At 35.7% G+C, this 144,179-nt stretch overlaps 3 protein-coding genes across 4 annotated transcripts; 1 reads left to right on the top strand and 2 right to left on the bottom strand.

Moving 5' to 3' along the window:
* Positions 1 to 57,635: 57,635 nt before the first annotated feature.
* Positions 57,636 to 140,698, top strand: LOC123322399. 2 transcript variants are annotated; one of them, XM_044910348.1, is made up of 7 exons: positions 57,636 to 57,809; positions 95,099 to 95,447; positions 100,502 to 100,716; positions 105,067 to 105,202; positions 136,724 to 136,857; positions 138,242 to 138,467; positions 139,759 to 140,698. In XM_044910348.1, exons 2-7 carry the CDS (start codon positions 95,378 to 95,380, stop codon positions 139,842 to 139,844), a joined length of 867 nt encoding a protein of 288 aa, XP_044766283.1. In that variant the 5' UTR covers positions 57,636 to 57,809; positions 95,099 to 95,377; the 3' UTR covers positions 139,845 to 140,698. The 2 variants fall into 2 exon arrangements, with proteins under 2 accessions (XP_044766283.1, XP_044766287.1); XM_044910352.1 differs by lacking the exons at positions 57,636 to 57,809; positions 95,099 to 95,447 and adding an exon at positions 96,117 to 96,160.
* LOC123322407 (keratin, type I cytoskeletal 9-like) lies at positions 82,785 to 85,132 on the bottom strand. Its single transcript, XM_044910355.1, has 2 exons — positions 85,006 to 85,132; positions 82,785 to 83,358 (listed from the first exon to the last, which is right to left on the bottom strand). The coding sequence occupies exons 1-2, from the start codon at positions 85,018 to 85,020 to the stop codon at positions 82,933 to 82,935; spliced, it is 441 nt and encodes a 146-aa protein (XP_044766290.1). The 5' UTR covers positions 85,021 to 85,132; the 3' UTR covers positions 82,785 to 82,932.
* LOC123322413 (keratin, type I cytoskeletal 9-like) lies at positions 88,281 to 92,373 on the bottom strand. The gene is made up of 2 exons (XM_044910360.1): positions 92,238 to 92,373; positions 88,281 to 88,824 (listed from the first exon to the last, which is right to left on the bottom strand). Exons 1-2 carry the CDS (start codon positions 92,250 to 92,252, stop codon positions 88,399 to 88,401), a joined length of 441 nt encoding a protein of 146 aa, XP_044766295.1. The 5' UTR covers positions 92,253 to 92,373; the 3' UTR covers positions 88,281 to 88,398.
* Positions 140,699 to 144,179: the final 3,481 nt, after the last annotated feature.

Genomic DNA, 144,179 nt, shown 5'->3' with positions numbered 1-144,179 from the left:
AGTTTCACGATGCTGCAGTTCAATTTCAATGATACCTCATTATAGCGGAATATAGAAATGGGACTGCTTGTTGTCAGGTTTCATTAATTTTGATTGTTCTACTCAGAAAATTGCTATATTGCCATCATCATTCTGATGAGAATAATGGAGCATAAAAGAAATTATGATAGAATGAGATATCATCACACATATAAAAACAGCTGTATTTCTATGCCATCACCGAATATTCTACAGAAAATATTATATATATTACCTATGTTTTTCAGAGGTCCCAATTCTCCGTGCCACTAACCTTCTTTTTGTAAATATTCTATTTCAAATATATGGCAATCTCTGTCTGCAAGTGCTTCGATCACTGATGCTGACTAGATCTAAAATATCGTCCGCCTCACCTATAGGACATGAAATCTCGTCTTGAGTCTCGTGAAGGTCACTTTTTGAAAACGGAATTTTTCTATTATACAGGGTATAATTACCGCTTATATAATCTATGTGGAATTGATTACTGAACTTATTTCAAAACAGGTGACTTTTCACTCGATCATATTCAATTGCATCCATCTCATTGCCACCAAATTGTTGAGTATGGAGTAGAAAGATAGAAAACACCCTCCTTTCTCTTGTACCAAAAACCGACTATATTTTTCCCTGTATTTGCCACATTTGACACAAAGATGGCGCTCAAAACGTACTGTCAATACAGTGACTCTATCAAACACAGTGGCGACAATTGGAAATTTAGCAAGAATATGGCGGCTTAGAAGCACATATTTCAATGCTATGATCTCTAATTCGGAATGCGGATTGGCTCACGTCACGTCATGTGACCAAATCCGCCATATTCTTGATAAAACGATGAAAAACGAGACCACAATTGTCGCCACTGTGTTTGATAGAGTCACTGTAACTGTCAATACAATGAAACTGTTGAATAACAGTTTTCTGTTTTATAACAAACAAGCTTTGAGCGACAAAACGAAAGTACGGCTTTGTTTGGTGATCTGGATATTAATTTCCATCTGAATATCACTTGGAATCAATTGATATATTGAAATAAATTTCGTATGTGCTATTTATAATTTTATTTTCAATTTAAAATAATTCCGAAAAATTTTAAATTTTGGACAGCAAATAAAGCTTCAAATGAAACACAAATGTAAATAGTAAATCTCTTATATGTCAAAGATGATATTTCTGTGCAATACATTGTTTAGAATTGATAAACTTAATTGAATTCGTAAAATATATAAGACGTAACAGAAAGAAATATACAATATACCATTATAGCATACACTGTTAGTTACTTACCTATTATTTACAGAATTATCAGAACCACAATCGAAAAAACCTTATAAAGGTGTAAAAATAAATTGTGTTATTTTAGAGAAAACCACCATTGTATTATTATTTTCTGTAATCTTTGTTATAGCAGTTTATAGAAGGGAAAAATGGAATTAACATTTTGACTGAGTTTTTAATTTTGACGGACTTTCGTGTCGTATTGATCAACTTGCTCTGAAGGCTTACTTGTATCATAAAAAACTATTTCGAAGTAACTTTTAGTCAATAATCACTAATACAATGACATTCTCCTTAAAAATTCGTGTACATCCATGGAGTTAATCATGAATTGGAGTGTAACTTGTACTTATATGAAGTCAGGTGTATCTTCGAATACAAAGTCATAACGTTGTGTGCTTGAGTTGAAACGAACTTTTAGTTCGTATTAATGGTGGCCACATAAACTCTAAATATGGGTACAAAGCTCCATTCTCTTATGATTATTCGTGTGGATCTTGCTCAAATAAACCTGTGCAGAAGATAAGATACACAATTCTGCTTTCTACAGGGGCGATCTCATTAATAAACCTGTGTTTAATTACATTCACCAACTTCATGAGGGTCTGGAACTAAAATGCCTTCATATTTCCTTATTAAGACGCGTGAGGAATCAGGAAACTAACATTTTACTTTCTCATAACTCATCATCGAAACTTCTCACATCTCCTAGCAGATTCCCTATCGGGACTGTTTCAGAGGAAATAGTTTAGGTCTTATGGAAGTCATTGACATTATTTTCTATAAAAAAGAGTGATAACGCCTAAACGGCAATGAATAAAATAATGAGGATAAATTCCACCCGACGATACGAATATCGACAAGTGTTACGATCTGAATTGAGCTAGCCAATTTGCCATCGTCAAGGCCCCAAATGGAGTACGCTCCACCGAAGAAAAGCATATGCTGACCCTGGTTTCGGCCTCATTTGGCCTCATCAGAGCAACATAGCATTTTTCCACGGTGGAGAACGTTTGGAATTGATGGAACTTTATTCAATGTTGTCATGTTCTACTGGGTATTATTTACCCAGAGCGCCATCCAACATGAAACGGTATCCGATTCAATCCCCTCCAGATAGAAACCAAGACGAAGACAATAGCATATGTCCCATATTTTCCCTAATTCAGTACGCCGATTCGCTTTTGCGAACGTCGGACTCATGATGAACTGAGAAGTCTGGGACGCGCTCAGGTCGCGGCAGAGTACGATGCCAGCGGTACAATAAAGAAGAGTGATAACGCCTAAACGGCAATGAATAAAATAATGAGGATAAATTCAGATGCATACCACCCGACGATACGAATATCGACAAGTGTTACGATCTGAATTGAGCTAGCCAATTTGCCATCGTCAAGGCCCCAAATGGAGTACATTCCATCAATTCCAAATGTTCTCCACCGTGGAAAAATGCTATGTTGCTCTGATGAGGCCAAATGAGGCCGAAACCATGGTCAGCATCTGCTTTTCTTCGGTAGAGCGTACTCCATTTGGGGCCTTGACGATGACAAATTGGCCAGCTCAATTCAGATCGTAACACTTGTCGATATTCGAATCGTCGTGTGGTATGCATCTGAATTTATCCTCATTATTTTATTCATTGCCGTTTAGGCGTTATCACTCTTCTGTATTGTACCGCTGGCATCGTACTCTGCCGCGACCTGAGCGCGTCCCAGACTTCTCAGTTCATCGTGCGTCCGACGTTCGCAAAAGCGAATCGGCGTACTGAATTAGGGAAAATATGGGACATATGCTATTGTCTTCGTATTGGTTTCTATCTGGAGGGGATTGAATCGGATACCGTTTCATGTTGGATGGCGCTCTGGGTAAATAATACCCAGTAGAACATGACAACATTGAATAAAGTTCCATCAATTCCAAACGTTCTCCACCGTGGAAAAATGCTATGTTGCTCTGATGAGGCCAAATGAGGCCGAAACCATGGTCAGCATCTGCTTTTCTTCGTTGGAGCGTACTCCATTTGGGGCCTTGACGATGGCAAATTGGCTAGCTCAATTCAGATCGTAACACTTGTCGATATTCGTATCGTCGGGTGGTATGCATCTGAATTTATCCTCATTATATTATTTTCTATACTTTGCTCGTCAACTTCTCATGAAGTTTTTTTTTCAAATCAATTGTAATTGTGATTGGTAGATTTTTGATAATAGCGGACGAGTTTTTCCAGAATATTCAAGAGAACAAAAGAAAAATCCTACAACACGTGTACTACTCTCCCGTTAAGGCAGCATGTCTATAAGAACTATAACGGCCGGTTTCATAATCAAACCTAAAGTCGCTTCAATTTTAAAGCTTCCTTTAACCCTACTTAAAATGACAGTAAAGGAAACTTCCAGCTTAAAGTGACTTTAAATTTGATTATGAAACTGGACGTAAGAAACGGATCTCAAATTGCACAATCTCACCTTCACTTATCTAAACTGATAAAGGTCCATTAGTGTCGATCCGGAAGGAAATGACTCGAAGAAGTACCTCTGTTTCCAGTGCAATCAAGCAAGAAATCCATTACTGCCTCTGCAATGGGTGGACTGACATTGGAACCCATAGGGGACCAAGTATCTGCATGAAAAAACCACCATCGAAAAGAAAAAAAGTTTGATGAGAAAAGGAAGCGGATGGCATCAATAAACTCTTCCTTAAGTGGACTTGTGTGGTTTTCGATAGCTCCCCACCTATCGCCAATAGCTGATACCGCCAAGTCAACAGGAATGCTTGTAAAGAGGGATACAACAAACTGATTAGAACATAATCCTCACGTAACTGAAAATCATTAATAAAGTTGGAGAAAGAAAATGAATCTTGAGTGTGGTACCGATTTCTGCTGGAGGACAAGGAATTTGATAGAATATCAGTTATAAAAACTGACAGCTTGGATGTGGGAGTGTATATGGTTGATATAATGGGCCTTAAAGAGAGAGTTTATGGATTTTCGGGAGACCATAAAATCTAGCAGCGACAGAGTTATAATGGAATATTTTCTTGCCTTGTAGTTGTGTATCGATTGAAATTTATTTTGGGAGGATTTTGCATCTCTTCACAAACCTTTTAGGGCTTTCACTCCCAATCTCTGAAACAAAATCAATTAAAAATGAAATCAACGATTTGCTCCTGCGTAAATTCTTGCACTAATTTGTCAGGAGCAAATTAACTAGAAAAAATTGTTGCCTGACAATGAACTCAAAATAAATAACGTTGAAATTATAATTCTTCGTTACGTTTCGGAGTCTATATCAGACTCCTTCATCATCCTGACAAATTAGTGCAAGAATTTACGCAGGAGCAAATCGTTGATTTCATTTTTAATTGATTTTGTTTCAGAGATTGGGAGTGAAAGCTCTAAAAGGTTTGTGAACTTGTAGTTGTGTACCTAATATGAATATATCATGTTTATATACGGTACAATAATTCTTATTTTTATAACCTAACACATCGAAACGTGAGATATGGATGAATTTTATAGTGGACTTCAAAGTTAATTTTGTGCTTTGCTTTCAAAATCTTCTTGGATCACTTTCAACGGTGAATGATTGATTTGATTGAGTTTCATTATGTGATGCGTTACATAATTTGCACTCAAATGAACGTCAGCTGAAAATTTAGTTCTCCATTGCGGTTGGATCTCTAATTACAGCGGCGATTAAAATCTGCAGAGTTAATTATATCGACATGGTTGCACAGAATGCTTTCATGCCGGACTGCCATTGTGTGCGAGTATTAATTAACGAGATCCGTATTTCAGATTCCCTAATGATAGAGAAATTTTGAATCTCCTAGGTTATTGAGGTTTGTGGTAGCAATAAAACTGCCTTATCAAGAAATCGTCTGTTGGATAGAATTACACATCGATTAAAAATCAAAATTTTTCACCGAAAGGTCGAACACAAGCATGTACTCCATAAGCTTTTATAAAAGCACTTGGTTGGCCATGAAATAATTTTCTTAAGTTTTTGTAACTGGGAAAGGAATTTCCTTTTATATATTGGGAGTCCCAAAAAGGGTGGCATTTGGGGCCTTCATTTTAGGGTGAACGAATGCAAACAGTTGAGTACTACAGGATTTTCGATTAAATGTCATCGTTCGTAGAATATAAGTTTAAAAAAATTAATTTTTTCATTTCGACCTATTTCTTGTGAATGTCTTAAGGAAAATATATTAGTATTATTAAAAACAAACAGCCATAAATACGAGACAGGTATCCTGTCAATTATTAATGTATGTGATAATTTTGTTTAAAGTTGAAGATATTTTTGCCTGAGAACTCTCTTTAATTATTTTGATGCGAGATGATTTTTGTTGAAGATTTTAACATTGTTGTAATCATCCGTTAGTTCCTTTAAGAGATATCTATTCCGTACCACTGCATCAGATGTATTTCATCTTTGGGTTGATATTTTTTCAATTCTTCAACTACTGTAAAGTCTTCAAGAAGTCACAGGAGATAACCAACATTAATTCTTCTCAAGAAACTGCATATTATGTGTCAAAAATTAAATTTTCTTCCATAGCAAAAATAAATATATTTGAAAAAACAAATAATTATTTGGAAAGCTGCTGAATACTTCTATGTTCGATTACAGATGACATTCATTCATTCATATTTTCTTGATTCTCCATAGATACCGAAGTACCCCTCAGAAGCTCCGTAAGCTTGTGCATTAATAGAAAATTAACCAATAAAAGGGTTCATCAACAGATAATTTCGTGTACGTTAAAGAGTGGTCGGCGGAAAAAAAAATTCATGCCAATGTCAAGATTTCCTTTAACGAAAACAAGATATCTTAAAATATCATTTCTAACCATGAATACACTAAAACGTGTTCATTTGTAGAAAAGATAATATTTTCCAACATGAAATACCTCTTTCCCTTTATTAAACACATTTTTAACTAGAAAAATGTAAATTGAAAGTATTCAATGATAATCTGTTGAAACTACAATTAAAATTTTGATTTGCAATTTTTATTTTCAAGCAGACACATTTTTTATGTGTATGATTTTTTTTATATTTTATGTAAGTAGATGGTTTATTTATTATTTCCATTATTGGTACTCGTGTCCACCTGAATTTCGAGAGAACAATAGAATTTTTTTCTTTAAATATTGCCACAAGTGTATCTACCACATCTTGCATTGGTGAATGCTGCTGCTTTCTCTTTTTACTGTTGCGTTCGCAGCTAAGGTTTCATATTCAGATTTATCATTTTCACTCGCATTAGTCGAAGTGTCTTTAGTTTTATATTTCATCTTTCTACTATAACTCACGCTTCTCTCTATTGCTTGTTAGTGAATATTCTGAGTCAGAATCGGCATTAAATGGCTCAGCAGACGTTCTCTTCACTGAAGAGTCAGTATAACTTAATGTTAAATGGGACTTCCACTCTGTAAGTATAGAAAGAAGTTGCAATTCAGTTCAAAGTCGATTGGAAGGGTGATGACGTAGTTGGTGGCGAAGTCAAGTTTAATTGAAAGAACTGAGTCCGTTAGCAGTGGCGTATCGACAGATAATAGTAATAGATAAAGTTTGAAAGAAGATAATTCAAAATAACTTCATTATTTGTGCCAAAACGTTGTTTTTATTCAAATTGCACTGCCTGATTATATGAAAGATACGCCAAGGCGCGCATTTGTGTCGTGGCGTGTGGGGATACCAAAGGGGGCCTAGTATTCTCGATCACCTATGAAGCCTTCTTTCTATATTTTCTTGGTAATAATAACCTCACTTAACTGACTGGATGAAGAGTGCAACTGAGCGACATTATTTTGAGTTCGTCAGAAAACAAATAAACATCGGGGAGCCACCAGATTTTCGTGTTAGCACCAAACGCTATGAAAAGTTCGCCGAGGAATCACCATGTACAATGTATCACTAGGTAGTCAACTCATGATAAGATTTAATATGTTAAGAAAAGATGTTTTGTAATTTCTTCACTGTTTCTCAAGACAAGACAAGAAGTCTTACATTGACCCTACAATGATGGTGCGTGGCAAGTTATCCAACTTGTCTACGTATCCACGCGGGGTAAAATTGGCTGATATTTTCTTCGTCCTGAGATATTACTTTATAATAATTATCTCAAAATATACGTCTAAAGAACAAAAGCTGATGAATGGTTAAGACTCCATTTTTTCCCTAATCTTAAGTTTAGTTGTTGTAGTCTGAAGGAGACGAATAAATTCGAAACCCTCGACAGCATCGATAGTGATTTTATGTTGCTTGTTGGTGATCACCCTTGGACTACTTAATACTTTTTGATACATAGACCTAAATTTTTGTTGTTGTTCATTGTTTGACTAGTCCCGTCAGATAAAAATTCATAATATGAAAATTCCTTTCAAATATGTGAAAAAATATGTTTTGTATTATTATATCCTGAAATAGTTAGATATTTTTAGTTCATTGACCAGCTATCTACTGAATATTATTTTATTCATATTCTTTCTGACAGTATACCTACAATATCAAAATAACATCATCAAAAATCACGTCTCCAGCTGAACTCCCTTTGTATCGCAATTATTTTTCATTTCTGTACACCAGAACATCCAGGTTCTCCCTTGAATTTGGTCAGCAGGTAGCGTAAACGAGTTTCGCTGAACATCATCCATTACCACGGTTGACAGTATAATATTGTTGCACTAATTGAATTATGGAGGACGTCAGGCAGAAGCTATCATTCCAATTGAACTCAATGAAAAATAATGGAGTTTTATAGGATTGAGTTAATATTCTCCAGTGGACAGTATGACAGTGGTGACAGATCATTCGATGAATCAGAAACATGACGCTGTATGAATATTTTATGCGACTGCCGGCGTCTGCTTCGATGTATTTAGTAGGGGAGGCCGAGGAGAGTTGTGACAATTTTTACTTCAACTACTAGGTATATCTCAGTCTGGAAGCATTCTACATATATCAGTTATAAGGGTCAATGAAGCTCAATCTTGATTCTATCGGAAACAGTCTTCAGAATCAATAAGATCATTTAAGATTTTTGAGGAATTCTACAGAAAAAAGGATTTCGTTCCCTTTGACATCTTGTCCTTGGGACACCCATGTTGCTGGTCTGTTAGTTGGATAACAAAAGAAACCATTATATTACTGATAAATGAATGAACTTATTGCTTTTGAATCGAGTACCTACTTTAATCTTTATTGGATGAGACAGTAGGCACTTGAATATATTAATATATATTATATATCTACATATAATATTCAACCCATAAATGAAAGGTCTGAAGGCAACTGAAACAATTATTTTCTGCATTTTTTCGGCTTCCTCTTCTTCATCATGAACTTAGCTTTTCTTTTTAGTCACCTTTGTCTTTTAAAGCTCATAGCACTATTTTTCACCTTTTTTTATTTTTCACCAGTTTCAAATAGACCAATTTCATTCTCAACAATTCTGTCAGCAAGCACAGCTGATATGGTCATAAGTCTATTCGGGTGGTTCCTTTTTCTTGGCGGAGCAAAACATGTTGCCATTCATTATATTATACCGCAGCACAAGAAAAATGAAAAAGCTTTGCCAGAAATATCGACCATAATAGGAGAGTTGTGACAAGCTGTCACAACTCAACTAGGTCCAATTATAAAACAGAAAACTAAATATTAACCAGTTTTCTGTATCGACAGTACGTTTTCAGCGCCATCTCATTGTCAAATGTGGTCTTCACGAAAGCCAAAATATGGACTGAATTTATTGAAATTCGGGAGGTTATTGAAACATGCTCAGATCGAGTCAGGGTTGAAATTATCACTATGTATTTCGATTTTCGAATATCTGGATTGATGTAGCCGATACTTGACGATAATCCATAATGGAACTAAAAACAGATTATATTATTAATTTTCACAAAAAGAAGTTTTTGAAATACGTACATCTGTTTTGAGTTTTTGAATAACTGTTTCGCTTTTCAGAAAGAACCTAAATTTGTCACATCTATAATTACTTTTTCATGAGTTTCTGAAATTGACAAAATTTCGAAGAATTGAATTTTTTCTCATACACAAGACGGGGGTATCTCGTGGATATCGTGAATGGATATGAAACGTGGAAATCTTTTTGAAAATCACAGTTTTAGATGATGATAACAATCGGCTAATATCTGAAGTACATTAGTTGAAAAACAATAAAAAAAATAAATGAAATGCACTTCAAGATAAAATATAAATAACATATTCTACTTAATGTTTATATATCCCATATTGTGAATTGCTGCATTAAAAAGAATTATTTTCCACAGTCATGGTCGGTCGCGGTGATCAGGCCCTTAAGTGAAGTTAATGACCCTAAGCAGTTTTCAGATCTCAGACCGATTAGTATTTTGCCGCTATTTCAAAGATCCCTGAAAGGGCTATTCATTGTAAAATTACAATATATATTACGGAAAACAATGTTGTTCCAAATTATTGTCAAGCAGGTTTCAGAGCTGGGCATAGCACGTCGACTGCATTAGTTCAGGTGACAGATGATGACAGCTTTGATAACCCTGGATTTTTCAAAAGCATTTGACACCATCAATCACACATTGCTCTGTTCTAAATTGAAATTCTACGGTTTCTCTGAAAATGCCATCTCTTTCATCCGCTCTCATCTAAATAACCGTTCTCAGAGGGTTCTAAAAGATAATGTTTTATGTACTTCGCGTTGAGTCACTTCTGGAATACCGCAGGGATCCGTTTTAGGACCGCTGCTCTTTGCTATTCATACGAGTGATATCCTTACTTCCATTGAATATTGTAGATATCAAGCCTTTGCTGATGATATTCAGATTTATTATGACTTGAATGCGGACAACTATGTTAAGTTTAAGATAATATTAACAGTGACCTTGAAACGGTGAGTAAGTTGAATGGGGGTAAGTTTAAAGTAATGTTGTCGGGAATAGGAGATTGACGGTGAGTCTGTTTCAAATGTTTCAGGTGCGAATTAATAATTTAGTCTTGCCCATCGTTGATACCGTTAGAATCCTGGGGATAAGGTTTGATTCTGAACTCAAGTTCACTTTTCATGTTTACAATCTGCTCAAGACATCATTCTGCATCTTGAAAGTAATGTTGTATTGTTTACATTCAAATCTTAACTCATATGTACCATGCGCATATACATTCCGTACTGCCCACGAATATAGGGGCCGTATCAGTACCACACAGCGTCATTCTAGAATAAGAAGTCTATTCATTCACATCACTCATGTAACCAAATTCAACCAATATAGATATAAGGTTATTCAGTGTTTTTTATTCAACTCAATTCACAAGTAGATCGAGTGAAAAATATCACAAGATCGAACATGGTCGCTTCGAGCCCGATATGAACCAAGCGATATCAAACTCAAACAACAACTCAGGTCCTTCGAATCAAACAAATCAATCATCATTCAAGAAACCATTTCCAGTGCGAATAGTGTTTCCAAATCAGCTGATCCAGTTTTGTGAACCTGCAGACAACACGGTACCCATCAACAAGACAGCAGCGTTACCATTCATCAACCACATTCATCAACCGACGAAAGCATTCTCAAAACTCGAAGTGTTTACCAAGAAATCTCAAGTAAGCCTTCCTTCTTTCATTTCCGAATTCCTTGATTCATTCTATATTGCTTATTATTGCATGTTATAGATTCTCATTTGTCAAAATGTCTGAAGAACAAATCAAAACCTTACATTTCAAACGAGGTAGTATCAAAGCACAAATCACGCGTTTTTCAAAATTTTTAGTAACCATAACAGATGGTAGTAATTTAGAAGAACTAAATACACGTTTAGAAAAAATAGAACCGCTTTGGAATCATTTAAATGATATTCAAACTGAATTAGAGTTCATTGATAAAAATACGACAATTGAAGATCATCTTTCTGAAAGAACGGAACTTGAAAATTCTTATTTCAAAGCTATTGGCCAAGCAAAGAAGTTGATAAAACAATTTACACCTGTTGATATAAACTCTTCTTTCAGCACCAATAATTTCCAAAATAATTTCAATAGTTCGATAATTCAAAATACAAATTCAAAGCTACCAAAATTAAATTTACCTGAATTCTATGGAGCATATGAAAAGTGGCTTCAATTCTCTGATACATACAAAGCAATGATTCATAACTGCCAATCTATCAATAAAATTCAAAAGTTTTGGTATTTGAAATCTTGTATAAAAGGTGAAGCTGCAAATGTTCTGACAGCTTTGGAAGTATCTGAAGCAAATTACGATAAAGCGTGGGATCTCCTCTGCGAACGTTATCAAAACAAACGAGTCATTATTCAAACTCATTTAAATGCCATAACTGATCTTCAGAATGTGCAAAAAGAGTCTCATATTTTACTCAGGAATATAATTGATACTGTCAATCAGCATCTCAGAAGTCTTGAATCTTTAGGATTATCTGTAGACAAATGGGACACCATCATTATTCACTTAGTTTCAGCCAAACTAGATGTAACCACTAAACGTGAATGGGAAGAACATACATTAAATATTAAATCCGATTTACCTACATTCAAAGAATTCACTTCATTTCTAAATCAAAGATGTCAATTGCTAGAGGGTTTACACTCAAACAAAAAAGTCTTTAATTCAACACCAAGACATCCAGCTAAAAGAAATTTTCACGATTCAAGTGTTGCGCATGTTGCTACCACAGATCCAGTATGCATTTTCTGCAAAAAGGATCACTTCATATTCACATGTGAAAATTTTCTAAAACTCAGTGTACCACAACGTATAAGTGAAGTCAGAAAACTCAATGCATGTAATAACTGTCTACGTAAGGGACACTCATCAAGGGATTGTAAAAATCAACATTCTTGCAAAAAATGTTCTCTGCGACACAATACTTTATTACATTTAGATAAGGAAAAATCTTCTACAGAAACCAACTCAGCGCTTCCTCAAAAAAATGAAACTAGTAATTCACAATCTATTTCTAATATTTCACAATCAACTCTCACTGCTTGCTCTGCGGAATATACGCATAGTGATTCATATGTTATGCTTCCTACAGCAATCTTACTTATTCTTGATAAATACGGAAATACTCATAAATGTCGAGCTATTCTCGATAACTGCTCTCAGTCAAATTTCATTACTGAAAAATTATTCAAAATGTTACAACTCCCTACATCAAAAGTCACTCATTCAGTTGAAGGTTTCGGTTCAAACATAACATCCGTACTCTACAAAACATGGGCTACTTTGAAGTCGAAAACAAATTCTTATATTCTAAAGGATGTACCTTTTTTGATATGCGATAAAATAACTAAGCATTTACCTGCTATTTCATTCAACATCAATAATCTCAAAATTCCATCTAATATTGTTTTGGCAGATGAAGCATTCAATGAAACCGGTCCAATTGATTTACTTATTGGAGCTTCCATTTTTTGGGATTTAATTTCTATTGGACGCATAAATGTGCCGGGTCATCAAGCGATTCTACAAAAAACAAAACTTGGTTGGATATTTTCCGGTCCTCTACCGATATCACATGCAACCACCTCAAGTTCAATTTGCAATATGACATTACAAAATGATAATATTCATGATTTGCTAGAGCGCTTTTGGAAAATTGAAGAATATCCAATACAAACTCAATATTCCCCAGAGGAAGAAGAATGCGAGAAACATTTTCTAGAAACCACGTTTCGTGATGAAACGGGCAGATTTATTGTCAGTTTGCCTACAAAGGAAAGCATAAACCAGCTTGGTGAATCTTTCGACGTCGCACTCAAACGATTCTATGCCGTTGAGAAAAAACTTTCAAAAAATCCCGAATTGAAGGAACAATATGTCTCATTCATGAATGAATACGAGAACCTCGGACACATGACCAAAATAAATACGTCGAATGACTCAATTCGAAATACAATCTTCTATTTACCTCATCATGGGGTAATGAAAACATCTAGCTCGACGACAAAACTTCGTGTTGTATTTGACGGTTCATCAAAAACTTCAAGTGGCATCTCATTGAACGATGTTTTAAAAGTGGGTCCCACGATACAGAACGATTTGTTTACAATAGTTATTAGGTTTCGAACTTACAAGTACGTGGTGACAGCTGATATAGAGAAAATGTATCGAATGGTAAAAATACGACCTGATCAGCGGGATCTACAACGAATATTATGGCGTTCAGACCAATCTCAAGAACTTTGTCATTATAAACTAAACACAGTTACTTATGGAACTGCCAGCGCTGCATTTCTTGCTATTAGAGCTTTATTCCAAGTTGCTAAGGAAAATGAAACAAAATTTCCTAAAGCTAGTCAAGTTATCAAGTCCAGTTTTTATGTGGATGACTTACTAACCGGCTTCGATTCCATCGAAGATGGAAAGAAAGTTCTGTCAGAACTAGTGCATATCTTAAGTTCCGCTGGTTTCAATCTAAGAAAATTTGTCTCAAACAATTCCGAAATGTTAGAACACATCACTCAAGTTAAATCTGAATCAACGCAAACCTTTATTACCAATGATGAAACAACTAAAACGCTAGGTTTGATATGGAACTCAGCAGATGATATTTTCAAATACACTGTATCCTATAATCAATCATCTAATGTCACAAAACGCACAATACTGTCAGCGGTGGCTCAAATTTTTGACCCTTTAGGTCTTATAGGACCTTGTACAGTCAAAGCCAAAATTATCATTCAGAAGCTTTGGCAACTAGGTTTACATTGGGACGAAAGTCTCCCAGTCAATTTACATTCTGCATGGATCGAGTTCTCTAGTCAAATACTTTTTTTACACTCAATAAACGTTGCCAGACACATAATCTGTTCAGATCCTATTTCCATTGAATTACACTGTTTCGGAGATGCTTCGGAAAAAGCTTACGGAACTTGTTGTTATCTTCGATCTGTTGATCAATTCAACCAAATTCATATTCATTTAGTTTGCGCAAAATCTCGCGTCGCACCTCTTAAAATGATAACGTTACCTAAACTCGAACTCTGCGCGGCTCTTTTGAGTGTTCAGCTCTCTCAAAAGGTTCTACAAGCCATGTCTGATAAAATTGATAACACTTATTATTGGAGTGATTCCAGTATTGCATTAGCTTGGATAAATACTGAACCACATCAACTCAAAACGTTTGTAGCGAATCGAGTAACTGAAATACAGCAGTTTTCAAACAAAAATCAGTGGGGTCACGTTCCTGCAGAATCAAATCCAGCAGATATTATATCACGAGGCATTAATCCAAAGGAATTAATGGAATGCAATTTATGGTGGAAGGGTCCTGTTTGGTTATCCCGAGAAAAATCTTTCTGGCCCAAAACCGATATTTTGCCCCAATCAGAAATTCCTGAAATCAAAAAGACTGATCTTACTCTAATCATAATGACAGACTCTCAAGATATCAGTATCATTGATCGGTTTTCTTCACTCACAAAACTCCACAGAGTTATAGCCTTTTGCCTACGGTTTATAAATAACTCAAAAATCTCAATTCCTGAAAATCGTTTTGCAGATAAACTTTCAAAATCTGAAATCGATAATTCTCTTAATACGATATGTAAACTTGTTCAAAGGAACGCATTTCCTTCAGAGTTTGTATCTCTAGAAAAATCCAAACAGATATCCCCAAATAGTAAAATTGTATCTTTGAATCCATTCATGGACAAAAATGGTTTGATCAGAGTGGGAGGAAGACTCAAACATTCCAACCTCACTTACAACCGAAAGCATCCAATTCTATTACCTCATCATTGCAATTACACTAAATTGGTAATAAGGCATGAGCATTTGAGGCATCTACATGCAGGTGCTCAAGCTACTCTTGCAGCTGTTAGATCAAAATTTTGGCTAATCAACGGACGTAGCGCTGTTCGAGGAGTTTTACGCAGGTGTGTAACTTGCTTCAGATCAAAACCAATAGAAAGTCGATATCAAATGGGAGATATCCCAAATTCACGTTTAAAACCACAACGCCCATTTGCAACATCAGGCATAGATTTTGCAGGTCCTTTTCACATTAAAGATGGCAGAACGAAAAATAGAAAAATTATTAAATGCTATTTATGCATTTTCGTTTGCTTCGTCACGAAAGCAGCTCATCTCGAACTGTCTGAAGATCTCTCGTCAGAGTCATTTCTTAAATGCTTAACCAGATTTGTGTCAAGAAGGGGTGTTTGTACCGACATTTATAGTGATAATGGAACTAATTTTGTAGGTACTGAACGTGAATTGAAAATTGTTTTATCTAACCTCGAGAACAATAGCCAGTTCAATGACTTTCTCAATTTGAATCAAATAAATTGGCACTTCTCTCCACCACATGCTCCTAATTTCGGAGGTTTGTGGGAAGCATGCGTAAAATCAACAAAATTTCATCTAAAAAGAATTGTTGGTAATTCTCATTTGACTTTTGAGGGTCTATACACTGTAATAACTCAGGTTGAGGCAGTCCTCAACTCCCGACCCTTATCCCCAATGTCTAATGATCCTAATGATCTTTCACCTCTAACTCCTGGTCATTTCCTTATTGGCGAACCATTGACCACTTTACCTCAAGATGACGTCAGACATGTGGCAAGCAACCGCTTGTCTCATTTCAAGAATATTCAAAAACAAATGCAACATTTTTGGCAAAGATGGTCACATGAATACTTGAACCATCTCCAAGAAAGAATGAAATGGCGACAATCTACTCCCAATCTGGAAACAGGCATTTTGGTGCTACTCAAAGACGACAACACAGCTCCCTTATGTTGGAAAATGGGCCGTATCATCGATGTGTTTCCCGGCAAAGACGGAATAGTGCGTGTTGTGAATGTGAAAACCGCTAATGGAGTCTTTAAAAGACCAGTGTCGAAGATTTGTGTTCTACCAATAAACTCTTAGAACAATAAGTCAGCTATCATCATATTGTTGAAAGCCAACCCTTTCAAGGGGGGCGGCATGTATTGTTTACATTCAAATCTTAACTCATATGTACCATGCGCATATACATTCCGTACTGCCCACGAATATAGGGGCCGTATCAGTACCACACAGCGTCATTCTCCATTTCAGTCACAGTGCCGTAAAAGAGAAAGCGGAGGTGAAAGTGCCCACTAACCAAGCTACGGAATATTTGATTCCGTCTGTGAAGTTTTTGTTGGTTCTATATTTGTTATCGGAATTTTAATTCGTTAAAAGTTTCAAAGTTGGTGTTCATCCTAAGTGTCCAGAGAATTTTCTCGTTGGTACTGCAGAAAACATCAGGTGAGCTTATTTTTCGTATCTTTCTTTCTGATTTTTCTCATAGCGTAGAGAATTTTTGATGAGCCGTTTTGTTTTTATGCATGAGATACATTTTTCTTTTGTCTTGAAAAATTTTATTTCCAATTTCTTTGAGTAGCGAAGTAATTATTAATTAGATTCTAAAATGTCTGACCATTCGGACTGCGATTCCGAAATGGAAGAAGACGCGCCAGAAATCGCTAATGTCGTGTCCGAACACGATATTTTGAGAGAGGAGAACGCAAGTTTGAAAGCGAGGGTGAATGAGTTAGATAGATGCGTATCTAGCTTAGTTGCTGAGATTAAAAATCTCAGGGAGAGGCTCGAGTTGCAGGAGGGAAATAAGGAAAGTCCTTACTCCAAGGCACTCAAGAAGAACATTATTTTGAAAAATGTCCAAGAAGTGAACTTACCGGTTCAAAAACAGAAGATGGAGGTGGTCAAAACCCCTCAAACCAAAATTTTACCACCCACCAAAAGAGTGAGAAAGGATAGCTCCTCGTCAAATGAAGAATCAAACAAGAAAAGAGTCTTGGGAACCCCAGCCCAAGAGAAAACCACTCCAGTGGAGAGAAAAGAAAAAATCCCCCCAGTTACCCTGAGAGGTACGTCCGAATGGACGTCAATTTCCAACGCGTTAATGCGAAACGGAATAAATTACAGCAGAGCGACTACTGTGAAGGACGGAATTAGGGTCGTTCCACAAACCGCGGAAGACCACAGAAGAATGACGGACTTCCTTCATAAAATAAATAGAGAGTTTTACACTCTTCAACGGGAGGAAGAAAAGAAAATCTATGCGGTAGTGAGATATCTACCGCTGGATGCAGATATCCCGACGATCCTTGACGACCTCAAGGATCAAGGGATCGTCGATGCTGAGGTCATAAGAATGACCTCAAATATAACTAAGAGGCCGATGCCCTTATTGCTGGTTAAAACCCAGAATAAGGGTATCTACGAGGTGAGAAGGCTCTACAACATGAACTGTGTTGTTGAACCTAAGAGAAGGACGACCGGGCCTGGACAATGTTATCGCTGTCAGCGATATGGACATGCCCAAAGTAAGTGCACTTTTCCATGGAGGTGCGTGAAATGCTCTGGTAATCACAGCTCCAAGGAGTGTACGCTTACCAGGGAGAACGAGGAGCGAAATGCCTCTTGTGTTCTCTGTGGAGAGCAAGGACATCCAGCCAGCTACAAAGGATGTAGCGAATGGAAATTGGTCACTAAAAAGACCAAGAGATCGCCAAGATCGAACCAGACCAGCTCGAGGCCAACACAAAATATACCGAGGCCATCCCCAAACCCTTCGGAAGTGAAGAAACCCCAGGAAACTGCAACCAAAGCAGTCAAAGAGACGAAGAAACCAGAGAAAAAGACGGAAAAGGCAAAAACCGTCAAAAAAGCCGAAACCAGAAAAGGAATTTCTGGAATCACTGAGGAACTGGATAAGTTCACGAAAAACCTCCTCAGCACGATGATGCAGAATCTGGAGAAAGAGATTGAGAAGAAGATGCAGCAAATTATTAAGAATATTTAATGGCTGACACGACGATAAAGAACAATCTCATAATCGTCTCTTGGAACGTCGAAGGATTGAGAGCCCGCAGATCAGAATTCGAAGAACTGATCGAAGAGAAGAGACCGGATGTCATAGCTCTCCAAGAAACGAGACTTAACCCCAACGTTCGGATAGCATTTCCCAATTACGATATTTACAGAAATGATAGACCTAACAGCACAGGTGGCGTTGCTATACTGGCTAGAAGGAATATGGATCACCATTTCGACCAAATATTCAATGGACAAGAAGTAGAAGCAATATCGATTATTGTGAATACTAATCGAGGGCAAGTGAAGATTATTTCGACTTATAAATCACCGGATAAGGACATGCTGGAAGAGGATCTAAAAATGCTACTAGAAGGAAGACACCCTAAAATCATAATTGGTGATCTTAACTGCAAATCGCAGGAATGGAATAGTAGAGTGGAAAATACCAACGGGAGAAGACTGAAGATTTATGCTGAAAAACTTGATGCAGTTGTAATAGGACCTGATATACCTACCTACATACCAAGAGTAAATGGACTACCTGATGTACTGGACATTGTCGTTATGAAAGACATCACTGAAGAAATCAGCATTGATACAATAGAAGACGGAACTTCAGACCACAATCCCATAGAATTCATAGTGGGACATGGCCCAAGAAACGAAGAAGAGACACAAACCAAGGATCGCACAGACTGGGAGAAATATAAGAATTTACTTCAGGAGAAAATCACGGAAATTCCCCAAATAAACACCCGGGATGAATTAGATGAAGCAGTTGAAAAATTGGAAAATCAAATAAAAGAAGCCTATGAAGAAAGCACCAAGAGAATAAGGAAACCAATTCCGAAACATTCACACGGAGATACGCCAAGGGATATAAAGGAACTTATAAAAAAGAACAGAAGACTCAGAAAAATCTACAGAACAACAAAAAGAGAAGAAGACAAGAAGAAACTGAATAAGCATAGCCAGATATTGAAAAATGCTTTAACAGAACTACGTAATAGCAGATGGCACCAGAGATTAAGGGAACTGAATACAATAGATCACTCGGCTTGGAAAATGCAAAAACGCTTACGACGAGAACGGACAGTTATACCTCCACTGCATGGAGCAAACGGAATGATATATACGAGACTTGAGAAAGCCGAAGCACTGGCCGACTCAATTGAGAGAGAAGCCAGAATAAATTACAGAAATGATGATGACAATGAAGATCTAGAAGAAGAAGTGGAGGCAAACGAAGAACTGATGATGGAACCACCGGAAACCGAAACCATTCCAAAACCGGCTTCACCAACAGAAATCAAAGAGATCATAATGAAATTGAAAAACAGGAAAGCGCCGGGAGAAGATAAGATAACGAATTATATGTTGAAGAAATTGCCTAGAAAAGGAATAGCAGCCTTGACGAATATAACAAACGGAGTGATGAGGACCGAATACTATCCAAAGAGATGGAAAACTGCAGAAATGATAGTTTTCAACAAGCCTGGAAAGGAACGGAAATTTCCTCAAAATTACAGACCAATCAGCCTACTATCAGCACTAGGAAAAGTCGTCGAGAGGGTTATCGCCAAAAGGCTGAATGAGGAAACAGAAATGTTGAAGATAATCCCACCCGAACAATTTGGATTTCGACGAGAACACTCGACTGAACTCCAATTACTACGGCTCATAGAATACGTCACCGAAGGAATGCAGACAAAACAGGCCACAGGATTAGTTCTGATGGATATCGAGAGAGCTTTTGATAGAGTATGGCACGAAGGCCTTATCTACAAGATGAAAAAAGCAGGATATTCGACCAAACTATGCAAGATTATAAGGAACTATCTGAGGAATAGGAACTTTTATGTGAAGATAGATGGAGCAACCTCTCAAACCAGACAATTGGAAGCGGGAGTGCCTCAAGGATCGGTACTTGGACCTCTACTTTACGTAATATACGTTTATGATATCCCGAAGAATGCTAGGAATATGCTCACCTTGTACGCAGATGACACAGGAATAGCGTTCAGACATCGACGCCCAGAGATCATACACCGGAGACTGCAGGAAGCCATAGATGAATTACTCAAATGGTGCATCAAATGGAAAATCCAAATCAATGGAAGAAAGACTCAAGCAATATTACTGCAAAAGAGAAGATTGAGGATGGAAGAAAACCTTGAAGTTGATGGACAAGAGGTTGAATGGAAAAATGAAGCAACATACCTAGGAGTGACGCTTGACAGAGGACTTACATGGAAAAACCACATCAAATGTGCTGTTGATAAAACAAAAGCCGCAATGAGTAAACTTTATCCACTCATAGGCAGAAGAAGTCATATGAATAAGAACATCAAGTTGACGATGATTAAAACTATTGCGCGACCACAACTCACATATGGATCGGCGGCATGGGGCTTCGCAGCCAAGACCCACATCAAGAGAATACAGGCCACTGAGAATAAACTCCTTAGAATGGCGATGGACGTACCCTGGTTTGTTAGGAACAAACAAATCTACAAGGACTTGGAATGGGAACCAGTTACAGAATTTATGAAGAGAAAGGCGGAAAGGATATTCGACAAAGCCAAACAACATCCAAATGAGGAACTACGAAGATTAGTCGACTACGATCCAACAGAAGAAGCTAGAAGGTCAAGAACCTACCACCGAAGACCGAGAGATCAGTTAAGGATTCAAATGTAACCAAAGAAGAGCTTAACCTATAAAAGCTATAGGCAGCATACAAATATCAACACGACTACGATCGTGTGAGAGTCCAGAAACCATAAGAGTCAACTGGTTAATAGGCAAAATGCCCGGAACCTATGAAGAAGCAGTTAAGGGTTTTTAGTGGGTCTCGAGCTCAGAGAGTGAGAATCCCCACACTGTTCCCCCTCACAGGAGGGTGTGTTCGTCTGTTTGCAGATTTTCCCCCTGCTACACCAAAAAAAAAAAAAAAAAAAAAAAAAAAAAGCGTCATTCTAGAATAAGAAGTCTATTCATTCACATCACTCATGTAACCAAATTCAACCAATATAGATATAAGGTTATTCAGTGTTTTTTATTCAACTCAATTCACAAGTAGATCGAGTGAAAAATATCACAAGATCGAACAAATGTAGGGGAGAGTTCCTTTGAATCGGACGGCCCATGAACCGGACGCTACAGTTTTCTACTACACTCGATAGTAATTTAGCATCCTTTACGTGAATCCTATTTTTGCAACATCGATCGATATCTCTTGGAAAATGGCCGACCCTGTGGCTCGCGCCTTGTGGCAAAAATGGGATTTACGTAAAGGGTGCTAAATTACCATCGAGTGTAGTAGAAAACTGTAGCGTCCGGTTCATGGGCCGTCCGATTCAAAGGAACTCTCCCCTATTCTCATAGACATTGTTTTAACCGTTCTATTCGTAAAATTCACAGTGAATCCTTATTTCCGTCCAGATTCTATTATGGAGATGTTGTCTACGGAAATTATTTGACGAAGTTCGAGCAGCACCACATTCAGAAGGTACAAAATTTTTATTGTCGTTTTGTGTTTCCACAGAGAAAATATGATCCTGTCTCTCATAAAATCAGAGAACTAGATTGGCTCCCAATGTTTGTTTCTGAGTTTCCGATGAAACGTGTTCTGAATGCAAAACTTCTCGATTTATTGTGTTAATGTTGGAATAACGTTTAATTTGTCCTGATGCTTTTTTCCTTGTCATGGTGTGAATATTGCGTATTCTGTATTCTTCGAAGAATGTATAATGATGATTCTTGAATGTGGATTGTAGAGCGCTGTAATACTTGTATGTTTGTATGACACAGGTTAAGTGTAAGAACTTCGCTTGTGTTATATTGAAAATGTTAATAAAAGACATTATTATTATTATATTCGCATATTCTGTGATGATTTTCATGGCCTTCTAGATATTCAGGTCATAACCCAATAGAATATTATTTCTTATATGGAAAATTAAAGAATATAATTTATGATGTAGGCCTCCAGTCAAGAGACCATTTGATGAACAGATTAATCAACTAAGACGATACTATAAAAATAAATACATGACATGGAGTCACTGTAGTCTCTCCATACAGTGACTCTATCAAACACAGTGGCGACAATTCAAAATTTAGCAAGAATATGGCGGCTTAGAAGCACAGATTTCAATGCTATGATCTCTAATTCGGAATGCGGATTGGCTCACGTCACGTCATGTGACCAAATCCGCCATATTCTTGCTAAAACGATGAAAAACGAGACCACAATTGTCGCCACTGTGTTTGATAGAGTCACTGTATCACTCCAGTGAGCTATCCATAGATTAAGTGAACATAGCAAAGATAGCCCACTCGAAAAACAAGCTTTAGCGCCATCTGTTTTTACGGCACATATATTAAATTGAAAAAAATAAATAAATTGGAAAGGATTCTGTAGTGCACATTTCGAATTTTCTCCTAGTAATCCAGACAAACATCTGAAAATCAGAGAATGATTCTCATTAGGTTGTTATTAGCTGTTGATTCCGAATTTTTTTTAAATGAAAATTGAGAGCTAATACCACGATTCCACGATTTTCAGTACTCGTATTTTCTAGTATGTTCAAACTCACTGCAATTTCTTGTAGTGTAGCATATGGAAGATATCTCTGAGCATTTCTCTATCTCTTCATTCGATGATATTAAATCGAATCCTTTTCATTGCCACTATTTCACATAAAACTCGAAATTAATATTTTTACAATGATTTTATTGAAGTTTGAAATTAGATTATGTTTTCATGGAAACGTTCTTGTCATAACGTGATTTTTCGAATCTTTTCTGCAGCTTTGCCGACAATATTCAATTGGAATTGGGGTTGGCGCAAACGAATTAGAATAAGGCTACCTCGAAATTCAATATTTGCTCAACGAAGCCTGAAAAATTAGGGAAAACGTACATTAGTCAGGTCGAACATTGAACAATGAGACTCGGTAATATACCACGATCGTTCACGAGTGATTACGATCCGCTTGTTTCGAATGCAGCGACACCTAACCATCAATTTTAGAATTATGTTTCGTATTTAGTGTACCATCCAAACAGATGGCACTGTATACAAGAGTAATTCATCTATATTTTTAAGTTAATCTCTGAAGCTATCTTTTCTCTGTTCAATTAATCTATGGTCCTGACAACGTACAATCTTCAATCAGTGGCACCGGAAATGAGACATTCCCGGGTGGACTAAATGTGTCACATCTTTGAGCAATAGCCTGAATTCCGTACTGACTCGAAAAGTAGAGAGAGATTATATTAGGAATATATATATTATATTATATTGATGTAAATTGAAGTTATAGAATACTAGTCGTTTGTAAAATTATTGATTTAAATTAAGGGTGTTTCGACTATTTTTCAGAGCAACATTCCAATGAGAGTCAAATTATATTAAAGCTCTATATTTCGTCAACTATCGTTGACTTCTTCAGGAGCAACTGGAAAATACAAAGATCTCATAACAAAAGTTCAAATTCTCTTAGGCTAAAACTTACAATACCATGACAATAAATATGGTAGCTTCAGAAAAAACAAGACCATGTAGAGGGTAATCAAAAAAGTACGTCAATTTCAGTTGAATTATTCAGGAAAAAATTGGTTTTACAAATGACAGATTTCAGAAAATTCTATAAATTGGCATGGACAAACAAATGTGCCATGATGTTCACAGAAGGGCAAAAAAAAATTGAGAAAATCTTTTCTTATTTTATACAATTTGGATTAGAAATGTCTCTTATTTATAAGTACCTGCAAGTAAGGTTACAAATTAGGACCATTCCGAGTCATTCGCTTGACAAGAGAAGACGTGCTACAGTGCTCCTAGTGCTATAAAAGAGAAAGCGGACGAGAAAGTCGAAGTGTCATAAAAGAGAAAGCGGACGAGATAGTCGAAGTGTCACAGTGCCGTAAAAGTGAAAGCGGAGGTGAAAGTGTACACTGGCGAAGCTGCGGAATTTATGCTTCCGTCTACGAAACTTCCGAAGTTTTTTGTAAGTTCTATAAGTGTATGTGTTATAGAGCGGAAATTCGTTCAAATTCAGTGTGTTCAGTGTCGAGTCCAGATCACCCCCAAGATCGCTGGTTCCACGGATATCACTGGTGAGTCGATTTATTTTTCTCATAGTATAGAAAATATATAACTTAGCCACATAGCTTAGAAGTAACATATTAGTGAGTATTTCCAATATTCATTATTACACAGAAATACCTTATATAGTTCAATACGGACAAAAAGCCATGTCGGAGGTCTCAGACAATGAGAGCTCCTACATGGAAGCTACGGACACCGAAGAATTCAGCGATGGAGATGCAGAGGAGCTTGTAAGGCTCAAAGAAGAGAATGGGCAGTTGAAGGCTCAAATAAATAAACTGACTGAAACCGTGTCTCAGTTGGTCGGGGAGATACGCCTCTTGAGAGAGGAAGTTAACAGGAATAAAGCTCCTCAATCCCCTAGTTTTGCTGAAATTGCAAAACAGAATACGGCACAGAAATCCCCCACATTTGCAGAAATTGCAAAGCCGGTAGCGGTCCCCAAAAATTCCTCCAAACAGGAAGTAGCTCCAGAACCGGAGAAGAAGAGAAATTTTGCAACTCAAGTTGCTAAAACCCAGAACGCGCCGCCCACAAAACGCGCGCGTAAAGAAAGTTCATCTTCAGACGAAGAGACCGCAAAAAAAGCAACGGAGTTACCTAAAAAAGATACAATTCCACCCATCACGACGATGGGTACAGCCGATTGGGTAGAGATCTCAAAAGCTCTCTACTTGAAGAAATTCAGCTACAACAGAGCAACCGTCGTAAAAGACGGGATCAGGATCGTAGCCTCGACTGTGGACGACTACAGGAACATAACAAAATATTTTGACCAGATTGGTAAGGAGTACTTCACGTACCAGATGGAGGAAGAGAAAAAGATATATGCAGTTATAAGACATCTCCCAATAGATGCTGACCTAGATTTAATAAAAAATGATCTAAAGGTCCAAGGAATCCATGACGCCGAGGTGTCCAGAATGACATCCAATAAAACCAAAAAGTTTATACCCTTATACCTGGTGAAAACTCAGAGAAAGGAGATTTTCGAAATAAGACGCCTCTACAATCTCTGCATTGTAGTGGAATCAAAAAGAAGGGCAGATAATCCAAGCCAATGCTTCAGATGTCAGAGATACGGACATGCCCAAAACAAGTGCTCTTTTCCATACAGATGCGTCAAATGTTTGGGCAATCATTGCACAAAAGATTGCGAACTTACCAGAAAAGGTGAGGAGAGAAATGCCACATGCGTTCTGTGCGGTGAAGAAGGCCATCCAGCAAGCTACAAAGGATGTAGTGAATTCAAATTAGTTACAAGGAAGAGGAAAACAGGCCAGAAATCGGCTCAGCAGAGCACGATTCCTCTAAAAGTCCAGGAGAAAAAGAAGCCCACCCCCTCCAAAGTAGACGACAAGAAAAAAGAAGTACCCAAACCAGTACAGAAGAAGGAGACACCGAAAATGCCCCAAGCTAAACCTACGATCAACAAAACAAAAGAAAACAGAAAAGTCTCTGAATCCGCCGACGATTTAGACACTTTTACTGAAAAAATTTTCAACAAAATCATGTTGAAAATTGAAAGAGAGATGGAGAAAAAACTCCAAGGAATGTTCAGTAAACTGAAATAATGGAATATACAACTAGGAAAAATTCCCTTAAAATAGTCTCCTGGAACATAAACGGGGTCAGAACTCGAAAACCCGAGATAGAAGAAATAATATCAGAGAGAAAACCTGATATTATAGCCTTACAGGAAACAAGAATACAACCAAATACGCGATTGAATATCATGAATTATGAGATATATAGATGTGACAGAATCGCAAACACTGGGGGAGGTGTTGCCTTACTGGTCAGACGAGATCTGAAACACTATTTTAAAGGAAGATCTGACGAGTCACAAATAGAAACAGTGACGATTGTAGCTGAAATAAATCGACAAAGAGTCGAAGTCACATCGGCATATAAAAGACCCCCAAATAACCTATTGGAAGAAGAAATCAACAACTTACTAGATGGAACAAACCCGAAAATCTGCATCGGAGATTTTAATTGCAAATCTCCAGAATGGAACAGCAGGATGGAAAACAGAAATGGCAGAAAACTTAAAGATCTCGCTGAAAAACATGAAGCTATCGTTATTGGACCTGAAGAACCAACGTACCTAGCATTCGGAAATGGATTACCAGATATAATTGATATCGCAATTATGAAAAATATCACTAGAGAATTCTCGATAGAGACCTTGTGGGACGGAACCTCTAACCACAACCCCATCGAATTAACAATAGGAGATGGGCCAAGAAGAGAACTAATGCAAACAAGAGAATACACCGATTGGACGAAATATAGCCATCTGATACAATCGGAGGTAACAGAAATACCGACAATCAACACACCGGAAGACCTAGAAAGAGCAGTTGATAAACTAGAAAAGAATATAATAGATGCCTACAAAAAGAGCACAAAGAAAATAACGAGACCAGCACCGATACATCCACACGGTGATACACCCAGAGAAATCAAAGATCTCATCAGGGAAAATCGGAGACTAAGAAAAACATACAGGCTCATTAAAACAGATATAAATAAGAGAAATCTAAACCGACACAGCCAAGTTCTAAAAAATGCCCTGAAGGACATGAGAACAAATAGATGGAACAAAAGAGTTCAAGAACTAAATACTATCGATCATTCTGCATGGAAAATGCAAAAATGTCTGATAAGAGAAAAGACTAAAATACCACCTCTCCACGGAGAAAGAGGAATGGCATATACGAATATCGATAAAGCAGAAGCACTGGCGGACTCGATAGAAAGAGAATCGAGAATAAATTACAGACCTGATGACGATAATGACGAGCTGGAAGATCTTGTAGAGAACAACGAAGAAGAAATGGACGAACCACCAGTAGACGACAAAATAGAAAAACCAACTTCTCCATTTGAAATAAAAGAGATAATCAGAAGCTTGAAAAATAGAAAAGCTCCCGGAAGTGATAAAATAACGAATGCTATGTTGAAGAAATTACCTAGAAAAGGTATAGCTGCTCTCACAAATATTGCAAACGGTATAATGAGGACTGAACACTATCCGGAAAAGTGGAAAACTGCAGAAGTCATAGTGTTCAACAAACCAGGCAAAGATAAGAAATTCCCCCAAAACTACAGGCCGATAAGTTTATTGTCCGCCCTAGGAAAAGTAGTTGAAAGGGTAATCGCTAGGAGGCTTACAGAAGAAACTGAGAATCTGAATCTCATTCTAGCAGAGCAATTCGGATTCAGAAGAGACCACTCAACTGAACAGCAATTACTGAGACTCACAGAATACATAACAGAAGGATTCCAAAATAAACAAGCAACCGGTCTTGTACTACTAGATGTCGCCAGAGCATTCGACAGAGTATGGCATGAAGGATTGATTTACAAAATGAGATATGCTGGATATTCAATGAAACTGTGCAAGTTGATTAGGAATTATTTGAGGAACAGAAGATTCTACGTGAAAGTGGAAGGAGAAAACTCCACAACCAGATATATGGAAGCAGGGGTGCCTCAAGGGTCAGTACTTGGGCCGTTACTGTATAACATATATATTCACGATATACCAAAATCTCCAAGGACTATGCTGACACTATATGCCGATGACACAGGAATCGCAATGCGACATCGCAAGCCAGAAATTATAGAAGGAATGTTACAAGAAGCTATAGATGAAATAAATGACTGGTGTATTAAATGGAAAATAAAACTCAACGGACAAAAGAGCCAAGCGATATTACTGCAGAAGAGGAGACTAAGAACTACAACAAATCTAGAGGTAGATGGAGAAGAAATCGAATGGAAAAACGAAGCAAAATATTTAGGTATCACCCTAGACAAAGGTCTAACATGGAGAAGCCATATCAAACAAGCCGTTGACAAAACCAAGGCAGCGATGAATATGCTCTACCCGCTGATAGGTAGAAAGAGCCACATGTCAAATGAGACAAAATTGAAAATAATCAAAGCCGTTGCTAGACCGCAACTGACTTATGGATCAGGTGCTTGGGGATTCGCGGCAAAGAGCCATATACAAAGAATTCAGGCAAAAGAAAACAAGCTACTACGATGTGCCATAGATGCGCCTTGGTTTGTCAGGAACAAACAGATATATCGAGATTTGAAGTGGGAAACCATCACCGAATTTATGAAGAGGAAAGCTGAAAAGTTATTCGAAACAGCGAAGGAACATCCAAACGAAGAACTCAGGAGACTAGTGGACTACGATCCGGAGGAAGACAGAAGAAGAATGAGAATTTACAAAAGGAGACCGAGAGATCAATTGAGGAGAGATTAAAATGAGTACCAGAACTTATTAAAACTATACTAAGAAGAGATATCCGAAATGGACGAACATGAAAACCCTAGCACGACAATGTGCAAGAAGAAATCAACCGATTAAGGGATAAATGGTTTATAGGCAAATGCCCGGAACCAACAAAAAGCAGGTTAGGTTTAGTGGGTCGCGAACTCAGGAGAGTGAGTAACCCCACAGTGTTCCCTAGAAATGGGTTCCTCTGGGCGAGAGATAGAGCCCCGTGTTTTCACGGTCGCAGATTCCCCCCGCTATAAAAAAAAAAAAAAAAAAAAAAACAAATTAGGAGATATTAGGAGAATACCTATTTTTTTTATCACAGGTCAGTAAGAAACTATAGATGCTACTAAGATTATTCGTATCCGTTTTCTTATTCATCGTTGAATTTTTATTTTCATTTATATAACACATTTCTAAAAAAGTTTTTTTTTGGTATTCTTGTTCGTGATCTAAGACTTGTATATTATCGTAATCTACAGCATGTCCTGTGTTATTAATATGTGAAGCTAAAGCACATCTTTCAGGTCTCAGAACAGAATCACTTTTGTGTAACGCCATTCTCCTATCAAGACCTTGTGATGTTTGTCCTATATAAAATAGAGGGCAGTGTTTGCAATTTATCTTATAAATAACATTTTTTATTTTTGAAATATTCAATTTATCCTTTGTGCTTTTATAAAGGGACCTAGCAACAACCATGTTATATCTACTGATTTTTATGTTGATAAATTTCTTAAAAAGCTTCGTTAATTCGAATGTGACTTCTTTAATGTAGGGCAGTTTTGCAAAACAGACTCGGTTTTCTTCATTATTCACTTCATTTAAAGCTTCGGTTGGTTCTGGTAGTTCTATATTATATATAGATTCCATTTGCCTTGTCCTCAAGCCACAAACTTACTATTCCAATAGCGACATATGCCAAAATTACGCTGAAATTACTCGACCAATATTCTTTCATACAGTTTCCCCATAGAATAGATATCACCGAATTAAATTTTTCCCCTAAAAAAGAGAATCTCCATCTCTAACTACCAGTTTTCCGTAACCTCATCACACCTCTGCACCTCATTGGTGCTCTACTGTTAGTCCTATTAGTACTGTTAGTTAATCGAGAATAAATTACAGGATAGACGACGATAATGAAGATCTGGAAGAACTGGTTGAAGAAAATGATGAAAAAATGGATGAATCACCAGCGGCTGCTGAAATAGACAAACCAACATCGCCAAATGAAATCAGGGAAATAATTAGAAGTTTGAAGAAGAGGAAAGCTCCCGGGAGCGATAAAATAACGAATGTTATGTTAAAGAAATTACATAGAAAAGGTATAGCCGCTCTAACAAATATCGCGAATGGAATTATGAGGACAGAACACTACCCAGAAATATGGATAACAGCGGAAGTCATAGTGTTCAATAAACCATTCAAAGAGAAGAAGTTCCCACAAAACTACAGACCGATAAGTCTACTGTCGGCGTTAGGAAAAGTAGTAGAAAGAATTATCGCCACGAGGCTAAATGAGGAAACCGAAAATCTGAAACTAATACCACCAGAACAGTTCGGATTCAGAAGAGAGCATTCAACAGAACAACAATTATTAAGGCTCACAGAGTACATAACAGAGGGATTCCAAAATAAACAAGCCACAGGTCTTGTTTTACTAGACGTCGCCAGAGCTTTCGACAGTATGGCATGAAGGATTAATATATAAGATGAGAAGTGCTGGATGTTCGATCAAAATATGCAAGTTGATCAGGAATTATCTCATAAAAAGAAGATTTTACGTGAAAGTGGGAGGAGAATGCTCCTCAACAAAAGATATAGAGGCTGGAGTACCCCAAGGATCAGTACTTGGGCCACTTCTGTACAACATATACATCCACGATATTCCGAAAAATCCAAGAACAATGCTAACGTTATATGCTGACGACACAGGCATAGCAACTCGACACCGCAACCCAGAAGTAATATAACGAGTTCTACAAGAGACGATTGACGAAACAAATGACTGGTGCATAAAGTGGAAAATCAAGCTCAATGGACAAAAAAACCAAGCAATATTACTACAGAAGAGAAGACTGCGACCCACAACGAAACTGGATGTTGACGGCGAAGAAATCGACTGGATTAATGAAGCCAAATATTTAGGAATAACGCTTGACAAAGGACTTACTTGGAAAAGTCATATCAAACAAGCAATCGACAAAACGAAAGCAGCGATGAATAGACTCTATCCTCTGATAGGAAGAAGAAGCCACATGTCGGAAGAGACAAAATTGAAGATAATCAGAGCCGTTGCTAGGCCTCAACTGACTTATGGATCAGTTGCCTGGGGTTTCGCGGCAAAGAGCCATATCAAAAGAATTCAGGCCACTGAAAACAAGCTGCTACGATGTGCAATAGATGCACCTTGGTTTGTCAGGAATAGACAGATTTATAGGGACCTAAAATGGGAAACCATAACGGAATTCATGAACAGAAAAGCAGAGAAATTATTCGAAACAGCGAAAAATCATCGTGGTTCGTCTGACTTTCCCCCTGCTACACCAAAAAAAAAAAAAAAATGTGTCACATCTTTGAGCAATAGCCTGAATTCCTTACTGAGTCAGTCGAAAAGTAGAAATTACTACGTGAGAGAAATATTGAATAATATTCAGTTATTCCTGAATTTCAGCGTAATTTTGGCATATGTCGCTATAAAAATCTTTGCAATATATGAAGAATTGGATCGCCGATGTCACCTGTCGTAATTTTTATTGAAATATGTCGAAAAAACGGTCGAAACATTATTGTGAAATTAAGTTTTATTGACACTTCAGTTCAAGTTTTTTTTTCTCATAAAAAAACAACTAAATTGGAAAAAAAAGGGGGGGTGACATCAAGGGGTTCTTTAACAAAATTCAACAAAAAATCGAGGCGTAAGAAATTGAAAGTGTAAATTTGGACTAGTGAATGCCGTTCTTGAATGCAGATTCTTGAGGTATTATTTCCCCTTAAGGCTTAGAATTTGAAAATTTTAGTTTCAAATTCAATTTCTAGTCTATGCTGAACTATCAGTCAATTTCTCCAAAACACTTAGCAGCTCTGATAAACATGCACTCCTGTATAAATTTCCAGCTCTCTGTTTCTGATCTGATATCATTTATTCACATAACGGTTGGGGAAATTCGATTACATTGACGGCGTGCAAAAGAAAACGTTGGTACCCACCTAAATAAATATTGAAACGCCTCGAGCGAGCTATTGATCGGTCTTGAACAAACAGTTCCGAGTAATGTTTACACTGAAGATGTTGTTAGCCCCGACTATCAGCAACACTACTTGCGGTTCTTTCGGAAGCCGTTTAGGGATCTTGGTTTTCGTATGCGATCGATGAATTAAGCAAATTATTCATGATTGCTTTGAAAGAATAATAATATGATGATTTTGGCCAGGAGTATGTGAAATTGTTTACAATAGAGTTCACTAGAAATTTCCTCACAAAGTTAGAGAAGTTAAAGAGAAATAAAGATAACTGAAAACAGCAGCTTGAGTAATATTAATTCATACATCGTATGAATAGAAAGATGAGGTTCAGAGAATAATATCTCATTCATGTAAGAATTTTATATGCCAAATCTCTTTATGCGCCGATTAATCATTTCCGAGATATCGAATTTTGAACATTTAAGGGTGGAAATCAACCTTCTGGATCCCTAATGTAGTGGACAAAATTTTCAAAGAATAATGGCATTCGTGTAAGAATTGTATATGCCGAATCTCTTTATGTGCCGATTAACCGTTTCCGAGATATCAAATTTTGAACATTTAAGGGTGGTAATTAACCCTCTAGATTCCAAGGGAAGTGGATGAAGTTTTCAGAGCATGATCGCATTCGTTTAAGAATTGTATGTGCTAAATCTCTTTATGCACAGATTAACCGTTTCCGAGATATCGAATTTTGGACATTTAAGGGTGGAAATCAACCCCCCAGGTCCAGGGGAAGTGGATGAAATTTTCAGAGAATAATTGCATTCGTGTAAGAATTGTATATGCCAAATCTCTTTATGCGCCGATTAACAGTTTCCGAGATATCGAATTTTGAAAATTTAAGGGTGGAAATTACCCCCTGGATTTAAGATGATAAGTTTTTGAGTGAATAAGAAATGGATTATAGTATTCAAAGTTTTAATTTATTTCATTTGAATTTTTTTATTACAAAGTGATGTGTCAGCTGAGAACCCTCTTTGAGATAGAGTTTTCGGGAAATTTCGATTGAAAATTTGAATTTAAAGAATTTTTAGTTGTGGATTCGTTTAATTAGTCAATTCATATAAGAAAAAGGATCAAAACGGTCCATAACAGTACCTACTCATCCACTCAACAAACTATAAAAAAAAAATCAAGTAGCAATCACTCCTAATGAAGGAGCAGGACCAATAATTGAAGGAGATTTGTCATTATCTATGTTGTTTTACGGCCGTTTTCAATAAACCTATCTATCCATCCACTGACGATTGGTAATCATTGATAACCATTCTGAAATATATCTACAGATAGATCATAGAAACGAAATAACATGCATTTTCTATCTTCATTAACTGAAACAATGGATAGATAGGATTATTGAAAACGGCCGTAAGACAGTTGCAATTCTCTTGGAATTTCAAAAAGGGAGGTGTTTCAACCATTGCCCTATATTTTTCTGAACAATTGCATGCTATCTTCATTTCTTAAATCTTGAAATGAAGAATTGAAAATTGCCAGATAAATTTTTATCGAACATAGAATATTACGTTTTTTTTTTTGTGATTTCCGAATATCAGAGACTAGTCAAGCCGTTTCATTTGAGGTGTAGAATTTGAAAATATGTTGTTATTTGGAAATATTGTATTTTGATGAATTCGATTCTTCCAAATCAATGATCTTTCCATAAACTACTTGTACATTTCATGTCCAAACAGCAATAATGTAATAATACTACACAATGGAAGAATTGAAAATGGTGAAAATTTTTTCACGAATAACCCCTCAGCAAGAAGTTTAAAGAAAGTGTCGCCATTTTCACCATTTTTTCATAAGGATCCCAATAACTCATAAACCGTTGAATTTTCAGCCAAGGAGTGGAAACTATTGAAATTGTCATCAAATCGGTTCCCTTAGGATGCGAAGATATACAAGATGTGTCCTCTGAAATAACAAAAAACTGGACTGTTTCCGGTATAACCGCAAGTTGCAGAGATCTCGTCATATTTCACGGTAAAAATTTTTTGCACGAAACTATAATTAGTTTTTCATAAACTTCTTGTGGGCTATCGTGGAGAATATAAAGGTAGAGACTTGTAATAGCTTATCCTACGTTTTTCGGTATATTGGATGAGTTACAAGTAAATGTAATGAATTTTGACTTTCTAATATGTATTTTCAATATGTTAACTGCGATTCATTCCGCTGATCCTTACCATTCCGAAATATAAGAGATCAGCAAAAGACGATAACCTGGCTTATTACTTTCATGAATTTCATGGACGTCTTATGAAATCTCATTGAGTCTATGCTGAGCTATGCCAGTCAATGAAAATAAGCAGTTAATACACTCCTGGACAAAAAAACGGACAAACAAAATATTCACCACATTCATTTTAAAATAATTTTTAAGGTGTGAATCGATTTTGATTCGTTTTGTTGTTTCTTCCTGCAAACTCTATATCAAATGAAATAAATGCTACAAATAGATAGCAAAATGCTCAAAATCGATGCAGACCTCAAAAAGTTATTTAGAAACGAATTTGGTGGAAATTATTTCTGTCCGGTTTTTTCTGTTCAGTAGTGTATATTATTTTCACCAAAAATTAATACAAAATTTCTAATGGTTCTTAGGCTAAGGCTTTCGAAATATCTGGACCAAATGAATAAAACATCCTGTATCTTCAATAAAAGACATTGTAGACCCGCAACTTCAGGGAATCTTCGATCGTCTGGGTATTCTCTACCCGTAGTTGAACAACGTAGCGTAGGTACATTTTCATACAAATGAAACGTACACCTATCTCATTAAATGCATTCGTCGCAATATTCTTTCATTATCTCTACGATGTTAGGTCACGGCATTCGTGTGTTTGTTTTTTTTTTTTCGTATAAATATAACCTTCAACTGAGGGGTTCAGAGCTGAAGTGAACCAAGTCCATGCAGCCTAGTTTTGAGATGAATGGCTTAGAAGTTGTTTATCACCAATTAATTCAAAAGTGACTTCTTTAGGTTTTAAAGGGTTAGAATGTAAGCATATGCTTCTTCTTCTTTTGCTTACATAAGAATAATAATAAATAAAGAAGTCACTTTTGAATTAATTGGTGATAAACAACTTCTAAGCCATTCATGTCAAAACTAGGCTGCATGGACTTGGTTCACTTCAGCTCTGAACCCCTCAAATAATGATTTCATATGTACGAGTATGTCTAAATAAAAATCAATCACGGAAACAATTCGTTCAATGCAATTTGAGTGTGTAAGTATTTATGTATAATCAACGTCTGAACTCATTTAACTGAAATCAATCAAGCTCCCGAATTATTCAACAGAGTAAGCGGAAAACGAATTATAAATTCTCTCATCCTCCACAACGATGGTTCTTAAATTCACAGGTCTTGAATGAATGATTCGTAACCTTTGAATTAATTGCCGAAAAACTTGAAGCTACCTGAGGTTTCCACTCTGGGAGTTTCATTGCGATTATTGTCGAATTCAATTTCGTTGATATTGTACCTATACGAAAGAGAGAAGGGTTGTTGATTTGAAGGGTAAATGAAGTGTCCAATACTTACTGTATGGATTTGCTTACAAATAAGCTGGTTGGTGAAGTGTGTCAATCGATGGCAATTCTGATGAAAGCTGTCTTCGAACGTGAATGTTTTACTAATGCTTTTCAACTTTGAACTGCAACTTTAGAAAACCAACTTGAGATCGAAAGAATTGATATCTAATGGAATTAGCTTGATAGCTTGAAACTGGTGATGCCTACGAGACAGACTAGACGAGAAGACGAGACTCTACTGAAGTCTTGAGTCTCGTCTCGTGATTTAAAACGTTTTGTGAAAGCGGAATATTTGAATCTAGTAATAATTAAAATGCATACTCTATTACTCTAGTTAATCTACTGGGTAAGTTTTTCCAATTATTTTCGTTTGGAAGTATAATTATAATAGTGATAATTCTTTTGAATTTGTAAAATGAATAGAGTGCTTCGCGACAAAGTTTTTTAAATTTTTGGTTCCAATCGAAGTTTATATTATGAAGAATTTCAAAATATGAAAATTAAAATTCGAAGTATCTATTATATTAGAAAGCCATCTAAACACGCAACTGAATTATAATAGATTCAGCTGTATTCGATTAATTCTAGTTATTAATTCTTTGTTATTTATGAACCATTTTACTCATATTAATTAGCATCAAGTTAATTCAGCTTATAAACTATTCATATGAATTAGGGAAATTCAAGGAGTCACCTCATATAATACATCAATCACTTCTTAAAAGTGAATAGGTTGATAACTATTGGTACATTACCTAAGGAATAATAATTTGAATCAAAATATGAAGATGGGATCAAGTAGGCTCAATGAAATATTGCTGTGGAAAAAGATCAAAGTTGACTTTTTTCGTTTTGTGCTGAGAATTTAGGCGTTTTTTTCTCATTGCCGTCAAAATCAGTACAGAGATTATATATTATAACGGGAAAGTATAATCCTATTTTATGTATAATATAACTTCAAATTTTGTTGTAGTGGCCGCCGCATGAATGATTTCTGATGATGAAATGAAATGTTAGCTATTTTTGACGAAACTTCCTAGTGATTTCGGTTAGACAGAAGTAGGATGTAAAATCATTTGTTCATAATATTGGTGAGATTGAATGAACACGATAATTTTACCCGTTTCTGAGAAACACGCAATTACAAAATTTATTGCCTCAGAGGGAAATTTCTATTTTATTCAATGCATAAGAAGTAGGCATTCGAATGTAAGAAAAATGATGCTGAGTGTTATTTCTTCAGGTGAATTATTTTTGATGTCACATTATAACCTATTGTCTTGCAACTTTAACACCCTGTATGCTTGTCCACAGCAAAAGCTCTTTTTTGCATATTTGGTCCTATCGCTTTTGAACCTTACTGCATATGTCCCAATAGTTCTGTTGTTGAATCACTATGTATATTATGATTACTAAATGTTAACTGACAATGTTTCCTCAAAGAAAAAATGGTAATTTTTCTGCAACACGCAAAATCCCAGCTGGTTAGTTGAATCGTATTATTATTTTTTTATGCCACAGCTTCACTTTACGATCTATGTATTCAGTTTTCACAGTGACCGCACAAATGAATATGATATTTATGAAATATATCAAAGACCACCACCTCGTATTTTATATAACTATACATACCCTGAAAGTATTTTACCCAGTGCTTTTGTATTGGTAGGTTTATTGCAATAGAACTAAGAATTTCTATCATTGTGATAGAATTTTCGATGAATATCTACTAATTTTGTCTGCTTTTGAATTCTTGTATGGAAAAAAATAAGAAAACGTTATATGAATTCGAAAAAACGATGCCAAAGTTTTCAAGTTCGGAAGTGACACTCCTTTATTGGCCAAAATATTCACGAGACTGCCAGACCACTGCGAGAACGAGAGACTTGACCGAGAAGAGTCTCGTCTCGTCGATGAAACATCAAGTCCCGTCTCGAGTCTCGTCTCGAAAACGAGGAAACGAGACGAGACCCTCGTGGGCATCACTACTCGGGACAAAATGATTTCTTTCAAATCGAGTCAATCAGATTGAAATCAAACAGAAAAAAACTGAAAAATATCATATGTTCATTAATGTAGATACATCTATTTTTAATGGTTGAAGGCTTTCTTGGAGAGTTAGGTATAGGACATCACGAACTTCCTTATAGATTTTTTCGAGTCTTACAAAGTTTCAGTAGATTATTTTGCTCCACCCTTTTAAGTTTACTCGGTGTCGACCAAAAGCCAGAGGGTAGCGGGTTGATCCTGACATTTTCAACAACTTTATAGTCACATCTCAACAAATTCATACAAAACCTCAATTCATACAAAACCTCAAGAAATTATACACCTTCTTCATGAGAATCGAATCTGTTTATGAAAACCGCATGAAAATTTGTCGGTCATCTCGTACAGGGTGTCCGCGCCATGGGGCAGCGGTCGATTAATCTAATTCTATTAACTTTATGAAAAAAATTTTAAAATATAACTTTCTTCTTTTCAAGAAGAGCATGTCCTAAAATTATGTCGAACTGTACAAAGTGTCTTGTTTCTTCTGCACAGCTATCAACTTCGGCATTTTAAATGGAACACCCCATATATTTTTACATTTTTGAATTTTTTGTTGAATTTGAATATAAGTTTGATAGCACAATTATGTCTGAATTCTCAAGGGTTTTCGAGAAATTCGACTTTTTATTAATATTTTCACAGTTTGAGGTACTTACATAAAGGACTATATCTCCGTCCCTATTCTATATAATTAATTCAAATTTGGACTGTGTCTAGTCAATAAATGATACACTAAAAATTTTTTCCTTAAATAACCATATTACATATACAGAGTCCACGAAAACGTAGATCCATCATCAAAACAGAAATTTATCAAAATCTTCATCTTTTTTTAAATGGCAACCCATATTTTTTTCTATTCATTATTTGAAACAACTAAAAGCGAACAAAAAAGGTTTAAATAATGAACAGAAAAAATATTTGGGTTGCAATATAAAAAAAATGAAGATTCTGTTTAATTTCTGTTTTGATAATGGATCTACGTTTTCGTGGACCTTGTATATGATATGGTTATTTACAGAGAAAATTTTTAGTGCATCATTTATTGACTAGACACAGTCCAAATTTGAATCAATTGAATGATACACTAAAAATTTTTTCTGTAAATATCCAAATTATATACAGAGTCCACGAAAACGTAGATCCATTATCAAAACAGAAATTTATCAAAATCTTCATTTTTTTTTTAAATGACAACCCATATTTCTTTTCTATTCATTATTTGAAACAACTAAAAGCGAACAAAAAAGGTTTAAATAATGAACAGAAAAAATATTTGGGTTGCAATATAAAAAAAAATGAAGATTTTGATTAATTTCTGTTTTGATAATGTATCTACGTTTTCGTGGACCCTGTATATGATATGGTTATTTACAGAGAAAATTTTTAGTGTATCATTTATTGACTAGGCGTAGTCCAAGTTTGAATCGAACGAAACACTGTATAGTTTTAAATAATTTTAGGAGATGCTTTACTCAAAGAGAGGAAAGTTTCATTTCAAACACTTTTCTGTAAAGTTAATAGAATTAGAGCTATCGACCGCTGCCCCATGGCGCGGACACCCTGAATATATCTAAAACACCTCTAAATATATTTCCAATTTTACCCTCAAAGATAGGAAAATGATAAAAAAATGCAGGATGTTTCATCCGAGAGCGGGATTATATCGAAAAAAAGCATATTAACGTATTTATTAATTCAATTCAATGATTATTTTCAAATAAAAGAAAAAGCTTGAATTTTCAATAACTTCTGCTTTAACATCCGTTCAATTTACCGCAATACAGAGCCGAAACTTAGTCGATTCATTTACTGAAACAGCACTCGGTAAATTTTTGTGACAAATCTGTTCTCGTATTCCACTGAGGAAATATTATTCTGTGTATAGTTCTGAATAATTTATTTCATCTGCATCCCAGACACAGAATAAACAACAATAACTACGGCAGTTAATTTCGGAGGAGTATACGGGGCTATTAATGATGTCTGAGTTTTCTTGCTGCAGAGTAACTTCCGCTCTGCTTTGCGAATCAAGTTTTCACAATCTCGAGAAATTTTGATCATAACTAGAGCATGAATGGAATTCATTCAAAGTCCAACAACGGAGTGGAAGAAAGGCCACCAGAATACTCCCTTCCTTCGATTTGCTAATTAAGGAAATCAATCAATATCCTCATAGAATATATATTTCTATTGTTTGAAGAACATCTTTTCGATGGTATGAATCTTTTGAAAAGAGAATAATTGTCTGAGACTTCGAAATAATTAGGTCTATGACGAATCACCTTAAGTCTTCGAAATTCCTCTTCATCATTACTGTATGAGTTAATATCGAAATTCTATACTCCGTTCATTTTTATAAAAGCACTCAGTTGGCCATGGAAATTTGTGACATTCCACAGTGTACAGAACAAAAATGTGAGGTTATGTCGTTTGTCAAAACATGAAATGCATCTGAAGCAGTAAAGAATGGGTAACTCTCAACTCAAAGGAATCAATAGATAAAATTACAAGAATGTTGAATGAATTCTTCAACATACTTTTTTGTCCCCCTCTTCAATCTGAATATTTCTGATTGTGGAAACAGATGAAACATATTATGAATTCACTTATATTGAATATGTTCGATATATACCGTCTGATAAATTGTAGATTTTAGAATATCGAGGTTACTTCTCCAACGAGAGCCCCTCAATTCTAAATAGCACTGATATTCTATCTTCTTTCTTTTTCAATCACTTCTGGCATTTTTGTAATATTCCCATAACCGGTCCGGTAACATTTGCATCATGAATTGTCCAGCGTAGTCATTATGACTACTCCTTTTGGAAAGGGGACAAATAGAAATAATTATTTGAAATTTCAATTTTATTTTCATAGAATGATGAATACAGGTACCTACGTATACAATAAATGTGATTTACTCTGAAAAATAAATAAAACATATTGAAAACTTGAAAATCTGAACAAGAACGAACATCTGATCGGTATTTTCATTATCAAATGAGTCGTGCACCTATATTTACAGAAGTCATTTCGACTACGGCGAACCAGTTAGGAGTTAATCAATTTTAGTTGTGGCAACGTCGTTATGACATTAACGATTTTTCAAGAGTGCAGACCTTACCCCGTTCTAGTTACAAAAACTTGAGAAAATTATTTCAAGGCCAATCAAGTGCTTTAATAAAAGTGAATGGACGAATGGAGCATAATATGTATTTTCTTCTTCTTATACGTGCGGTATCTCACTGGGCTGAACTGAGGCCTAGTGACGCTTGTAGTTTGAGAGACTCAAACCCTTATACACGCTGACAAAAACGCCACAAGTCGACAGAGGTAGTGTTTAAAACAAATGGCCTGTCATTACTCCAGTCACTAGACTCAGTTGTTTCCTTTCAAGAACCAAGAGATTTTTTACCTCAGGTAGAGAGAACGGTCTCTCATGAGAAGCCTCGACCGCCTGAGACCACTTATATGTATATTAACAATCTTATGATTTTAAATCAATATCACAATTCTTGGTGAATCCAACCTTTTAACGTTTTTTCCGGTAACAATTTTGACTCATTGGCCATGTGGCCTTCGGTATGCATTTCACTGTTTACTGTTAGACAGGGTAGGGTACATTGTGTTCAACACAAAATTGAAGTATCTAGGGCTGTAACCATCATAGAGGCTAGAGAACACCTACCCTTCAGTGAGTCGTTTGTTGGATGTTTCAGATTTGTGATCCACCGTAATGTTCAACTGTACTTGAATAAATTCCATGTCCTTCAATTATTGATCCGAGTTCATACTTCAGTGAGTAATAGGACAGGTACCTATATAATCAAACAACTTCAACTTTCTCAAGGCAGAGAGAGTTCGAAAAAATAGAGAAAATTATACTTATTTTTTTTAACTTTTTCCTTGAATTACGCAGTTGAAAACCAGTCATACTTAAAATATACATTGAAATAATCTAATGCATCACAATTCTTTTCGTAGCCCACCACCTTCAGTTGAAACATCTGAACAGAACTGTAGACTGGTTTCGGGATCATCGTTTCTCTTCAATAGAGTGTACTGCTTAAAGATTTCAACCAGAGTATGGGGTTTCAAGCGAAACCGACCGATTGTGTTCTAGCGATCAAATCCTCTTGACGAATTGTTGTACATTAGTTGACTGCAAGTAGTAGTTAAATTTGGGAGCCATGAGTAGCTATCGAAGTCTGCAGAAAAAGTGAGGGTCTGTTCAGTCTTTGCAGGACAGGTGGCATGAGAATTGAAAATATTTCGCAATACAACGCCCCGGTTTTGCTTAAGACCCCATCCTCCGAATAAAATGATCCCGAAACCTATTTACAGTTGTGTTTAGATGTTTAAACTTCTCTGGGATTTCCTGCGCTCGTATATGACTAGCTATCAAAGCATCATTGATAAATCGCAACGGATGATTTTTTCTCAATTAAATTGCAGGAACAAACCTATTTGCTAGGACATTTGATCATTTCCTGAAACTTTTAAGGGTTTTCATTCCCAATTTCTGAAACAGAGATTGTGAGTGAAAACCCTTAAAAGTTTCTGGAAATGCAGAGTCCTCCCAGAATAAATTTCAATCGACATCAAATAAAGCTCGATATCAGAGATTATAGAATAGAAAGATAGGAAACGAAGCGACTAAAGTTATGTGAGTGCCATCTGTGTTTCACAAGTGTTTTTAAGGCCCTAAGACTGGTTGAAATATTAATTCCAGGGACATTTCCAGAAACATGAAATTTTGTGAGATTTAAGATGGCCATTTTGTTCAAAGAGGTTTTGAATTTTTTTTATTCTCGTACCGCCTTTTGTTTATCAAACTCGTTCTAGTTGCTAATTATTGAATTTTTGTGTTTAATTTCTTGGTAAAAATCTCTAAATATCCTACGGAAATTATTGCATGGGGAAGAACTGTGGATCAAATAAAAAGAAAAATGGGAATGTGAGTATTAAAAGTGGTATCATGTGACTCGGTCATTCATTGATTTTTATTTTCAGTGCTACGAAGTGAATAAAATTTTCAGGGCGTGAAGGCATGCAAACACTACTGACTACACCATGTGCAGTGAACATCTGAAGTCAATTGAGAACTGTTCATCCACGTAAATTTTTGTATGCATGAAGCATCCCTTGCATGAAGGGCCTATTCAGACGAAAATATGACCTTTACACGTCCAATCAAAGATTCCCAATTGCTACTTTCTTCAATATATTCAGAAATGCAAAGGTTTTATTGATTTCGTTTTGGAAATCGATTGACTGTCAAATTGTTGTTTGGAAAGTCAAGTTTTATGAAACTTGCTGTGTGTGTTTTGTTCATTCATTAGTACATTTGTATATTGTGTCACGAAGAGACAATATCAAGAAAAATCATAAAAAAGTATAAAGAAACAATACTGAAGGGCTTAAGGGCTAACATACAGGTCTTGTATTATACGTCTGTAATGTTTTTTGAATTGTGGTTCCGAAAATTCTTTAAAAAATATGTGAGTAACTGAAATGTTTATGCTATGATGGTATATTGAATATAGGTTCATGTTAATTTCTGATATTAATTCTACAAATTCAACTAAGTTTATAATGTCAAAACAACGTATTGTGCAGAAATAACACCTTTGACGTATAGCAGATCACAAGTCTTTGTTCTAGTCATAGCTCTATTCTTTGTCCATAATTTCAATTTTTGTTTAATTTTTATATATTGCAAATAAAAATATAGCACATCCAACAGAGTATTTCATTGATATCAATTGATTCCAAACAATGTTCAGATGAAAACTAACATCCTAGTCTCAAAACCATACTTTTGTTTTGTCGCTCAGGATGTTTGTTTTCTGGTCTCAGCAACGTCGATATTGAAATTCAATACAAGGAGTAGAATTCGAATTTCGCACCTCTCAATCACAAAACATAAAACTGCTATTCAGCAGTTTTTCTGTATCGACAGTACGTTTTCAGCGCCATCTCATTGTCAAATGTGTTTTCACTGGCCAAAATGTAGTCGGTTTTTAGTACTAGAGATATGAGGGCGTTTCCTATCTTTCTACTCTATAATTTTGCTCGATATATTGCAGACAACACTGGTACGAATATTTGGCGGTATGTGCTGGGGTGAGTTCACGCTATTTGAGGAAATGCGTGCTCTTGGGGTGATTGTTTCGTCCCACTGCTAGGGTCGGACTCATCAGGTAGGTTAATGAACCCTAGCAGCTACCTACGACAATCGCCGAAGCAGCGTAGTTTGTGCCTGCTATAAACGCCGGTTACGTCGAGGGTATAGAGTGTTGCGTCGCCGGTGGCGCCATCGTTTGGCGTATGCTGCACCGCAATAGACGTATAATCTACCCTGTGATCGCAACCGTCGTGCGCAGTGATGCCATCGTTTGGCTACCCTTGGTACCATCATGGTGAGATGAAGTATTCCTCTACCATGGGTACAACTACGCCGCCACAACACTCCCCCACCAGCGGCGCTGACTGGGGAAGCGATGCGATACGGTAGGCAGGGTACCGCCGTTTACGAAGATGGGAAAGGGCGTCTAGAGTAGCGTCAGAAATACCAGAGATGGGAGCGTGCATTGTGAGCGAGCTATTGTCTCAACCGGTCTGGCCTTCTGGGATACGTCGTTAAGACGGCCCTCCCTCATCACGTCGGGGTCACCACTTTGGCGGTATGTGCTGGGGTGAGTTCACGCCATTTGAAGAATGGCGTGCTCTTGGGGTGATTGTTTCGTCCCACTGCTAGGGTCGGACTCATCAGGTAGGTTAATGAACCCTAGCAGCTACCTACGACAATCGCCGAAGCAGCGTAGTTTGTGCCTGCTATAAACGCCGGTTACGTCGAGGGTATAGAGTGTTGCTGGTGGCGCCATCGTTTGGCGTATGCTGCACCGCAATAGACGTATAATCTACCCTGTGATCGCAACCGTCGTGCGCAGTGATGCCATCGTTTGGCTACCCTTGGTACCATCATGGTGAGATGAAGTATTCCTCTACCATGGGTACAACTACGCCGCCACAAATTTATGTTTTCAATGTGGGTAAATAAACTGCCTCTCCAAGCACAAATAAACAATAATTGTTGAAAATTTTATTTAATTGACAAATACCTAGATAAGAGTTCTAATCTGTTGATGACACAGTTAATGCTTACTCCTGAATATTTTGAGGGGTAGGTATATTCTATATAAATAGGTATGTGCTTTCATATACAGGGTATTTTCAAAAATGGGACCTTTTTGACAGAAGGTACAAGTCATCAAATGAGTCATTCCACCAAGAATTATTTATATAGAATATTCAAGATGGCTGAGCTGCAACCCCTAGAAGTTTGTCAAAATTGGATTTAATTTCAAGTACGGTACTGTGGAAGGTGAATTCGGCATCTGAAAAACGAAACAAAACACGAGCTAATAGCTGGAAAAAAAATTGGTTTAGTACTTCCTAGTCCTAGTCTATCTGAGTAGTTGCATCAGTTCACTAGGGGTGTAAGGGGGAAGGATGCGTTTTATAGCCTCTCCTCTCAAATGCCAACCTCACCTACTCGCGGTGCACCCTGTTCTTACGAACGAGGCTCTGGCGACCGAACATGAGCGGTATAACTCTGTTTCCCACAATTACGTAGCCTTAACATTGGCTTGAGCAGGAAATGGCTCTCTGCGTTGCTCAAGTTACGTCTCAGACCTTGTCGTCTCAGGATACCTGTGCCACAAGATAATCTAGTCGTAGCCGCAACCAAAGTTGCACTGACAGCGTTACCAGTGCAGCTTTTGAACACCTTCTAACGCAGCTCCTACAAAAAGATGGATCAGTCGAACAGGACAAAATTCGTATCCGGAGGTAAAATACCCTCCCATTCGGATCTCCGGGGGAGGGTGCCTGAGCGAGTGAATCATCGAACAAACACCAATGAAAAGCACATAGCTTTTGCAGCATGGAACGTCAGAACCTTGCTAGACAACCCCAAGGCCGACCGACCAGAGAGGCGTACTGCCCTAATCGATAAGGAACTGCAACGAACATCCATTGCAATAGTTGCTTTAAGCGAAACACGCTTTTCGGACGAAGGTAGCTTGGTAGAACAAGCGTATACTTTTTTCTGGAAAGGCTTGCCGGAAGGCGAAATCAGACAACATGGCGTAGGCTTTGCCATTAGAAACGACCTGGCCGCCAAACTTACCGAAAATCCAGTTGGTATCTCAGAACGTTTAATGACCCTACGTTTTCCTGCAGCGAATAACACGTTTGTGAACATCATTGCAGTATACGCACCCACTTTGAACTCCTCTGACACCTTAAAGGACACTTTTTACGAAACACTCGTTGCTACATTAAGTAAAATCCCAAAACGGGAACGAATTATTCTCCTTGGAGACTTCAACGCTAGAGTGGGCAGAGGTCAAGACTCAGAACTATGGCCGGGAATAATAGGGAAACACGGCACAGACAGCATCAATTCGAATGGAGAACGTCTGCTGGCTCTTTGTGCAGAACACAATCTGTGTATAACGAACACCTATTTTATTACGAGACCCAATTCAAGGGGGACCTGGCGCCACCCGCGCTCAGGGCATTGGCATACCCTCGACTATGTGATCGTGAGAAGGAAAGATCTGAAAGAGGTGTTGGTCACTAAACCCAGAGCAGATCTGGAGTGCTGGACTGATCATAGGCTGGTAATCTCGAGAATGAAAATCTCAATGCGCCCAAAATACCAACGCAAGCCGAAGTATCTAAGAGAGCGCCTTCAAATATCCAAACTACAAAACCCTTCTACAAAGGACAGATTCACAGCTGCCGTCAAAGATAGCCTAACACCATCGGATTATAACGACGACATTGAGACTCATTGGCTCCGTTTCAAGTCATCCCTTACAAATACAGCGAAAGAAATACTGGGCACAGAACGCTCCCGAAAATCCCCAGACTGGTTTGCCGACAGCGAAACTCATATCGCACCCCTTTTGGACGCAAAACACAAAGCGATGAAAACCGCAATTAACAAGCCTGGCGATGTTGCAGCCCAAATAGGTTTCATAAACATAAAACGCGAGGTCCGTCAAGAAATAAGAAAAATCAAGGACAGCTGGTGGAAAGAAAAAGCTAGGGAAATACAAGCTTACGCCGATAACCATGACTACAGGCGTTTTTTCGAAGCTATTAAAACTGTTTACGGTCCAAGCAGAAAAGCTAGCTTTCCTATAAGAGATGCTCATGGAGCTATTCTAACTGACGAGAAAAATTCTCGAAAGATGGAAGGAGCATTACTCACAGGTCTTGAATCAAAATAACGACTCGGATTTATCCATTTTAGACCTGCTTCCCGCGTATAGTCCGATGACATCGCTTGATGACGAAATTTCAATGTCGGAAATCATAAGCGCGATTAAAAATATGAAAAATGATAAGTCACCTGGTCTAGACGGCATTCCGGCGGAGATATTCAAAGCCTTGGATGAGGACATTGTCAATAGTCTCCTAATACTATTCCGCAAGATCTGGGAACAGGGAGATGTGCCACAAGACTTCAGAGACGCTTTAGTTATCAACCTCTATAAGAACAAAGGCGATACGTCGAATTGCAACAATTACAGGGGCATATCGTTGCTTAATGTGGCCGGTAAAATTCTCTCGAAGATTATGGCTAATCGTCTGATTCCACTCTTAGAGAAGCCTTTACCTGAATCCCAGTGCGGCTTTCGACCAAATCGAGGTACGGTGGACCTAATTTTTACACTGCGACAGCTACAAGAAAAGGCCCGTGAACAACAATCAAGGATTTATACAGCCTTCATCGATTTAAGGAAGGCATTCGACTCGGTGAATCGGAGAGCGCTCTGGAAAATCATGGCACGTCTAGGAGTACCCGAAAAATTCCTAGCAGTGTGTAAAAGCCTTCATACCAACAACACCGCTAGAATACAGCATAATGGCTCTACAACCGACCATTTCTCAACCAACTCTGGAATAAAACAAGGCTGCGTATTAGCGCCTTTACTGTTCAATATTTTCGCCATAGCTGTATCGATAATTGCTGACATGAGCATGCCCGTAAGAGGTGTTGGGATAAGATTCAGATTTGATGGAGGCCTGTTTAACCTGAAGCGCCTCATAGCAAAAACCCGTACCAAGTTTATCACGGAACTTCAATATGCAGACGACTGTTCACTCATCGCTAGCAGCTCAGAGGATCTACAGATAATGATGGACACCTATAAACATATATACGAAGCTTTGGGCCTTAGACTCAATATTGACAAGACCAAAATCCTGGTAAGTCCGCCAGAAAGCCTTCAAACAGATATCAGCCTGGACAATGAAACTCTAGAACAGGTCGAGCAGTTCAAATACTTGGGAAGCTTCATAAATACTAGGGCTAACCTTGACACGGAAATACACAACCGTATCAATTCGGCATCACGGGCATTCTGGAAGCTGAAGGACAGAGTGTTCCAAAATCACGACCTCAATCTGAAGACCAAGACAGCTGTTTACAGAGCAGTGGTCCTCCCAACGCTTCTTTACGGAAGCGAAAGCTGGACTCCCTACAGGCGACATATTAAACAGCTTGAACAGACGCAGCAACGTCATCTAAGACAGATAATGCACATCAGATGGTTCCACAAAGTTTCGAATGCAGAAGTCTTGCAGCGCGCGAGTTGTACAACAATTGAGACTCAAGTAACGAGGGCCCGACTCAGATGGAGCGGCCACATTCTGAGGATGCAAGACACAAGACTCCCCAAAATAGCTCTATACGGCGAACTCACTGAGGGAGCCCGGAAACCAGGAGGCCAGTATAAGCGGTTTAAGGATACACTACATCAATCCCTAAAATCAGTTAATGCTAATCATAACTGGGAACAACTAGCGTTAGACAGGTCACAGTGGAGGTCTTTGGTCCACAGTTATAATGGAGAATCGAGAAGAATACAGCGGCGGCCAGATCTGGTTGGAGACTATCCATGCCCTGAGTGTGGAAGGATCTGCAGGTCACGGTTGGGTCTCTTTAGTCACAGAAGGGCACACAGTCGCAACTAGCACTAAGAAGTTACAAGTCTGTTCAAATTTTTTTTTTTTTTTCCTTCTTCTTTTTGTAGATTTATTCCCGGTAACGGGATACAGCAATGATGATGATGATGATGATCAATTCACTTGGAAAATTGTTTTATCGTATAAAGTAGTATTAAGTTGAGCAAAAAGTAGAAAATTGAAACGACTTATTCAAAAAGTTTATGCTGACAAAGTTCTATTATTGTTACCCTATTTCATCCCATTTTTACGACGATTATTGGAGAGTTCGAACAAGAAGATTGTGATGACCATATCCGCGAGAAATTCAAACCAATTTTCTGATGAGATTTTGAACTAATATTTTATGTTTTTACACTTGTGCTCTAAATATTTTTATTTCAGTTGGTATCGACATGAGCTATTTCATAAAATCGTTAAGGTAACTAAGTTATGAGAAAAATTCGGGAATCCCAAGTTGCCATTCTCATTCCCACGTAAGAATCGAACAGGTCAATATCCTAAACGATAACGTATGGTTGAGTCAGTCATCACGAGATAAGTTTTTCATTGCTTTGCGATAATTTGGATAACAGATGATCAAGGGTCGTTTTAGGTCTATTTCAGTTTTTTCAACTTTAACATTTTAGACCTTTTGTATAGGTAATTTTTCAACGAAACGCTTCATTTTGAACAATATGCTTATTTCTTGAATGAACATCATTCGAGAATCAAAACGGAAATAATACTTTGTCATTCCGTTATACGTAAATTCGCATACGACGCATTATAAATTGATAATCTTCTGTCTTATTATGACGTTTCATTTCCCTCACAGTTCACAAATCCTCCTGCTACAAAACATCCCCTCCATGGTTCAGAACAGCTGTCCCTTATCTTGTATTTCCCCATCTCATTCAGAATTCGAAGTAGGGCCTTAGGTATATGATATTATTCCGTTCTGAGTACTCACGCTTTATAACAAAGATGTTACTCTGACGTAAGACTTGACGTAAGTTGTGAAATTCGGTATTTATTCCCAAGTGGGAGACTCACAGATTATTGCTTTTCATTTTGAATTATATTTGTTCCATTGTGATCGAGGGAATAATGGTTCTGCATAAAGGAATGTCGATATTGATGGCATAAGAAGTTTCCTTTGAAAGAGATATTTGTTCTTCTCGAATAAATCGGTTCTTAAAGCTGACTTTCCGGAGGGACTACAGGAGCTGACTAACCCTGTGAATGCCGCAAGCTCGAAAGCCGGCCTTAATTTCAACGCGAAAAAGACTAAGTGGATGGTAGTCAGTAAGGAAGATGGCATTGACGGAACGCTGGTAGTAGTGGTACTGGACGGTGAGCGGATTGAGAGAGTGGAAGCTTTCAGTTATCATGAGGGAATTTTGGCGCTGTAACCACAGCTTACTATGGTTATGTGTGACATCATAGTTACTGATGACATTTGTTGGAAGGTGTCAACTGTCAGTTTTGTCCGATTTGTTCAATAAATGGATTTCCAAATGGAATAATAAATTAATAAATGGAGGTTAGAGGATTAAGGGAAGAGAAACCATATCAGAATATTGTTCAACAAGGAAAAGATAAATACTTTCATGGAAAGTACCAATTGATAGAAGATGATAACCTTTAGTATCGTTCCCAAAAACTATAATGAAATTAATGGTATCGGTCAAGGAACAAAAACAAAGAATACTATTCCTTCAGTGACGTTCGTTTCGGCTCCTTTACTGGGTCTTCTTCAGGCTAAAATCTAGGAAAGTCATAAATAACAATACAATATAGGTACAAGACAAAATTAATGATAATATATGAACAGGAAACAAGGAAACATTAAGATAAACAAATACAATCATGAAAAATATTAAAAATGGCAATTACAAACTTACCACCGGAATACAGGAAAATTAAAAATTGAATCATTCCGTTACAGGAAATCGTCGTTAAGGTAAAAATAGGATAGGAATACAAGGACTAAAACTCTCGATGTACATGGCATCAACACGGTCAACACAAGAATGAAGGCATCCAAGAGCAACAACTGAACACAGAAAACTCAAAAACAACACCCACATATGACACACAAAACACGAAATCAACGTTCGAATGTACAGTGGCGGATCAGACGAGCATTAACGATTACGTTTTAACTGAATTTTTTGGATTAAGTTCGAATAAACAACACTCAAGGTGCCAGCATCAGAACGCAAATTAACAATATTAGGATGTCTATTAATAAAGATCATCTCATTGAACACTCGCTTAAACCAATTAGACTCCCGATTTAAATCGTGGAAATTCTCAAAATCAAAATTTTGTTTTCAAACAAAATAGAATAAACAACGAAAATAAATTTCTAACAAACATAAAGACAGTCTTATGAATGAAGGTATATAAATGTACTCTAGTCAGTCTTCGGATAGGTAGAGATTTATTCAACTCTCTCTTCTTCTTTGGCTTCCAGACTATGGATGTGCTGTCCGCGTGTAACTTGCTCCAAGTGGATTTTGCAAATTATTTAGTGCTTTTTCACAGGAAAGGGCGATATACCGATGCCTAAATAACAAACCTCGTAACTCCAACTAAATCGAATTTCTGATATTTATTTAGTTTTGTTGATCGATGGTCTTTCCGTGATATTATTCAATAAATGCATCATACAAATATTTTAATGTATGTGGAAAAAGGAATTATTACAGAAATTCTTTATCAATTATAAAATAAATAATCAGTTTTTTTGTGTCTCCTGTGAAAACTGACAAATGTGAGTTACGTGGTTTGTTAATTAGGCCATCGTTACTCTGCATTTGGATATACCTACGAAAAGGGCATTTTTGTGGAGTGGGCTTTTGATCTATATGGTCAAACATGACTTAATCATTGGTGATCGATTCACACCACACTTTTGAGTGATGTTGCTTATATAGATTTTTTCCTAAAAAACTGTGAAAGTTAATTTATTTCAAAATGAGGAATTATATTTCAATTAGTAACCTACAAAAGTTTTGCTGAAAATAACTATCGTAAAATAACTAACAGTAGAAAATCAGCTTTTTTCGCTACAATTTAGGGTTTCGTCTATGAGTTGCGCGATAAAATAAGCGAGAAAATACGGTTGATTCACTTCAACCCGCTAAATCCACTTCGTGCCGTTTGACGGAAATAATTCAAAACAATGTGAAATCTGTTTCTAGAGATCTTTTGTGGTAACGGAAATGATATCAATAGGATTATTGATTATCTCGAAAAAATCGTGAACAAATAAGAGAGGAAAAGCTAGGATGTTGTAACTTATTATTTGAGCCGAATTGGAACGTTAAGACAGACTGTCCAAATTTTACGGCCATGTATAAGATGGGGTGATTCTTGAGGTCAAAATATAAAGAAAAATCAGGTCCTAAAATGCATCATCCTACGGGTGCTAGAGCCTCTTCAACCTCCATAATCCAGTATTTGCGATAGCTTGCTCAAAATTTGGCCAGTTCGAAAGAAATTTAGTTCATAAGAGTTATTGGATGAACAGAATTTTCTAATGATAAAGAAAGAATGCGTTCATTAGTGACGGAGATTATAGGCAGAGAATATTTATATTAGAAATAAATATAAAAAAAATATACGAAGATTAAAAAAAAAACATCTCGGATATAAGTGAGAGTGACTCTGAAAAAGAAAATATGTATTTCATACGCTGATACATCTGATGATGAAAGCCTTGACATAGACAATCGTTAGTCATTGAAAATGACAATTTTTGGTTGCTGAAAAAAGAATTGCTCAAAATTTGGGCATGATATCTTCACGCAAAAAAATGATACAGATGATTACAGATAAAACCTAAGTGGCTTCAGAGTGAAAATGGGTTCAACTCTCCCGGACTCCCCATACACATACATTAGAAGTAATAGCATCTCAATCTAATTATAAAAAAAGATTATAAGGTACAAGAAATCATTTTTATGAAAAATAGTCCTTATTCTGTTAATAAAAGAGCTGTCATAGGTTTATTAATTTATTGGAAGTTCTGAAGCATGTTATTTCTTCGTTTTCATTTGGGGGATGCATATGTAATATCATTTTTGGATTTGAACTAATTCTGAATTCCTCGATTCCGTGATGAATTCGTTAAATTATATAGTATGTCATGTTATCCTACGGTTTTTTCAGTGATATCCTAGACCAGAGAAAGAACAACTGTGAATGTGAGTATTTCAAGAAAAATCAATTTTTATCTATGTGTACATAAGTATGCTTATATTACTGTTTCTTATGATCGTACTTTCGATATTTCTAATTAATTGAGAGTTGAATTGACATTTTGGTTGTGACTTTATGATTCTTTTTATACTTCTGATTTGCCATGTTTTTCTAGAGCCCTGATGATGCAAAAATGTATTTTCGAAACGTTGGTTATCACATAAAGTGGGTTTTTCATTTTTTACGTTCCCTAACTCAATAAAACTTGTCTTTATTGGAAGGAAAAAATACTGTACAACAATACTGTATTAGAAGTAGTTCCATAAGAAATCTCCCATGTTTGTATCACCAGAAGAGTCAGTTCTCTTATTAGTAGTAGAATACATTGCTTGAAAAGATATATTTATCTTCACCGACCTTACGTGCAAATAGTTGGTATCAAAAAAAGGGGTGAGAAATTATCTACAAATGAAAGAATACTCCTGTTTTTCAAGTAAAGAATACCGTATAAGAAAATTGGTGTATAGAGGAATGTAACAAACTGTACTCATAAAAATTTTGTTTCATTCTCCCAGCCCTAGAACCCCACCTCCAACGATCAAAATGAACCGATATTCTGTTTTTTTTTTCTCTTCAGAATGTTTCGAGGATACCTTCTGTAGAAAATAAGTCAGTTTAAAAATGGTCAGCCGAGGAAATTGGTGGCTAAAGTACATAGAGGAATGACTTAAATATCCTAACATAATTTTTTGTTCATACCACAGCTTCGAAGATCAAAATGAACTATTCATTATATTCCTCATTTTTCAAGTTCAGAATTGCCGGTCAAGAAAATTGATGGATAGAGGAATAATGTATCAGAATGTACTCAGAAAAAAAATTTGTTTCGTTCTGACAGCCCTAGAAAGCCACCCACAATGATTAAATGAACCGATTTTTTTTCTATTCAGAATGTTTTAAGGATTCCTTCTCCAGAAGATAAATCATCCGGTCAAGGAAAGTTATCGCTAAGTACGTAGAAGGATGACCGAAATATCCTAACATAATTTTTTGTTCATACTACAGCTACATACATATATACTACAGTTCATACAGAGGATCAAAATGAACTATTCAGTCAACGATGAAGCGCGTATTCCGCGTAGAAAATTGGTGGATAAAGGAATGTATCCAATATACTCAGAAAAACCACCTCCAACGATGAAAAAGAACCGATATTATCTTTTCGATGAAGCGCATGTTCCTCTTTTTTTTCCAAAATTTAAAATGGCCATCCAAGAAAATTGATGGAATAGGGAAATGAATTTTCTAGGCCATTTTAAATTTTCGAAACAAAAAAGAAGAACATACTCTCTATCGTAGAATGTCAGAAAAAAAATTTTCTGAGTAAATCTGATACATTTCTCATCAATTTTATTGGCCAGCCGTTTTACATATTCAAAAAAATATGGGGAACATGCTATCCATAGTCTACATAATAGTGGTGGTTCAGTTTAATCGCTGGAGCTGGGATTCTAGGGCATTCCGTATAAAAAAAAACTTATATAAGGATATTTATTCATTCCTCTACTTACTCTATCCATCAATTTTTCTGGCCGTCTATTTTGAACTGATATTTCTCCAGGAGTAAAAATCCGTAAAATATTCTGAATAGAAAAAAAAAACGTATGAAATTGTAGATTATAAACCCTAATTTATAATCCTTTGTAAGAAGTCACTCCATCCCAAATTGCATAAAGCTTATTATTCGCTTCGGCATTCTATTCTAAATAAGGGAAAACATTAATAGACTGCAGAATTGATATCAGACATACGGTATTGACCGTGGTGGAATAGTCGTTCTTGAAACTGATGGACGGACGGGGGCAAACATTTTTTTTCATTATCGGCTTCCTGTTATGTGTTTTGAATTAGATTTGATGGAGAAAAGCACTTTTTCTAGGTGTCGAGGGGAAATTAGGTGTCAGTTGAAAGTAGCGGACCAAATAAATTGATGGCTACAGTTCATAGAGGAAAAAATAAATTACCCTAACATATTTTTATTTGTTTTTGAAAACTAGATCTCCGAGGATCAAAATGAACCATTCAGTCTACGATGGAGCGCATATTCCTAATTTGTCATGTAATTGGTGGGCCAAGATGGATAGAGCAATGTATCAGATGCACTCGGAAAAATTCAAAACGAATCGATACTCTGTCTACGATGGAGAGCATGTTCGCCTTTTTTTTCGAAAATTTCAAACGGCCATACAAGAAAACCGATGGAAAGGGTGCATGAGGAAATAAATTTTCTTGGCCGGCCATTTTGAAGAATGAAGAACATGCACTCGATAGTAGTCAGAATAGTAGTGGTTCATTTTAGTCCTTGGAGCTGGGACTCCCGGGCTTTCAGTACAAAAAACATTATGTTAGGATATTTTATTCATTCTTCTATTTACTCTATTCATCAATTTCCCTGACCGGCTCTTGAACTGATATTTCTCCCGGACTAGATATCCTTCAAATAATCTGAATAAAATGAAAACGTTGTATGCAATAAAAGATATAAAACATAATACTTGGTTTGAAGTCAGTCCATGCCTCCTTGCATATGCTAATTTTTCGCTTCGTCAGCCTGTTCTAAATATAAGAATGAAATTAACCGACCTCCGCATTGATATGAGACATACGGTATATTAAGTGTGTTGGAAAAGTTGTTGTTATATTAATCGGGGATTGGATTCACTGTTTTTTCGCTTATGATTTTTCTTAATTGAATTGATGGTAATACATGGATCAACCGAAAAGGTAGATCTCTGAGCTTCCTAATTCAACCTATAGCAACAAGGGTTAGTCGACGCTTATCTATAGTCAGTGAACAATTTTTTTTTATTATTATTATTAATGTCTTTATTGCCTATGCAATTGGTCATCGACCAGCGGTCCTTCAGCCTGTATTTTACAATTTTGGTACATTTAATTAAATTTAATACTAACAATTTTTAGTACATCAATTATATTGCTTATGGTGAAAACTGAAAGTTAAATATTTTACATCTCTCTATTGAATATTTCTGAGTTGAGTTAATAGTGGAAATTTTGGATGTTTTCTTTTGTATGTGTTCCTTCCTTCCTCATGATATTGGGCGATGACATCGTCTAACTGCCGTAACTTATTATAGAATTTCTTATTAAGTCTGCTCATTCTTATGACAATAGGTTCTATTCTGGTTTTCAGGTAGAGTAAATGGTTCGGAGGATTATGAAGTTGATTATTAGGGTGTCTCATTCGAGTTATGGCTCTCAATGCTGTTGTCTCTGCTACTGTGAGATTTTTAATCGCTGGAGGCTTGCAGTTTGCGAATAATGGGTGGGCGTATTCTAATATGGGTCTGCAGATTGTTTTGTATATTAGTGACGCACTTTTAATGCTTATTCCTTGCTTCCTATAAACCAGTTTGGAAAAATATTTGGCTCTTGATATGGTTTTTCATTTAATCGACTCGGTATGCAGGTTGAAGTTCAATTTATTGTCAATGTGCACACCAAGGTATTTGATAGAAGGAGCAGCTTTTATGATCTTATCATTGATTTTAAGAATTGGTGATGTAGAGGAGATTTTGTGGTCGAAAATTATAAACTGCGACTTGCCAGGATTAATTTTCATTCTCCACTTCCGGAACCAGTTGGAGACCTTATCAAGGAGTTTCTGTATGCAGTTTTGTAATGTTCTCACATGGGATACCAGAGTTGTGTCGCCTGCGAATTGCAAAATGTAGCAGGAGTTCATGTGATTCAAGATGATATCATGACAGAAGAAATTGAAAAGGAGTGTCGAAAGAGGAGAACCTTGAGGAGTGCCTTGCTCTGAGCTAATGTATACAGACTCAAATAATCCAACTTTAACTGCTGATGTTCTGCCTTCTAGAAAGTGCTTGCATAGTTTGATTAGGTGATATGGAAGTTGGATTCTATGCAATTTGTACAGAAGTCCTCTATGCCACATACAGTCGAATGCTTTTTCTATATCAAGACTCAACACCGCGGTCTTCCATCCTTTTAATGTTGAGTTCTGTATATTGGATGTGAGAATGGCGTGAGTCGATGAACGTCATCTAGTTATCTTTGCTATGGATTGAATAATGCCCTAGCAACAATTAATCGAAGCGATATCTTTCATATCATTTCATAAATTAGATGATTCTCTGGAAAGTGTTATGGTTTGAATCCTAATCAAAATGGAATGAAATTTTGTATTCAACACGTGAGTTATACATGTTTATTCATTCGAAGAATTAAACCCACTCGCCCTTCAGGCTCGTGGGTTGAACTTTCTGTACCTGAATAAACATTCATTATTCAACCCACTTGTTGAATACATAACTATAAATAATAGCTATACGTCACAAAATCCATTGATCCACTCACGTGAAATACTGTACCTACCCACTTGAAAGTTCATGGAATTGAATTGGATTCCAGGTTATGATAACTGTGTCTTTTTGAATATATCGTGAAGGTCATTTCTTGTATAATAGTTGATGACATTTTTTATCAAAAACCTTGGAAAACACCGTTTATTTGAAAATTTTCATATTCCCACAAACCAGAATCTGGTTATTCTGTATATCTAGAAATCTAGATATAACCCTTCATATATATATCGTGAGGACCATGATGTTTGGCTGGATCGGATGTCGAGTAAAACTAGAGTGGGGTAGAAGAAACAGCCCTATTGAAAACGACAGGTACAACCACCTTGCATTCGCATTTCCCCCCAAATTTCAGAAAACGCCCGGAACTTCCAATTTACTTTTATTACACTGAATTTTTCCGGATGGTAGGAGGAACGTATGGCCTCATTCAATATTCAAGGGTCCAAAATGTAAGGAAGATCAGACCAGGCTTTTCACAGAAATGAATCATAACTCATAATGATAAACACAGAGGGCGCATGCGAGTGCCGGCAACTTTGGCAGGTTCACATTTGTATCCTGGCCACAGTTGAGCGCGAACCGAAGAGGGTGTCTGACAGAAGGTCATAAAGATTAAACCCGCGCGAAACGCTTCTTCTTTTGTTTTTTGAGAGACCGATTTTCCGGCATGGTGCGGTTTTTGTGAAGGAATGAGTACACTCAAGTTGTTTATGTGTGCAGTAGTGTGAAATTTTAACATTCCTTCAAAAGTGAGTTGAAGCTTTTTGATTCTTGAAAAAAAATTATCTTGGCAAAAGCTAAGTCTTAACACAAGTTATTCCATTTGTAAGCAAGAAATACTTTCTGCGTTTTGTACACGAGGCGAGAGTTCACGAATTTGAATATTTTACAAAAGTTTTCTCGAACTTGTGAACCACTATACTTTCTGTAAGAAAGATTTGAATTTGAATACAGAATATTGATCTCAACTGAATGGGACCGAAGTTTTCTCCGATATCTGTACAGGATTAACTTCTTAAACGCTGATCGGCGGCACTTAAAACTTGTTGATTCAAATTCAGCTTCCTCGACGGCGTAGACGTGTCTTAGACTTATTTCAGGCTTGACCACCATTTTGCATCCATTTCTTGAAGGATTGAGGTACCTTGGTGAAATAAGACGCGCATAATACGATATACCTTGGAATCGCACATAAAGCGGTGAAAACACATACTTCGACATTTATGGAACAAAATAAAAATATTCGTAACTCATATCTGATTTTTTTAATTACTCTATTCGCAGCTCGACTTCCGGTTCCTCAGGAAATAACCTCATTTTTTTTAGACTGAAAGGATGTGTTCGAAGAATTCGAAGAACTTTTTTTTTGAATTCGTACATAATGTGTTTCTTGGAAATAAAATTTAAAAAAAATAAAAAATGAATCCATTCACAGTTAAAGAATAGATCATAAGATTGATAACAGTTGGTTATACTAGAAGCTAGCTATCATAAACTCATATTATGATATTCTTCAATTCGAGTTCGTGACTCATGTGAAGTTGGCGCCGACTTTTTCGAAAAATACTATTTTTTTTGGAGTTCTGGGTAGATTTGGAAGAGTTCTGGAGTTCCTGATAAAAATTTCGAATAGTTCCGTCAAATCGTGGATTCTAATGAAAAAAACAAATTGGTGGCGCTAACTTCACGCGGCGCCGTCTCTTTTGAAAAAATGAGTTCTGATGCTATTTTTCGTTGAAGAAGGAAGAGTTCTAGAGTTCTTGATCGTTTTTAGAAAGAGTTCTGCGAAAATAAAAAAAAAATTAGAACACAGGTTTTCAACTCCCGCAAAAAATCATTTTGAGAGAAAAGTGAAGATATTTCAGTTCCGATCAGAGTTCTGAATAGCGCTCGAAGAGTTCTACAAAATATGTCAAGTGACATTTATCAAAAAAATAAAACTTTTCAATTTATGAGCAAAAATAAGGTCCGAAATTTGAAAACTAATATTTCCTATGTTGGCAAAATTTGATCGCAGAAGAGTTCGGAATAGCGCTCGAAGAGTTCTACAAAATATGTCAAGTGAATTTTATCAAAAAAATTAAACTTTTCAATTTATCAGAAAAAATAAGGTCAAGAATTTGAAAATTTACATTTCCTATGTTGGCAAAACTTGATCGCAGAAGAGTTCTGATCAGAGTTCTGAATAGCACTCGAAGAGTTCTACGAAATATATCGAGTGACTTTTATCTATCAATTTCAGTTTTTCGTGCATCTCAATTGATGATTCACATCCATTTTCATGTCCATTTTTGATAGCTATATTCAGTAGATAACTGTTGCTGAAATAATCGACAGAAATAAATTTAACAATTGAAAATTGTAGGCACATTATATAATAAGTGAAAAATATCGTTTCGAAATATTCATGAGGATCGGTTAGAAAAGTCACGGAAAAGTGAATAATGATTTGAATAGGTACTGAATGAATTGCTATATCACGTTGAAACGACAATACCGTCAGTTGAAGTACCTATAATCGATTCCAAGTAATTGAAAAGTTGAAAATTGTTCTTATTTCATTTTTCGTTTTTTGCTAATAATTTTATTGCTTTTGCTTGAAAAACACGATGTTAAAATAATTTTTAAACCATATTGTTAGGTACCTACCCTTGTTTGAACCCAAAAACTTGATTATTCTTCGAAGTAGAACCCAGTTGAAGAGTTCACACTATCCTAAAGTGATGTCAAATTTATTTTATTCATGAAATGTATGCGTTGCGGCTATTTGAAAATGCAGAGCTGGTAAAAGAGTTGTGCAGAAATATCAAATAAGTAGAATATCGACTGATCTGAATCATGAATTATACGTTTTATATGAGGATTGATAAGGTGTACCTAGTTAAGGAGAAAAGCTTCATGGCGATAAACATAGCGAATACTAATAATAAATTTAAAGAAAATCGCTACCACTTTGGAAAACGTTACTGCTTCCAACTGCTTGGGCATTATTCGGAAATATATTCGAGTTCGAACACAAACTGACGATACCTGGACATCAAAAATGAAAGAAGTGTAACGACGAAAAGTAAAGCGAAGTAAAGCGTTTCACTAGAAATAACTTATACAAAATTTTCAAAATGACAAAGATTAAAAAAATATTAAACATGTTTACTGACACAGATCCTTATACGACTCTAGATCATTTGTTAACTAAATTATTGCAAAGTAATGGGAAAAACCTAACCTCTTGATTTCGTTCAGCATATTTGCCCGTTTGATTTTCACGTGGGAATGAATGTCGAAAGTTAGGATTGCCGAATTTTTCTCATTATTCAGTAATTTGAACGATTTTATGAAAAGGCTCGTTTCGATACCAACTAACAGAAAAAAAATACTTATAACACAAGTGTAAAGAAATTGAATATTAGTTCAAAACGCTCACCAATGAAATTCGTCTAACTAATTCACATTTTTCTTTCACAATGGTCATCACAAACTTCTTGTTCGATTTTACGACAATCGTCGTAAAAATAGGATGAAGTAAGGTAACAATAATAGCACTTTGTCAACGAAGGCACTTTCAATAAACTAAACTGTGTCGATTTTCTACACTGTTTTCACCCCAAATATTACGATAAAACAATGTTTTCAAGTGAGCTGATGCAATTTATCAGGATGTTCATGTTTTGTTTCGTGTTTTCCATACCGGAGTCACCTTCCAGAGCCCAGTCAATTCCAAGAAATTTCGTGAAAATTCTAGGGGTTGTAGCTCACCCCCTGGATACTTTAGATGGAAAATTTTTAGTAAAATGACTTTGATTTTGATGATTTCTACCTTCTGTCAAAAAAAGCCTCTGTTTTCAAAACACCATGTATATGGGATAATTGAGTTTGGTGTACATCAAATTTATCATTCAAATATGTCATTTATCAAATATTCTCGATTTTCAATGATGGATTTCAAACTGAGTTCTGCTGAAAGTGTGTTCGTTTTTATAATGTCGATCAACTGCCTGAAGGATATTATGTAATTATATTTTTTACGATGAGAAATTCGTTTTTTAAAACACAAACTTTATTTTGGAAATACAACGAGGATTAGAGACTACTCTATGTAATGAGACAAGCTAAGTGACTGATTGACTTCTGAATTAATTTTCCTCTGGCATCCTGAATGAATTAATATTTATAAAATTGGGTTATCTTAAAAGAGATAAGGATGCAGGTGCACTATTGCGTAATATTAAAATTGTATGGCTATATGTAGATTCAAATAGGTAACAGACAATAGTCTAATTTAAGTTAAGAAGGGTTAGGATTATGTAATTATGTATAAGTGGGTAGGCTCGAGGGTAGGTCTGCTCATAACTACTTAGTAGTTCACTCCGCGGAAATCTTAGTGCTTATCTTAAGTTATTCAATATACAGCCCTCTGTTATCTATAACAATAACTTACATCAAGCGCATCCTAAATAGATTATTTCGGTACAAAATCTTTGATATTGAATCTAATAATCTTGAATCGATTTTGCTTAAATTGTGCGTCCTGTGCATCAATGTCGAAGTTTTTTCAGAACAATATTCCTAGCAATATTCTATAATTGCGAGAATAATTGCCACTTGGTGATTGGTCTGGTTTCGTGTATTTGGCTTGCCAAGACTTGAGTCTATTCTACTCTATTCGGAGGGTTTCGATGCTCAAATTTCCGAATTTCAGGCCTGTTGCCATATGTATAAAGAATTTTAAACAATCTACTGAATTTCATTATTTCAAACAATCTACTGAATTTCATAATTTGCACCATGGGGGGAGTAATTAAAAGTTTTTTCGTTAAATGTTGACAGCACAAGACAGCGCAAATGTAACAAAACTGTACAGGGCGAGTTTCTGACTTGTACATATACTTCAACCATAGATTCTTGAAGTAAGAGGAAACACTTTTTCCCCCAAAATTTTTTTTGGATTCGGGACAATGAATTTTTTCTAAGCCTTGAATACCATTTTAACAAAATAAGGAACTATATCACAAAATTGAGCATATACTCACTTTTTGAATTCCCTGGTGGTAGTATTCATATGTTTAAACGTTTTCAGAACTCTATAATGACAACAAAATAATCTTCCCAATAACAAGCTATTATAAATTTATGACACTACACATCATATATGTTGATAGCCACAGCCAGGTACATATGTTGGAAGATTTATTCATTTATTTCGGTACAATTTTGCTCCAAACAGGATGAACTACATATAAGGTATTGTAACGTGGTTACCTCGGAGAAAACTTGTCTCGAGCGCCAGCTATTCTTTTCACTAGGAAGAATAGCAAACCTACCAGAGTAGCTGCTAGTCGGAGACAGAGTTCGCTGTTATCTAGGGTGGTAGCGATAACGAAATAGTCAAAATCAAATTATGTACTAGTTTATTCACACCTTCGGAAACTGATTATATGTACAACGGAGATATGTGTAGGTATGAAATATGAGCGAATCTATCAGCAAACATACAGTCGGGAAATTCTATCTGGTCACGAGCACTTTGTAAAGTTTATACCGGGTACAGTGAAAAATCAAAGATTGTTCAATAAAATGCTCCAACCAGAACTGACGAAATGGATACTAAGGATGACCTCGCGATGTGAAATGACTTGCTATACGGTATCGGGATGTAATTGTATTTCTCCAGAAATGAAAGAAACACAACCAGGGCGGATCTGTTCGAGACTTTTACTCGCTACCCCAAGGGCTAACGCTCCATGACTGATAGCGAAGAAAAGGTCTATTTTTAGCGCAACTACGGGATTTCACTGACGACGAGCGGTATCTCTTATTCTCTACCCCAAGGGCTTACGCGCCATGACTGATAGAAAAGAAAATATTTCGGATTCAACAATTATGACGCGGAACGCGGACAGGGGGGTTGACGGGACTTTCCTTTCTGTACCCCAAGGGCTTACGCGCCATGACTTATAGCGAAGGGAAAAGTAAGACTCGCGAAACAGGGTGAAGTACCATAAAATATAACAGAAAGCGATACAGTACAGGAGTTTCAAAGAAGTAACCGGTGTAGGTCTAATTAAGAAACTGAACGGTAAAGACGGGGACCTACCTCCTTCATTTCAGGCACTCGCGGAAAACGAACGAAAACTAAAAATTAATTCCTAAGAGAACTAATACTCGCAACACAAAATTATTTATAAATTTGTTGAACGGCTTGTCGTGCACACAATTAAAGTCGAATCGCAGAAAATTACGGAGCGTAAACTAACTAAAGAGACTGAAGTAAAAGAGCAGAAATCAAAAAGTGCCCGCCGCGGGGGAAAATCTGCTTTTATAGGCAAATCCCCCCACACGTTAAAAATCTGAAAATTCCAGAATGCGACAAGAATGAAAAACGTCGTCAGCTCCGGTTTATCGCATATCAACATCAGAAAAACGTCGAAATCTTCAACGGCATGCAAGAAAAACAACGTTAAACACAGATAAACGGTTTTTTACATTTACTCTGCCTATCGGAATGAATGTACTGAATATTTGAGAATTAAATATTTTCAAAGGCGGAAATATGAAATGACAGGAATGCACTAAAATGAACTCCAATTTTTCTCAGAAAACTGGAGATCATTACAGTATCTACTAATTATATACCGTGAGGAGCATCTCTAATTATATAACAGAAAAAATACAGCTTCGATATAATGAGAAACTTCTTGAAATCAAAAAAAACCAACAAAGAAAAATAGGGACAAACATTTGTGTTAACACAAAACTCCTTTATTATTCATTCAACAAAACCCCTCATCAAGATACGTCTGGCTGCTTTCATTCCAACAATATCCAAATGGATGGAATATTGATTGGCGTGCCTAGTTATCCTGATCATCAGAGAATTCTGGGAGGAATTCTTCCGCCTGTATTAGGCGGAAACTGCATGAATACCCTGCAAGATTTTGAACAGTATTAGAATATTCGAAGTGGCCGGGACCTCCTATCCTCTAGAGACGTAATAGAAAATATTGTTCTAGCACGAGTTCTAGCACTGGTTTGTTTGACTAGTGTATGAAATTATAGTCAAAGGAAAACTTACCGCACAGTTGACATAAAAAACTGTTTTTTGTAGTGAAGGATCCATATGACACTTAAAAAATAAGTATAAACATAACAAATGCACAGTAAACGCTTGTATGTTTGAGTGAATTTGAAAATATTTCGTCATCCTCTTTACGAAACCTTGTCGATGTGCATTTCTATCAGTTTAGAGTCGAGAATAATACCAAGTTCCTGAGCAAGTTCCCGAGCAAGTTCCCTTATCTGTTCTGGCACCCAAAGAATTCCATTTATTAGTTGATAGAAGAAGTGAATAATACGGAAGTTTCTGCGGTTGGATATCTTCTACGAACACTTCTCAATATTTAAAAATAAAGTATTTTCCAGGAAGAATGCGAAAAATTTGTTCGAGTGAAATTGAAGTAATAACATTGAGTTTAATACCTACTTAATGGTAATGCACAATCGGGACATATATGCCTTGAAGTCATCAGCAAACAACAGGAATTTCGCGTATTTAAACATTTTTTATTGGGTTGATATGAATCAGAAATTCAAAGTGGTCCCTGATGAGATCCCTGTGGGACACCCGATGAAGAAATTCACTCGAAATCTGGCCGATTTTATGCATTTTGTGAAACCTACATGCTTTCTCGAAAAAACAATTATATCTAAAGAATTTTCCTATTACGAAAATTTACGAATGGAACTCACCACGCAGATGAAAATTGTTTCTTATAGGTGGGCTAGATCATCATGTTTCTATTACCTAATAGCTCTCAACTTCTCGAATTTCTCTTTCCTTGAATACATAGAGAGGAGAACACTTCAACGAAGAGCGGAATCTGATCTTTCTCATGATACGAAAATATATCGGGAAAGTGTAGCGCTTCTCTTCTTCAGACAGAAATTCAATTATAATCCGAAAGGAAAAATGATGAAACATTGTAGGGAGGCCTACGCTCTAGCCACGAATAATTTGAATTTCAAATCCGCAATTTGCTGACAGCAATACAATTAGTGTTGGGCCTCCAGCATCCTTTAATATCGTTAAACGAATCATTTCTTGGTAATAGCGGGGTTTTATGTAAACCGGGAACGGTAGGAGTATCACTTGGCGTAGAATTTGAATCGTAGAAATATTGTAGACGTATCACTGAATTCTCATCAATTTTTTCTTTTTACGAATGAAATCTTTTAATTCTTGGTCATTACGGATGAATTCATTTTCCGATCCTTTTAAAGAAAGGGGGGAAATTCTATAAAATTATCTCATATCCTCATATCTCCTTTTCGTCTTCTCCAAATCCTTACTAGTAGAATGAGATTCGAAATTTGAAAAAAGTAGTGACGCGATATTTTTCAGATTTATAATCAAATCGTACCACTCAGACAATGAACTTGCTTCTCGCTTCTATAGCCTTCAGTTACTTTGCGTCGACTAATTAAAAATCTGACCAATGTCAAGAGTAATAACAAGAAATCTATAGCCACAATGGTTAGTTTTCTGAATAAAGTGGAGGGGTGACTTATCATAAAATAAAACTTTTTGTAAGCACTTTAATGCATCTTCAACATTGTAAATACCCTGGTTTGTTAGGAACAAACAAATCTACAAGGACATGGAATAGGAAACAGTTACAGAATTTATGAAGAGAAAGGCGGAAAGGATATTCGACAAAGCCAAACAACATCCAAATGAGGAACTACGAAGATTAGTCGACTTCGATTCAACAGAAGAAGCTAGAAGGTCAAGAACCTACCACCGAAGACCGAGAGATCAGTTAAGGATTTTAAGTAACCAAAGAAGAGCTTAACCTATAAAAGATATAGGCAGCATACAACTATCAACACGACTATGATCGTGTGAGAGTCCAGAAACCATAAGAGTCAACTGATTAATAGGTAAAATGCCCGGAACCTATGAAGAAGCAGTTTAGGGTTTTTAGTGGGTCTCGAGCTCAGGAGTGAGAATCCCCACACTGTTAACCCTCAGGAGAGGGGGAACAGTCTGTGTTGCAGATTTTCCCCCTGCTACACCAACAAAAAAAAATAATAAGGATAAATTCAGATGCATACCACCCGCCGATATGAATATCAACAAGTGTTACGATCTGAATTGAACTAGCCAATTTGCCATCGTCAAGGCCCAAAATGGAGTACGCCCCATCGAAGAGAAGCAGATGCTTACCATGGTTTCGGTCTCATAAGACCTCATCAGAGCAACATAGCATTTTTCTCCGATGGAGAACGTTTGGAATTGATGGAACCTTATTCAATATTGGCACGCGCTACTGGGTACTATACATTTACCCAGAGCGCCACCCAATATGAAACGGTGTCCGATTCAATCCCCTCCAGATAGAAACCAAGACGAAGACAATAGCCGGTGGTATGCATCTGAATTTATCCTTATTATTGTATTCATTGCCTTTAGGCGTGATCATTCCATTATTAAAAAAAAACATTGTATGGATCCAAAAAGATTCAAGCTTTAGAGGCAGAATGTGAACTTTATACTCAACTCAGTTTTTTTTTAAGAGGGATCAACACCGTTTGAGTGGTCCATTCAAAAAAAAAATTAATAACTTACGTTTGGAACCACTCATTTATATAGGGTTTTCATTATAATTCAATTCAATATGTTCGTCATCCCTTGAGAGTCAGAAATTTTTTTATGCGTCAAACGGAAAAAAAGTGTAGAAAATTGTTTTCATTGAAAAACAAATATTCATTCATGTTATTAATTTTCCGTGGTGAAATTATCTCTTCTATTAATTTCCACCTGAAAAAATTTCTCGAAAAGTCTCGGATACAATTATTTGTATCCTGGTGAAATTGAAAAAAGACGTTCGTCAAGTGCTGCCATCTTTTCGACGAAAGTGGAAACTATTGAAATATTCGTAACTTATTATCGTTCAAATGTTCTGGCGGATGGCCAGAACCGCCAGTCCGGTGGTATAAACTCCTCTTAATTCCGTGCGATTCAACCTACTTTCCCTCACATTTCAATTTGAAAAGATTCACTTTCCCGCATTTTGTTGGAAAAATTATTTTGTCTCCGGCTATTTGTGAAAAATGATTTACCTAGCTCTAGTGCGGAAAAATGGCACCTTGCGTAATACGACTTTCTCGTACTGCTTGCCTGTCGCTGGTTGAAAAATAATAATTTCCTAACAAGTGAGGAAAGTTATACTGCTTGGCGAAACTTAGCATCTTACAGCAATAGCTTGTAGGAAAGACACTTGACGATATTTCCTACGATCTTGTTTTTACTATTTGTCGTTGTTTACGAGTCTTTGACTCGTACAAATATTTCAACAGTAGATTTTTGAGATTTAGTCCCGGATTCAGTCCTGATAAAAAGATATAGCCATTTTAAGTTTTCATGTAGGTATGCTCCATTCACTTTTATTTTAGCACTCGGTTTGCTATGGAAATTTGACACATTCCACTCTGTATAGTACGAAAATGTGGGGTTATGGCACTTGTCAAACCATTTTTGGGTTTTAAATAATAACATAATATATTAATAATATAATATAATAAAAATAATAAAATAATAATATAACACCACATATCATAATACCATATTACACAATAATAATGACGAAGCAGCAGGCACAGAAGTAATGTTGCACTACTTGTATGTGAACTACATATTGCATATTCACTCCAACACAAAAAAATATGTGCAATACATCAATGAAAGTTTCTCGAAAAATCCACACAAAGCACAAATCACAACAGAATCGCAATATTCCGTCATGCATCCTATCTAATGGGGAATTCTCCTCAATTTGGGATATCACTGCATATGCAAGTTTGAACTGAATAATTATGAGTTTCATTCATAATTTTTTCAAATGCACCGCGGAAACTATTCAAAATCACTCTTCAAATATGGGGTTTCAAAATTTAAATCGCTTTGTGCGGACTTTACGATTTGGCAACAGCGCATACAAGACAATGAAAAGAACAATGTCCGATCAGCTTGTTTATAAAATAACAGCTGTTGATCTACAGGCAAGCTTCAACTGCACACAGCCATTTTTGTCTATCTCATCAAGAACATGTATTTGTTGTCCTTTATTATCAAGGCATATTTCAGTCGATGTTGCCAACTTGTGCAATCGACATGAAACGCATTAAATTTTAAATACCCATTTTTATTTTTTATTCTTAAGTGCTTAAAATAATTTTTTTTGGGGAACGGTTGAAATGGTTATTTCAAAATGTGATATTTCATAAAATATACATAATTTTCGTCAAAAGGAGTATTCCCTATTTCCAGGGTGTCATCTATTATTAATTAAGTCGTGTATTATCTTCCTGTCCAAATGTCTCAAATGCCACCAATTTTTTGAGTCTTCCAATAGAAGGAAGTTCTTTGTCATTCTCTTCATTCAAAATATTTCTGATTGTGGAAACATTCAGCTAAAATATAAATATAAAGTCGTTTAGATTCATTCAGATGAAACAATATATAAATTCACTTACATTGAATATGTTCGCCACCATCTGATATATTGTAGATATTCGAATATCGGGGTTACCTACTATTTGAATAGGCCGACCTTAATTAATTCTAAATAGCATTTCATGAAACCCTGTGTTCTCTATTTTTCAATCATTTTCGGCATTTTTGTAATATTAATTGATATAAGTTGTGGCAACGGCTTTATGACATTGTCGACATTCCATGAATTCCAACCTTACTCTGTTTTAGTTACAAAAACTTGAGCAAATAATTTCATTGCCAGCCGAAGGCTAAAATAAAAGTGAATGGAGTATTTTGTAACTATGACAACCTGTGGATCCCAAAAGTACAATTGTTTTCAGCCAAAGTACCCAATTTCCGGAATATTACAGATTTTTTCATTTTTGAACATAGAATCATTCGAAAACGGCACATTATAGGAAAAAGTATGAGGAATATTTCTATTTTACACAACGTTCAAATATTAATCAGATAGCGTCCAACTTGGTTTCAAGAGTTGGGTTCTTTGAATTTTTGATATAATATTTTTATGGTACGTTATAATGAGAAAAGTGGAAAACGTTAGTAACCATGTATCGAAAAAGATTCATCAAATGAATTGAATGAATTACATTTCATACGAAAGATAATCCATGAACCTTATTTGATGCCTCATATTTCAGGGAAAAACTGAAATTCTTCTTCCGACTCATCTTTATGGACAGTTACTTCGATAAAGTTTTCATCATCTTTTTTTAAAAATAATACCAGCAGTCGAGCTAGAGCCGAAGGATCACATGAAGTAGATCGAATGCATATTTCATGAGACTGTGCAATACGGTAACCGGCGCCCACTTCACCACTCGATGGACGACAATATAATGTATTTCGCGTCTCTTTCCATTAGTCTTTGATATCAGAGCTCTGAGCTTTACTCGTATTACAGCGTGTCCAACTTTGCAAATACTCCGCGTCACTTAATAATTCTGTCCACACTCCATTGTGTCATTCAATATTCAGCGGCGCCTGCCAGTATATATATTCTCGGATAAATCTGGTATGCTCGGAAGTATAAAGAAGTTATAATGAAAAATCGATATCCATCGGAAGTGAGAACGAAATGCTGAGCTTGAAAATTCAATCAAAATATTTCATATCAAATCAGAGTTTCGCTCTGAGTAGAAAATAAGTGAGTTCTGTGACGATCAATAGATGAAAGCATTGTCCTCATAATTTCACTAAGTGCAATAGTAGAAAGAGCGAAATATGCGTGTTGATAACTCAATTTTTATTTGTTTCTCTTTGCAAAGTAATCAATCGTAATTGATATATGGAATTTCAATTGTTGTAACTCGTTGAATCAAAAATTAATAATACACTACCCAGAATTTAAGATTTAATGCCATTAAATGGTATACTGATGGTTCAAAAACCATGAGAGGGGCTGTCTCTGGAATATACGGGACAAGCATCATGTTTACCCTATCGGTAGACTACAGCTCGTGTGGTTTTTTGGGCAGAAATACACGCAATCCGAAGATGCGTAGGCATAAACCTGGAAAGAAAATATCAAGGATGTGACATATGTAGTGATCCATTGTGATAGTCAAGCACTGAACTCCTATGTCATCGACTGAGAGCTGACATGGGAGTGCTGAAGGAAACTCAATGAAATAGGCAAGAACAACAAGGTGTCCTTAGTCTGGAATCAAAGGAAACGAGGAAGCCAACACACTCGCTTGAAAGGGACAGCAAAGACCCCTTACTTGCCAGAGCCTTTCCGTACTATAGGAAAATGCACCTATATGAAAGAGTACCTGGAGAAGAAAGTAACCAAAAGTGGAACAATCTGGAGGAATCTTCCTGGAATGGAGCATTCCAAAAAATTCCTCCGGAATTTTAAGACTGCAAGATCCAAGAAGTATTCGGATCTGAGAAAGAATAAGCCTTCTCACCGGCTTCCCGACAGGACATTTTCGCCTTAGAAAGCATAAATATAATAAAAATTTGGTTATAAGAACCTTACTAGTGTAGATTTTTTGCGGAAGAGGAAGAAACTCCTGTTCACCTGGTTACAGAATACCTCGCCATTGCCAGCCTGCGTAAGGAATGTCTTGGACTAAAAAATTATAGGAGTAATAAGGACTTAGCCTTTTTGAAGCCCTCTCAGATACTGGAGTTCATTAGAACTCTGGAGCTGGAGGCTGAGCTCTAGATAATAATAATAATAATAATAATAAAGTAGTTTGTGTTGCTGATAGCTCTACACCGTTAAAGCTACAGCAGGACCACTTGGAAACCGTCGAACACTCTGCAGAAAGTAAAATGCAGAAACTGATTGGCAAATCTTTGCTAGGAAGGCACCAGAACGAGGTCAACCATGATAACGTCGACATATCTGCGTCGAACTACTGGTTGACTTCCGGAAAGTTGTTTCCTGAGACAGAGGGCTTCATGCTCGCCATCCAGGATAAGGTGATTCCAACAAGGAACCACATGAAATATATCGCCAAGGATGCCTCAGTGGCGGATGATAGCTCTCGTTATGGCTGTGCGACACATGAAACTATCCAGCACATCACCGGGGAATGTCAGAAGTTCGCAGGCACGGAGTACAAAAATAGACATGATGCCGTTGCCAAGATTTTTCACTAATAATTTACACTAAGACACCAACTTCTAAGTTCGAAAAAGGTTCCTTATTACAATTACCATCCGGATGCTGTATTGGAAAATGAACATCACTAGCTCTACTGGGATCGCACGGTTCTCACAGACCGGAAAATAACACACAATAGACCAGACCTCATATTGCTCAATAAGGATGAGGACAGAGCACTATCCATCGACGTGGCAATTCCAAATAATAACAAGTGTAGATAGGCACACTGAAAAAAATTCAAAGGACAGAGATCTCGAGGAACAAACCAGGAAACAGTGGAAGCTGAAAGATATCAAGACCATCCCTATTGTCACATTTAACATCGAAAGTGGAAGTGCACATCATCGTTTGGTGCAAATTCAACATTTAACATCTTATCACGAAACGTGTTAACTGAATGCATAAAAATCGTTCCACTGGCCCTATGTGATTCTTCAGATTCTGTTTTATGTACGTACACGAAATTATCTGTTAATGAACCCTTTCATTGGTTAATTTCCTATTAATGCATTATTGTCATGGGTAATCGAACATAGAAGTATTCAGCAGCTCCCCAAATAATTATTTTATTTGTATGTCGCATTGATTTTCGTAGTACCTAGCGGGTGAATTGAGAAGAGATGAATTGTGGAGGTTGCATAAAAATTATGATGGTTAGAGAGAAACCAATATATCTATGTAGGTACTACTACAAAGCTTCCACCAGCTCCACACATTCTTTAACAGATATTATAGGGAACGATATCATTGTGATTCACTCAAAATGTCACAACTTCTCTATGGACTTCTCGAATAGTTCGATCGGCCGCATAAATATCAACATTCCGATATGAACATAGAAAATTTTTAAGGTGCCAAATTTGACTATACTCCATTCAGTTTTATTTTAGCATTCGGTTAGCCATAGAAATTTGACACATTTCACTCTGTATAGTAAGAAAATGTGGGGTCATGAAGCTTGTCAAAACATTTTTGGGTTTTAAATCAACGCTATGTTGCCCGTTCTACGTCAAAGTTTCTGTTATTACGTATTTTATCACAATGTCGAATCTCTTCGGAAAATATGTGACGAACATAATTGAAGTTTATACAGACCGATTGAAGGCCTACCAAATCCAGTTATTTGCATGGAAATACAAGACATCAGTATAATATCATAATATGCACTTGCTTGAGGAGAGTTAATGTTCGTTATCTTGAATACGTTTCATCAGTTGTAGATTTCAAAAATATTAACCCGAAGATGAAATGCATATGATGCAGTGGTTGGGAATGGGTATCTCCGCAAGGAATTAACAGATTATTACAAGAATGTTAAATTCTTCAACAAAAATCATCTTGCATCAATATAAGTAAAATAAATTAAAGGAAGTTTCAAGTCACGATGAACAAAACCTTTTGAACAAAAATTTCACATGAATAAACAATTAACAGGACAACTGGCGAGTATTTGTGGTTGTTCATCTTAATACATTGATATAATAATAATAATAATTAGGTATTTATTGGTACCTTAAGACATTTACAATGTATAGGACAAGTCAAATGAAAAATAGAATAATAGAATATTAATCGAAAATCTTGTAGTAAACTTTTCGCATTAATTGACTCAAATATAAAATTCTCAAATGCCACCACTTTTTTGGGTCTCCCAATAGAAGGAAATTCTTTGTCATCCTCTTCATTCACAATCTTTCGGATTGTGGAAATATTCAGCTAAAATATAAGTCGTTTAGATTCAGATGAAACATTATATAAATTCTCTTACATTGAATATGTTCGCCACCGTCTGACGTATTGTGGACTTCAGAATATCAGGGTATAATTATTTGAATGAGCGGACCTGAATTCTAAATGGCACTTCCTGTCTCTTTTTTCAATCGCTTTCGGCATTTTCGTAATAAAAATTGATATTAGTTGTGGCAACGGCGTTATAACAATAACGACATTTCATGAGTGCCAACCTTACTCCGTTCTAGTTACAAAAACTTGAGAAAATTATTTCATGGCCAACCGACTGCTAAAATAAATTTGAATGCGGTATAGGTATCGATAGAAAATTTTTGCAATCAAGAATTCACATTGAATTCAAAATGTGGTCGACGGAAAAATCTTGAAATCAACTCGTTAATTGAGCGATTAATGATCTCGAACATATCTCAATCATTAATCGCTTTCATTAATAACCTAGTTGATTAAACAACTATTTATCACTTCAAGGGTTCATAATTTCTGTCATTTTCGCGCCAGTTTCCCTTAAGTAGTTTTGAATTAGCTATTTTGGGGGTTTCCTTAGGATGCAAACTGGTGGAGGCGCCGGTCTTTTTTTTTGTAATTTCAAGATCTTGGATGAAATATTCGATCAAACTCTAGACAAAAATGTTTCATGGACACTTGAAACGTTTAAGTTAATTCGACCTCTCACAGTTGGCGAAGATTACGCTGAAAAATTCCGTTACAAACATACCAGCGAAGTTAATAAAAAAGTGCTAGTGCTAATTGAGAAGCATTTTGAAGTTTTTTGATTTGAAAGTTGTCGATTATCCTTGCCCTCTTCACTTTTACCCGATGCATATTTTCTTCGTTGAGACAACGGTTTGCAACCGCTCGCCTCCTTCAAATTCAGCTTGAGCTAACTCATGAGGTGCAAATTAGCACTCAGACAATAAGAAATCGCCTCAGAGAATATGATTTAAGGCCTCGTGTCGCAGCCCATCGAAGGGCGCGTTTGGATTTTGCGAGAGAGCATATCCATTGGGAAGAGGCTGATTGGGAAAGAGCTCTCTTCACAGATGAGACTAGATTCTGACTCTACCATTGTGATCGACGTTCCCTTGTATACAGACGTCCACATGAAAGATATGCTCAGTGCAATTTCCTGAATACTACTGGTTTCGGGGGAGGATCGATTATGGTATGGTGTGGAATATCTTTGACTGCTCGCACAGACCTAGTGGTCGTTGATAATGGAGCTATGAATGCTGATAAGTATATAAGGAACATTCTTGAAGAGCATGTAGTGCCATTTGCCTCAAACATTGGTGAAAATTTCATTTTTATGGACGATAATGCCAGACCCCATCGTGCGCGCATCGTTCAGGATTACCTTGAAGAGGTTGAAGTCTCTCGAATGGAATGGCCAGCAAGAAGTCCAGGTCTCAATCCGATTGAGCAGGTTTGGGACAACCTCAATAGAAGGTTGAGGTGAGAAAACACTTGGTACTATTAAGGTGCAACCTTAGCTGCAATCCCCCCCCTCCGTTCTGTTCGGATCTCCCCGCTGGAAGTACGATTTCTTAGCCGGCGTGCAAACCCGTTCGGAGCAGAAAATAGATCGGAAAACCGTTTCCCGCCCCCGTGCCCTGTTTTCTCGTTCTTTAGTCCCGTGGTTTTGAAGCTGGATCCCGACTTGTCCGTTAAGCTTGAGTCTTGCTTCTGGCTGGCGAATTAATCTGCAACATTCGGGGCACTTTCTTTCTGTTCAATCAATTCCGTGAAATCACCACCTTCTAAGTTATAATAGTCCGAGAGCTGGCGACGAAAATCGGCAAGAGTTTTGTAATGGCTCATAATTGAATATGAGTTAGTTTTGTACATGAGTCAGCGCACCCACTCTCAAGGTCAGGTATTGGAACATCTGGCGGCGACGCTCTTTGATTTACGTTATTACAATATCCGTACTTTCGGTGACTGCTGACTGCCTCTGTTCTATTGGTATGTGGTCTAACTATTTCATTCTCAAATAATATATGATATTTGAGCAATAAATGCATTTGCAGCCATTAAATATCTCTTGAATCGACCACCGCGTTTTACTAAAATGAGGTCTGACCACTTTTTCAAGTTTTCTGTTCTATAAACTAGTTGAGCGACTATTTTCAATCATTACAGAAGACTTGTATAGTATGTTGAAATTTTATATACCTATATCAAAGCTCGTTGCCGCTAGGTGTTCCACTGCCTGTCCTTGAGATTGGGTGTTGACTAATGTACACCCTTAATACTAAATCATATTTAATTATGAGCCATTACAAAACTCTTGCCGATTTTCGTCGCCAGCTCTCGTACTATAATAGGGAATAATCCTTCTAACGAAAATGATGTATTTTTTATGAAATATCTTTGAAATAACCATTTCAACCGTTTCCCAAAAAAATTATTTTAAGCACTTAAAAATGAAAAATAAAAATGGGTATTTAAAGTTTAGAGCGTTTTGTGAGAATTGTACAAGCTGGCAACATCGACTGAAATATGCCTTGATAATAAAGGACAACAAATGCATTATCTTGATGAGATAGACAAAGATGGCTGTCTATGAAGTCTGCGACGAACGAGGAAGGTCGTAAAATTTTATGGGATTTTTATGGCCAGTTGCAGTTGAAGCTCGCCAGTAAGTACGCGCCTGTATATCAACAGCTGTTATTTTATAAACAAGCTGACCGGACATTGTTCTTTTCATTGTCTTGTATGCGCTGTTGCCAAATCTTAAACTCCGCACAAAGCGATTCAAATTTTAAAACCCCATATTTGAAGGATGATTTTGAATTTGAAAAAATCATGAATTAAACTCATACTTATTCAGTTTAAACTTGCATATGCAGTGATAACCCAAATTGAGGAGAATTCCCCATTGTATATCATTTAGATTAGAACCTTTTTAGTTATGTATAGTAGACTGTTTTTTTTCTTGACTGATCTTAGTTTATATCCCTGAGGATCGGTTTATTTTTGGAGTTGTGTAATACTGCCTATTGTATTCCTTACTGCGAAAGAACGAATGAAATTTGCGAACTCGGATTTTGACTTTCAAAAGTTATCGCTAACACCTAAGATAACAAAGAACCTTTTCTTCTACTCGAAGCCATCAGGGTAGATTTGCTATTTTCCCTTTAAGGAATAGCTGGCGCTCAAGACATTCGAGGAAACTTCATTACTATTGAAAAAAGTCTCCGGATATTCTTTTGATTAAAGAGACATCATTGTAGTATTAGATACTCTCATACAGAATTTCCATAGGAAAAGACGAATGTGGTTCGATTGTTCAACACGCAACAATAATTATTTCGCATCATAGTCATACAACAAACTTTTACTCGTTTAGGAAAAAACATTCAATTAATTCACATCGCTTTGGCATCCAACCAAACTTCGGCCTCATCTACCCAACATTTCTCTAATCGTGCAGGAAATATTCAGAAGTTCGTTCCAAACATGGAACGTAGATCCGCTTATAGAATATTTCCAATAAGGACTAAACATTCTAAGCATGAATTATTTCGATTGAGGAATTAATCCATCAACTATTTTTCATCTCCCTAAAACTTTCGAATTCTCCAAGGACTAAGAGTATTATCGGCATCTGACAGCATTTCTACAACACAAGAGCTCTCGAAGCGTGTTGCATTTACCGCTTCTCAAATATTGAAGGGTTCTTCAGAATCGATTGCGTTAAAAATGCAAATTTTCTCTCGGGATCTGGCGTACAGCACTCCTCAATCTGCTCGAAACTTCGATTATTCCATATTTCTATTTGCTGAACCTACATCCAGTATTTTTAGTATTTTTCTCGGTGTTTTCTAATATGCATTCACTTTTATGTGCATGCATGCAATGTCATTTTGTTTTTCGACACGATTGTAAACATTTTTCTTCAACAATATGCTATAGCTAAATTCTTTTGGTTCCTAAATATCACGAACTCATGATCAGTTACTAAAAACACAAAATAAATTTCAAGAAACGAATCTATAAATTAATTCAGTGACAAGTGACAATAAAAATCACACTTATTGATATAACTCCTTTCGGCAATGTCATTCTTTCTATGATTTCTACCAATTTTCACAAAATTTGAATCAAGATATATTTCATACATTTTTATAATAATGAAAGGACTAATAGAAGGAGACAGTGGTAATCATACGATGCTATATTTTTCTATGTTCATCAAAAGTTGAAACCATAGAAATATTGAGAAAAAAGGTTTTTGACCATTTTCTATTATTTATATTGATACAAACCATATGATGTTATATATTTTTGAAATCATTAAAAATTAAGCTTTCAAAAAATTGCACAGAAATCTAGTGCAATCCAGTTTAAAAAAACATAACTTTGGGTCATAGCTTCGTAATTAAAAATCCTACTGAAAAGGCGAGCACGCCACTGGATTCTACGTCAAAAAGTGCCTGTATAATGTTTTAATTTCAGAGCTCTATCATCAATATTTGCGGAGATATAAATTTATTTCGATATTGCCATTTTCCAATTTTTGCTAATAACTCGAAAACAAAAGAAAGTGGCCAAAAATGACTACTACTATTGTGGGTTTCTCAGAAAAAGAGAACGAGAATGGGGTATAAGTTTTTGTATATCTCCTCTGGTTTAAAAACTGTAGTGCTAAAATATCGAAATTTGCCCACTCTGTACAAATATGGACGGTCATCCAATAAATATTTTTTTTAAGTTATGTAGATAGATCTCTTGGTACTTGAGAAGTTTTAATTTTCAAAAGGGGTTGTTTTCATAAAATTCCCTCACTTTTATTGGTCCATATTTGGATTATTTTTATTCTTTTATTGTTGTATTGTACAGAGCGATTTCCAGAAAATCTAGACAACTTCAATGAAGGGCAGGTTGGGAGATTCCATTAAGATGTACGGACAATGAAAGAGAAAGATAAAGTAGGTTGTGACTTGTGACTCCATGATGATCGACCAACGTTGGGGCTTGCAAGGAGATATGTTGAAAAATTATTTCATAATGCTGAATGAAAATTTCATCTGAACATGTGGTAATTTTCCTTCATTTTTCAGTCAAAAAAATTGCTAATTCAAAAAACTAAGAGTCCCAGACGTGTTAAGTGGCAGTAAAAAAATTAGAGTAAATACATCACAGTGTTGACGAGCATTATACATGGTGAGTGGTGACGTAAGAGACCAAAAGACCACGGCTAAGTGGAGATAGAGAACCTCAAACTGAATGAGAATTTGTGTTTCAAATGTCCCATAAGACTAAGTATTCGTTTCGGAGAAATAGGGTGATTTATGAAAAAATGCTTAATCTATAAACTCGCATATCTTCGTTAATATGGTAAATTTTTCGCTAATATTTCACAAGCTTGTTCCTATAGGCATTCACCGTCAGCACAAAAAAAAAATAGAAAGAATTGCAGTCCCGTATTCAAAAATTTCAGTTTACTTGTCAGGTGAGAAATATCACACGATATATGAGATAAAATAAATTCAAATAAACTGATGAAAGATCTGTTTTTTGTTTAAATAGCACAAATTTTCTATTGTTTTTATGATGAAGTGAAATCAGAATATTACAATATATTTATATTCCTATCATGAAAATTCGAGTCAAAGATAATTGAAAATTGATGGTTAGGAAGGGGTTACATCTCACGGCGCCCTCAAGGTCTATTGTGCCCCCTAACAGAGCTCTTCTCACAACATATCGTCTAAGATAAGATTGACCTACTTCAATTAGTCCCAGAACACTTGTTCATTCTACTAAACTGAAAAAAGTAGAACAATAATCCGCCTGGTATGTTTCCAACAAAATTTACTCTCCATCAAAATAATGTAAACTTTATAAAGACAAATTCTCGTCTAACAGTTTCTGAGGGGGTTGGACATTGTTTAATCCAACAAATGAATTTCTTCAACGCAAAAAATAGAATATTGAAGAAATTAATGATGAAAATAGATTTCAAGATTTGAAGGAATATTTGAAGCCAGGTCTATTCTAGCGCCTCAATATTATTTTTCATGAGGGAAATAAAAAAATATCGTAATATTCTGATTTCAAGATATCATAAAAACAATAGAAAATTTGTGTCATTCAAACAAAAAACAGATATTTCATCAGTTTTTTTCGCCCTTTTCAAATTTCTATTTGAATTTATTTTTTATTATATACCGTGATATATTTCTAACCTGACAAGTAAATTGAATTTTTTTTTTATTTTTTTTCTAGTGCTGACGGTGAATGCGTATAGGAACAACCAAAATTTCACCATATTAACGAAGATATAGGAGTTTATAGATTTAGCATTTTTTCATAAATCACCCTATATCTCCGAAACGAATACCCATATGGGACATTTGAAATCCAAATTCTCATTAAGTTTGAGGTCCTCTATCTCCACTTAGCCGTTGTCCCTTACGTCACCAGTCACCCTGTATATCTAGATTTGAATATTCATTTCGTTGAAAATTTAATTTAGGAATTTCTGAAATTAGTAGTGGAATGAGAATTTGGTAATATTTCCTGACGATAAGCTTTTTGCATGTCGGAAAATAACTAGATTACTGAATTGTCGAGTTTGTTTCGGTCAAAGTATAATATATTGTGTGATAACACTAAGCAATTAGTATTTTGCGTTAACGTAGGTACCGATAATTATTTTAATGAAATATAGTAATTACCTACACAACAATTTTCAAGGTAGGTATCTCTAGATTATGATTGATATTATTAACTTCTGTAAATAATATATCGTGATACTTGAGCTCTTCAGTTTCCGTTGTTTCAGTTTTGAACTTTTTTTCGAAAAGAGTTTTGGTAGCATCAGAAGTCTTCTTGTATTTCAAGTTTTATTCCAATAAGATTTGTAAAATGTCATATATCCATAAAAACTAATTATTTGATTTCTAATTATGTTATAGGAATAAAGGGCAAGTAGCCGTGTAATGCAATGTCAGTACGACTTTTCGAAATTGTATTTCGATGAAAATGTTAATACACCGTAGTGCCCCAGATATTTCCATAATCAACACTTCCTTACATGAATAATTTTGATGAGTAGCTTTAATCAGAAATTTATTCATTTGAGCAGTTGTCAAAATTTTAGATTTTTTTTGCCAGGTAACAAACAGACTTCTTTTTCGAAATCGGTAGTCTTTTCTAGCATTTTCTCACAACGACTTATCTTGTAAGTTGAGCATTCATTTCAATATGGAATAGATACTTCATAGGTAGAACATTTGACACAAAGATTATAGAGTAGAAAGATAGGAAACGAAGCGATTAAAGTGATGTGAGCGCCATCTGTGTTTCAAATGTGTTTTTAAGGCCCTAAGACTGGTTAAAATTTTAATTCGAGGGACATATGAAATTTTGCGAGATGTCAGAGTCATATCATATGGCCATTTTGTTCAAACAGGTTTTGAATCTTTTGATTCTCGTATCCATAGACAACCTCATATCGCCTTTTGTTTTTCAAGCCCGTTCTAGTTGCTGATTACTGAAATTTTTGTCTAATTTCTTGGCGAAAACCTCAGAATATCGTTCAAACATTATTGTACGGTGAAGAACTGTGGATAAAATAAAACGAATCTTACTAAGAAAAATGGAAATGTAAGTATTAAAACTGGTAACATGTGACTCGGTCATTCATTGATTTTTATTTTCAGTGCTACGAAGTGTATAAAATTTTCAGGGCGTTAAAGCCTGCAAACACTACTGACTAAACCATGTGCAATGAATATTTTACTGCAAGTCGATTAAGAACTGTCCATCCACGTAAATTGTTGTATGCTCGAAGCATCCTTACATGAAGGGCTCATTTAGGGGAAATTAGTACTTTTATACATCCATTCAAAGATTCTCAATTGCCTTCAATATATTCAAAAAGTTTTATGGATTTCGATTTGAGAATCGGGTGACTGTCAAGTTGTTGTTTGGAAAGTCACCTTCTGTGAGTGTTTTGTTCATTCGTCAATCAATTTGTGTTTTGTGTCATAAAGAGATTATCATGAAGAAATCATAAAAAAGCATGAAGAAATTATACTGTCGGGCTTGAATACAGGTCTTGTATACCTCTGGAAGGTTTTTTTCAATTGTGGTTCTGAAAATTTTGTAAATAATATGTAAGTAACGGAAATGTATATCCTATGACGGTAAATTGAATATTGGTTCATATCAATTTTTCTCATATAAATTGTACAAATTCAACTCAGTTCATTAATTCAAAACGTTTTCACAGAAAAAACACCTTTGACGTACCTATAGCAGATAACCATGTACTCTTGAATCCTAGTCAAAGCTCTTTCCGTTGTCCATAATTTCAAATTTTTGTAAATTTTTTATAGATTGCAAATAAAAATTTATCACATCCAACACAGCGTATTTCATTGATACCAATCGATTCCAAACAATGTTCAGACATCTTGGTCACAAAACAAAACCATCCTTTCGTTTTGTCGCTCAGGATGTTTGTTTTCTGGTCTCAACAAGGTCAATATTGAAATTCAATACAAGGAATAGAATTCGAATTTCGCGCCCATCAATTATAATACAGAAAACTGTTATTGAACAGTTTTTCTGTATTGATAATACGTTTTCTGCGCCATCTCATTGTCAAATGTGTTTACACTGGCCAAAATGTAGTCAGTTTTTAGTACAAGCGATATGAGGGCGTTTCCTATCTTTCTACTCTATAATCTTTTATTTAAAGTTTCTCAATTTTTGATTGAAATATGCCAATATCACATATTCGGAGATATACGGTTTTATACTGTCTTTTGGGTTTCTCAGGTACTAAACAGTAAACACTCAATGGCCGAATCTAGGATTGGATTCGTTGAAAAAGTGTAACTTGGTGTGGTATCTGTTGTTTTGCGATATTGTGGATAGTCGTTATTTCCAGTTCATTGATAACCAAGAATTTCTTTACTGGAATATTTTGTTATGAAGGTTTCTCCGAGGAGAAGTTCAAGAATTTGCTTCCACTTCTGGGGGTATAATGAAATATATCAATTGAAATTGATGCGGTATACAGGATGTTCCTAAATTGGAGGTACAAACTGAAAGGGGAGATTCCTTGAGTAATTTCAAGAAAAAAAGTTCCATAAACGAGGGACCGCAGACGATTCGTTTTCGAGATTCAGGGTGTTGAAGTTAGATTTTTTTTAATGTTTTTCTCTCTATTTTTACTTCACAAGATATTCCACTGAAATTTTACATAAATATTATAATTGATAGTTCACAACATGTGACATGCCAGTTTCAATCGGCAAATCTACAGAGTGAGGTTTTTTCTGGAACACTGTCCTTTTTTTTATCTCCAGAACTTTTTTTTTGGTGAGCCACTGTTAATTTGAAAAAATGGTAACAAAAGTTTGTTATTTACCTAACATCATGGTCTGGTAACTTTGAACGATTCTCTCGAAATCCTCAGAAAAATCCCCATTGTTTTTAAAATCCAGTTATAGTAAGTTCATTGTTAGTTTTGGCACATCAAATTAAACTCGGTATTACTGATGAATGTGTTTTCACAACTTTCTGTTGTATTTTGATACCAATCCAAAAGTTCAAACTTTAACACCCTGTATCTAGGAAACGAAAGGTTTGCGATTTCCTCTTGGGCCATTTTTCTCATTGAAATCACGAAAAGAATCTACCCTCTTCGTTCGTACCTTCAATTCAGGAATACTCTGTAGTGTAGGTATATACTTCAGCAATTTCAACCTCCGAAAAGAGAATTAAAAAGGAAGGATTATACCTGAGGATCTTTTCAAACCGGAGATGAAAAACTAGGAAAACATTCTTCTCCCATGGAGTTTGTTTATTGTTTCAACACAAAAATTATTTTCATACACAAAAATGATTTCGCGATGAATAGATCAACTCGAAACCATCCAGAATGTTCAGAATTAATTTCGAGGTCAGAAATTGGTCCTCTGACCAATTATTTGTCGCCAGAAGATCTCACAATGAATTGCCCTCCAGAACTATTAATCATTCCTTTTCCACCAGCATCTCCATAGTAAACACCGCCACTAGCTCCAGTCACTGTTCCGTAGCCATGAGGTAAATAGTATACTCCACCACTACCTCCCGTCACAACTCCTGTGCCCTCTCGATGCTTTCCTTTGGTTGAAGAAAAATGATAATCACCACCACTACCAGCAGTAAATTCTTCTCCACCAGCATCGCCGTAGTAGGAGCCACCGCTACCAGCGACAAATTTTCCTGGGCCATTAGTTATATAGTAAACGCCACCACTACCACCATAAAGAGTCCCTTTACAATTATTTATACGATGAACACCACTACTTTCTCCTTTGCAATCACAAAATACCGTGCCTACCAATGCGGCAGACACAGTTATCATCTGAAAATAAAACAATAATAACCATAATGAGGAATTTTCCATTCAATCTTATTAAAAATATTTAATATAATATTCCTTATTCTTTTTACATTTGAATAATTATAATTTATTGTTACAATTATGTCTTGATTTGTTGAAATCATTGAATGATGTGTGATCTGTGAATTGTGTGCCCAGTTCAACAATACCTACTCCCTGTGGTCGGTTCTGAATGAAAAACAATTTATTTCAAGCACAAAAGTTAAGAGGAGTTTATACCAGGGGACACTTTCTCGCCATTCGATTTAGCCGTAAGGAGGTAAGCACTACCAGAATATCTGAATGTGGGGTGTTGCCAGAACACTTGAACGATCACTAGAAGTTGTGAATATTACAATGGTTTCCACTTTCGTCGAAAAGGAAGCAGCACTTTACGAACGTCTTTTTTCAATTTCAGTAGGTTTCGAATTGTTGGCAATAGGGAGGCTTTTCGAGAAATTCGAATAGTGAATAACATGAATGAACATCTGTTCGTCAATAAAAAAAATTTGTATTTTTGTTCCGTTTGGCGAATTAAAATATTTCTGACTTTCCGACATGATGAACTGTTCGAATTGAATTATGATGAATAATGATTTTCGCTTTTTGAACTGACCACTGGAACGGTGTAGACCCCTCTTACTTATCGACTGGGACAGGATAATTTCATAGTTTGGGACGATACATGACGAAATTTTATTTATTTGTCCAATTCATTCATCATTCCACAGCCGAAGCCAATCATGAAGTGGAAACACAAACATAATAAAATTTACAAAAATTATGGCAAACAGAACTGATGATGAACACTATTCATGGAATGAGCTAAAAAACTCAATGAGGAAAAAATTCCATACCTATCTTCAATGGAGGAGCTACAAAAGCCACTTACCGCAGCCTCCTTATCATCTAAATCAAATACAGTATTTTGCTGATGAAATAAATTTATTATTTCTCAGAAAACTCATTTTCATCAAAAGGGCTGAACCAAGTCGATTCATATTTTTAATAACCCAATTTTTGACATTCATGAGAAAAGACAACGTCATCGGCATTTTCAAATGGGGAAGTAGGTTATGGGACACCTCAATTTAAAGATCTTTTAATAATCCATACTTCGAAGTCAAGTAGGGTATGGAATCTTGAAGGTTGATATAAGCGTGTCGCATAAAAATTGAATATCGCTGACTGAAAATTCGATAGACACAAAAAGTTAACTTATCAGAACCGGATCAAGAATTAATACTGTACAGATAATTATTGAAATGCGAAAAATATAACTACATATAAATATAAAAATAATAAAAATATAAAACAAAAATTTATTTCAGATGATGATCTTTCTTCTTGATTTTCTGATTTACATAATTTTCATTAAGATGATAACTACTATGTGTTTTGCTACACCAATATAGCAGCATCTTCATATGGGTGAAAGTATATTGTATTACACTTGTAAGTTGCCTAGTGAAGATCAGGAAGGTTATTTACTACATCAGAGTAGAGTAAAGTTATTCGAGGTAGAACAGAGTTCTCAATAATTTCCGATTGAATTGGATGATCGTTTCATCAATTTCACAAATTCTTACATAATATATGAATTGAAAAATAAAAAAAACTGCAACTCACAATTAGGTGGATCATTTGGGAAGAAGCTGTTTACTAACTAAATAGTTATCAGGCTTGTCGGAATACATTTTTCCTTGTCCTTGGTCGTGTAACATGAAATATGATAGGTGATAGCATGAATTTTACGACTACTTATATTATTTTTATGAATGTGTTTCTATCGTGCCGAATTCATGTGCAAGTATGAAAACATTCCACAAATTCGAGAATAATTTAGTGGCTACGCCACCATATCAACCTTCTTTCTAAATTGTTCTGCGTTGATCTCGATTGAATCACAATTACAGATTTCAATAATCTAACCACTGTAGAGCCAGCAGAAACACAGTAATTTTGGATTTTTTTTCGGCCATAATTTAAGGCACAAGAATAAGTATTTTTTAGAACTTTTCACGCTAGAATCAAATTTTGGTATTGGCCTACAATACCGAATACTCTCTTGTGGAGAGGCGTATGTTTGCGCAAAACAAAATATGGTTCTCATGACATTTTTAATGATTTATAAAAAGAATAACGAGAAGGTTTTTTTTTGTTGGTGTATTATTTTTGTTTGTTCTACTGTGCGATAATGAGCTATTGCAACTCATCTGGTGTTATATAGTATGTGGATTAATTGTTATTATTGCATACGTTTAGATGCCTTTCATCCTGAACAATTAATGTGTTGGTTAAACGGAGGTGTTACTAAACAACTTCTCCGAGTTTAACAAAGTGTAATTAGCAGAGCGTGGAATCGCTATCGCACTTATAGCAGTGCTGAATACTCTCATGCTGGTTGAAGGGTAAGAGCTACTACCGTCGCACAAGATGGGCTTATACTTTTTAATACACGACGAAACCCCTTCTTAACAGCATTCTGAATTGACAGCCGATTTCGGCAATATACCTGTAGGATAATTTCTGGTTAAACAACTAGAAAGAGTATTCAAAAGCTTCAGTTTGGGGCCAATGAGATTCGCCAGGCACCCGCGATTGAGCAGGAAGCAGCGGCGGGCCCTTGAACATGATAATTGAAATACCCCTGATGGTGATACTGCCTGTTCAGGGATCAGTTCATACTTCATCTGTATGAGTCTGATGGGCGAATTTTCGTGTGGCGGGAGTGATTTTAACGGAATAACGAACATCTCATGATGCTAGCAACATTGTTTGTGTGTCACTTACCGTGACAGCGGTAACGTATGGTTATTCGATAAAAGTACATAATATTGTTTCCTCTGCGCCAACCATCGACGACAATTATTTTAGTATAGTCCTCGATAATGCTCGTCCACACCGGGCCACGATTCTCAACGACTGCTTAGAATCGCTTAGCAAAAACCGAATGGATTGGTCCGATGTCTCTCCAGCAAACAAAAATATTATTGAACATGTTTGGTCGTCTTGCATGACCCGCCACAAACATTTCAACAGTTCACCTTGTTTGACGAACATTTGGCATTACATTGCTCAAACTTTCATTGATGACCTCATTTGAACAATGCCGAAGAGATTAAAAATGCTACGAAGAGCTAGAAGATGCTCCAAATGATATTAAACATTGCTATATTCATTTCCCTTCTACATTGTAGTTCTAAATCAGTCCTACTTACTGTTGCTATTTCAGTATTAAATAGCTTGAACAAACGCAACAACGTCATCTAAGACAGGTAATGCACATCAGATGGTTCCACAAAGTTTCGAATGCAGAAGTCTTGCAACGCGCGAGTTGTACAACAATTGAGACTCAAGTAACAAGGGCCCGACTCAGATGGAGCGGCCACATTCTGAGGATGCAAGACACAAGACTTCCCAAAATAGCTCTGTATGGCGAATTCACAGAGGCCAGTATAAGCGGTTTAAGGAGATACTAAATCAATCCCTAAAATCAGTTAATGCCAACTAGCGTTGGACAGGTCACAGTGGAGGTCTTTGGTACACAGTAATAATGGAGACTCGAGAAGGATACAGTGGCGGCCAGATTTGGTTGGTGACTATCCATGGCCTGAGTGTGGAAGGATCTGCAGGTCACGGTTGGGTCTCTTCAGTCACAGGAGGGCACACAGTCGTTATTAGCACAAATGAATTACAAGTCTGTTCGCACCTTTGATCTTTTTTTTTGTCTTTTTGTAGATTTATTCCCGAAAACGGGATACAGCAATGATGAACGAATGCTATTTCAGTCAGATTAACCGTATAGACACCTAACTTAATACTTCAATACATAATATATAGGGTGTCCCAGCATTAATCGGAATTAATTCGGATATATGTTCAGTACCTCGAAATAAGACGAAAAGTTTCTTTGAAGTATCTAATGCTCGGAAACGGTTGAAGAGTAGGTAAAGATGACGACTTGATTATATCTTTATTAAATTTTTTCAGAGCGACACAGATAAACCAAAGAAATTTTGCAGTGGTATTTTTCAGAAAGAGAGGCACCTAGAATAAATTTTCTCTGACTCCTTGTATCTTCAGAGGGGTCAAATCGACCTTTTTTATTTTCCACCATTTCTTTTCATTCAGGGTCATCAACAAATATGTATAGAAATTACATTCTAGAAACAAATACTTATCAGCTGTGTCCGTAAAAGAATGAATTAGATCCTCTGGTCTGTTTTTGAAACAAAAAATGGGTTCTGGTTCAAGATTTTTTCTGGTATAATTTGTGCCCAAATTGGGTATACACAACGAACTAAATGGTTATTACTATGCGGGTGGTCAAACTATCGTTCGACATTACCGAAGGTCGATCCTAAGCTACGAGATAGTTCAAGGCGACTGAATTGAATAATTTTGAGGTTTTCGAATTGAGCTGATACCTAATTATTGTGAATATTTTGCTGAAAAAAAAGAATCCAGATAATGAGCACAAAGTGATATGTATTATCTCTAAAAAAAATAGCTAGTGATACCATACATAATAATTCATTGCCCGCAAAATCCCAAAAAGAATGCAAAGGTATACATATACCAAAATATTCAAGATTGATGTAGCAGTAAGAATATGGTCATTGTTTACAGGGAATATTCTTTTGGCATATTTTAGTGAACTTTGCACTAAATGAATAGCATCGACTCATAAACTTTCTACTCCACCTGAGTTGATTCGTTATTAGGTTCTTTCTCGATGCTTTTTCGATATCGAAACGTTCAAGAATTTATTTATCGAAGTGTTCTGTTATGAATGTTGTATCAAAGGAGAAGTCTAAAAATTTAGGTACTCCCACTTCTTGAGGTATAATGAGATGATGAAAATGTTTGCGAACGGGGGATGGAAAAACTTAAAAACATTATCCTTTTCATACAGTTTGTTTATTTGTTTCAATACAATGCACAAGACCAGCCACAATATCCACAATGAATATCGAGGTCGCAAATTTTATCCCGCATACCAACATCTTCGCTAACCAATTATTGGTTGCAAGGACATTTAACAATGAATGCCCCTCCAGAACTTCCAACCATTCCTTTTCCACCAGCATCTCCATAGTAAGCCCCACCACTTGCTCCAGTTACTGTTCCATAACCGGGAGGTAAATAGTACACACCTGCACTACCTCCTGTCACAACTCCTGTGCCCTGTTGATGTTTACCTTTGGTTGAACAAAAATGATAATCACCACCACTACCAGCAGTAAATTCATCTCCCCCAGCATCGCCGCAGTAGGAACCACCGCTACCAGCGATAAATTTTCCTGGGCCATTGGTGAAATAGTAAGTACCTCCACTACCACCATAAAAGGTTCCGGTGCAATTATTTATATGATGAACACCACCACTATCTCCGTAGCAGTCACAAATTACAGTCCCTACCAATGCTGCAGACAGAGTTATCAACTGAAAATAAAACAAAAATAACTATAAAGAGTAATCTTTCATTTAATCAAATTGAAAAGAAAAACATCTGATTGTGAAAGAGTCGTTTGTGGTTAAAAAGGGGTTACCTGAAAAGTTTTTTGGGTTTTTGAACATGAGATGTTATGGTTCGAGTTTCCCCAATATAATTTAGTTAGTCTGTTCAATGAGTGAGAGATGTCTGTTGACTTATCAGTCAGAATTATTTAAGTTTCGTAGATGCTTAGTATTTGAAAATCTATATGATGACATGGCAAAAAAAAATGGCCAGTCAAAGTTTTTTTAGAAAAGTCACTTTTTGAATATAATGTTTTATGATATAATATATAATAATAATAATATGAGAAATACTCGATATTCGAAATACATATGTATGAAGTATATGTTGCGATTCAATTCGAGGAAATAGCAAGTTTATGTATAACATAAAATTAAACGGATCGTAACACTTCGCCTGTTTGCTGCCATATTGGAAAAATCGCGACTGAAAGTAGATTTTCCATTATATTATTATGCCTACTCATCTTGAGATTATTTTTGGTCCTTCTGATCGGAAAAAAACATGAAAATGTTAGATCCGTACTCTCGCTAGACACGAAATAGTTCCTTCCCTACAAAAAAAATTCTTCATAATTTTCTCCTAACTGCCTCACCCTAATAGAGGGAAATTTTTTTTCGAGAATAACAAAAATTCGAATATCTCGGAAACTGTTGATCAATATAGATATGACTCAAACGACACCTCCTCCAAGGTTCACGTATAATTTGGCATCACGATGTGTAATGGTTATTTATACAACAAGTAAGTTCAGGTAATAAATATTTATTCATGGGAAGAAAGTTTAACACACGATCCCGAAGAGCGAGTAGGTTTATTTCTGGAATGACTCAACATTGATAACTCACGTGTTGTATACAAAATTTTATTTCATTTTGATTAGAATACAAATGATAACAATTTCCAGAAAATTACCTGCAAGGTATCGCATCGATCGATTGTTGCTAAGGCATTATTCAATCCATAGCAACAAAAGCAAGATGACGTTTATCCGCTTATGCTTATGTTATTTTATTTCACTTGTAAAATTGGAAAACGACAATTCCGTGGAATTGTCTCTCCAATAATGCGAGCTAGTCATGAACAAGCGTAGGAAATCCCAGAGAAGCTGAAAGCATCTGAGCACAGCGGTTTCGGGATTATTGTCCCCCATCGGTACAGTGTAGTGATAGATATGTTGACCGGAGGATGGTGCCTAAAGCGAAACCGGTGGGCCGCTTTGTGAAATATTTTCAAAATCTCATCATGATGCGCCACCTGTCCCGCAAAGACTGAACCAGACCTCACTCACTCTGTAGACTTGTACACATCCATTTATGTCTCTAACAGCAGATTTCTTAAAACTTTGATTGTCCGATCAACGATTTGACAGTCACTTGATCTGTAAAACGAAATCACCGAAACCTTTCCATTTCTGGATATATTGAAGAAGTAGCAATTGAGAATAATTGAATGGACTTATGAACATCATAATTTGATGCAAGAATGATATTCTGAATGAATGGTTCACTCCCTAGATCACATTCGGTCAGGAAATAAATTTCCTGACAATATTCTTATCGTCGATAAATTAACTTTGCTTCTGAGGATTCAGCGAGTTTTATGATTCACTGTTCTTCTTTCTTAATCCCCATCAACATTTTACTTTATAACGGTATTCTATACGACATTATTGGAAAAAATCCTACTAGATTAGATTTTGTCAGCGTGCTTACTATTTTAGGGATTCCTTTTCCTTTATCAATATAAGAAAATAATTCAAGATAATACCAGTCATTGATGTGGTGGTGCTATACATTCTGATATCATATGATCTGAAAGTTTCGGGGCTGCTTGAATGATTGGTTCGAAAGTGTGTCAAAAAAATACTATATTAGCATCGCAAAAAGCGAACTATAATGAATGAAGATTGTACATACAAAATGGAAGTTCATGCATTTTGTATTGATGAATATATGTAGGTAATAACATACCATAATTGTTGTCATCAAATATGATATAATTGATGACAATATTCATCATTACACAGCTGAAACCGATTAAGAAATGAAAAATAACATCATGAAAAGAACAAAACTAACAAAATATATGACAGCCTGAACAGGATTAATAAAATGAAGACATGAGCTAACTGAAAGAACGCAATGAAAATGAAAATCTTATACTTAATTTCCAGAGAATCTACGAAAGCCACTTACCAGCCCTCCTTTTATCAGAAGGTTCACATTTAAATACACTTTGGTGCAAATATATGGAATAAATTCATATTTCCAAAAAAGAGATTTACGTGTCTCACTACTAAAATTTTGACAATCCTGTGGAAAGTTAACTTGAAGGATTTTTTTTAATGGTGAAGTATGTCAATTTGAAGATCTCTCGATAATAATACATACTTTAAGTTCAAATACGTTATGCAATCTAGAAGATTTATATTTAGTGTTTAAACGAGTCGCTTAGATTGTAACAGCACATGAGTGAGAATTTCCAAACATACAAATATTTTGGTATTTCCCGAAATGAAGTCGAAAATTTCAACTGTCACACGCACAATCAGGAATTCTAGCTTGATAGTTTCATCAAATTCAAAAGATAAACCGGTGGCCTACAAACCACGTAACTCACATTTGTCAGTTTTCATAGGAGACACAAAAAACTGATTATTTCTTTTATAATTGATGAAGAATTTCTGTGAAAATTCGATTTTCCACATACATTAAAATATACTTTAATATTTGTATGATGCATTTATTGAATAATATCACGGAGAGACCATAGATTAACAAAACTAAATAAATATCAGAAATTCGATTTAGTTGGAGTTACGAGGTTTGTTAATTAGGCCATCGTAATACAAAATTTCGCCTAATTATAAGAGGAATTCAAAGAGAGGTATTCTAGAAGGATAAACAGAAAAGAATTTTTATTTGATATAGGCGCTACTTGATGGAGATCCATATTCAAACTCGAACTGAATTACCTGATCGAGCATCAATGCTGTACAGATAATTAATGAATTCTGCAGAATAACTGTATGTACGCCCCTGATTTTTCTGCCGGTAATTTATCCCAGATGAAAATCTTTCTTGTTCCGAATTATCACTAGATGCATTTGGCATAGCAAGAAGCATTTTCAGATAGGTTGGAGTAAATTAGATCGCACGTTTAATGGTTGAATAACATATCATAGTGAAAATCAGGTAAGTCAGTCATAGTTCAAAAAAAAAAAAATTATTCGAGGTAGAAAAAAGTTTTCACCATTTTCCGATTGAAATAGATTAACGTTTCATCGAATCATATAACACATCTTGGAAAATAACAAAAAAAAACTTCAACTCACACGTAGGTTCATCATTGTGGAAAATGCTCTGTGTACTAACTAGCTATTGGGCTTGTCGGAATAGATTTTTCCTTGTCCGTGGTCGCGTAACAAGAAATATTATAAGTGATAACATGAATTTATTATCATATGAATGTGTTTATATAGTGCTGATTTTTTTATATTCGGCATGTAAAACATGACGTCTTTCCAACTTGTTCTGATATCTCGATTGAATCACTATCGCATATTACAGTAATCTGTTATGATAGACCTGGTAATAATACACTGCACAAAAATTGATGTGGTTATAAGGAAAAAAACATACTTTTTACAATCGAATCAAATTTTCAATATTGCTCTACACGATATCCCAAATTGCTTGATTTTGGCTGTTTCTGGTAGGTACTTTTTGACTAGATAGGTAAAATCGTTGAAAAGAGTCCTGGGCTCGATTTCCGTGAAAAGTTCATGAGTGCAAACTGATTCACGATAAATTTTGTCCTGAAGATATAAATTTTGATATTTTGTCGATTTCTAAAATGTGCCATAATTTCTTTATTTTCAACAATATCTGAAAACGATAAAAAATTTCCATAGGCACTTTTTTTCACTGGGAATTTCTATTTAGAATTCGTAATGGTAGACGCTTTGAAAGTTCAAGCACGCTGATCTCTTTTTATCAGTTCAATAAATAGTAGATTGAGGTATTGTAATATATACTCCATTCAATTTTATTTTAGCACTCGGTTGGCCATGGAAATTTGACACATTCCACTCTGTATAACTGTATAGTACGAAAATGTGGGGTTATGACGCTGGTCAAAACATTTTTGTGTTTTACATAAGCGCTATATGTTGTCCGTTCTACGTAAAAGTCCCAGTAGTTACGTATTTTATAACAATTTCGAATCACTTCGGAAAATATGTCGAAAATATGTGACGAACATAATTGACATTTATTATTATTATTATTATTAAGAATAAATAAGAAAGGAGGCAATTATGCCTATAAACATTCAAACAATGAATAAACAAAAGAGCCCATGTGTGATACAGTACAGTAAACCAAGACAAATTGAAAAAAAAAATTCTTTATACAAACTGATTGAAGGCATACCAAATGTAGTTATTTGCATGGAAACTACAAGAGATCAGTTTTTGAATAATGTAATTATTTTTACTATGGAAAAAGATTGAATTATTGACACATAATATGCAGTAGCTTCAGGAGAGTTAATGTTGGTTATGTTCTTTGGCCAAAGGTTGAATACGTTACATCAGTTGTAGCTTTCGAAAAAATCAATCCGAAAATGAAATGCATCTGATGCAGTGGTAGGAAATGGGTAAATTTCGAGGGAATAAACGGATAATTACAAGGATGTTAAATTTTTCAACAAAAAAACACCTTTCTTCAATGGAAGTCGAAATAATTAAAGAAGTTTCAAAGCAAGAGGAACTTCACCTTTAAACAAAAATTTCACATGAATGAACTATTAACAGGACAGTTGGCTCGTATTTATGGCTGTTTCTTTATAATACTGTGATAGAATAATAACAATTATATATTTATTGATCCCTTAAGACATTTACTATGTATAGAACAAGTCTAACGAAAAATAGAAAAATTAATTTTCTGGAACTCATTCAACGATGACATTCATGGAAAATCCTGTATAGTAATTTTTCGCATTCGTTCACCATAAAATAAAATTCTTAAATGCCACCACTTTTTTGGGTCTCCCAATAGAAGGAAATTCTTCGTCATCCTCTTCATTCACAATCTTTCTGATTGTGGAATAATTCCAAATAGTCGTTCAGATTCAGATGAAACCTTATATAAATTCACTTACATTGAATATTTTTGCTACCATCTGATATATTGTAGATATTAGAATAAAAGGGTTACCTACCATATGAATTCCAAATAGCACTTCCTGAAACCCTGTCTTTTCTTTTCTTCAATCACTTTCGGAATTTCTGAATATTAATTGATATTAGTTGTGACATCGGCGTTATGACATTAACATTAATGACATTTCATGAGTGCTAACCTTACTCCGTTCTAGTTACAAAAACTTGAGAAAATTATTTCATGGCCAACTGAGTGCTAAATTAAAAGTGAATGGAGTATAGTTTGGAGATCGAAATATGAATGTAAAAAAAAAACTTGTGTAATTATCTGATGTAGAGGCAGGATCCACCTAGAGGTTACGATCATAATCTGCTCTATATAGGTTTGGTGCTGAATCCTTAATTGATGGAGTGAATATAAATGCCTTATTGTTCCTTCATTAACTGGTTAATTGCCAATAGGTGCAATATTTATCATTCTACTCCTCGCGCCATAGTGGGGGCTCATTATTCTAGTGGCTCTCATTAGTGATGTGTATTTTGTATTAGTTTCTTTTCGAATATTTTACACATTCCTTGCATTCAAATTATTATGTGAAATCTAGACCACATGACAGAATTAAAAATGGTAAACTTAAAAAGTTGTTATTAGTATATTCCATAAAGGTCTAATAGGCCCTCACGGTGAGTCGCCAGGTATACAGATCACGAAAATTCTTCTAAAATTTTGAAATAGATTTATTGTAGACCTTGTTGAAGACCTAGTTAAACCGAATTCGCAATTTTGCAACTCGAACTGAATGAATAATGAGTTTTCTATACAGAGTTTTCACCTTTATTTCTGCAATACCATAAGTGTATTGAGCCTATTCAAAAAAACGTCAATAGAAACAAGAATAAAGGATAAAAACCTGAGTTACAAACAAGCCAAAAAAAGCATTTGTACTTGGGTTATTGAACGAGTCCTTTGTAAAAATCCGCATTATTTACCATTTCCGCCATTTCAATTATGTTTTCTCCATTTGCAGGTTCAAAGAGGAATTTTTCACGGTTTCGGAGTGGAAGCGGCAAAAAAATTGAATCTCCACAACAAAGGAGCACCAACATAAGCAAACCACATTCCTAGCAGAATTCACGTGAATGGAGTACGAGAAAATAATGTTGCCATAGAATGAAGTTGCTGAAAAAGATAAATGTGAAAATATTTCATAGTGGGGAATAATGAATGTGAATGGAAATCATATATCTTTGAGAATGAGTATAACCTGCAAAGTTTCGAGTATACATAAGTTTTCTTGAATTAGAGGATGGTTAGGATGATGTCTGCTTTAAGTTTTCCTCTTCTCTACACGGCTTTCTTCGGATTTATCATTCACGGTAAGTTTTCTCTATGAGAAAGAGTGGAATGCGCTATTATTCATTTCTGAGTTATATTATGGAGTTCTGAATGAAATAAAACAGTTTTATTTCATTATAAACACAACCAAACATCCTGTTCGCTACAGAAAATATTTTATTGCATGCGCAAGAGATTTGAGACTTATTGCCCCGTGGAAATAATTGTTTTTATGATTCAATAAAACTTATCAAAAATCCTTAAGTTTAAGTAAGTGAAGTAGAACAGTTGAGACACGGTATTGAAAGTTCTTCAGAAATTGTTCATGCATGGTCAAAGTCACATTATTGCTTACGTATTTCTGACCCATGTTTGAAAGGACAACACTACGCAGAAAGCAGTCTAATGTTAATTTTGAAAATTTGTTGGATATAGTTAAAAACGATATGATTGCTGCGTCCTTGAAATTGTTCATTATTATTTCTATTATAGTTTCCACAGTTGCTCGGAATAAATAGTTGTGACGGCATAACATATCCTTTGTGGATTAGTTTCAAATTTTTCACTCAATATACTCTGTAGGACCTCGATTTACGAAATAATCTCTGATGAGAACCACAATTCATTCGTTATCCCTCTTATGTAGTCCAAACATACCATGTATAACTCAGACAAGTAGATATAGTAACGAGTAATCATACAATATGGCATGTCAACCGAAGCAGAAATGCGGATAATCCGTTTCATTTCGGAGGTAAGTTGCTCATTTCAAGCTTTGTCCAGCAGCGTAGTTCGTGAGCTTACTCTGATATTACATTAATTAGATTTTGCTGTTCTATCTCCATCGTTTTCCAATTCAGAAATCCAAGCTTGACTGATATCGGTATTGTTCAACCGATCAACTTTTAGACCGAATATATCATCGTCTTTTTTGCTGATTTTGGTACCATAAAAACTGCTCCTCGAATGACGAAATAAGGTTTTATCAACATCCATCCCATCAATTTTATCCAATTGTTCCAAATATCCAAATTTTAATAATTTATTAATGCAGGTTAGTGTTATGTCAATCCTATATTGAATTGATGTGACCGACACTTCATAAAAACCCATACTTCAATTAAACACAGAATGAGGAATTTTCCTCAATTTAGGTTATCATTGCATATGCAAGTTTAAACTGAATAATTATGAATTCATTCATGAAACTATTCAAAACCAGTCTTCAAATATGAGGTTTTAAAATTCAAATCTCTTCGTTTCTAGTTTACGATTTTGCAACAGCGCCTACTAGAGAATAAAAAGAACAATAATAATAAGGAATGATCATGCTTAAACGGAAAGGCAACGAATACAATAATGAGGATAAATTCAGATGCATACCACCCGCTGATATGAATATCAACAAGTTTCACCAAAAATGATGATTCATTTTTCAAAAGTAATACCTAGTTTTTTCATTGATAATCAGATTACCCATTGAATTTTCCATTATTCCAATGTTTCTCTTACATATTATTCTCTGAAACTTCCGGTTCCATTTGAAAAAACCTTTTAAATTTTCTCACATAGGGCCTCATTCCAATGTTAATAACTTGTAGATTTTTGCAAGAAAATTCCTAATTTTCTAGTTTCTTGCAGAGACATACTGACCGACGCTTCTCCCTTCGTTAATTAAAAATTTAAACATACAGAGTATTTCAATTTCAATGTCAAAGTCAGTTATGACAAAAATTTCAAAACTCCTCGTTCCAAAGGAGAACCCTTTTTTATTGATCAGCTAGTATCTACGTCAAAAAATAGTGTATAATTGTAATACATACCACTGTTTCAAAATTCTTATTTTCCAAGATATAGGGTAGAATCCCATGGTCTGGTTACTTCTGAATAATGTAAACGACATTATTCAGAAGTCATGGTGAAAAAAAAACAAGAATTTAATAAAATCGATATTATGTTTTTAATCTTACGCTCTATAAGGCCACCCAGTCTAAAGTGTTTTTCGCGCTAAGGGAATGCATTATTCCTTACGTATTTCGTCAGAAAAAATATGCTAAAGCATAGGTATTATTTTTCGGTCACAGAAAATGCTCAACATATTGGATATCCACAAGAGAATCCTCGAGTAGTAATGGAAATTGAAAATCAATTTCAATTAAGAATTAATGCGTTCTGTTCACTAATGGACAATCAGGCTCGTTATATCATGTACGATGAAAACTTGAGGATTCTAAGCAAAGTATTGAAAAAAATTTGTGGTGATTTGCCACTCCGTTTTAATAAACGTTGGTTTCAAATCAATGAAGCGCCAGCCGGATTTATTCGAAGATTGTCGGAGGGGAAAAAGAGGTCCTTCTCTGGTCTGCTCGATCACCGGATCTCAGTCCTTCAGATTCTTATTTACGGGGTCGGATCAAGAAATTAGTTTATAATGATCTTATTATGAATTACCAGGATATGAAAATTAATATTGTTGTGACTTTCGATGGTTTGGACCTTGCCAAATTTAGTAGACCAAAACAATCCCTCTGAGAACGTCCTTTGAAATGCCTCGATGAAAACGGTGAACATATCGAATATGTGTAATTATATAAAAACCCATCATTATACAATTGTTTTCTTTTTACCCTTACTCTTTGAAGAAAGAAAACGGAGAAGACCTTACCGAATATCTCCGGAAATAAAGGTTTTAGAGTAGTACTATGTAAAACACTTGCATACACTATTTTTTGAATTAAGTAGATTCCAGGTGAGCAATAAGAAAAATAAGTTCTCGTTTGAGAAAAATGAGTTTTGAGAGTTTTTCATGACTGACTTTGACATTTAAATAAAAGCACCTTTTATATTCAATGAAATTTTGAATCAGTGAAGGAAAAGCATTGGTATGTTTTATGCTGGAAGCTAAAAAATTAGGAATGTTCATGCAAAAATTCACAAGTTATTAACATTTGAATGAAATCTTATTTGAGAAACTTTTAAGGGGATTTTCAGATTTCAGATGAATTTCCTGAGAATAATATGCAAGTGACAAATTAAAATGATGTAGAAGTCAATAGGTAAGCAATGAAAACATTGGGAATTTGGGGAAGTACGTACAAAATGACATGGTGTTTTGTTTTTTCTTCATAATTATTTATTTAACGCAATTTCAATCAATCTCCTTGGTTTTTACTTATTATAGGTTCATTGACTATCAGTATAGAAGTCTTTTAATTAAGTAGGAACTATAATAAAATATATATTAAGAAAAAAATGCAACCGTCCATATAGTACGGACAAAATGACATACTAAAATATTAACAACACAATTCACAAGTATATCTGGTAGACTTTGGGAAATCAGCGCATAAGCATGAGCCCAGAAGAGAACAAATCCTACATCGTAACCAACCCTCACCGGGCTAAGAAAGTGAAGAGAAATCTTCGCTTCTTGAGCTATCATCTATCTGAACAGTTGTACGGTGCCTCGATAGTCTCAATCTCTTTTCTGATGATGGAGTGTTGGTAGCTGGAATATTTCTTTCATCATTATCAAAACTTTGTTTAAGTTGTCCCTTCTGTTCTGCCCGTGGATACTTTGCTCCGTTTTTAGCAATAATTTCTTGCATGTTTGGAGCGAAAGAATTACCTTTGTCTCTTCTTTTTCTTTGGCCTCGAATGAACTGGCTCTGTGATGCTGGCGAAATAGTAGCAGCTAATTGGTACCAGGTATTTTGTGAGGAATTTACTTCATCGTTATTTGTTGCCGTTGGATGTAAAATAGATTCAGCATCGTTATTCGCATCTTTTTGGACTGAAAAAGTGTTGAGACATTCAGCTATTGGCAAATGTGAGCTGGAAATAAGTTCAGGTGTAACGTCTGCAATATCCTTCTGATTCAACGAAATATTTGTTCAGGTTCAAACGTGTAGTTTGGAAAAATATCAAGATTGATGGGCCAGAAGCCTGTCTATTTGAAGCCTACTTGCATTCTGAACAGTTGCACCCAATTTGTAAATGGGTCGCGTTTCTAAAAACTTTATGTGTTCCGCTAACTCCAGCTCAATTTCAGTTGAAAACGTCTTTTTTTTTTTGAATATTCCTAAATCTTTAGAGATACACTCCAAGGTTTTGTTCATATTCTATGTCTTCTAAGCGTCGCCTGAGAAGTACCAAATGCTTTCTTTGCTTCCATGCTTTAATAGCCTTACTCGTAGATTCTTGACTCCAAGACTGCCGATTAGTTTTTCTTTCGTAGTTTCACGGTATATCACCTAAATAAAATGATAAATGCTTATTAACAGAAATAACAAAATGACATACTATGTCATTTTGTCCATTGTATATGTTTGTCATTTTGTCCAAATGTAAACAAGAAACAATAAAAAATCATAATTTTATAAATCAACCAATAATTGCAATAAAATTAACTGGAATACTTCCATAGTTTATCGATTTTAATAGCAATAATCACAAAAAAGCAACAAATAACGCATCACGGAGAAAAGAGAAAATCACTGAAAAATAAAATTTTTTAATCACGAAACACGTTCGAAGTGATTACTGCGGCGCTACTGTGGCAATGGCGCTCAACATTTCACAGTATTGTAAATATGGCTGCCTTCACATGGCACAGTTGTTGGAAAGTCGCTAAAGCACACCAATTTTGAAATAAGGCGACTTTGTAATTTTGTACATATATGTCATTTTGTACGTATTTCCCCTACATTTAAAAACGAATGTGGGTATCATTTTCTGGTAAACCGGAAGTCGAACGAATCTGAAATTTTTTTCAAGAATTCACATTTCCCAACAAATCTAAACTATAAAATTTCAAACGTTTAACATGAGTCTTCTTTGAAATATTTTAAAACGGGAATCACGCTGTATTCAGGTCTTAGTTTTGGTAGAGGTACTCTACGGGGTCGAAAGTATCTGCCCTTGTATTCATCTGACACGATCGAGTAAATCCTGAATTTCCCCCTCGGACTGCTCAACGATGGAAGCTCTGGAACTGATATCGCGAGTATTCTCGCAGGTGAAACAATATTGATATTAAAACGTATAAATTAGTCGCTCAGAAATGACAAAATAAACTAATTTAATCTCTCTTCAGGAACTCTCTCAGCGAATGGACTTAAATGGGTCCGTGTGAGCATACCCCAGTTCAGGATGCCGGGAGAATCGGCGGTTCTCCATTGCGACTATGATTTAGGTGGAGATGCTCTCTACGCAGTCAAGTGGTATAAGGAGCACGAAGAATTTTACAGATACGTCCCGAGAGCTAATCCTGCTGCTACTTCGTATAAAGTGGAGGGCGTCCATGTAGATGTGAGTAAGATATAATACATTAGATGGGATTTTGCTCTTGGGAGGTAGGAATAAGATGATGTACGAGTTTGTCTGGGATTTCCCTTCCTTAATATTCGAACAGAAAACAAATACATTTTGTGTGTTCTGTTGGAGAATTTGATTCCGCAAACAATTTTCGAATAAAAATTCGGTCTAGGGTGTACCCTTAAATTTAAGTATTTCAAATATAAAGAAATATGCTGGACCGTGAACATATTTCACATACCTAATGATTGTCTATGTCTTGAATAAACTTTTAAATCTTTTAACGTTTCCATACCATTCTAAGATTCGATTCAAAAAATTTTCGAATTTTGGTAGAAACATTGCAAGTCAAGAACAACTGTTTAGAGATAGAGTTATCTTAAAACAATGAAACGGGTGTAAAGAAATAGAAAGAACATGTCCCAGAATCTGTTACCGGTGTAAAGATTCACATTCACAGATACACTCCACGGAAGAAAATTGGTTGGAAATCATACTGCACGAAATAAAACTCCCCTATTTCGTTGAGGAGCAACAGAAATAATTCGATAACTTTTCGAAATGAACAAATACCGCCTTCTGCTTTAATAATGAGTTCAACTTTTGTAAATTGTCTCATAAACTACCCCCGCCCACACCCCTGACCATCTGACAACTCATAAGATTGACGTTATTCGATTCATTTTTCCTTCTTTAAACATATTCTGAAAGCAGAAGGCGGTACTCTTCTATCCAAGAAAGTTATCGAATTATTTTTATACACCACCCCCTTCCACCCCCCTGACGTCTTGACAAACTGGAAGGTTGATTTCATTCGATTCATTTTTTCTTCATTAAACTCATACTAGAAGCTGAATGCGGTACTCCCCCATTCATAAAAGTTATCGAATCATCTCTCATAAACCACCCCCTCCGGTCCTTCTCGACCTGACAAACTATAGGTATTTCCTACTTCAACACATTCTAAAAGCAGAAGGCGGTACTAGTTCATTTAGAAAACTTATCGAATTATTTCCCTGTGTTTACTTTCTCTTTAGGAAGTGCACTGTCAACTTTATTTGATCAACTTTTGTACAGTAACCCCGGGTTTTATGAAGCTTGATCTGGGAATCAACACAGTTAACGTCAATTTGTTTTCAATCGATAATTCAGTCATGATCATTCAGAATATCATTCTTGCATCTTATTATGATGTTCATACGTCCATTCAATTATTCTCAATAGTTACTTCTTCAATAAATTCAAAAATAAAAAGGTTTCAGTGATTTCGATTGGGAATGCGAGCGACTGTCAAATAGTTAATCGGACAATCAAAGTTTTATGGATCCCGATGTTAGAGTAGGTTATAGGCCTAGAATCGGCTTCAATTCATTAATAAAAAATGAATATGAATGAAAATATGAAATAATATATCGCCAAGGATGCCTCAGTGAAGGACGATAGCTGTCGTTATGGCTGTGCGGCACATGAAACTACCCAGCACATCACCGGGGGATGTCAGAGGTTCGCGGGTATGGAGTACAAGAATAGACATGATGCTGTTGCCAAGATTCTTCACCAATTATTGTTGTATTGGAAAATGAACATCACAAGCTCTACTGGGATCGCACGGTCCTCACAGTCCGGAAAATAACTCACAATACACCAGACCTCATATTGCTCAATAAGGATGAGGACAGAGCACTATTCAACGACGTGGCGATTCCAAATAATATCAATCTTCTAGATAGACACACCGAAAAATTTCCAAAGTACGGAGATCTAGAGGAACAAACCAAGAGACACTGGAAGCTGAAAGATATAAAGACCATCCCTATTGTCATTTCATCTACAGGCCTGATACCGAAGAAACTACCAGAGAACTTGAGGAAACTTCAGTTGGACGAAAATATCTATACAGTCATGCAGAAGGCGGTACTGCTGGGAACGGCGAGAACTGTACTAAAGTACATGGGGAATGCAGAGGAATACCGTCTGCTTTGACAGGAATCCAACCAACAGCAAGAAGCCGAGGAGCGGCCTGAACCCGACCACCACCACGGGCCCGAAAACCTGGAAGGGCTCTAACAAAGCTAAATCCTTTTGATATCTGAGATATCTGGGAATGTTCCTCTGGAGAGGACTGTGAAAGCCGCAAGGCTGAAATCATAAAAACCACCCCCTCCTGCTCCCCTGACGGCCTGACAATCTATAAGGGGGGTGTTACTCGATAATTTTTCCTTCTTCAAACGCATTCTAAAAGCAGAATGGTCCATTTACAAAAGTTATCGTATTATTTCTCATAAACTACCACCTTCCGTCGCATGTCAAAGAAACAGAGGAGGCTTATTTCATGAAGTATAATTTTTTCATGATTAAATTGTCCGAATTGAACAATATATTCCGCAATAATTCGCTTGCTAAACCCGAAAATATATCAAACCATTTATTTTCGTGGAGTGTATATATGCACATGGCTAATTTCACACCGGTGAATCTATGTCTGGTTCCTGATCTCAATATAATCAGAGGAAAAATGTCAACGGGTTACCATACATATCTTCGTATGATACATTAAAACAGAGATAAAAACCTCAGAGGAAACTCTATGTCTGCCCGTAATGAATTCGTTTGAAGAATAAGCTGTAATTATCATATTGAAGGACATCTTCTCATTTAAAATAGGATAAAATATAAAGTTTCTTCCTCCTGCTTTTTACCATGATGGTTGAGGAAGTTAGAATAATCTAAAAGAAAAAAAAACGAGAGAGGTAGGTATTGAATTTCATATTTCTCATCAAATAGTTTCGAAATTTGCAACCCATGTCGAAAAAGAATCAGTCAACAAATGAATTCTCTCGAAACTACCCTGAAATTTATATATTGCGCAACTGTTAACCAAATGGTCTAAATTTTCTTCTTCTGTGCCATACTCACATTTCGAACTATCAAGCGCATTCCATTTGAAGAGAACATCGACCATGGCCTGTTTTAAGTCGATTTAGCGTACGCCAAATTTTTCTAGGAGGATCAAATCCAGGGACTTTTTTGAAGGATCAATAATCGAACCATTAATGAAGAGATTACACGAATTCAATTCTGATTGCCAAAATTCTTTGTGACCATTATTTGAATAAAGAAAATCATTAGTCCGTAAAGAGATTTCAGTCCGGCACTTTTAGAATCTGGTAAATACCTACATGTGATAAAATTTGGAAAAAATTTGGGGAGGAATGGAATTTATTCCAGTCACAATCATCATATAATCATTGGGTAGAGTATCGATTTTATTGTGAGCACTGCTGAAACAAACAGAGCGGCAGTACTAAGCAGCACAAAAAACTAAAGCCAACGCTGCCTTATGAAATGTCAGTACCCCATGAAAAGCCAGTCCGGTTCTGAAGTATATTGTTCCTCAATTTCAATTTTGAACGTTTACTTTAAAATTCAAAGAAGGAGAATCTTATTTTATATTTATATATTTAGGATTGATATAGTAAAACATCATCAGAAGTAACTCTCAATTTTCTATTTTTTTGTTTATTTGAATAATCAACAAAAATGTATTTTAATAATGGAAACAGGAAACTTCCAATTTGTTTGGATTAAGGTATGAACGCTATGCAAAGAAATAATTTTTCTGTATTTCTAAATCTTATCTCAAAGTATTGAGTAGAGTTACAATAGAAAATAAGAGAATAATTTATACGGGATGTTTCTCGAGTTATTGTACATGACATATTGGTCGGGGTTCGAATCCGTGTTCGAAATGTGCTTACCATATTCGCTTAAGAGATACACAATGTTTGATGTCTTTTATCGAAATCAAACGGCAAGTCACAGACGATCTTCGTTATTCGAATTGAAGATATTTAGACACTCTTGAATATTTTCTCATTTGAAATAGATGAAAAGTTCACCAACAAAACTTGTGAGAAGCAAGTTTCACAGTAGTGAGAATAACTGTAAAATTTGTACATGAAATGTACGATGAACATGAAATGTATTGGGAGCAGATCTTCTTGAGTGCACCATTGAATTTTGATGTTGATTAAGGAAGTAGTTGCACGACTCATCCGTAAGCTGGCAACTTTCTTGTTCAATTTTTAATTCAATCGAACTAATAAAACGACAGCGCCAATAATAACATATGGGAGGAATGGAGGAAAACTATTGGGGGCTTGTGAAAAATGAATTCTTCGATGAGTAGGTACAACAATAAGTGGATTTCCATCCATCTGATAACAACCCATCGTAAATTTCAATTCACGATGAAATAAGCAACGCGTTTCATGACAATTTCGTCTTGATTTACTGATATCCCCATATGAACCCTGCACCTAAATCAGCTTTATTTCATTCCAGCTTTCAAAGTCAGACAGCATGAAAGTGACCCTTCATTCTGTTGGTTGGAAAACGAGCGGTCTCTTCAGATGCGAAGTGTCAGCAGAAAAGCCCTCGTTTGCTTCAGCTCAGAGTGAGGCCAGAATGGAAGTTGTGTGTAAGTCTAGAAAAGTATATATGTAAAAGTTCCACTTCCAATTATGATACTCCCTACCACTTATTATTCATATACTTCTGAAAGGGTTGATGACATGATTATAACATATGTAAAGTTTGAGGCAGAGTATCTCACATTATATTCACCTCATCAAAAAATGTCTCCTCGATTGAGCCATGAACAGAAATAAATCAAAAAAATTTAACTTTTTGTCAGAAGTTCAGGATAGTTATGTTTTCCGAAGATGTACAGTTTCTTTATCATCTCGACACTTTGTCGAGAGTAATAACTACTTATGATGATCCTTTGAGCATCATTTTTTCTCCATTCTCAATAACAAGCTACACGAGTATTACCTATACCAGTTTATACTTTATACGGGAGCATATAAATGGTTGCGAAAAAATTTAGAGGTTGATTTCGTCAAAAAATAGAGGAGTCGTTCATGTATTATCAATTCACAACCAAAAATTATAGAGTAGAAAAATAGGAAACATTTTGGCCAGTGAAAACACGCTTGATAATGAGATGGCGCTAAAAACGCACTTTCAATACAGACAAATTTTTAATAACAGTTTTCTGTTTCATGATCGAGGGGCACGAAATTCGAATTCTATTCCTTGTATTAAATTTTTATATCGACTTTGTTTCTATCAGAAAACAAACATCCTGAGCGACAAAAGAAAAGTATGGTTTTGTTTTGTGATCAGGAAGTTAGTTTTCATCTAAAAATTGTTTGTAATCAATTGATATCAATGAGAAACATTGTGGGATGTGCTATATTTTTATTTGGAATTTATGAAAAATTTACAGAAAATGAAATTATGGGCAATAAATGAAGCTTTGACTAGGACACTAAAGTATATGGTCATCTGCTATACGTCGGTGGTGTTATTTCTGTGCAATAAAATGATTTGAATTAATGAACTGAGTAATATCAGAAATTAATATTAACCAATATTCAATATACCATCATAGCATACACATTCCAGTTACTCACATATGTAGGTATTATATTTATAGAATTTTCAGAACCACACTTTTTGCAGGTTTCATGAGACTTTGACTTTCCAAAAAACAATTTGACAGTCACTTGGTTCCCAACTTTAAATCAATAAAACCTCTGCATTTCTGAATATATTGAAAGAGTTGTAATTGAGAATTATTGAATGGACCTATAAAATCAAAATCTCCCCTTAATAGGCCGTTCATACAAGGGATGCTTTCTGCATACAACAATTTACGTGGATGAACACTTCTCAATTGACCTGCAGTAAAATGTTCACTGCACATGGTGTAGTCAGTAGTGTTTGCTGAAGTCATTGTCTTCACGCCCTGAGAATTTTATCCACTTCGGAGCACTGAAAATTAGAATCAATGAATGACCGATTCACATGTTACGAGTTTTAATACTTACGCTTCCATTTTCCTTAGTTAAATTAAACTTAACCTCGGAAAATCCATTTCATTATTTGATCCACAGTTCTTCACCATTCAATAATTTTCGAATAATATTTTGGTGTTTGCACCAGGAAATAAAACAAAAAAATTCAATAATCAGCTACTATAAGGACCTAGATAAACAAAAAGGGGCACGAGAATCAAAACATTCAAAACCTATCTGATCAAAATGGACGTCTGAAATCTGACAAAATTTCATATGTTTCTGCAAATTGTACTCAAATTAATATTTTAATCTGTCCTAGCGTCGTCAAAACACGCTTGACACACAGATGGCGCTCAAATCGCTTTAGTCGCCTCGTTTCCCATCTCTCTTCTCTATAATCTTTGTTCACAACCAATCATTTTCATTGAGTAAGTCGATTCTACGTAGAAAATATATCAGCGTTACCTTGATAAACCCTACACCTGAAATTGATACTTTCGGAGTTTACAAAGAAAAACTTGAAAGAATTGAAAAGTGTCATTTCGAACTGCTTAATTATTCTGTGACTTCTGGAAACCAAACACAAAAACTGAAATGAGATATTGCTAAAGATAATTCTGACATTTTTTTAAATGTTGATCAATTCTCAATAATCCCAATCAAAAATATTTTAGATATATCTGATGTCAAGATTACTTTACATACATACAATTTTTTTTCTGTGGTTTCAGGAAGTCCTAGAATAATCAAGTAGTTTTTTTCAAATTAGCTTCTGTTGCGCAGCATATGGAAAGATGTGGCTTTCAGGACTAATTTTTCAATTTGATTTTTTTTAAAGAACTAAAGCGCTCAATAGTAAACTTCCGTTTTGAAAAAAAAAAATTTTTTGGCTCAGATAAAATGATGTTTAAGGCAATAGTTATCTTTATTCAGCGTTACAAATTTACCCAGCAGTGAACTTCCGTTCACAGAATGGGGTAACATCGAAGACTGAGCATTTACCATAGGAAAGTTCAATTCATTTTCATTATAGTAAGATTTATACAAAAAGTCCACTTGCTTATTTTTTGACTTGATGAGGCACTGAAAGAGAGTATTTGGCTATATTATATAGGACTTCGCTGCCGAAGTTTCATATTTGCATTCATCCATTTCAAGGCAGGAGCGATAATTTTTCACCCCTTTGTTTACTGAGTTCACTCAGTCACTTAGTCAGCAATTACAACGTAAGAGTGGATTCTGAGTGTTCTATGAATATTCATGTTCGAAACGATTCGCCATCACAGCGTCTGCCAATAATTAATTTCAAGAGAGTTAAGACTGCCTAGTAGTAACCTGGGGTACTCTAGAATTCATCAACCGAATTATACCAGAAATGTTCCAGGCGTCTACGAGTACATGCTCACATAAAATATTCAAGCTTTATTTGAATGAGGATTATGTACAAGATATCAGCTGCTGTCTGGAGTCTTATTACTCTTTATAGTCGACAGACAGGAATTGAATTTTATTTCATTCATCAAACCGTAATGCCCCGTTCATAATGAACGTATTTTGTAAATCGAACTCAATTTAATAGTAAAACGTGAACGGCCTACATGGAAGTGATCACGATGCCAAACATAATTTTTACCTTTATCAACATTGTAACTCTAACATAACCCATAAGTTGCTCAAACTCAACTTTAATGTAAAGTTCAAAATCTAGTAACATTTTTAGGGTATTTGAATCTGAATAATTATTCACTTCTAACAATACAAGATACTATTACTCCTACTATACGAAAATACTCCCAGTCCGAATAACAATTTCATTTGAATTATATTCTTATGGGTGAATTAATTCATTCATATTTGAGCTTCGGAACAAAATTTTTTCTTTATGTTCAATTTTGTTTCTTGCAATCAACATCCTTATTTTGTATGCGCCTTCTCAATAATAATAAAATAATTATCGTTATATCTCAAAATTTTCGATGAAGAATTTACTCTTATTCATTGGAAAAATGAAGGCTGTAGAAAAAGGTCATATTATCTAATTCATTTTACAAAATTGGTTATCTTGGGTTATCCACACAAGTTAGATATATGTCATCGGGGACATTTTGACAGATCCCGTTTAGCTCTACAAAATTTAGCATCATCATATTACTCCTTCTTTTATAATTTACCCACCGTCGGCCATAAAAGTTTGAAATCAACGGTTAAAGACGCTACTATTGTACAGGGTGTTCCTAAATGTTCCATACAGCCAATATCTCAGCTCTCAGACAAGGTGAAAAGTTCGAACAAAAAGAATTTTAAATGGCATCAGAAACTCTACCAGAATCCCTCATTAAAATTTTGTATTTAATCATTCAATTCATTTTTAAATTGCACCCTTATAGTTTTTTCAATCCAGTAAAGGACAAAATATGTTGAAAAAATTCTTTAACAATTTTCGTAAATTCAACCCTAAAATAATAATTATAAATTCTGGCATATCTACCATTTTTGCGATTTGAGGTGAAATAGTTTTAGTGCCCCAAGCAAGACATTCAATACAGACAATAAAAAACGAACACCTTGAGTGATAATAAAACAACATCATAATCATTTAAAATTCAAATTAACGTAACAAATGTTCGAAATTCTCCCCATCAGCTTCTACACAACAACAGAGTAAATAAATGTATTGTACAAACCGATTTTGCGGATAGTATTTGTCATTTTCGACAATTCTGATTGGCCCACACTTCACGTAACTGTAGACAGAAAAGAGACAGGTATTGGCTGCAAATTTGCTTTCTCTCTTTCTACAGAGTGGACAACTACAGGCTCCGTCCACTCTTATGTCTATGGTATAGAATAATTATATGTTCTATGGATGCAACTTTGTTTGATTCCAATCCTTATTTGATTTACTTGTTTTAACATATTTTTCTTTTAGAATGAACAAAATATAAGGCTACAATTTGAATTTTCAGTTTGTTTTTTAGGGGTGGTAATTAAAAATAAAATTCTAACGACGGATTCTGGTAGAGTTTTTTATGCCCTCAGAAGTTCTATGAGCTTATACGAGTTCGGAGAACCAGTTGTGTTCTGTGTAGGAACATACTGCTAATTTGAACCCAACAGTTTATGGAGGGCCCGTACCGTATTGACCAAAAAATTTCTTCTCTAGCCCAGATTCGAACTCAGTTTAGTACCTTGTGGTACTAAGTCGAAGCTTTAACCACCAAGCCACGGACTTTTTTATTAATAATCGATATTTTTCGTGATCTCTTTATTTATTTATTTCATTTATTTATTCAATCATAAATAAAAATAGATCTAAATTCAGAATAGTATCCACATAAAATAAAATAATAAAAAAGAATATTGTGGAGAAAACACCGTAGGTTTGAAGCCACGGGAAATTGTTGGAATTCAAAAGGGTTATACTGAAAATGGAGTTGATTTATTTTCGTTACGTGAAGACGAGACAGATGAAGCTGAAGAGCTTGTTGTCACGAGATTCTATATTTCAGATGCTATATATTTTCAAAAGAAATTGGAAGGCTTACGTAAGTCGAATATTGTGAACATTCAGTCCGAAGATTTTTCTCCCTATCGTTCTCAATAAATAAGCTCTACGGTGTGAATCCAACTGTAAAATTCAGAGGTGATTCAGGGAGAGTTAGATAACGGAATAAACGTAAAATCCGCACACGAAGTACAATTTATTACGGAATCTTTCTGTCTGAAACTTGGAAGGCCTGTCAAGTTTCAACGGGAAAATCTTGGTTGAACATCGATCGTGTGCCAAAATCTGATACATCGAAAAGCCTCAATTTTAAAGTGACAGGAATCTTTCGTTACGTATATAAAACTTCCTAAAGCCGACCGCATTGAATTGATACAGCTCCAAATATGAAGCTTCAGTCAATCATTTCTTTTCCAGCTCACAACATCCAATTATTTTAGATTCGAGCCTGACCTAGCCTAGAAGAGAAATTCTATACAGAGCGTTTCTTACGAATGTTAAGAAAAAACTTAATTCATCATTTTTTCATGTTCTTCTGTGAAAATGTGATACTCGCAATACGAACATTCGCTACCGAATATTTGTGAAAAAATTCAATAGTACAATGACCGCGTACTCTACTGAAAGGATCACCCAAAAAATTCTACTTCTCCTCCACCAGATGGAAGAGGGTTGCTATGTCAAAGACGCATAAACTTTGATGGCAACGATAACTAGCCACGTTTTCTAATAATCGCTCAATTGTAAAAATAAATCTAATCCCAAGGTTGATATATAAGGTTTGTTCGTAGAGTGGTTCACAACGGTTGTGAACTGTACAGAGCAAGCGCAATTCTATTTTAGAGGGACGAAAATCCATTTGCGCTTGCTCTGTACAGTTCACAACCGTTGTGAACCACTCTACGAACAAGCCTATAGATTATTATGAATTTCAATATTTTCAAATACGTTTGAACGTATTTAAAGAAGAAGAGTATATACAGGGTGAGTCTTTGACTCTTACAAATACTCTAACAGTAGATTCTTGAGGTCAAAAGGAACACTTTTTTCATCAACCGTATTTTCCGATTCCGCCCTGATAAGAAGATATAGCCATTTTGAGTTTTCATAATGAGCTATGCCACCCCTGGAGAAACAAAATTTTCTTCAGAATAACAAGCTAAATCTATGACACTAGACATCTGTGGATCTTTTGAATAGAGTTGTATTCAGCCAAAGGACCCAATTTTTCGAATAGTGCAGATATTTTTACTTTTTGAACATCAAATTACTCGAAAACGGCGCATTATAGTGAGTACGAGTACGAGGAATATAAAATTAGTTTCAAGTGTTTTCAATAGATAGAACTAAAAGTAGTGTTTCTTTCTGGTTTTTCAACAGCTTGTTAACTGAGCCGATTCGGAAAAAATGGTGAAGTAAAAAAGAGTTTCTTTTGACCTCAAGAATCTTCTGTTAAAATATTTGTACGAGTCAAAGGCCCTCCCTATACAAAAGGCACTTCAAGTCTTGAAGATTGTAAATTGTTGTTTTTGTATCCCGTATGAACATATTCGAAAATAATTTTTTTTAACCCCACATATGAGTTCACTCCGCGATTATAAAATTTCTTTGAAATGACCTCGAAACTTCAAGGTCAAATTAATTATCTCAATCCGATGTCCACCTGAGGTCTAAAAAAATTTTATCCGAAACATTTAAAGAGTTATTTTAGTGAATCTTCTAAAATGGGTCACCATAAATTAAAAAGTTTATACAGTATATTGATAAGACGTCTTGTTGGAATAGCATATCGAAAGTTTTCATCAGAGGAAGAAAACTGAGAGAAAATGATGAGATAAAAGTTATATACAATTAACAGGAGCAGTTTTCTGAAAAAGTGCTGCCTTGTTGCCAACCAAATAACAGGGAAAAACACAAATGTATGAATTCGCTATTCAGGATAAAATTACTGAATAAATTGAAAAAATGTGCTAGGTTAACTTTCTTCTTATTTCCTTTTGTACCGAAACCTCCCAAGGACTTTCGGAAAATTTCGAACTCAGTACAAATGAGCTTCCAATGATAAGTCCTTTTTCAAAAATTGCTAGGCCTATATTCAATACAGTTTGTGAAATATCTTTAGAGCCGTATGAAATAAAAAAAGATCCAACGACACAAAGCTGCACAAACCTAGAAACAATTCAGCACAAAAAAAAATCGGAAATCAAAATATTCTGGACCAGCTTGACGCACATCCGACCTAGACCATACATGAACCACTCTTCTGGAGAAAGTTCGTTGTAGAACGAAATTAGTGAGGCTTCGGATAACCAGATTTCTGTATCACGATATAGCCATCGTAATACATTCGAGATTCAATTACCCGGGAACAAACAAGAAACAGTCGACACTAAGGAATATATCCGCTCGGAGAAGAGATTATCGGGCTCACGTTGCAGAGTCCACCCAGGAGTCCGATAAGAATGGAACCGAATTAAGGGGCTTCCTTCGTTGATCTACAAGTTGACTGGAAGATTGGACTGCGTAATTTCTATCAAGATCTTGACATGGCATCTTTACTGCTGAATTAGGGTTTGTAGCGTTTACATCCTTGAATTCAAACATTTTTTTCTTCATTTTGAAATACACTTAATATTACCCAATGAATACACTTCTTTTATACGTTTAAATGTGGTAGGGAATGTTGACTAGATGCTATAGTCAAGAATTATTGATATCCCCTTGGCCTTGAAAGTCCAGACGCACCTTAATATCTCGTCACAGAAGATATTCAATAATTTCTGTAGTTTCAATCAAAGAACTGGAATAACAGATATATAATCTATAAAAATATTTGAAAACAAGAAATATTGAAATTCTGAGCATATTATTCGGCATTCAAAATTGATGCAATTATGTTTTCAATTTTTGAGATTAAACTCAAATTATCTGCTGTCAGTGCATAGATTCACAATAATTGGTCTGTCGATCGCTGTTTATTCACAATACCAACCTGAATTCCGCAACACAAAATCTGAACTTATGGGCTACTACCAACTTAAATTCGATTTTCCATAGCCACCCGAGATGTCAATCATTCTTGAATGGACTATACCTTAATTCGACCACATGTTTATTCCACCTATAATCAACGTATATCATCGAACTCGTTACCATTGCCACCAATAAGAAACGAGTCCTTATCGTGCTTTCAATAATAATAAATCCATATTACATCCATTATAGAACACATTAATAAGTGTTGATTTTCATTGAAACATAACGCGTTTCGCTGCATTGTAGCTTCTTGAGATGCGTATTTGACCAATTGGTATTAGATTATTTCAAAAGTAAGTTTTGAAATGAAGAGGTACAAATAATTTTTTCTAATTTTGCCATCTGAAGTAAGACTTTTTGAATCTCATTGTTTTGAAACGTTTAAGTTTTAGCAGCCAGTTACGTAACTCCCTCATTGCGTAGATAGTGAAAACATCCTTTTTTTTTGACGATTTTCATCGAGTGATAAGACGAAAAATTTTGGAACAGCCTGTATATCAGAAATGAAATCATGTTTTTTCTACACGAAACTAAAAGTGCCCATAGACGCAACGGCGAACTACAGTCCAGGACTAGAGATGCGTAGATCTCAGTGCAACTGCACTACAGTTTTTTGGAGTTTCAATTCAAATTGACAGTCCTGGACTGCAGGTCGCCGGTGCGTGTAAGGGCACTTTTATCCTCAGGAATTTCGTGTTTTTATTTAAAAATTTCAGCTTCCTAAAATATTAAATGTCTTATCCATGCCTATTTCATTGGATTCTCACTCTCCCGAGCTCGAGACCCACTAAAAACCCTTAACTGCTTCTTGAATATTGGTTCCAGGCAATTGCCTATAAACCGTTTATCTGTTAGTCGGTTTTCGTCTCGCACATTATCGTGCTGGGATTTATGTGTTTATCCTCTGTTGGATAACACTTTATTGGATTTTTCAATAAGTTTCTCTTCTTATTTTAATATCTTTTTAATTGATCTCTTGGTCTCCTTCGGTAAATTCGCATTCTCCTTTTGCCTTCCTCTGTGTCGTAGTCCATATGGCTTAGCTTCGTATACGAAGAAAGGGTTATAGGAATGTTCTGAAAATTTCGGTACTACCGTTAACGCTTCTGATATAACTAAAATATTTTCAATCTTTCGACGTTGCCGCTTATACAAAACAATACTACTAATTTCATTATTTCAAATGAGAAACCTTTTTCATTTTAAATTTGTTCGCTCCTCTATCTCCATCTGAGTATTTTTGTCTTCCACTTCCTTATCCCTATTTCAAATACTTTCGGAGATATTAACGGTTATCTACAGGAGCCAAAAACTTGGATACAATGCAATTTGCATGAAAAGGACATATATATTTCGAAAATGGATCCTGAGGAGGAGTTTTGTTTAGAAAAAACTTGGTTTATGATATACATGCTGTTTCAAAATTCTTCATTCCGAGTCATTCACTTGACAGGAGAAGACGTGCTACAGCGCTCCTAGTGCTATAAAAGAGAAAGCGGACGAGAAAGTCGAAGTGTCACAGTGCCGTAAAAGAGAAAGCGGAGGTGAAAGTGCCCACTAACCAAGCTACGGAATATTTGATTCCGTCTGTGAAGTTTTTGTTGGTTCTATATTTGTTATCGGAATTTTAATTCGTTAAAAGTTTCAAAGTTGGTGTTCATCCTAAGTGTCCAGAGAATTTTCTCGTTGGTACTGCAGAAAACATCAGGTGAGCTTATTTTTCGTATCTTTCTTTCTGATTTTTCTCATAGCGTAGAGAATTTTTGATGAGCCGTTTTGTTTTTATGCATGAGATACATTTTTCTTTTGTCTTGAAAAATTTTATTTCCAATTTCTTTGAGTAGCGAAGTAATTATTAATTAGATTCTAAAATGTCTGACCATTCGGACTGCGATTCCGAAATGGAAGACGACGCGCCAGAAATCGCTAATGTCGTGTCCGAACACGATATTTTGAGAGAGGAGAACGCAAGTTTGAAAGCGAGGGTGAATGAGTTAGATAGATGCGTATCTAGCTTAGTTGCTGAGATTAAAAATCTCAGGGAGAGGCTCGAGTTGCAGGAGGGAAATAAGGAAAGTCCTTACTCCAAGGCACTCAAGAAGAACATTATTTTGAAAAATGTCCAAGAAGTGAACTTACCGGTTCAAAAACAGAAGATGGAGGTGGTCAAAACCCCTCAAACCAAAATTTCCCCACCCACCAAAAGAGTGAGAAAGGATAGCTCCTCGTCAAATGAAGAATCAAACAAGAAAAGAGTCTTGGGAACCCCAGCCCAAGAGAAAACCACTCCAGTGGAGAGAAAAGAAAAAATCCCCCCAGTTACCCTGAGAGGTACGTCCGAATGGACGTCAATTTCCAACGCGTTAATGCGAAACGGAATAAATTACAGCAGAGCGACTACTGTGAAGGACGGAATTAGGGTCGTTCCACAAACCGCGGAAGACCACAGAAGAATGACGGACTTCCTTCATAAAATAAATAGAGAGTTTTACACTCTTCAACGGGAGGAAGAAAAGAAAATCTATGCGGTAGTGAGATATCTACCGCTGGATGCAGATATCCCGACGATCCTTGACGACCTCAAGGATCAAGGGATCGTCGATGCTGAGGTCATAAGAATGACCTCAAATATAACTAAGAGGCCGATGCCCTTATTGCTGGTTAAAACCCAGAATAAGGGTATCTACGAGGTGAGAAGGCTCTACAACATGAACTGTGTTGTTGAACCTAAGAGAAGGACGACCGGGCCTGGACAATGTTATCGCTGTCAGCGATATGGACATGCCCAAAGTAAGTGCACTTTTCCATGGAGGTGCGTGAAATGCTCTGGTAATCACAGCTCCAAGGAGTGTACGCTTACCAGGGAGAACGAGGAGCGAAATGCCTCTTGTGTTCTCTGTGGAGAGCAAGGACATCCAGCCAGCTACAAAGGATGTAGCGAATGGAAATTGGTCACTAAAAAGACCAAGAGATCGCCAAGATCGAACCAGACCAGCTCGAGGCCAACACAAAATATACCGAGGCCATCCCCAAACCCTTCGGAAGTAAAGAAACCCCAGGAAACTGCAACCAAAGCAGTCAAAGAGACGAAGAAACCAGAGAAAAAGACGGAAAAGGCAAAAACCGTCAAAAAAGCCGAAACCAGAAAAGGAATTTCTGGAATCACTGAGGAACTGGATAAGTTCACGAAAAACCTCCTCAGCACGATGATGCAGAATCTGGAGAAAGAGATTGAGAAGAAGATGCAGCAAATTATTAAAAATATTTAATGGCTGACACGACGATAAAGAACAATCTCATAATCGTCTCTTGGAACGTCGAAGGATTGAGAGCCCGCAGATCAGAATTCGAAGAACTGATCGAAGAGAAGAGACCGGATGTCATAGCTCTCCAAGAAACGAGACTTAACCCCAACGTTCGGATAGCATTTCCCAATTACGATATTTACAGAAATGATAGACCTAACAGCACAGGTGGCGTTGCTATACTGGCTAGAAGGAATATGGATCACCATTTCGACCAAATATTCAATGGACAAGAAGTAGAAGCAATATCGATTATTGTGAATACTAATCGAGGGCAAGTGAAGATTATTTCGACTTATAAATCACCGGATAAGGACATGCTGGAAGAGGATCTAAAAATGCTACTAGAAGGAAGACACCCTAAAATCATAATTGGTGATCTTAACTGCAAATCGCAGGAATGGAATAGTAGAGTGGAAAATACCAACGGGAGAAGACTGAAGATTTATGCTGAAAAACTTGATGCAGTTGTAATAGGACCTGATATACCTACCTACATACCAAGAGTAAATGGACTACCTGATGTACTGGACATTGTCGTTATGAAAGACATCACTGAAGAAATCAGCATTGATACAATAGAAGACGGAACTTCAGACCACAATCCCATAGAATTCATAGTGGGACATGGCCCAAGAAACGAAGAAGAGACACAAACCAAGGATCGCACAGACTGGGAGAAATATAAGAATTTACTTCAGGAGAAAATCACGGAAATTCCCCAAATAAACACCCGGGATGAATTAGATGAAGCAGTTGAAAAATTGGAAAATCAAATAAAAGAAGCCTATGAAGAAAGCACCAAGAGAATAAGGAAACCAATTCCGAAACATTCACACGGAGATACGCCAAGGGATATAAAGGAACTTATAAAAAAGAACAGAAGACTCAGAAAAATCTACAGAACAACAAAAAGAGAAGAAGACAAGAAGAAACTGAATAAGCATAGCCAGATATTGAAAAATGCTTTAACAGAACTACGTAATAGCAGATGGCACCAGAGATTAAGGGAACTGAATACAATAGATCACTCGGCTTGGAAAATGCAAAAACGCTTACGACGAGAACGGACAGTTATACCTCCACTGCATGGAGCAAACGGAATGATATATACGAGACTTGAGAAAGCCGAAGCACTGGCCGACTCAATTGAGAGAGAAGCCAGAATAAATTACAGAAATGATGATGACAATGAAGATCTAGAAGAAGAAGTGGAGGCAAACGAAGAACTGATGATGGAACCACCGGAAACCGAAACCATTCCAAAACCGGCTTCACCAACAGAAATCAAAGAGATCATAATGAAATTGAAAAACAGGAAAGCGCCGGGAGAAGATAAGATAACGAATTATATGTTGAAGAAATTGCCTAGAAAAGGAATAGCAGCCTTGACGAATATAACAAACGGAGTGATGAGGACCGAATACTATCCAAAGAGATGGAAAACTGCAGAAATGATAGTTTTCAACAAGCCTGGAAAGGAACGGAAATTTCCTCAAAATTACAGACCAATCAGCCTACTATCAGCACTAGGAAAAGTCGTCGAGAGGGTTATCGCCAAAAGGCTGAATGAGGAAACAGAAATGTTGAAGATAATCCCACCCGAACAATTTGGATTTCGACGAGAACACTCGACTGAACTCCAATTACTACGGCTCATAGAATACGTCACCGAAGGAATGCAGACAAAACAGGCCACAGGATTAGTTCTGATGGATATCGAGAGAGCTTTTGATAGAGTATGGCACGAAGGCCTTATCTACAAGATGAAAAAAGCAGGATATTCGACCAAACTATGCAAGATTATAAGGAACTATCTGAGGAATAGGAACTTTTATGTGAAGATAGATGGAGCAACCTCTCAAACCAGACAATTGGAAGCGGGAGTGCCTCAAGGATCGGTACTTGGACCTCTACTTTACGTAATATACGTTTATGATATCCCGAAGAATGCTAGGAATATGCTCACCTTGTACGCAGATGACACAGGAATAGCGTTCAGACATCGACGCCCAGAGATCATACACCGGAGACTGCAGGAAGCCATAGATGAATTACTCAAATGGTGCATCAAATGGAAAATCCAAATCAATGGAAGAAAGACTCAAGCAATATTACTGCAAAAGAGAAGATTGAGGATGGAAGAAAACCTTGAAGTTGATGGACAAGAGGTTGAATGGAAAAATGAAGCAACATACCTAGGAGTGACGCTTGACAGAGGACTTACATGGAAAAACCACATCAAATGTGCTGTTGATAAAACAAAAGCCGCAATGAGTAAACTTTATCCACTCATAGGCAGAAGAAGTCATATGAATAAGAACATCAAGTTGACGATGATTAAAACTATTGCGCGACCACAACTCACATATGGATCGGCGGCATGGGGCTTCGCAGCCAAGACCCACATCAAGAGAATACAGGCCACTGAGAATAAACTCCTTAGAATGGCGATGGACGTACCCTGGTTTGTTAGGAACAAACAAATCTACAAGGACTTGGAATGGGAACCAGTTACAGAATTTATGAAGAGAAAGGCGGAAAGGATATTCGACAAAGCCAAACAACATCCAAATGAGGAACTACGAAGATTAGTCGACTACGATCCAACAGAAGAAGCTAGAAGGTCAAGAACCTACCACCGAAGACCGAGAGATCAGTTAAGGATTCAAATGTAACCAAAGAAGAGCTTAACCTATAAAAGCTATAGGCAGCATACAAATATCAACACGACTACGATCGTGTGAGAGTCCAGAAACCATAAGAGTCAACTGGTTAATAGGCAAAATGCCCGGAACCTATGAAGAAGCAGTTAAGGGTTTTTAGTGGGTCTCGAGCTCAGAGAGTGAGAATCCCCACACTGTTCCCCCTCAGGAGAGGGTGTGTTCGTCTGTTTGCAGATTTTCCCCCTGCTACACCAAAAAAAAAAAAAAAAAAAAAAAAAAAAAAAATTCTTCGTCTTGTCGCTCGATATAGAAACGGCAAAAACATACTTTTTTCAAATGGAACACCATACTTCTTATGAGATATTCTCCTAGAAAATCAAAATACGCATCTAATGATGTATTATGGTCCTAAATTGAAACCTCATGATTTCGAAACTAAAGTGAAATTTCTGCCACGTTAATTAATTTCGTTAGATTCTAAAATAGTTGAAAACTAGACAGAAGGTGTTTTATCATTCATACAAGAAATTGTGTTTATAAGATAAAATTAGCAAGACATTCTGAAAACCCTGACTTTCATAGAAATTTGACTTTATTTCCGAAACCATGAGGCTTTAGTGATACGTTATTAGATGTGTGTTGTGATTGTCTCTGAAAATATCAAATTAAAAGTAGGGTGTTCCATTTGAAAAAATCTTTTTGCGTTTTTTTTTATCGTGTGAAAATACGAAGAATTTTGTTACATTGGATCCATGTTTTTGCCAGTTTTTCGTGGAAAATCTTCAATATCTTCGAAAGTATCAGAAATAGTGATAGAGGGAAGTACTAGAGAAGAATACCGAAATCGGAATAGAGAAACGAAAAAGTTACAATAAATAGGGTGTCCCATTTGAAATAACGAAATTTGTAGTATATTTCGTATAAGCGGCAACGTCGCAATATTGAAATCCACTTAGTACCCAAATTTTCAGAACAATCTTATGGTCCGTTTTCCGTGAACGTCTAATAGGCCACCCACCGTGCGAAACGCTGTATACGTGTGTACCATGGTTTCAAACAGAACCAATAAGGTCAATAGAATATGGTGCTTGAAATAATTAATTCATCGATGAATTTCAAATTCATACATGATTCACTTCATTAGGAAATAGGGGTAGAATATTATTCTGGTGGTGTTCAATAAGGATTACCCTTAACTGACGCTGTTTGATTTACGTTTTAATGATATATCGATAACGTAAAGCACATAGAGAGTGTTGAATATTTAAATCGTAATTGATCGAAATTTCCTCGTACCATTGTGACATTAGCTTCACTTTATCAATAGAATATAAGGTATGCTGTGGAAAGGCCCATTTAAGAAAGTTTTTCCACAAGCGTGCGCGTTTAACCTTTTTCCCGCACGCATTTGCGTTCGGGAACGGATCAATTCATTACATATGAATTAATCAAATGAGATATGATATGTTTCGTGAAATGAATATATTTATTACAAATATTATTTCAAGCGCTTTTAGAAAAAATATTGTTCCTAACTCTTGCGGAAAGTGTCTTGCCCGCACTCAACTGCTCACCCGAACTCCGCTTCGCATCGTTCGGGCAACGGCATTTTCGTGCAGGCAAGTATCACTTTCCGCACTTGATAGGAAAATAATTATTTTCATCATTTATTTCTGACAAACACTTTCAACATAAAATTTAATGAATCTGCATTCATAGTGTAGGGTGGGCAAAATTCGTTGTATACTGAGGAGATCTCATGAACTATAGCAGCTAGAAGAAAACGAATGACACATACTTAGCTCTTTTTTCCTGACTTATTTAAATCTGCAAACATAACCGGCCTATCGTTGCTAGATTCTCAGTTATAAACAAAAATTGAGATTTTGTCGATTTCGAAAAGTACTCATAACCTTTCTGTCTCTGAAGTTACAGATCTGAAACTTGAACCTTCTTAGGTTCTTTCATATGTAGAATCTACTGACAAAAGTTTTTTTTTCCAATTTAAAAATAACAAATTCAATAAGTTTGCATTTAAAAAAACATAAGTTCCACTAACGAAAAAACATTTACAGCTCGTCAGTGGATTCTGCGTAAAAAAGTGTCTGCAGAAGGTTCAAGTTTCACATCCGTAATTGCAAAGAAAAAAGTTAGGAGAACTTTTCGAAATCGTGAAAATCTCATTTTTTACTAATAACTCAAAAACCAAGAACCGTAGGAGGCTAGGGTTTTCACCATTCTTTGTTTCTCTGAAAAAGAGATAGGGAATTTGTCATCCGTTTTCTTCTAGCTCTTATAGTTCTCAAGATCCCATCAGTACACAACGAATTTTACCCACCCTGTACACAAAACTACACTACTATACATTGCAACTGCACTACGTTACACTGGGACCATCCGTGCAGTTGGGAGCTTAATGCTCTGACCAGAATAGAGTGATCTGACCATGTTTTGTCATGTTTGAAAATATTGATGAAATATTAGATAATATTACATCCTGCATCAAATATTGAGGAAACAATAATCTAGCCGCTCTTTGCCTAAATTTAAATTGTAAATATTCACTTAACGTGTCTGTCTTCTCACTATTGTCTCTAATATCATATTTGTGCTGTTTAATTCTACTCTGTAAATGTTGTCTGGTTTGCTATATGATATATTTGATATATCTTATCACAGTCTAGACAAGGAATCCCGTTTATCACGCATGATCTAAGTTCTTTATCAATAGGATCTTTAATTTTACTATACAATGAAGCAACAGTTTTCATGTTATAAAAAACTAATTCGTTATTTTCTCTTTTAAGTGTTCTTTTAATCTTTTGTGAAAGCTCTGGGATGTAAGGAACCTTGAAATATGATTTGGAAGGTTTGGCTGTGTTGCCTTTATTGTTTTTCATTTGATAAAGAACTTAGATCAGGCGTGACCCAATAAACACAGATACGTGGAAGTAACTTTGAGTTCTTCTAGTAACGCTACGTTGAGAAACCGGCAAAATGTCGTTAGGAAATACGTTTCGTTCTAGTGTTACAGTAACGTAGTGGACAATGTTTTCGGAATGGAAATTCTACAAGAATATAACGTTGCCATTCGATTGTAGTAACGTTGCTACAATACTAAATTTAAATGTTGATTCTAAAATAAATAAATATTTATTTACATTTTTGCCCACCACCCACTGGTCTTGTGATTGTTCATTGTTCCCATTAGCCAACATTATATCTCTTTTCACACTAGCTCCATCAAGACAACCGCAAACATCCATCACTGCCGTGATTCGAACTTGCTACCTCTGGCGCCCTACCCTACATCGCTGCCAACGAGACCGCTGCACCCTATAGTTTTTGTTGTAGTAGTAGTGAATATTCCATTAGCTTAAAGCTACAAAGTTCATAACATCATATTTACAATATACGTACATCAACAGTCATCCGATCAATATTTATTCTTAATATTACCATTACCAATCTCTTGAATTGATTCAAATTAGAAGCAGATCTCATAACTAATGGTAACTGGTAGAATATACTCAATCTATTTCAAAAAAGTGATCGGTTTTGCTCTTACAATGCCACATACAGGCTACTCATTCTTTTTATTACTACTTGGCACGACAAGAAAACGTTTCATAATAGTGGATACAGGAAGGGAATGTTCGTTACTTTTAATAGAATATACCTACTTTGAGAAAACACCACAGATCCACGTTTCATATTCGTGACTACAGTAACGAGTTGTTGAATGATTTCGTATACAACGTTGATGTAATGTTATTTATTTCCTATTGAATATACGTTGAGGAAGTACGCTAAAGAAACTTTACATATTGGTGACTACAGTAACGAGTTGTTGAATGATTTCGTATACAACGTTGATGTAATGTTATTTATTTCCTATTGAATATACGTTGAGGAAGTACGCTAAAGAAACGTTACATATTTGTGACTACAGTAACGAGTTGTTGAATGGTATCGTATTAAACGTAAATTTAATGTTTCTCACTTTCTATTGAATACACGTTGAGGGTGTACTGATATAACAACGTTACATGTTAGTGGATTCAGTAACCAGCTTAATCATAAACGTTGATTATATGTGAAATCAACGTATGGTGGAATTTAGGTTTCGAAATAACGTTACAAAATTCAACGAGTAACCTTGAATCAACGCCCCCCACCACATATAAACGTATAATACACGTGTGTGTGTTTATTGGGGATATACGGGATTCCTTATCTAGACTGTGATAAGATAACTGTAGGCCAAACCAAACAACATTTACAGAGTAGAATTAAATAGCACAAATATAATATTAGAGACTTTAAGAATAGTGAGAAGACAGCTTTGTGTTCCCATTATTGAACACAAATATAATAAGAGTTTTTCGGTGTTTGTCCTTGTTCCCACTAAAAGATTGGGAGGACACAATAATCATAGTTTACAGTCTCTGAATAAAATTAAAAACTTCTGGGGAAGTTTCATTATAATTTTTTCATTGTGCTCGATTACAAAGGTTCATTATTGGAAATAACGAACTAAAAGAATGTCTAACGAAGGAAAATTACTCACGCAAACCTACGAATAATGGGACTCGCTGATGTGGATTTAATTGGGCTTGATGTTTTTCATGGACATTATTTACGCGGAGAACTCAGTGAAATTCCAAAAATTCACAAATCTTCCATCGAAAATAATAATATTCAATCGAGTAAATTGGATAAAAAAATCTCCGATAATTTAGTTCTTTCGTTCATCAGTAAGGTATAATATATGAGGTTGATGAAACAATTTACCTATGGAAGGTTGCTTGATAAAGCCCATAAGTGTACAAGAGCACGCGACTATCAGCAATACATATGGCTTCAATTTTCCTTCTATGTTCATGAAAACTCTAAACTAGGTACAAGAATGAAATAGCGCTCAACACGGTATCGTTTGCGTGTCGGTGGTGTTTTGTTGGGACTAGCCGTTTGTAACCTTGGGTATGAGTGATCGTTTCACCCCTAGTTAATATTTTAAATCATGCAATGTGGTTTGAAGCGAATCCTCAAAATAATTTCATTTCGAGGAAAATATTCTGAGGGAGCATAATTTTTTGAGGTTCATTTTGTTTCGTCGAATGTTCCACAGAGATGCAGTGACCAACACTTCCAGCCCAAACTGCCATGGACAGCCTCACGTCCATGGATAATTGAATCGACAACTTGAACAGCAATTATTCACACAATAGATTATAGCTATTAATGTAATTAGATATACAAGGCTGAACGACTTCGATCGATGGCTGTTGAGTGTAGTCAATAAATGACACTTATGACAGTTATTATAATTATTCTTTAAAAATTTGGCCTCATACCTCGGTGAGATAAAATCTCAGACCGAGATTTGTCTGAAGATTCCTGTAGACAGTGTAGACTCTTCGAACACTTACGCGTCAAGATCTTCAGGGAGTTAGAAATAGTATACCGGTTTGAAATATTGACAAGAGACTTTGAATATCGAGTGAAGTTTTGAGTGTTAATATGATATACTCACGACTGAAGAGTTTCCACAATGTAGAGGGATACACTTCTCAAACATTTGTATAAAAAAGTTATAATACTCAAAGGCTTTATTCAAAAAGTAACTCATGCTAACGATAATGCAACAGAGTTTTCTGTTCTCGGACGAAGATCACTTTCACCTTGAAGGACTCGTCAATAAACAGAATAGCCGTTATAGGAGCCTTCTCGCAAGCATCAAAGGCCACTACATTCGCAGAAAGTGGCAGCTATTTCAGCTAAAGGACTCGGTGGTCCTCATCTCTTCAAAGGATTCTGGAGGTCATGCAGTAACAGTTAACACAGACCGACATGTGAAAATGCTCCAAGAGTTTGTGAGGCCAATTCTTGCTTGGCTGCAAGAGTACAATTGCAAGATGGCACAACCTGCCACATATCTAATGCCAGAATAGGTGTCATACAGGAGATGACAGTCAGTCATCTGAAATAGACGGAACATCGAGTGGCCTCCACGAAGACGAAGAATTTTTTTGTGGGGATTTCACAACTATAAAGTCTACTTTGCCTTAAAAGCAAACATGCGATCGGAAATGGGGGCTATATCAACAGCAACGTGCTGGCGGGTTGCATTAGTGTTAGATTAAGTTGAATGAACTCTTTAAGCATTATCACTTTTTTTCTATATTGGTTTCAAAAGGTAACTCTATACTGGCCCACCCTGTACCTGTACCTCCTGTACTCAATGGAATTTGTGTGTTGATATGTGAAGAACGATGTACACGACCACAAAATTTCATCGAAATCAGCCCAGCCGTTCAGGGGGAATTCAGGAAAATTCTCAAATTGAAGTGCAACGCCACGTATGAAGCATAGTTGTGGATCTAAAATACACAAAATATTTCCTTCAGATTGTGCAAAATGTTTGAGTTAAAAAGACAGTGTCGATAATTGGGAAGTTCTGCTATAACTTGGCAGCTTAGAAGCACATATTCTGTGTATTCTGTGAGCTAGCTACAAAGTTAGGTTATCTTATAACCTTTGAACTCAAGACAGATTATACAATTTTCAGAAAATGAATTTTTGAACCACGACACTTGTTTCGGTATCACAATAGCATCTTCAGTTGTGGAAGGTAGACTTTTTACCCACCTGAAGATGCTATTGTGATAGCAAAACACGTGTCGTGATTTGAAAATTCATTTTGTGAAAGTCGTATAATATGTCAATAGTTCAATTAGGGATATTCATCAAGTATCGGCCACATAACTCTTGTTCAATGTACCGAATCTTTGAATTGAAGGAAGATTTTTTCGATTATTTGAGTTTTGTCAGATTTTATAGGGAATGGAAGTAGGACTATTGCCTATATTTATTCATCTATTTAAACAGGAACCCCAACAGGATATAAAATTAAAAGCTTCGTTAAAGAGTGATAAAACACATGCTTCGCTTCCACTGAAGGTCTCCAAAAATGAAGTATTGTATTTCTGATAGGTATTGGAAATTTTGCGATTTTTGATCTCAACATAAAATTCAGCTGTGGAAGAATCATTTAAACGAAGAAGTTTGACACAACCATTATCAAACTTCAACTGTCATTTTATTAACCTATTTGTCAACAATTCAATGAAGGTGTAGAATACTATGAGAAGTTGTTAACTTCTTATGAATATTCGCTCAAAAATTGAACTCATTGCCTAATAATAATAAGTCACCGACAAAAACTTTTGTAGAAGGTCCTGATTACTCTAAGGAAAAACAATGTTGAAAATAAATTATTTTATTGTAGGTTAGGTTAGATTAGTTTAGGTTAGGTTAGGTATTCATCTCATAATATTATTTTCCGCAAATCGCTAGAAAATTTTGGAATTTCACCGTTTCGAACCTGGCACTGTACATTTTGTCGTTCTGGCTAGGTAGGCTATAATAGCCTACGGCAGCGAATTTTTACAGACGTCTAATTTCCGAAAACGAACTTTGCCAAATGTTAGGCTTTTCCTTGGTTAACAATGTATACTATGTATAATTGATCGCCTTCAATGGACGAGATCAGAAAGATTTGCTTATCTTATACATACTTGGAAAAACTCTCTCATTGAATACGTTTTTCCATTTTCATTTATGCTTTTCGCTTGCCCTCATTTTGAAGATTTGTAGGTTTTCAAATCTAATTGACATGATTTAAACGTAAAAATCATTATGAAATTGTTTGGGATTTTTTTCGTGGTCTGTGCTCAATATTTATGGCTCCATCCCAAAACAACTATAGAGATGTCAAAGATAGTTTTTATGAAGAAGATATAACAAAGGAGGTTCAACAGGAAATCGTAAGTACTCGAGTCACTTCGGTATCGCCACACTCCACGTCACAGTGGCGCGCATTGGTGTAGTTCACATTAAATTAGACGGTGTCGTGCAATGAATTCAAATAATTTCATCTCATCTATTATCTCAGCTAACTCGTGAATGTATTTTCGATACTTCCAACGACGAGATCCTTAGACACCCCCACGCAGTTTACACACCAACCAATGGCTAGGATTTTTTAGAACCCTCTGAAATGTATAATGGCAGTTTTCACGGGATATTGCAGGTTCTTAACTCACTTGAACAAAATCAAGAACGTCAATGAAATACTCTGCAGGCTTTGCCTAGGGAAGGACGGAACCATTGAGCATATCTTCTGTGAATACCGGGCGGTAGACAGGGTCACACTTGGAATATTTGATTTTTGTACGTTTGATGCACAGGAACTGAAGAACCATTCACCCTCTGACATAATCTTTTTCCAATAAAATTGGGCTGGAGGGAGAACTTCAGGTCTCTGAGCCCTGAGTTTATGTGCCACAAAAGACCGCTTTGGTCACGGTAGCAGTCTGGTGGATCCGACCAACAAGCACAACAATATGTTTCTGTAGTTATCATTATTGGGAGCTACTACATTGGGACTGCTCATAAATGTCATATAAAATCTTTGAATCAACACCAGAACACTTGAGAAATTGATGCTTTGCATCATAAAACCATAGATGAAATGAAATAAACTAGAAACAGCACCCACATAATGTCAGAACCCACCTTGAAAACGCAATACAAATTTTGTCCCATATCACTGCAAATCACTGCCGGCACAATTCCAAGAATTGTAAATTGTTCAAGGCAATTGAATAGGATAAATATAAAAAAACTTTCTTGATTTTTCGAGTATATATAAAGATAGCAAGCATTTCCGTACTCGTCCATTAAATTTAATACCTACGTTTTCTCAATCAAAGCCTCCTGTGGGTGGCCCCTGTCCTCGTACTCTCAGATGAATTTCAATCATTTGTCTGAAAAAGTTGACACCCTAGAATTCTTTTATTTGAAAACTTTGCAGTATGTTAACGTAGTGTCATTTTCGTTAGAAATTCCATCTAAAAAAATTTCACAGCCAGCTGCTCATCTACTTCCGCACAATTAAGAGAGATTCCTAGAATGGATTTTTATTGGAAACGGAGCCTGCATCCTACGGACAGAAAACTATACTCCATTCACTTTTATTTTAGCACTCGGTTGGCCATGGAAATTTGACACATTTCACTCTGTATAGTACGAAAATGTGGGGTTATGAGGCTTGTCAAAACATTTTTGGGTTTTAAATCAACGCTATGTACGCTATGTTACGTTCTACGTAAAAGTTCCTGATATTACGTATTTTATCACAATGTCGAATCTCTTCGGAAAATATGTGACGAACATAATTGAAGTTCATACAAACTGATTGGAGGCATACCAAATCCAGTTATTTGCATGGAAAATACAAGAGATCAGTATAATATCATAATATGCACTACATAGCTTGAGGAGAGTTCATGTTCGTTATCTTCTTTGACTAAAGTTTGAATACGATACATCAGTTGTAGATTTCAAGAATATTGAACCGGAGATGAAATGTTTATGATGCAGTGGTTGGGAATGGGTATCTCCCGAAGGAATTAACAGATAATTACAAGAATGTTAAATTATTCAACAAAAATCATTTTGCATCAATATGAGTAAAAGGAATTAAAGGAAGTTTCAAGTCAAGAAGTCACCTTTGAACAAAAATTTCACATGAATAAACAATTAACAGGACAACTGGCATGTATTTGGGGCTGTTCATCTTAATACATTGATATAATAATAATAATAATTAGGTATTTATTGGTACCTTAAGACATTTACAATGTATAGGACAAGTCAAATGAAAAATAGAAACAATTTTCGGGAACTTATTCTACGATGACATTCATCGAAAATCCTGTAGTAAACTTTTTGTGATCCACTTCATTCACAATCTTTCTGATTGTGGAAATATTCAGCTGAAATATAAGTCGTTTAGATTCAGATGAAACATTATATAAATTCTCTTACATTGAATATGTTCGCTACCGTCTGACGTAATGTGGCTTTTAGAATATCAGGGTATAACCACAGTATAGACACATTTTGTCTATACTGTGGTATAACTATTTGAATGAGCGGAACTGAATTTTAAATAGCACTTCCTGAAACCCTGTCTCTTTTTTCAATCACTTTCGGCATTTTGGTAATAAAAATTGATATAAGTTGTGGCAACGGCGTTATGATATTAACGACATTTCATGAGTGCCATCCTTACTCCGTTCTAGTTACAAAAACTTGAGAAAATTATTTCATGGCCAACCGACTGCTAAAATTTATGTGAATGGAGTATAGAATCCCGGTTTTGTTTACAAACCTGTTTTCTACAAGATTTTGTTCACAAACTATCGGAAATCTCCAAAACAAATATAAAATATTTTGCTAATGCCCCTTCGGTATTACACGCCACTGATAGAAGCTTAGTCAATTGTTTTACTTCATTCCACAGTAGACCAAAAATTTGAGAAATAGAAATTTCCACCATTGAATTTTTTTAAGACAATTTCGGTGCACTGTATAATTCAAAAATGTTTTACGAACTAATTTTCGAGAACTGTTCAACCATGTACTTTCAAGTTTCAAGTTGGTTAGTATCAGACTATTGTTGCTGAATAGATTTCGGAAATTGAACATCGTAACAAACTACGAGAAGTCGGACGCCAGTTGGAGCTTCTGGCTAATTCATGCCAAGTTCATTTGATACATTCTCAGTTCCTAGTTTCTAGATAATTTGTCCGATGACCCCATTGGGATCGTGATAATTTATTCCAAAACTTCGTTATAATGGAGTGTTTAAATCAGTGTTCAACGTAATGGCAATTCATTAACAAAATATAGGGAAATTTCGACATGAATATTCGATTGGGTCATATCATAATTCGACACTGGCGTTTGTTATTGTTGCAGGATTCATAGGGCTATATGCATCATTTGGGATTATTCCCATCAACGTTTCAGCAAGCATTCGTCCGCCGTCCTCAGGTATCTCTTGATTTCAAGTAGACAATAGTTATTTGTGCAACCCGTTTGTAAATGCATTATTTTTCGTAATGAGCGCTTTGCCTGTTGCGCTAAAGAACGCGAAATACGAAAAATAGTGATTTTCAACTTGTTTCACACAATATTTTTTCTGATTTTGAATAGGATGTTGCTATGAATTCAAATCAAAAGTAGCAAAAACGTCTTTAAAAGCTTAAATTATAAAAATTCAATTTCATAACTCAGTCCCGTAATAAATGGTGCAAAATGGCAACTTTCATTTATATAGTTAGATTAATCTTATAATATCGCATGATATTATTTAATTTTATTCTTGAAGACAAGAAATTTTTGTCTCTCGAGAAAGAAAAAAGTTAAATATGAGGAAATAAATAATGAGAAATTTGTTCTACAAAAAATTGTTACTGTGTGCAATGAAAACAGGAGTGCCATAAACTACAATAAATACAATAAAGCTGAAAAATATTGTAAATTGGAAAGACTTCACTGCGAATGTATTTAGATAACCGCCGTTATTTTGTTCAGTTGTACTTATTATGTATGTCTAAAGCCCGTTTGCAACAGCCGAGAATTCTCTAGAGAGTGTACTCGAAAATTCATGCGTTGTGAATTATATACCGTTGCATACGCACTTTCGGTAGAATTCTCTGTTCAGTTGCATACAAAATAATCTTTGCCGTTTTCTTGCGAGAATTTTGTAGAAAATTCTCCAGAGATTTCTCGGCTGTTGCAAACGGGCTTTATTCATCATTTTGTAGTTTGCTCATCCAAATTGGTTGCTTGTGGTGTCAGTTCATGTCTTCTTGTATTGCACAGCAGAACAATAATGGTTGCGGTAAAATAACCTCAACACCCAACAATGTTACACAGGATATTGCTTGATTTTGGATGTTTCTGGTACTTACTGCTAGGCTAGACTAGATAGGAAAAAGCGTCCCTTGGCTCGATTTTCGTGAAAGGTCTATTAGTAGAAACCTCTCCACCATATCTTCATTCGTTGTTTTGAACATATAAAAAATGTTGATATTCAGTTGATTCAGAAAATGTGCCATAACATTTTATTTTTTAGTGAACTATAGAATTCTTTAAAACCACACAATTATTTACCCTCAATGAAACTCCATTTCTATGATACGACTTATTACTTTCCGATCATATAATTCGATTTGTTAGCTGAAACATCTATAACTACAATGATTTTTCTCTAACAAAATTCACTGTGTTCAGCAGCATAACGCGGGAAATGTCTCTGATGGCGTTTTTACTTTCTGCACTAAGTTATACTTACTTATAACTGGAGTCTCGAATACTTCATTTGGAACATATCCCCATACAAAAAAATACAATGTATTAAGGTCTGTTGATCTTGCTGGCCATGAATAGGACCGTGCGTTCCATCAACTGATTTCCGAATAAACTATGTAATTTGAAATGTGATATATTTTTGTGATTCCATATCGTTCTGATATGAAAGTTATCTATATCTCTGGCAATATTTTTTCTTTATAATATAGAACAGGACATTTACCTCATTCGCCTTTGCTATTAAAAGATGATTTTATATATTTTTGACGAGCAATTTTTTTATGATATCTTATCAAAAAAAGAATGCCTTCGTATTTATAATTTAACGAAGTAGTTTTTTCACCCTCAGTGCTAGAGATTGAGAAAAAAGTTAAAAAAGTGCTTATTTAAGGTTTGAATCGTTTTTAAATATTTTCCAAAATAATAAAGTTATGGCACATTTTCGAAATCGACAAAACGCGAAGTTTTGTTATATGTTCAATACAAATGAAGATATCGTGAAACGGTTTCCACTAATTAACTTTACACGAAAATCGAACCCCGGACTAATTTCATCGTTTTTCTCAGAAACAGCCAAAATTAAGCAATTTGGAATACCCTGTTTCTTCAGATGATGAAATTCATTGGGTTTCAAATTTCAAATCATTAGGGAATCATGTCGAAGGGACCAGGAAAAGCATTAAATTAGATGAGCTTCATAGAACTACCCAAATTTTTAGAATGGGTCCAAAATATCTATCGGTATTAAGGACCTATTCCAAAAATTTGGGCTGAGGCTTATACTTACTCCAAAAATATCAGCTCAATCTTTGACTTCGTTCAGTGGATGAAAAACTGCTAATTTTCATTCGATTTAGAAAAAACTCTCCTACATAATTATACACAAATACTACTTGTAGTTTCTCAGTGATCCCCTAAGTATCCTCTATCTTTCACGAAAATGTATCCAAAATTATGCTAACTGAGCTGCTAATTTCCCTTCGATTTAGAAAAAACTCTCCTACATAATTATACATAAATACAACTTGGAGTTTCTCAGTGATCCCCTAAGTACCCTATATCTTCCATGAAAATGTATCCCAACTTATGCGGAACACCCTGTAGACGAAGAGTCTCCGTTATGTAGTGGGACTATTACCGAAACATTAATTAATTGGGATATTTAGAATTGGTGAGCTTTATCGTTAGTAGTTACCTTCATCTCTAGACGTGCTCCTGTTGAATATAAAATGCAGAAAAGTATATCTTCAACATGAAATAGCATGCCGGTTTCCATCTGACGAAATGAAAAGGAGAATTACTTTCACGGTTATGCAGGCTTTATTTCGTCCTTCTCTCACGAATACGACGTCATCTTGAGAAGATTTCCACTCGGTCAATTGTAAAATTTGAAGCATTTTCACTCACTCTAAATTTACGTGGTTCTGGTTGCTAGAACGAGTCAATAAACTGAGTTCATAAAAATCGCATCATTGCATTCAGATCTTTTCCATCTTAGAATGATATAGTCGTATGTAATCCAAAAACGAATGTATTGGATAATATAGTAACAATAAAACAACAATAAAATCCTCTGTTCAAATAACACAATATTTTCCTTTGTCATTTTTCAAATCTGCCTCTTCAGAAAAAATGCAGATTCTCCTGTATAATTGAGGAGTTGAGTTTTCTTCAAATTGCAACCTTAGGAAATAGTTCAACTGATTGATTAGAATGCTCACTTTTTACACGTATTGTGAGGTATTGTTATGATCCATTTAATACGAATCCATTTATTGTCAACCTGTCATTAATAAAAAAATCCTTAATTTAGTTTAAACGAATTCACAAACCTTTTGAAATTTATTTAATACTAACTTCCAATGAATTTTGAAATATTTTTCTATTAACTCTTTCTCAAGGGCGTTCCCAGCTGTAAAAACCTTTATGATAATTATCAATGTTATCCAGGGTCTTTCCAAATTAGACGTGAACCTTGGAGGAAGGGCAATTTGCCCGCAACTTTCGAATTCCACAATTCATGTACGAAAAAATAGATAGATAGATATAATTAAAAAATTTGACGAACATTCCAAAAAAATTGTTGAACAATCTGAAAAAATTCATGAACAATCTATGAACTTGAAGAAAAATACTTCGAAAATGAAAATGAAAGAATACGCAGAGAGAACGAAAAGAGAAGGAGATACAACTACAAGAGCCATCGCTCTTCCATCGAAGAAACAGCAGTGAATCGAGATCAGGAGGAATTATATTCTACGGAACATAATAATCTAAAAGATATATTAATATAGTATCAAGCAGACGTGATAGACGGCTTCTTCCGTTGCTTAATTTTATATTTTTATATTTGGCACAAATGTTTCTCAAACAAGGTTCGATTTGAACACTCACAAACCACGAGTCCGGGTTAGCAAAGAATTCTTAAAAGATTTTATTCTCGAAACAACACCCTGTAAAAAATTTTGAAAATCTTTTTGTATGTTCAAAAAAAATACAAAAAACTGAACTAAAACGTGTGCTTCACATTCTTATGCAGACAGATTCACTGCACAAATTATCAATTCAAGAGTGAAGTTTTTTGGAACTCGAAAAAAAATTGATTATCCATAATAAATCAACAGAAAAATTGAATTCGCAATTTTTGAAAACTAATAATTGATTCATTATTATAGTTGTCAAAAAACCAATCTCTCATTTTTGTGGTAGGTACTTACTTGAAATTTGAAGAAAAAAAATAACGTCCTGTATGAGCATAGTTTAGAATTGATATTGCTTATATGTTATTTTCGAATATTTCAGTATCAAAGTTCTCAAACACTTCACTTTTGAGTTGAAAATTCATGAAGTAATGTTGAACTCAAAGTTTTTATGCTCTTGATTTTTCTTGTGGTAATTAAGTGATTCAGTAGAGCTTCGAATAAGAAACATGTCTGCCAAATATGAAGAAAATATATGTTCGCTTGTTATATGATCCCAGGAAGAAATGAACAAAATTCATAAAACACCTTATACTTATCTCGAATACGGGGATAGTCAGGGCCAACTTCGATCTTATACGCTTGAAAAAATTATTTATCGGTAAATGTGAAATTTATGAGTTTTCTCGCTACTTCGTTAGTTATTACCCTTCTAGACGTGCCCATATTAAAATGAAAAAGTCTGCATTATAATATATCTTCATCACGAACAATTTCAAGTCAGTTTTCATTTGATGTAATGAAAGGAAAGGTTAATTGCACGTTATGCGGGGTTTATTGCGAATACGATGTCCTCTCAAGAAGATTTCCACTCGGCCAATCATAAAATTTTAGGCTTAATGTACACGATTTTATAATAGAAGTTTATGAAAACTGCATCATTCATAGTTGATTTCAATGTTTATATGTTTATAAATTGAATTTTTGGAACGTTGTCTAATTTCAAAAATTCATAAAATAAAAATTGTGATTGTGACAACCTTGAGTGGTACCACGTCTTATCGCTCTTTCTAAAAATCGAAACCATTATTTTAAAACCGGAATAAAAAATGATGTTTCTTACCCGAACACTTTCTCTCTCGATCTCAGCACGTGTCAAGAACGTCCCAAGTGGCTTTGATGTATTTCCATCAATTTCGAAAATCACCCTGTAGCTTTCTGGAGAAAGCTACAAGGAGAAGAAGAATAGGAAGGCCGTTCATTACTACCTATAAACTATATTAATTTATTATACAATTTTGAAATTGATGGCATAGACGAAGCAGAATTTAACGCTCTTGAATTTTAGTAGATAGTTATAGTATGTGTCAAAACGTTTTTATATACAGGGCTAGGCCAATTATTTTAATTTCAAACACTGCTTCTCAGCTTCACAGTTCTATTCAAAACAAGTCAACATCTGTATTCATTTTTAGGAAAAAGTATATTTCAGTACAGTTGCTGATTCAGAAGTAGCATATAGCATCAAAGAAATCTTCAATATTTCAGAAAAGTTTCGAAGAAATTTCAATCAATATCGAAGGACTATAATGTTCCGCCAAAGGATTTTTCGCACTCCGGCCGCTCCTTGCCTTTGCTCGGGCGCCAGTGGGGCAATCACTGAACCCCACGTCTGTCACAGAATCTCCAAAAAATAGAGAGCCAGGGTAGACTTGAAATTATCAGTGGACAAGGGTATCAGTGAAGACTAGGGTGGTAACGTCTTCTAAGTCTCTGCTTTTCAACGGTTTTTAATCTTTAAAAAGAGTACCTACCTCTTCTAACAAAAACCTAGATGTTACTGATTTAAGAACAGTCGGAAGATAGTGAAAATATCACCCCAGGTATGCACTTCGGAAGGAATAAAATTGCTTGACTTGCCTTAAACTTTCAAACTTGTCGTAATTCTAACTGTACTGCACGGTAAAACGCCTTACACACTTCCTTGGCACCTAGATCTCAATTAATTTCGCTATAGACCTTCAGCGCCGGGCCTCGAAGAAATACCCCTCTCCGCGGAAAACCTGCCCCACTATGGGTAACTCATCTCTCCATTGGATACACTCAAATTGTTCAGAAACAATCGAAGAGAAGAAAAAACGGAACAAGTTGAAAGACCTTTTTGGACTCAGAAAAAGTACGGTTTAACGGAAAAAATTATAAAATATATGAATTGTGAAAACAAAAGATAGATACGGTTTCCGCTACAAACATGGGCCTGGTTGGTGGAAAACAATGACACAATATCAATCGGTAAAGCCCCTATATGATAAGTTAACGGTTTTCTTCGAAAATATTTCGGTTGTCATGTCTTATTATGCAAGTATCGGTGAAGAAATTTTCTTTTGTGGCGGAGCAAAAATGTGCCACGTCACAATCGTGAAGAGCATTTTTTCGTTCTGAAATATGTATAAACTGAGACACACGGTTCGCAATTTCAACAGTCTTTATCAGAACGCCCTGTACATCAGGGCCTTATGCTACAATGCTAAGGAGCACAAAAAGAATTTCACAAACGCCAAGTTACAGAAAAAAAAATTGTTCTTACTCATGAGCAACCAAATATCAGGTACAAATATAATTCACTTCTATAGCCTCCCCCTATCTATATTGTTTGAAATGAAGTGAGGTATGAGCAAGGAATTGAATTTCAGAAAGCCTTTTCGCGTATTGAAAAATGAATGGGAAATTAATGGAGGAACTCCCATAATGAAAATGCTTTTTGTCATGATTGGGGAGAAATCAGTTATGATTTTTTCGCAAGCATTCGAAAAAAATATTTTTTCAGGTGAATTTACCTAAGTGATATCATTATCAACCTTCATATTTCACTGTACTCCGCTTTCTACCGCATACATGAAGATTTAATCATCCGTATCTGCAATGCTCCCATTCGCATTCGCCTAAATTAACAACGGAAATTGGTTTGTTTCAGCACTTCCGCAGGAGGATCCAGTGATAACGGGGGTAGAACCTCAATATCAAATTGGGGACGAGATAAATCTGAACTGCACGTCAGGCAGGAGCTATCCGGAGTCCATACTACACTGGTACATAAACGAACAACAGGTCTGTACCGAAAATTTCTATCTTTTCTTTTCAATTAACGTAATTTGTCCTTATTGGAGCTGATTGAAGGTGATTTGAAATAAGGTACCACTTGATTCGAATTTTTTTTTGGTTGTGGAAAAACTTCAGATCTGAAATTCATAACAGCCTCTGTTTCTCTGATAACTCGGGTCGTGAAACGCAGTAATATTAAGATTGGACCAAAGATTAAGAAGTTTGGGTTGGACCAGTGCTGATATTCGTAAAAAACACATTCCTCAATTACATATATTTCTGCCTGAAAGACGCTTGGACAGAGGCCTTACCATACTAAGCATCTGGCGTCAGCCCTAGATAGACATGCACCAATCCCTTTCGTGGTTTTCTTACCACCTGTATAACATTAAATGTTTTTTTTTTGAGGATTTGAAGGATACAATCCCTTTCTTAATCTTCTTTTCTACTAAGCATCGATCGTAGTGAATTTTTTATCGTAGTAGCCAGAAACGTTTATTGGACACAATTTAGTATAGGATTTTCTCGACTCTAGTATAGGATTCGTCTCACTTACACTTTCTGTGAAATATGACAACAATAGTTTGAATAGTTCTCAAATACATCTGAAGAAAAATCTAGAAATGTTCAAAGAATACACCCGGTACCTAGGATAGGAGACACATTCAATTCGAGTAAAATCTTTAAATTATGAGTAGTGATACACCTTACATAGATAAACATTGTAGTTCGCGAAATCTATTAAAAAGTAAGTAGTATGATTCTACGATCCATGTAGGTTTCGGGAAGTTTTTTACATGGGGGGTGACCTGCGGAAAAAACAAAGATTTGTAGACAATGCTTAGGATTTGGTAGCACATATAGTCCAAGATCCCAGAGCGATCAGACTTAACTTATTTTCACATGGCTGATTTTTATATATGTTTTAAAGAATATTATTTTGAAGTTATATTATGAGTGACAGACACTTTCCATGGGCTAAAACTCTTGCCAGACGCTTTGAAGCTGCTCAATAAGTAAATAATCTTTACTTATTTCCACATGTCTGATATTGAAATGTTTTATTGAGGTATCCATAAAAAAGTTATGTTGCATCTGTCAGACCAATGGTAGTGTTACTCGAAATTCGAGTCAGAAATTTCTGATAGGAAATTCAAATCTAATTGAGGTTGAAGCACTTCCTAGTAGGGCTTTGAGTTTATGAGATTTATGGGTGAATTTCTGGACGGTATGTGCTGGAGGACATGTTTTGTGGTCTGATATCCAAAATCTTTATATTTAGAGATGTGAAATGTTTCAGAAGGGAAAATAATTTGTACTTTATTAGCTTATCTCTTTCTTTCATCGACTTAAAATTGAATATCTTCATAACATTTTCCTTTAATTTCAGGTAGTGACTCCTGCATCACTGGTACGATATCCTCATACACACCACAAGCATGGACTCATATCGGTGACGTTGGGTCTGAAGTTCACCCTGAGCAATCGACATTTCTTAGGCGGGTCGATGAGAGTCAAGTGCACTGCTTCGATGTCGCCAGAGCTGTGGAGGGGAGACAGAGAAAGTGTGGTGCAGAGCATGCCTGTGAAGGATATGAGGGAGGCCCTGCTATTAGGTATGTGACCGTTTACAAAATTAATGCAATTTTTCTTTCAATATTGAATTGATATGGCCGATACTTGATGAAAATCCATAATTGAACTCAACACAGATTATACGATTTTCACAAAAACCACGACACGTGTTTCGCCATTAAAATAGCATCTTCAGGTAGGTGAAGGTGGGTAAGATGCTAATGTGATAGCGAAACACGTGTCTCAGTTTAAAAACTCATTTTGTGAAAATCGTATAATCTGTTTTGATATCAATCATGAATTTTCATCAAGTATCGGCCACATCAATTCAATATTTGGTCAGATTATGCGATTTCGAGGTCTGGTTGCAGTATCTGAAATTTTGAAAAGATTTGGTTAATAAAACATTTTGATCTTGGCTGTAATTAAATGGTACAAAATATTGGTTAGTAGTTTTGAGTTTGCCCTATATATTGATAATCTAAAATTCAATTTATGGAATAAAATGGTCCCCGAAACGGTGGCATTTTATAATATATTATAATAATAATAAATAAATTGTCCACCTCCCTGTTTTTCTTACGTGATATTAATGTGAATAGCGACAAATGATACATTTTTAAATCAGCAAAAAAATTGCAACAAGATGAAAGAACTTTCAACTATAGTTTCCATTTGAAAAATCAGAAATCCCTGTCGTATCTCGAAAATGACTGGATCAAAAAATTTATTGATATCATATTCAAATTCCTTATGAAAAAGTGCATGTAGAATGTAACAACGGATTTCGAATACGAGTTCAAATAAGCGAGTTATTCAGCTGCATTGAAAATGACAATTTCTCAATTCTCGTTCATAACTCAAAATCTATGAACGTTAGACTGGATATGTTTTCAGTTTTGGATTAGTCAAGAAAAAATAGCTCGAGAATGTGTCGTCCGTTTTCTTCTAGCTGCTATAGCTCTCGAAATCCCTTCAGTAGACAACGAATTTTGACCACCCTGTACAATTTTTTTTTCTGCATAAAGTTGAAGGGTGATGATTTAGAGTGGATTACCTAATACATATCAGATCAATAATTGATAGAAACGTTCATGGAAATTGAGAAATAAACTGCCTATTTTTTTTTTGAATGAAACATGCTATTCGAATTGGAGAAAATTTAAATTTGGATTGCTCCAGAAATTCATTTTTGACAGCCCCATTTGAACCACCTGTATACCAGATCTTGATAACACTTACGAAATTCCATTTTTCCTGAGTAGAGCTTTTTTTTCCACCTATCAATGGATTACTTCCGTATCCGTGCGTAATGTATAATTTTGTTTTCAGTGAAAAGTTCGAGCAGTAATATTTTCTACCCAACAATCATTCTTATAATTTCTTTGTGCGCAATAGTATTCTGGAATGGAGATTGAGAACTGTTGATGTGTGGGAGATTGGAGAGCTTGATCAAATAAGAAAAGGAAAAAATAATAAGTGCTGTGAAGTGACTATTTCGAAAACGATTCTCTGTGATTTTCTTGAAAGAATGATTTCTGTCAATATTGTACATAAACAGTTAGTTGATCATATTTTATCCTCATTTGGTATTGTAGAATGAGTTCGCTTCTGTATATATTCAAGTAACTTAAGTTCTCAATTCGTCAATTCATTAGCGCACTACGACAATGTAGTAGAGTACTGTAATCTGAAATATAACGTCAATTATTTCTGCATCAATTGTGATTTATTTTGAAAGAAACAACGAGGAAGAGTTGATTCAAATCTGAAAACGCAATTTATCTGAAAAAATAATGGCTATTGAGTGACAGCATAAAACACTTTGAAAGTGATGAATTTCCGATAAAAGTTTATTCGCACAAACTGGATTTCTTACTGTGAAGGTGCTGAAAATTTCATGTTCCTTTTTTTCTGTCTATCCTTTCACTTCAATAAATTTGAAAAATTCAAATAATATACCAACGCGAAAATTGTAATAATTTTTCTCATAGAAGCTACCCACCTTGTGATAAACTTGCGAATTTTTCGCAGAAATCCCATCAATGTATGTAATTGAATAAGTAGTTCTTAGAATCTTGCTTGTTGTGTGAATCTGCTGAGTTTTTAGGTCGAAAGAGTAGTCTCTTAATTGATCAAAATTGAGGATCTGCTTAGAATAATATTATATCAGCTTTCTAATATATTCTGGAATTATTTACAAGAAAATATGCGTTACTTATACTTTTTCTGATGATGGAGTGATTATTTTTAATAAATGGTAAAAAATTAATGACCTTTTTTTCGATTCCTTGTAAGAGAGATTGAGAATATCATTATTGCTGCAAAGCCTCAATTCTCTAGAATTATAACGCAAAAGGAAAGAACATAATATATATTATATATTATGTTCGGAAATATATATAAAATATATTTCCGAATATTCTGGACATTGTGAAAACGGAATATTTCACGCTCTCTCCTTATCAGGAAATGAGATAACAGGGCCGCTGTCAGGACCGGCAAACCGGGCACCCTGCCAGGGCGGCACATTCTTTCTTTTTTTAGATTCAACATTTACTGAGGCAATTATAAAAAAGACTTATCTCTAAATATCTACATTTTGAACATGTTCTACGTTATTCCATAAAAAATGATGTACTTAAACTCAATACAGCAAGGTGGCAAAATATTATTTTTCGAGGGCGGCGAAATTTTTTTTTTCCGGGGCGGCAAAATGTCTGGCGGCGGCCCTGTGAGATAAATGGGTTTTAATAATCTGGATAAGAAAACAGATTCTCTTTCCAACATTGTGTAACTCAAGCTGAATTCAATAAGACTCAAGAGTGATATGACGTTTTCAACTCAGGTAGGTAAGTCATTAGTTATAATAATTAAAGAGATGTTTATTCTTCTTAACACCAAAAAAGTACAAAGTATGAACACACTATATCGGTAAGGTTAACAAGAGGTAGGTAAGTCATTTGTAATAAAAATGAGAGAGATGTTTTTTCTTTACTGTTACCCTGTTTGTCCAGGGGTGCCATAGCTTATTATGAAAATATCAAATGGCTATATCTTTTTGTCAGGTCCGAATCGGAAAAAATGGAATGGGAAAAAAGTGTTTCTTTCGACCTCAAGATTATACTGCTGAAATATTTGTACGAGTCAAAGACTCATTATGGAAACTTTAAATGGCTTTATCTTCCTATCTGAGCCGAATCGGAAAAAATGGTAAAAAAATTATGTTTTGACCTCAATATTCGTTAAAAAATTTTCACGGATCAAAGACTCACCCTGTATATCGGTTAGGTTAACAATAGACATATGGTTCGAACAAATATAAGTGTCCTGAGAGTTGTTTCGCTGCCAATGCATCGATGGTTATTTAATATAATGAGCATTTGTATGAAGAAGGGGAAGAATACTGAAAATATCAAAAACGAACGGAAATGGGTACAACGAGAGTATGCTCATAGGTACGCAAAATAGATTGAAACTTCGTCAAAGTATAGCATATATGTATACATACACATTAGTTTTCGTTTCAGTCAAAAAGACCTAGTAGTTTGGATTTTACAGCCCCGTGAATATTCAATTTCTGTGTGACATCATCATAGTGCAACACTTTTCACGCGCTCACTACTGTACCAGGCGGCAGTTGTGAACGCACTTCGATCTATACTGGATTGTTTAGTATGTTCTGCTTCGTATTCCCATTATTTATACTGATACTATCAAAGTTTATATTCAATACCATGGATGAAGGATTTAAAAAGGGTTAATCAGATAATATACCTAAAATAGCCTAAAATAGGGTCTTAGTTGAGAAAAATGAGAATTTTTTTGTCTGAAAATACAGACTTTCCAGAACTGACATCAAAGCTGTACTATCATAATATTTCACAAAATCATTTGATAGAATGTATAGAAAGTTGTTTACTACAACCTAAATGAAACATTGACCGAAACAGAGATTTTCACTCGGAAATAATAGCAGGCACACACTACTATATATTAATATGCCTCCTAAGATCTTTCGTTTCTGAGTTATCAGAAAAAATTGAGATTCTGACGATTGAATAAAGACCTTTATTATTATTATTATTATTATGTCGAAAAGTTCTCATAACTTTTTTGTTTTTGAATTTACAGATCTGAAACTTGAACCTTCTTAGGCACTTTTTTTCGTAGAATCTACTGACAAAAAATTTTTTCCAATTCAAAAATAACAAAAAAAACGAGAGTTAACCCAACGATTCGAAATGAAAAAATATTTTGAGCTCGTCAGTGTTCTACGTAAAAAAGTGTCAGAGGAAGGTTCAAGTTTCAGATATATAACTTCAGAGACAAAAATTTATGAGAACTTTTCGAAACCTTTGAAATCTTATTTTTTGCTGATAACTCGAAAACGAAGGATCGTAAGAGGCTACGATTTTCACCATTCTTTATTTCTCTGAAAAAGAGCTAAGAAATGTGTCATCGGCTTTGCTTTAGCTATTCTAGTTTCCGAGATCTCCTCATTGGAGACCTTCGATATTATAGAAATTTTTTGTGTAAAATTTCCTGTTGCTGATGACTTTTCCATGGCATTCTTCATATATTTTATTTTCATATACTTATTTCCATTCACTCGATAGTTCAGTTTATCGTAAAATAAAATGTTCCATGCATTTTTTCACTATAATTGAATTGAATTCGTAATAATTAAGTCAACCGAACGTACCTGAATTCCGATCGCGTAGTCTGCAATCCCTGAAAATATTGGTCCATTGAAATTAGCCGTCACTTACGGACTAAAATACTGAAAAATGAGGTTAACCCAATGAACTACATCTACTATTCCAAAAGGCCGGTTTTCACGGTTGGCAATAGTTTAATACTCAAAGCAAATATTCATTCATGGATCCTCTAATGGTAGGTTTCAGGAGTCTTGATCGGGAAATCAGCGCATAATTGACTGATCAATTGGTTTGCAACCGATAATTTCAGTTATCAGAATTCAGAATATATGATGGTTGGCATCAGATTATGATCTAGAGGGTATCCCACAACTTGTCAGCCATAGTTCACTGATATTGGTTAGATGCATGTACTTCATTACTTGAATATTCTTGGGGAAACAAAGATTTACTATCAACGAATTATACTGTTGTAATATGGTGAACTTAAATTAGGTTAGGTTAGGTTAGGTTCTTGAGTTTTTAAATTCGTTTTATGCTTCACTGAAAGTAGGAGTCTGATAAGTAAAGGGATATTTGCTAGATGCATTCATTATGTGAATATTCTTGGGGAAACAAAGTTTACTATCAACGAACTACTGTTGTGATATGGTGAACTTATATTAGGTTACTGAATACAAGACTCTCTATCTGAGGTTCCTAGAGAAGAAACTTGAGTTCTTTCTTGAAATTGCGTCCCAATAATACATCATTATAATATGTGATAGCTCCACTTTCATCCTTTTCAAATTTATGATAATGCTATAGCCTTCGAAATGCGCATTCAAAGGAAAGGAGCGTTTGTGGAACTGTAGAAAACCAGATCTTGAGAATTGCCGCCTTATAACTTCGACTCATGCTGAATCGGATACGGATACGTTAACGGATCGTTTGAAGTAGATATTGTAATGGTAATTGGCCCTTTCACTTCAGTTCCTCCCATAAATCCTGGATCCAAGCATTATTCCTGAAAGCAAAAAGGAAGAGGGATACATGGAATATAGATGGTATGCGTGGAATTCGTATATGATGACAAGCACATCAGAAATGGTA

The sequence above is a fragment of the Coccinella septempunctata genome, chromosome 1, assembly GCF_907165205.1.
Source record: "Coccinella septempunctata chromosome 1, icCocSept1.1, whole genome shotgun sequence".
Taxonomy (NCBI): Eukaryota; Metazoa; Arthropoda; class Insecta; order Coleoptera; family Coccinellidae; genus Coccinella; species Coccinella septempunctata.
Note: the sequence above shows the minus strand (reverse complement) of the source record. Positions and strands in the feature narration are given on the sequence as shown.

What these genes read in the sequence shown, in the direction of transcription:
- LOC123322399 (XM_044910348.1), top strand. Translation starts at nt 95,378, where the DNA reads ATGGTTAGGATGATGTCTGCTTTAAGTTTTCCTCTTCTCTACACGGCT. An exon ending in TGGAGGGCGTCCATGTAGAT is followed by an intron (nt 100,717 to 105,066) that starts GTGAGTAAGATA and finishes ATTTCATTCCAG; the next exon opens with CTTTCAAAGTCAGACAGCAT. An exon ending in GAGGGAGGCCCTGCTATTAG is followed by an intron (nt 138,468 to 139,758) that starts GTATGTGACCGT and finishes TTTTGTTTTCAG; the next exon opens with TGAAAAGTTCGAGCAGTAAT.